General features: G+C 40.9%; 1 protein-coding gene across 2 annotated transcripts; it reads left to right on the plus strand.

Moving 5' to 3' along the window:
* The first annotated feature begins 14,242 nt into the window (after positions 1 to 14,242).
* On the plus strand, positions 14,243 to 85,822 carry CEMIP2 (cell migration inducing hyaluronidase 2). Of its 2 annotated transcripts, none has more exons than XM_079791119.1 (24): positions 14,243 to 14,754; positions 29,487 to 29,829; positions 32,989 to 33,129; positions 33,737 to 34,298; positions 38,270 to 38,439; positions 41,846 to 42,034; positions 43,506 to 43,675; positions 44,737 to 44,949; positions 45,294 to 45,499; positions 45,639 to 45,708; positions 49,433 to 49,561; positions 51,996 to 52,084; positions 57,634 to 57,765; positions 59,013 to 59,048; positions 59,878 to 60,033; positions 62,224 to 62,401; positions 63,888 to 64,103; positions 68,240 to 68,448; positions 71,857 to 72,039; positions 74,324 to 74,543; positions 76,058 to 76,156; positions 79,564 to 79,718; positions 83,013 to 83,116; positions 83,447 to 85,821. In XM_079791119.1, the coding sequence occupies exons 2-24, from the start codon at positions 29,499 to 29,501 to the stop codon at positions 83,641 to 83,643; spliced, it is 4,155 nt and encodes a 1,384-aa protein (XP_079647245.1). In that variant the 5' UTR covers positions 14,243 to 14,754; positions 29,487 to 29,498; the 3' UTR covers positions 83,644 to 85,821. The 2 variants fall into 2 exon arrangements, with proteins under 2 accessions (XP_079647245.1, XP_079647246.1); XM_079791120.1 differs by lacking the exon at positions 14,243 to 14,754 and adding an exon at positions 25,800 to 25,910 and having other exon boundaries at positions 83,447 to 85,822.
* Positions 85,823 to 144,179: the final 58,357 nt, after the last annotated feature.

Genomic DNA, 144,179 nt, shown 5'->3' on the forward strand with positions numbered 1-144,179 from the left:
GAGGTTTTATGCATAGCACAAGTCTGAAGCTTTCCCTTCTCTTCCTTAAGAGGGAGTAACAACATGAAAAAGATCTGGTCACTGTGAAAGTTAACTGTAAAATACTAAAGGAGGAAAACCTAGGATTAATCTAGCAATCCATCTCTCTTCCCAGTCACTCCAGTTCCTTTATGTAGTGATATGATATATTTAAGTCCATCCATCTGTTATCCACGTATCCATAGTCTTACCCATCCATCCAAAATATTCCCTACAGTATGTTATTCTCAAATGAGTGAAAAACATTCTGTTTTCTCTTCAGATTCTAACCCCAGTGACACAATTCTATTTTAAAATACAATGTTGGCATGGCTTTCTTCCCTGCTATGTTTAATACTTTTCTGATCTTGGACATTAAGAATAATGTCTCGCCCTAGCCAGTTTCCTTCAGTGGATGGAGCGTCGGCCTGTGGACTAAAGGGTCTCGGGTTCGTTTCTGGTCAAGGGCATGTGCCTGGTTGCAGGCTTGATCCCTGGCCCTGGTCAGGGCGCATGTACAAAGCAATCAGTTGATGTGTCTGACTCTCACATCAATGTTTCTCTGTCTGTCTCTCCCCCTCCCTTCTACTCTCTCTTAAAAAAAAAAAAAAAAAAAAGAATAATGTCTCTAACCTGGCCAGTGTAGCTCAGTGTTTGAGTGTCCACCCGTGAACCAAAAGGTCAGGGCACATGTACGGATTGAGGGCTCAGTACCCACTGGGCATGCAGGAGGCAGCCTATTGATGTTTCTCTCTCATCGATGTGTCTATCTCTCTATCCCTCTCCCTTCCTCTCTCTCAAAACATAAATAAATAAATAAGATAGTCTCAGCCCTAAAAAACACACACACAAAGATGTTCAAGAGTAAAAGGAAGAATGAATCACTCTTTTTTTTAACTTGTTATGAAAAATTTAAACCTATAGACAAAGAGAATAGTAAGACAAATAGCTACATATCCTAGCCTAGAGTTCAGTCAAGGATCACACATTGTTCTGGGTTATTGTGTAACAATTTTCAATATATTGTCACATATGTTTCATTATTATTATTATTTGCAAATGTATTTTAAAGATGTAATGACATTTCACCCATAATCCTTCAGTGAGAAGCTCCAAAAATAAGAAAATATTTTTCTTTATATCTACAACACCCCATTATCACATCTAACAAGATTAACAGTAATTCCTTAATGTCACCCAATTCATAGTCCATATTCAAAATTTCCCATTTGATCCCAATCGTGTCTTTTACTGATTCATTCAAATCAGAGTTCAGTCAAGGATCACACATTGTTCTGGGTTATTGTGTATTCTAAGCCTCTTTTGATCTAGAATGCTCTCCCTCCTTGCTCTGCTATAACTTTTTCCCTCTTGTGATCAGCAAATATAATCTCTGTATGTATGTGCTCCTGTGCGTGTGTGTGCTTGTGCGTTTGTATTGGGCTTGGGCGGGGGGAGGTGACTAAGGCTGAGTATTTATATATAACATGGGCAAATCATACAAAAGTATTTAATTTAAATACTGGGGATGTTTTTTTTTTTTTTTTATTTCTCAAAGACAAACTGAATACTGTTTTGAATAGTATATACCATATTCATGAACCTTACTTTTCTCATCTACATAAGGAGAATTTTAATCCTTGTCCTGTCTATTCCATAGGTGTGTCATGAGGGTCAAACAAGACGGTTTGTGAAAGCATCCTGTTCACTCGTATGCACCTGTAAGTCAGCATTCTTTTTATTATTTCCTCCAGCAGAATGACGTTGAACCTGAGAATTAGCATAACATCTAAATGCTGCTGAAAGCAGAGGGGAACAAAGGAAGAAAAGTCCTCTTATAACCTACCAATCTGCTTGTTTCTCTTTCCCCTCAAAATCCAAAAACTCCCATCCTCCATCCATGGTAGTAACTTTTCTTTAACTTTATTCGGGTGGCATTGGTTAATCAAATGATATCGGTTTCAAGGGTACAATTCTATGATACATCATCTGTATATTGCATGGTGTGCCCTCCACCCAAGCTCAAATCTTCCGTCACCATATATTTGACCCCCTTTACCCTTTATTACCCGCCACCCCCTACCGTAGTAACTTTTAAAACCAAAGTTTCAAATATGTAATGTGGGTTCCCTCCACTTCCCTCCCGACAACCCGAGCCTAGGAGAAGCAGCTGCCCGACGTGGCCAGGGGCAGGGAGGAGAGGCCGCGGGCGGAGCTGCAGCACCAGCTGTAACCTGTTGGCACAAACAGCCCTGTCCTCCCGCCCTCCCCCTTTCCGCCCTCCGTGCGTCAGCGCCCCGCAGCGCGCCCCAGCCCCGGCGCTGCAGACAGCGCGATTTCCTGTGCGAATGAAAGTGCGAAAGGCCGAACGGATGAAAGGATGACTGGTCCTCCTGTCACACGGGTGACACCGAGGGCTTGGCTTTAGGAAACGCCTTTGGTTCGCCGCCGGCCTCCTCATGGCAGGTTTCCTCTGAGAGCTGCCTTCCCCCGGCGTGGGAGACGCCGCGCCTCGGGCTGCAGCAGGTGTGGGCGCCTACTGTTTGACGTTTCAAAGGATCTCTTCTGCCTGTTGAATCCCTTTAGCTGTTTACAGTATGAGATTATGGGCCCCTGGGATCTCTGTGCTGGAAGAAAGGTCAAGGTTATTGACGCCAGCACCCACCCAATAATAGTCAAATATGCCCTTCACACTGTTGCTTATGCGCGGTTAGTGAAGTGGTTAAGAGCAAGACTTCCTGGGTTCACGTTGCACCTACTAGCTGTGTATTCTCACACACTTTACTTAGCGGCTCCGTCTTAGTTCCCTCATCTGTAACACGTGGGTAACAACAGTATCTACCTCACAGGGTAGTGTGGGGACCAGCAGACTTTATCTTTATATATCTCTATCTGCATCTGCATCTACATCTGTAAAGCTGAGGCACAGAGGATTTGGGAAACTTGCCCAAACAACGATGAAATGGTTAAGTCAGAATTTGAGCTTGGGCCTCTTAAGCTCTAATATCTTCAAGAATTGGAAAATAACTCATTTTTCCCATTGAGACTTTGGTTTTCACAGTGATTGGCACATAAATTCTCAAATGATAGCAATTATTATTGCCAATTTTTTTCTTAGAAATATATATGTATGTATATGTATATATATATATGTATATATATATATATATTAATTTCAGAGAAGAAAGGAGAGGGAGAGAGAGACAGAAACATCAATGATGAGAGAGAATCATTGATCGGCTACCTCCTGCACACCCCCCACTGGGGATCCAGCCCGAAACCCAGGCATGTGCCCTGACTGGGAATCAAACCATGACCTTCTGGTTCATAGGTCAATGCTCAACCACTGAGCCACTGTGGTGGGGCTATCATTAATTTCTATTAATACTTTATATGTTGCCAATGCTCTTTCTTTTTTTTTTTTAAATTATTGATTGATTTTTAGAGAGAGAGGGAAGGAGAGAGAGAGATTTATTGTTTATGCATTCATTGGTTGATTCTTGTATGTGCCCTGAATGGAGATTGAACCCACAACCTTGGCTTATCGGGACAATGCTCTAACCAACTGAGCTACCAGGCCAGGGCTCAATGCCCTTTCGAATCACCTTTTTTCTCTTTTAAAAATTTTTTTCCTCCTTGCTGAAGCAGGCTTTACTTGATTTTACCTGTATACAATATCAGTAGAGTAATCTTGCCTCTGGACAGCTGTGTCCCACAGAAATAATAACTCAATGGGTACAGAAGCATTTGACAAAAGTTACTTTCTCTTGAAGCACAGGAACTTTTAGTCAGAATTCAGTCCCTTAGTGGTTCTGAGAGGAACTGCTCTTACTGTTTTTTGCTCAGATCCTTTTTCTTCCTGAAGACTCAGGATAATTAAATATCCATAGACATTTATTCTAACACTCCACCAGGTGCTTGGCAGTAGCCTCTTCTTACACACAGCTGGATGGCGTGCTCTGGAGGCAGCCTGTTCCATTTTGGATAGCTCTTATTATTTACTTTATTTATTCATTCATTTATTGGGAGCTGAGAGCTGTTGCCAAACACTGAGCTGGGGGGTACAGTGGAGAGTAAAGACTCACGTTCTTCATAAGACAACCAAATTCTGAATCCCTTGATTTTCTTCCTATTGATATCACTTCTGCCCTCTGGAGAAACAGAACAAGGTTAACTGCTGGTCCTCACAATAACCCTCTATATACTTAAAGATGGTTTCCTAGTTGCCTATGTGACTAAAATTTTTCTTCCAGGTTTTCCTTGTAAAGATAGTATTTTAGTTAATATTGGCAGATGACCTAAAGATGATGGAAAAAAAAGTGAGTCTTATTTATTTTCTCTGAGTCTCAGTTTTCTTATCTTTGAAATAAGGATAATTATATCCAATAGGTAACTGAAAAATTGAGTTATTGTGTTACTTGTGTGAACTAGAATAAATAGGTACATGTATCAGTGCGTGTAATAACATTAAGTATCTTGAACTGTATGCATATATGTACCAGGTACTCTTCTAAATGCTTCACGTTTAACTCACTGTCATAGTAACTCTGTGGGGTGGACACTATGATTATTCCCATTTTACAGATAAGGAAGCAGAGGCAGGGAGAGCTCAAATAACTTGTCCAATGTCACACAGCTAGTAAGTGGAAGAGCTGAGACTTGATCTGAGGCAGTGTGGCTCTAGAACCCTTGCTTGTGTGTCTCTGGTTGGTAGCCATTTTTATATTGGGAGGGGATGAGAGAGGGACAAGAATAAAATGTGTAGAAGGAAAAGGGGAACAGAGTTTGAACTTAGAGCCTGATTTGATCTGTTTTATTTTCTTTTTTTAAAATATATTTTTATTGATTTCAGAGCAGAAGTGAGAGGGAGAGATAGAAACATCAATGATGAGAGAGAATCATTGATCGGCTGCCTTCTGCAAGCCCCCTACTGGGGATCGAGCCTACAACCCGGGCATGTGCCCTTGACTGGAAATCAAATCTGGGACCCTTCAGTTCGCAGGCCTATGCTCTATCCACTGAGCCAAACGGGCTAGGGCTCATCTACTGTTTTAAATAATTGTCTTCAGTTTGAAATTTAGTCTCTCCAGTTCACAGTCTGGCCTCAAAAGGGGGCTTCCTTCTTCCCGGATTGCAGCTTCCAGCCCATTCAGCCCCCTACTCACACATGTGGTTCTCTCTATACCTCATTGTGTGGTTCTTGGCAGCAAATATCCGTTTTCTTTCCTCAACACATCATTTGTTAGTTTCTTAGATTGATTCAACTTACAAACATATTTTTTCACTTAAGTGTGGTTTTCTTGATATAATTTGGTTTCTAGCCACTTATTTCTCCAAATCAGTCTGCTAACCTGGGAAATCACAGTTTCAACTCAAATCACAAACAAGGGGGTAATTGCCTTAATACATATAGAGCTTTTACACATCAATGAGAATAAGAACAACAGCCTAGGAGAGAAATACAGGAAAAGACACTCATCCTCAATTATTATTAGAGAAATATATGGTAAAGTTATGATGTTTTTCCCTAAGGCAAAGATAGGTACATATCTCTTCATCTGTATTTATATCTACGGTCATAAGTTCTGCTGGTGAGACCGTAGGAAAATAGGTATTCTCATATGTTGCTCTTGGTAAAATACATTGGCATAGCCGCTATTGAAAGTCAAAATCGTGAATGCATACACCCTTTGTTTAGATCAGAGTTTCTCAACCTGAGCACTAGCGATATTTTGGGTCAGATACTTTCTTGTCCAGTGCATTGCAGGATGTTTAGCAGCACGCCTGATGCCGGCAATACCCATACCCACTAGGACAACTGAAGTGGCTTCGAGACATTGCCAAATATCCCCTCCCCGGGAGGCGGGGAGCGGGAATCATTGTCTCTAGTCAAGAACCACTGATTGAGGTTTTTTATTGCTGCAGAACATCTACCCCAATCTTAGTGGCTTAAAATAACAATGATTTCATTTACTCAGGATTCTAAAATCCAGCTTGGACCCAGCTGGACAGTTCCTCCGCTATTTTTGCCAGTGGTCACTCATGTGGCTGCATTTATTTGGTGGCACTGGCTGAACTCAGCGTGGGGGCGGGGGTGGGGGTGGGGGGCTGAGATGGCTGGGCTTTCTCTCTCTCTGCAGTGAATCCCGTCCTCCTTCCCCAGACTTGGTCTCTCAGTATAAGAAGAAAGTGAGGGCATGACACTCCCTTCGTGTGGTTTTCCAGCAGGGTAACCAGGCTTTTCACATGGCAACTCAGGGCTTCCAAGCACATGGAAGTGAGAGCTGACAGGCCTTCCTAAAATTGTTGCTTATTTTCAGCCAAGCAATTTTTCTACATTTCTATGCAAAGTGAGGAATAGGTCCAGAAAGTCACCTTTGTGACTTTATCTTATTGATTTATTTGGTATCTGGATAAGACTAGTTCAAGCAGAAATTATGCAAAATGTTTGCCATTGGCCTCTGCTGGGTCCACAGTATTCCGAGCCTGGATTCCCTGGTCCTCAGGACTTAACCTGCCCTGGCCCTTCCCTTTTCACCTTCTTTCTTCTCAAATTTCTGTTCTTGGGGCTAACATCCTTTAGATCTTAGCTTAACTATCACTTCTCCTGTATTCTCTGACAACATTATCCGGAACACCCCTCCCCCACCCCAGCTCCGACAAGCGGCCAGGACCACCTGTGCAAGTGCTTGGAAGCCTCTGCTTACATCACTGCCATTGTTGCCTTGGCCAAAGCAAGTCATAGGGCAACATCCTGAGTGATTGTGGGAGGGGGCCTCACAAGAACACCCATACTGAGACGTGTGATTCACTGAGGGTCATCAGTGAATCTTCTATCCCTCCCATTATTCCTAATTTTATTTATCTCCTTTACAGAATTTATCACAATCTGCATTACCACTTGCTAATTGGTTTACTTGTCATTTCCCTTGCTAATTGGTTCACTTGTCACTTCCCTTCCATTAGAGAGAGGAATCCCTGCTGAACTACATTGGCATGTGCTGTCTTATTTACCTCCAGAATCTATCAGTGTTTGGCATGCAGGGCAACAATAAGTGTTTGTTGAATAAATACCTGAGCTCAGAGTTTTCTAAGCTGTGTTCAGCTCATTCACAGAAGACCATGTGACCATGGAGAGGGTTGAAATTCCTCCCTTGGTTTTTAAGCACCTTGTACATTTTGACAGTGGTTTTCTGAAGGGGGGGGGAAAAAAAAGCTTCAGTTTAAAGGTTGGTAAATTCTTACATCCAGATGGAACATAAAATCAGATTTTCCTACTTTTGTCATTTTTAACATTTTTCCATTGTACTCCTAGAAACTTGGGAAATATTTGATGACTTTAGTTAGTTATAATATTTCAAGTAATCTTGATGATCTTTGATGTTCTCTTTGGGAGGGGGGGATGGAGGGGAGGGATTAGAAAGGGATTTGTGGAATTCAGATGGGCTGCTGGTAACTTCTGAGAAGTTAACTGTGGATTTTTGAATCAATGGTGATCTCAAGTTCCCTGGAGACTTCTTTTGTTGCCCTGATATTTTGTTGCAGGGATATATTATTTTTTTCTTGTTTTTTTTTTGTTTTTTTTCTTTTAGGTTTTGAAAATAACTATGGAAAATGCAGAAAGCTTTTATACAATATATTTTGGGGAAATTGGACAGCTATGAATTTATGCAAATGAGGTACTCCTACTCTTGCTTTTCCTTCCTAATTATTCTCCTTTGAAGAGCACACAGGATCCTTAATCCTTCAAGGTAAAGTGGATTTATGCTTCTTTGCTGGTTGTCCAGAAGAGAGGAGTAGTAAGGAAGGGATAAAACCTCAGAGATAATGGATGATTTCAGGATATTGCTATCATTTTAAATTAAAGTCTGTATACATACCCAGCTTTCTCAATTTTTATACAAATTCACTATTTAAAATCATTCAGTACACATCTATATGTGAACATGATGAAAAGAAGTTACATTTCTCAGGTATATTTCTTCAGCTTACGTATATCATATAGTCCTCATACAGCAAACATAAGATAGTGGTGGCAATATTGTATATACCTTAGGCATCGTAAAAGCAAATCTTTTTTTTTTAAAATATATTTTATTGATTTTTTACAGAGAGGAAGGGAGAGGGATAGAGAGTTAGAAACATTGATGAGAGAGAAACATTGATTAGCTGCCTCCTGCACACCCCCCACTGGGGATGTGCCCGCAACCAAGGTACATGCCCTTGACCAGAATCGAACATGGGACCCTTCAGTCCGCAGGCCGACGCTCTATCCACTGAGCCAAACTGGTTACGGCCGTAAAAGCAAATCTTAATAAAAAATATTAGCAGCTTTGTTCTAGTTTAGTGATCCCAGGCTACTCATTTCCCTTCTCAAGGACAGTGTCCTCAACTGTGAGATGAGGCAATTGGGGAAATGTCCCCTCTAGTTCTTGGGTCTGGGTGCCAGCGGCAAAGCAAAACCCACTTTAGTCTCTTAAAATAGAAAAATACTAAGGATACTTAACAAATACTAAGGGTATTTGTGCAAATTTTGAAGATGTCAGATGGGAATCAGGATGGAATCAGGAATCACCTTTTTCAGGTCATGTTTTTGAATGAGAAAAAACAAAAGAGATTTAATTCCTACTTACCTAACAGAACTTAGAGGCCTAAAAGAAATAATATTTTCCCTCTCTCTGAAAAGACCGTGTCAGAGTTTTAGCTGTAGTAGAATCGCTTACATCACACTTTAAAGCAAGTGTTCAGAAAGTTTAACTGGAAATATGTGGTCTTCCTAACAGGCTGATGAAGTGTGAAAATGAGTTAGCTGGATGGAAGGACATACAGAAAGAAGAGGTGGTTTTGTAGCTACTCGGCTGAGCCAGAGCAGAGAGAGGTCACACTAACATTCCGTAATGTTACTGCACCAGGTCAATGGGGGAAAAATTCTTCTAAGTCTTTTAATAAAGGTGAGGGTGGCAAACAGCATATCAACACCTTCCTAGTGAAACATTAGTCACCTGGAGAATCATTTCCACGCCCACACACCAAGTGTAACAGGGAACAAGTATGAACAGGAAACCATGATTTAAAAGCAATCTGTTCAGACCCTCACGGAATGAAACACTGCTTGTTGGAATTAGAAAGTTCTACAGCCTGAGAGAAAACAGAAAGGGGAGGAGTGGGTGAGAGTCAAGTGAGGTTTTGTCTTAAAAAGGATTTAAGCTGGAAAACTTAAGCAAGCAGAGGCACCAAGTGCTAAACGCAGAGGTGCACAAACTCTTTCCCAATCTTGGTATTGGGTCCTTTCCGCTTTCCTGCAGGCTCTGTAAACGCCTTTGTCATCCACTCTGCAAGAAGTGTCACTGTGCAGAGTGAATCTCTGAATCCCCAGGTGCCCAGTCTAGCAGTTGTGAGGAAGTGGGCAGGACAGGCATGTCCGGGGTAAGACCTGTTTAATAATCATAGCACAATGTGGAGCAGTTGTAGCAGATGTGTATCCAGGACCATCGGAGCCGCGGGGAGGCCCAGACTGACCCTAGAGTGTTTATGGAGGGGGTGACATTTAATATAGTTCTCAGGAGATGAAAAGGACAGTGGCAAGTATGGCATAGGGTTGGGCCAGCCAGGGCAAAGGATGGGAGGACTGCATTTTAGAGAGATGAGGAAAGGGAGGCACCTACAGAGCCAGAGAGGTCTGAAAGAATAAGACATGCTTGGAGTGAGGTTGCTGTTTCCCACCATTAAAAAGTTTCAGTCCTTGAGGTGATGCTCACGACATGTTTCTCATGGCCTTTCCCTCCAACTGGATCCCTGGAGCCCTCGGTTTCCTATCACCACACACACACACACACACACACACACACACACACACACACACACACACAAAAAGTCATTGTGAGAGAAAGATTCCAATTTAGCCAACCGTGGAGGTGACCAGAGGCACCCATAACACAATTTGCTGAGCACTTGTGGGCTGTGTAGCTAAGCCCCTTACAGAATTACCAGATTTAATTCTCATAATGACTCCATGTGCTAACTACTATCATTATTCCATATTAAAATGAAGAAACTGAAGCAGAGAGAGGCTAGGCATCTTGTCCGAAGTTCTATAGCTAGTGAGGTATGGATCCTACTTCTAACCTAGGCAATCTGACCGAAGGGTGTCAACTCTGAGCCGGTGTGTTCTTCGTCAAGAATGAGTGCTGCCACCACTAGAAAAAACACAAAACAAAACAAAACAAAACAAAACATCGTATGAGCATCCCACTCATCATCCTGGGGCTTCTCTCCTCCGATGGAGAGGACAGCACAGCACCGAGGGTGTCACATACTGTGTAAATGGATGACATGGAGATGTGTTGACCAGATCTGCCTTCAAGGGAGGACATGCTGCCCAGCTCTGAGTGCTGCTGACAGCTGGCCCTCGTAGGGACTACTTCAGCAGCTGAGTCCCCTTGCCCAAGGTCATGCCACTCCGAAATGACTGATTCAGGAGGATATATGAAGGTTTAGCTATGTGGGCCCAATACTTCTGAAGGGCCATGCTAGCTCCAGGGCCTTCAGGGGGTCGGGTGAGCCTGTTGTAGGGCCCACACTGCAGCTTCACTTCTCCCTCTGTCCTATCCTGCTTCCCCAGGTGTCTGCCCCTTGAGGATCCCTTAATGAACATACTGCCACTGGCTCTCACAGCCTGCTTCCCTGGGAACCCAATTGGTGACATTAATTCCACTGACCAGAGAAATCTCTGGCCTCTCACTTTGTTCTGCCTCCTCTGCAACTTCCTTTCACATTAATTTCCTTTGATTTTTTTCCCCATGTTCCTGATCCTATATAATAAAGAGGTAATATGCAAATTAACCATCACTCCAACACACAAGATGGCCACCACAAGATGGCCTACAGGGGAGGGCAGTTGGGAGGGACCAGGCCTGCAAGGGAGGGCAGTTGGGGGCAATCAGGCCTGCAGGGGAGGGCAGTTAGGGGTGACAGGGCCGGCAGAGGAGGGCAGTTAGGGGTGACCAGGCCTGAAGGGGAGGGCTGTTGGGGGGCACCAGGCCTGCAGGGGAGGGCAGTTGGGGCAATTGGGCCAGCAGGGGAGCAGTTAGGCATCAAAAAGGCTGGCAGGGGAATGGTTAGGGGGCAATCAGGCAGGCAGGCAGGCAGGCGAGCGGTTGGGAGCCAGCAGTCCTGGATTGTGAAAGGGCAGTCAGACATCCCTCGAGGGGTCCCAGCTTGGAGAGGATGGAGGCTGGGCTGAGGGACAACCCCCATCCCCTGTGCGCAAATTTCATGCACTGGGCCTCTAGTAAATACACTGAGTGGCCATATTATTATGATCTCTGAATGCATAATAATCTGGCCACTCAGTATATATCCTATATAATAAAAGTCTAATATGCAAATTGTCCCCTCAACCAGGAGTTCGACCATCAGGTAGGCCAGCCAACCGCCCATGTCCCCTCCCTCTGGCCAGGCTGGCCGGACCCCACCCATGCACGAATTCATGCACCGGGCCTCTAAAATATACATATACATACACTGAGTGGCCAGATTATTATGCGTTCAGAGATCATAATAATCTGGCTACTCAGTGTATATAAAAACAAAAGTCTATAAATTATCAAAGGTAGGCTTCAAAAGATTAACCTGCTTTTTTGGTTAATATACTTTATTTAGAGCAGTTTCAGGTGCACAGCTAATGTATCCATTTTCCTTGGTTTTGGCAATACATGTAGAATAAGGGAGTAAGATCTCTTTAAAACCAAAAACTTTCACTAAAATAATGTATATGAACTTAATTGTTATTTTCAATGTTTGAGGGATTGACAGGCTTGATTCCACTAGGCTCTTGCTGTGTGACCTTAGGCCAGCTCCTTAAACTTTTTCAGTCCTAGTGACCCTGTCTCTAAAATTGGAATATTAATTATTGGGAGGATTAGATAACATATCCAAACAAAGTGCCTGGCACTTAATAAAGATTCATAAAATGGGCATTTTTCTGTAAATTTGGCATTGCACAGGCCACAGGGTGTATTTGTTTCTGGTGGCTGCTGTAACACATTACCACAGACTTGGTGGCCTAAAACAGTAGGCATTCATTCTCTCATGCCAGAGGTCCTGATTCAGTTTCACTAAGCTGGAATCAAGGTGTCACCAGGCCTTTCTCTCTAGAGGCTCTAGGGGGAACCCTTCCTTGTCTTTCTTCCAGCTTCTGGTGGCTGCTGGCCTTTCTTGACTTGCGGCTGTATTACCCCAATCTCTGCCTCCATGGTCACGTTATCTTCTCATCTTCGTGTGTCAAATCTCCTCTCTGCCTTCCTTTTATAAGGATACATGTGATTGCAGCTAGGGCCCACTTTGATAACCCAGGATAATCTCCCCAAATGAAGATTCTTAATTAAATCCCATCTGCAAGACCCTGTTTCCATATAAGGGAATATTGCCAGGTTCTAGGATTAGGATCTGGTATCTTTGGGGGGTTATTTTTCAGCCTACCATACACGGTGACACCATTCCTGTCCTGTCTTTTTAAGGCATGGTCCTAAACATTTCACCTTTGAACCACTAAAATCATCCTTTGTTCCTTCCAGTTTGTCATTCAAAACCATCTGCCTTATTCTTTAAAAAAATTATTACTATTTTTTAATCTCCACCCTAGGGTATGTTTATTGATTTTAGGAAGAGGGAAAGGGAGAGAGTGAGAGAGAAAAACATCCATGTGAGAGAGAAACATGGATTGGTTGCTTCTGATCAGGATCTAATCCACAACCTAGGTATGTGCCTTCCCGCCACCTTTCGGTGTTCAAGACGTTCCAACCAACTGAGCCACACCGCCAGGGCCCATCTGTATTGTTTTTTGAGAACTTTCCTCCCTCTTCCAGAAGGGCCAGTGGCTCCCCAAGTTGGGTGTCTCTTTAAGGTCTCAGCAGTGAAGCGCACTGCCATTTTGCAAGGCTTTAATGAATTCAAGAATGCTCTCTAGCACTGTTTCTCAAACTTACATATTCCAGGCCCCTCTGATTCAGTAGGTGTGAGGTCTGGGAATCCACAATTTTCAAAAGCCACAGGGAAATCTTATCATCAGCTAAGATTTAGAAACATCCATTCCTACAAAGTCCTGAACCCAAATGCTTGAAATAGGAAATTCTCCTTCCCGCCTGCTGGGTGTGTCATGGTTACATGACTGAGTTTTTAGTAAAAGAAAGAAAGAAAAAAAAACAACAACCACAGAACAGAAAACTGAGCAATCCTATTTGGACCGTACCCACTGAAAGAGTTCCCTAACGGGAAAGCTTCCAATTCCGAATTAAACAGGGAATGACGGCGGTCCGGATTTGGCAATTCTGCTGCTGTCACTTGCTCGGAACCTCGTGGGTCTGACATGGAGCCCGGGCCGCGCCCAAGGCTGGAGCCAGGCTTGTCCTCCGTGACAGCAGCTCCGGCGAGGGGCGTGGTGGTGGTGGTGGCCGGGCTCCCCCAGCCCCGGTGGGGGCGGCCACACAGGGGCACTCGGACACTGGGGTGGGCCGGGGAGTGGCTTTCAGCGCCACCCCTGCAAGCCGCAGCCATTCCAGAGAGGCGCGGGCAGGGGGCGTGGGGAGCCGGAGGTCTATTTATTCTGCCTCTAGAACGGGGAGCCGGGGCCCTTCAGAGCTGCCAGAAGGCTGTCCTGACCCGGGAGCTGGCTGGGTCTTCGGAAAAGGACTCAGGACCCAGCGTCGGTGGTTGGCCAGGTGGGGGCGGCAGTGGTGCGGTGGCCGGGCGAACCGAATATTTGCGGGAATTGTGCAAGTCCCTTTGGGGATGGTGGGGCGCAGAGTTCGGTTCAGCCGGGAGCAATGAAGGTGCGGTGTCCAGCTCAGCCCTGGGGTGATGGGGACGCAGTGTGAGGCTCGGCGGCAGGTGATGGGGTGCAGAGCCAGGCTCAGCCGAGAGGTAAAGGGGGGCGCAGGGTCAGATTCAGCCCGGGGGCGGGTGCGCGCGGCGCGGCAGGGCAGGAGCTCGCAGCTGCAGCCGGGGCGCGGGTTGGGGAGCCTTCCCCGGCGGCCGTGCCCGGGGGAGCGGTGCCCGGGGGAGCGGTTCCCGGGCGCCGCAGAGACGGGCTCTAAGTGCCCGCGTCCCCGGCTCGCCCGGAGCCGGTGTGGCGGGAGGAGCCCTGCGCAGCCACCGCCCCCTCCGGCCGCAGGCTCCTCCTCTCCCCCCACCTCCCTCGTCTCGCTGCCCGCCCGCCCGATCCGCAGCCCTGGGCCCTGGAGAGCTGGTCGCTTGTCTGGCCGGCGGAGGCAGAGCGCGACCCTAGCGAGCCGCGGCGCCCGCCGACTAGGGACAAGCGCGACTCCCGGGAGCCCGCTCTGCCCGCTGCGGCCGCCTCCTCTCCATTGTCGCGGGGACGCTCCGGCCCGCGCCGCCCCGGCCGCGATTCTCCTCCTCTTCCTCCCGGAAAGTCGAGCGCCTGGCTCCGGGAGAGAGCGAGCCGAGGCCCCCGGCCCCGCGGCTCGGGGCTGGAGGAGGCGGAGGCGGAGGCGGAGGGAAGTGCGCGTCACTCCGGGAGGCGAGTTGCCCCTCCAGGCGGAGGCTGTGGCTGCCAGTTGCCTAAAAGCAGCGGCGGCGGCGGCGGAAGGCGCTGGGGCTCGGGGGCTCCCTGGCCATGGAGAGGAGAGCCGGACCCGGGGACGCGCGGAACTCGGCCCCGTCTCTTTGGACCTCCGAGTAGACACCTGAATTAGCCGACACTAAGCGGGGGAGGGAAAGGTAAGAAGAGAGGGGATCACCCGCCCCCCGCCCCGCCTCCCTGGCTGCCCCCTGGGGGCCACTGTGAGAGCGCGGACTGCGGTCCCCCAGCACCTTCCCTGCTCCCGGCGTTTTGGCATTTGGGCATTTCTGCTGAAATGGAAAACACTCCCCCCCCACCCCCCTTCCCCACTATCCCCGCGCGCCTCCTTCCCCCCTCCATGGATTGGGAGGAACAAGATACCCCGGAGTAAATCCTCCCCGTAAGAAAAGGGTCTTTGGGAACCTTGGGTCTGTGATTTCGTTCGCTCCCGCTCTCTTTTCATTACGTTTCACGGGGAAGGAAACAATGGACCTTTGAAAGTCTGCGTGAACGGCCTCAAACTTTTCTGGAGAGGTCTGGGCTGGGGGGTAAACCCCACAGGAAGCCGACTACAGTGAAAGGTTGGTGGAATGCGTGCTGCAGGGTCGCGGCTTCAGCGCGCGCGCGCGTCTGCCTTTGGGGTGATCTTTGTCTCTTCACTGTTCCCCGCGGTTGGTGGGCCCCCGCCCCCACCGCGCTCTCTGTTAGTGAGAGTAAGGCGAGGTTTTAAAATCCGCGCAGGACTCTAGTAATCCTGGCTTTCCAGTGCAGAGTTGTGAGGTCTTGGCAAATGAGGGGGAGTCGTGAGGACCCCAAAATGCTGCAGTTAGTGCCAGTTGCTACATCCCTTGCAGTACAACGTAGGGCCCGACATCCCTGGATGCTCTCTCTCTCTGCTGGGGGTTGAAGTGTGTCACTAGACCTCGCTGTGGAGCAGAAACCCCTCACTTAAATTCTCCACGTGAGGTTAGGAAAACAGACGCTGCTGTCGGTCTCCTTTCATCAGCAGTGGGTTTAGGAAATAGAATGCCTAATAACTGGAAGAACTTTCATTCCGAATAGGAGCCACTCACTGGCCTGTGTTCACTCTCCTTGCTTCAGTGTGACAATGCATTTTGATCATTGCACGTGCTGAGCTTGTGCAGATGTTGTCTTCCTGAGCTTTTCCCAGGGAACAAAGTGAAGAGAATGTGAGGAAGGGAGAGAGAGGGGAAGGTTTCACCTGAGCTGAGGGAGGCCTGAATCCTTAGGGCAGTCAGGCATGCCCGTTGGAAATGGCTGTGTCAGAAACAAACGCATTTAAGATGTTGAGCCCTCAGGTTCTGTGGTTGGCCAGAAAGGAGCTATTACTGTTTGTTTGACCCTTGAAGGGAGCTTGCAGTTTTCCAAGTTGTTCTGGGCATCACACTCCGGTTGTGTGTGCCTTTGATTGGCTATTCAAAGGGCTCTTTCGAGTTTGCATTTCTGGGCAAACTGAAGAAAGTGCAGCAGTCCACTGCGTAGTAAACATTGGGTAGCACCTTTTTGGGGCTTGATGTTAACATCAGTCCACTCCGCTTTCTGTGGATCTGCACAAAAGGATAGGTCAGAGTGTGTGGGAGTGGAACCGGGAAGTCTGTCTTCTGGCTTTCAAGTCAGCACCCCCCCACCCCATGTTTTTTTATCTGATGAATGTGTGTTTATAGCCTCAGAAAATTGAGGTGAGAAGTGAATTCTGAGTCATCACCTGTTCTACTGGAACAGCCTGGGCCTGAGCAGCAAGCTGAGGATTGGTCACTGTGTGTGTGGACAGGAAGTCGCCTCGGTGACGTCTTACATGATTTCCTTTGTGACAACTAATTGAGTGAAGTCTCCCTTCTCGATCTAGCCTGTAACCCACAGATTTTCAGAAGCCTCAGGTTGCACAACTGGAAACCAGAAGGGGACAACACCTCTTCCTTGTTGCAACTGACCAAGTCAAGCCTGTTCTCTAACAGCTGCTTTGGAAATAGAAGACAGAAGCAAGGGGGTGAAGTAGTTGTGGGCCACACCGAAATGGGAACACGGTTACTTACTAGCTGTGCACCTCTGGGCAAGTTTCTGAAATTGAGAATGATGATGTGATGAACTACGCTCAAGAGGATTTTTATTTATTTATGTATTTACTTTTAAAATATATTTTATTGATTTTCTTACAGAGAGGAAGGGAGAGAGGGATAAAGAGTTAGAAACATCGATGAGAGAGAAACATCAATCAGCTGCCTCCTGCACACCGCCTACTGGGGAATGTGCCCGCAACCAAGGTACATGCCTTTGACCGGAATCCAACCTGGGACCCTTCAGTCCGCAGGCCGATGCTCTATCCACTGAGCCAAACCGGTTAGGGCTAAAGAGGATTTTTAAATGATCACTATGAAATTCACAGTTTAAGACTCACATGGGATGCTGTATGTAAATGTGTACCTTGTAAAGTGCTGTGGAATATGAGTTGTGCCTCATCCACCCTCTCACCCACCATCCATTTACCAGTAACTAACACGTATTCATCACCTATTGTGTGACAGGCCCCGTGGAAGCAAACTGAATGCCCACCAGCTCTGTGGAGTGTACTTGTTGTTTGGGAGGGGGAGTTAGATGGAGTGGTTGAAGCTGGGAGATCATAGGGAGCGACCAGAGTGGCTTATCTATAAAGGAAGATAAGACAATCTCTGCTGTTGAAGAAAGGAGTCTAGCCAAGGAGGAAAGGAAATGAACAATGAGAAAGCCCAGTAAGTGCGTGTTTATGCACAGAATGCTTTAAGAACCCAAAGGAGGACCAGAGACTTTTTTGGGGGGGAGGGCATAGCAATTTGGTGAAATATAACATTTCCTAAATCAGACAAAATAGCAGAGACTGAAAACTCTATCAAAAGTACCATTTTTGAAATGTAAAGATTGGAGGACTTAAAATCAGAACTGCGTTTAAAACAAGGCTCTGACAGTTGCTGACCATTTGCTACTGGGCAAATCCCCTAATTCTTCACACTTTACTTCTTCATCTGTAAAATGAGTTTAAAATACTCTATGGAATTCCTCGAGGTTTAACTTAGATTTAAGATGCTGTGTATACAAGCTAGTGTCTTCTGGTATTAAAAGGTACTTTCAATATATGTTCTTTTTAAAGCTATATATATAAAACATTGTCATTTAGTCTAATGGATCTTAGTCACTGATTTCTATTTTGTTCTGAATAGTGCAATTCTTCAGACTTGAGGTTAGCTATTGTTACACGGCATTCCTCACTTGTTCAGGCATCCCAGACACGGGAAACCTTTTCATGCCGTTTGGGTTGTGAGCGCTAATTGGAAGGATGGGCTGTCTAGTGTAGTACATCAATTGAGAGGGTCTTGTCTGGGTCTGTTCTGTCTTCACCCGGCCTCTCAAAGCAAGCTAGCCCTTCTGCTTTCCTCTGACCTAACTAAATGAATAAAAGGAAGACAAAGCTATGCATTTGCATTGTTGAGACCATAAAAATCACCCCTGCCAGCTGGGTAGTAGACTTATCGGGGTGATCACTTCATAAGGTCTGTAAATATCTACTCGCTGTGTTGTGCACCTGAAATCAACATGATATTGTATGTCAACTGTAATTGAAAAATAGACTTTAAAAATCACCCTAGTTTTCTCCATTTGTAAAGAGATGTAATTTTCAACTACACAGTTAAAGAAAGGGTATTCTCAGCAGCAGCTGCCGTCGGTGAAACTTGAATATTTAAGCACTACTTGCTTTAGTATACTTGCTTTAGTATACTTGCCTTGAAATGAATTGAAGCTCATCTGACATTTTAATAAATGACCAGTGATAGAAACCCATACTCAGACATTTAAAACTGTCATGTGAAATGTGACTTTTTTTTGGGGGGGGGGGAGCAGTATGAATGTAAATCAGTTTTCAAATCAGTGCTACACATGCTGAATCTTAGCATGTATTTTTAAAGGGCCCTAAAAGTAATACTAAAACGAGGAAGTTGAGACCCAGAGAGGCTAACTAATTAGGTAAGGTCACATAGTAAATTAATGGCTGAGCAGGGACAAGAACCCCTTTGTCCCTATTTCTAGTCAGCATTTCCCCCCCTCCAGTATATTCTAACTTGTTATTGTTTGGTTTTGTTAGCAGTTTAGTGATTTTAATGATGAAATAATTTGCATTTGAGCTTAGAAATCCATTGCACCCAAGTTTAAGGCAGATACTATAACTTCTTTTTTGTTTGGGAGAATTTACAGATGATATGGTGCATGTATGGGGTGATGTTACTTGTAATACATTTCTGTCAAAAAAGAAACAAAGCGTAAAAATAATGTTAGGTTCACTTGCATATTCTATAAATAGTAAAGACATTTCAAATATTGTAGAAGTGCACTTTTTTTTTTTTTAAAGAAGCAAGTTCCTGGATACATTATTCAGATTTGTGTTATGAATCCTAGTGTAAAAGCATAAAACAATATGTTTGCATGTTCTTTTGTTTTCCTTATACTTTCCCTGGGAAGCCTTTAATGTGGGTTGTCACGAACTATATTTAGCAAATATTTTATTGCATTCCTAAGACGTGCAAGGCAGTATACTGATTGCTGTGAGCAATACAAAGATGAATGAGGCATAGGATCTTTATTAAAACAACTCTTTAAAAAATGTGAAACAGTCTCGGAAGCTATGTAAAGACTTAAAATACAGAATTGCTGTCTCCCAACAAATCAGTCCTTTGATCTAATAGTCATGTCTGCTTCGAAATTGTTATTATTAGACTAACCTTTTAACCAGATTTGTAATAAGACATTTGTTTTTAAAACATAAAAAGAAGTGGGTAAACATTTTATATTTATCGGGGCTCCCTCTTAGTTTGGATAAGAAGTAAAAATTGGGCAATATTTGATGGAATTTTATATGATGAAAAGTTTGCCTCGGAGAGCTGTGATAGTCTTAGCTTTAATATGTTTTTTAAAAATGGCTTTAATGCTGCAATTGGAACATTGTTTCCTGCAATTGGAACATTGTCTTGCAATTTAAGACAATCCATATTGATCCACTGAGAAAAGAATTGTCCTTATTGACTGAGTTTGATGTGTATCTTACAACATATGAACCTCCACCACAAATGAGATGTCCTGGCCATGTTCGAGTACCAAGTTTCTCCAAAGAGTGAAATTGTTACTGATTTGGGGGCTCTTGCCTAATTATTGGGTTGTACTTGGAGACTATAAACTTTCTGTCGTCACAATGGACTCTACTAATAGTGACTCACTTTCCTGAAGAGTGAATAGCTAGTTTCTTCACGTTCAATGAGTTGGGAATGAATCATTAACCTCTTAGGGTTGTTAAAGATTAAGTTTAGCACAAAGATAAATGCCTGATTTCTGTTTCAGAAGGAATGAGAAAAATGAGTCATTGTTTGGTTTTCTTATTGTGGTTGAGAAAAACACAACCACATGATTTTGTTTTTTAATACCATCAGTGCCACCAGTATAAAAAATAAACTTTATGAGGATTTAAAAAATACTGCACTTCATTCATGTAAAAGATGTGGCTTTAATTGTGTTTCTTAAAAATTCTCACCTGAGGATATTTTTTCCGTTGATTTCTAGATAGAGTGGAAGGAAGGGAGGAAGTGGGGGGAGAGAGAGAGAGAGAGGATGGAGGGAGGGAGAGGGGAAGAGAGAGAGAGAGAGAAAGAAAGAAAAAGAGAGAAACATCAACGTGAGAAAGATACATGGATTGGTTGCCTCCCGCACGCTCCATTCAGCACTGGGAACCTGCAACTGAGGTATGTGCTCTTGACTAGGAATTGAACCCGTGACCCCTTGGTCTGCAGGCTGATGCTTAATCACTGAGCAAAACTGGCCAAGATGCTTTAATTGTTTAATAGGTGTTTCATAATAGCCATTCTCCGGCCATCCTTGGCATACACACAAACAGAATCTGGTAGGAAGTAGGGTGTGTATGAAGGTATAGCTGAAAAGGTCAAACGAGAGAGGAATCGTCTTTTCAGCCTGGTTAATGACATCTTTCGATTAATGTCATTGCTGCTTTTGCAAGTGCCTGCGCTGATTTAGACACCCCTGTTCTTACCATGTGGCTGGCTTTCACAATGTATGGTTAGCCAATGGATAACTTTTTCCACCTGCCTCGTTACCATGTCATCTGAGCGTGGCTTTAACCTTAACGCACTTCTTGCTCCCTGTTTGTGCTTGTGGCATTTGAGCTCATCACGCAGCCCCCTTCGCCTCTTCTGCTGACCATATTTTCTTCCTGTTCAGCCATGGAAAGTCCAACCACCGCTTTAGTGTGAAGGACAGGGACTCTGACAGACTGTTTTGTATTTTGGCCTGGAGCTCATTTGCAGGTGACTCTGCCTGCCAGCCTTCATGAGGCTGTTGTTTTCCTCACATTGGTCATCGCTGGACAGTCTGGTGTCATTTTAGTGGCAGAGTTCAGTGGTAGATTTCAGTTCACACGCACAAAGTAAGGAAGCTATTACCAGCAGCAGTCTGATTATATACATTTGGGTAAGTTTGCCAGGGCTCTTAAAACTTCAAACTCTCTTCCATTCGTAGGGATTTAATAAACGCTGGTGATTACCTCTTTGCTGCAACATGCATGGTAATTATTTGCTCGGGTCATCTCCTGACCCATCAACACTGGCCTTGCAGCTCCTTGAAGGGAGTGATCATGCGCATATTTTTGCACCATTAGGTCCCCATCATCGAGCAGAGTCCTTGTCCCATAGGAGATGCTCAAGCCTGAATGTGTTCTCCCTTTGGCAAGACTTTACCGTTGGTGGTTAATGTTCTATTTAAATAGGCTGTGTGTCGTAGATATGAGAAATAGTACCCTCGAGTTCTGATCCTGGCCCTGCCACGAATAGAAACTTTGCTTTGATCCTGGATTGGGTAGCTCTGGATCCCTTCAGTCTGCACATCTCGTTATTCATCTGGAATATTTCTTAGTTGGGAAGGCATGTCGAAACATACTCATTAAACTTTCCTATTGTCACTGCATTTTGATGTTTGTGTCTCAGTGGATCATGAACTTTTGGTACGTCTGTACCTAATTATCAGACACATCTCTGTCCTCCCCCCCCATTCCCCCCCTCCCCCCCTCCTCCTTACCTTTTAACATTCTGCCAACATAACTGTCTTGGATCTTTCTTCTTGAGAAGTGTTTTAAAGCTTTGTCCCTGGCGCTTGGCAGAGAACTCAGCACTCAGGCAGCTCTGCCCTTTGCTGTGACCTTAATTAAATCAGCCTCCCTCGGGTCAGACTTTGGTGTGGGTTCTTTCTTTGGAAGGCCAGCTGCAAGGCTGACGGCTTGCCTGCGCCTGCCATTGTGCGGGTGCCTATGCCCAGCCATCCGTCACTGTCAGCAGGTCCTCCCAGCCGGTGGGGAGCAAGGCCCACGGGGTGGGGGTGGGGGGGTGGTCTAAGGAGCATTGGGAGGGAGAAGAGGAAACAACAGCTTTCCAAAGGAAAGAATTAAGGAGAAAAAGGAATCTGAGGAATCATCATGGGGAAAAAGCAAAACAAGTGAAAAACAGAAGACAGGTAGGTAACAGGACCCTTTTCTTCCTCCAATTTTTCAAGTTGAAAAACAGTCTTCCTCCAGGTTTGTTTATCCTTTAATTATTTTACCCAGACGCCTACATACTTTAATTTTTTTTGGGGGGTGGGGTGGGCGGGGGACTGGGCAAAGAGTGTTAGATATTCTACATGGTCATCCTCTCTGTGCATCGTCACCCTGTTGGTCTGTCGATCTGTATTTTCCCCTCCTGCTTCTCTTTTGTTGCCCATGATAATGTTCTCCGGCCTTTTTGCTCTATCAGCCATTTTGGCTTTAGGGTCAAGATTGCTTTGCACGGACATACTTAACAGATCTGAAAAAAAGAGACAGGATTAATGAGTTATTTGGTGGCAGAAAAACTAGACATCTGCCTCATGTACCTTGGATAAATGAGAACTAAATGGATTAAAAGTATTTCTTAAAGCTCACTTAAAGTACTTAACTTTAAAAACAGGAAAGTGTTTACTTGGTTTACTTTGGGTGTAAGATATTATAAATAAACACTCTTTGTTTTGAGGAATCCATATTTTAACAGATTCCAATATAATTTGCTGAGGATATATTCACTTTTGTGATTGTTAACTAATTTGCTAATCTGAATTCCTAAAATACAGATCCATTAGCATTTGTTTTGCTGTTTTCAACATAAGCAAACTCTTAGTATTTTTAGTTAATTTTTGTTTTCCAGGTATTTACTGTATCTTGACAATAGTTTTTTAGCAAAGAGTACAATATAGCTTAACTGAAAAGTGAATTTCTAAGCAGGAAAAAAACTAATATCTTCTGATTTTAAATAATACTTATTCCAACTCACATACTTATTCCAGCTCAATGGCTTAGTGGCCCCCAATTTTTTTTGTTTTTTAGTAAGTGTAGTGTTTTTAGGATTCTATGTTTGAAATATTCCTTATGATTTCTCTCTATTACATTCTAATAGGGTTAGTATATATTAGGAAAATTTCCTTTTGAAGGAGGAGATAATGCAAACAATATATGGTACCAAACTAGAAGTCTGGAGTATATTGGTGTTTGTATATAATAGTAGCTTAATTTGGGGGAATATCATTTATCAGAAATGTCTAAATTCACCAAGTGGAGAAAGAAGGTAGGGGAATGGAATTAAACTTTCTCAGTCCCTTATCCTGTCACTTCATTGAGAGAGGCTTATAATGAAAGGTTGGTGCATTCCTCTTCTACCTCTAAGCATTGGCCTGGGTATGATCAGCTTAGTAACAGTGAGCCAGGATCAAAGTAAGTAAACTCACTGTGCAAAGTGTCTTATTTCTTGGGGACATGCCAGATAGTTGCAGGTGATAGTGACTCATCTTGATTTGTCAGAGTTGAAAGAAAAAGACAAAAGGGCTAAGATAAATACGAATGCATGGTAATAATGGAGAATGTGTCTTGTGCAACAGCGTGAAGGCACTGTCCTATCTAGAGATTTGGGACTGTGCTTACACAAAACCAAGCGCATCTCTGAATGAAAGTAAACTTAATCTCTCCCCCATCTGTCTATTTTCTCCCAAATAGCTACCTGCCATTTATGCTGAATTCCTGTGCAGGCAAGGATTTGACTGATGTAAGCTCTTTTAAATCCTGCCTACACTTGTTATGAGAACATATTTTTGAATGAAAATAGCCAGGCTTGTAAGAATAGTCAGGATGCTGGCATAATCTCAAGTGTTTTTTCTTCTATGATCAAGGACATAATTTTTAAAACAGTATCCAACCTATAATTCTACAGGTTACTGTCAAAATCATTGCCTTTTCATTAGGTGTTCAGTATGGTGGGGCCAGTATGCATGGCACAGCACTGAGCAGTGGGACCCACGCTGTGTTGGGTTGGAGGAGCTGGATGATTTGGGGGACGGAGCGTTACCATATTGCCTACCGGGCAGATGTCCTCGACCACTGTGTGTAAGGGCTAAGCGTGCATGGAAGTGAATTTGTCTTCTATATTAGCATCTCAGCAGTTAGAAAGAACATGAAAACTTAGCTCTTTAAAGCACCCTTATTAGTGTTGAGTTACTGCTGCTATCTCTTATTGAGAAGACTTTCCCTTTGATGATAGCATTTATTGGATGTCAGCATAATGATAAAGTGGAATGGAACATTTTATTTTTTCCTGTGTGCCTACAGCATTTCCTGGTGGTGGTAAACTATTACAAAATATTGTGAAAGGTTGAGCTTGTCTAGATAGCTTGCTGCTCTTTATCTTTAGGATTCCTGTCTGGGGTTGTTAATAATACCTTTTATCCACTAGATTGTAAACTAGGATTGAGTTTTGTAAAATTTAACCCGTTGACTTTTTGCTTGAAGTAGTAAATGTTCTCAGTTTTTCCCAAATCGGAGCAACTGATATAGAGAGGTTAGACATATTTTTTAGAGGTTCTAAGAAATGTTGAAGAAGGATTAGATGGGAAATTCCAGTGTTTGTGTGTGTGTGTGTGTGTGTGTGTGTGTGTGTGTGTAAGAGAGATAGAGATCTAAGTTCAACAAGCATTTATTGAGTAACAAGCATTTATTGAGTACCTACTATGTGTAAGGCCCTGTGGGAAGACTAAGGTAAATAAGACATTCCTGCTCTTAAGAAGCTTGTAGTCAGTGTAGGAGATTGACAGGTACATGGATAATTGAAACATAAGGCAGAAAGCAAGATGATCTAATAAGAGTTTTAAACAGAGGACAGGGAAATACAAGCAGGGAAGTTGTGGAATCCTGAGAAGGCTTAATGGTTGAGATAACACCATGTTTGAACATTTTAAATGAGAATATCTCAATTTTCTTAAAATCACTTCCTTTTTATAGTTCACGCCCGCCCAAACAATCATGCTCTCCTTTACTGTTTTTGAAATTTAAAAGTAATTACTTTCAGTGATTACTTATTGTAATGTATTACCAAATAAATTAATTGAATGCTCCTGCCAACTGTATAAGTCCCTCCCACACTGAGTTACTATTTAAGGTTATACACTCTTTATCCAAGAGAATAATTTTATTTAAAATGACAGCAAGTTTTTAAGGTGTTTTTTGTTAGGGAAACTGAGAATTAGACAAAAGTATTAGGTTTTGAATGCTTCCCCTTTTTCAGCATTTGCATTTATACCTTGTAAGTTGGTATGATGCTTTCATATTCTTAGTTCTTTCATTATCTACTTTAATTTTTTGCCTAAATTCCTCGTGCCTAAATTAAATCATGCAAGTTCATTGCATGATTTAATTTTTCAAATTAATTATTACCAAGCCTTTTGGGCTACCGCTTTTTACCATCCAGAGTAAATAAATACAAGATAACTCTTTCAAGGAACATCTAAATACCAAAAATTATGCTTTCAAACCTTTGTGGAATTTATTTCCAAATTCAATATGAATGACTTGGGCTATCTCCCATTTTGGGTTGTGTTTAGGGATTTAGCACCGGCTGTAATAGCTCCTAAAATATGTCATTAAATATGGATGTGTTCCTTCTATATGGTATGTGCTTTCCACTAGAAATGACGGGCCATGTAAATAAATTTACAGTGTATTAAGTAAAAACATTGGCCTGTAACAGAAATTTTAAAATGACACCTAATAGTCCTCTCCTTGAAGTCTTGAAAGCCAGAGGAAACACTTCATCCTCTTTCCTCTATTAGGTTCTGGCTTTGATCTCAAACTCAAGCGAGTGCCACAAGTATTAAGAGGCTCGTGGATGGAATAGTCATTGTTGAGAAAGCCTGGGATCCCGACCACAGTATTTCCTTGGTGAGTTTCACTCTGCCGTCAATCAAGTGATTTCAGATTGCATTTAGGAATTGCATTTCTTGGGAATGCTGTAAATCTTTTATTTATCCTCCCTAGTTTCTACCACAATCCTCTAATGACCACAAGATCTCATGATTGCTTATTGAATGAGGGAAATGTCATTCCCCCCCCCCCCATGAATAATTAAAATCTGTAACTAGCAATCAATATATTTTAAAGTAATCGATTCATAATACTATTCCTAATGTAAACTCATAAATGTAAAGTGAAATTCTAAAGCACTGGATGCGTATCTTATATCTTTAAAAATCGTAATAAATTGAGTAAATTAGCACACACATGATTTTTTTTATAATAAGAAATGTATACTTAGAAAAAGAATGACTTTGCTGCTTACGCATTTATATGTTTTTCTGTAAAATAGAGCTAATGGGTTTAGAACACGTATGTAGGAAAACATAGTTTTGCAGAAGGGTTATGGGGAAAACACAACCGTGATTATTTTTTATTTCTTGACCCTTTTAATTTGGGGTGGACACCATCTGCATTTTCATGGTAGGATACCCTTTTGTTTATGTGAAGACAGAAATTATTCCCAGGGGGAGGGTGACTTCATTTTGCCTCTCTCTGCCTTTTATTGAATTGCCGGTACATCTGGTGACACATTATCTCCCACAAAAGGCCTCTCCAGCCTTTTAAGTAGCAACCTTTCTCACCCTGAAACAATGAAGTATCAGGTGATTGCAGCCTCAAACAAAAGATTTCCACTCGCTTTAGAGCATATTACAGTCCCGATTCCCTCCCACCCTGGCGAGGCTGGCACTCTAGAATTTCTGGTTTAGTCTTTTCTTTGTTAATAGACCATCATAAAGGGGACGTTGTTATCCTCTCTCATTTGTTCCAGCCGGATGTATCCTTTATTTCATTCTGTTCCTTGGCACAAGCAGTAGTTTCTTCAATAGCACCTTAAACCCCATTGCTTTCCCTTTGTCATGGAGCTTAAGCTTCATAAATAATTACTTTTGTTCAGAAATCACACCGCACAAACCGAGTGTTTTGGACAGGCACACTGACTCTGAGAATGCCCTTTGCCCTGTGTAAAATCAGCATCAGTTCCTGATTAGATTTCCTTTCTGTCCCCATTAATTTCCAGGTCATTTGGGTCCTGGGAACACTTGTTTTTGGCTTCTCTAATGACCACATTTTGTGTTAATGGATTTGCTGTAGTTTAGAGCCATTTGGAGGTACCCTTAGGACTAGGATCTTATTCATTGTTTTGGCAGAAATTGAGGAAGATTAATTTTAAGGGTATTGAATGAAGTCAGGTGACTCTGAGACACTCTAATTGTTGAGGAAGGGAAGTAATGGAAGAGGTTGAATATCACGTTTCTGAAGCCATTGAGCATGTTTTAAATATCCACAGTCATTGCAATAAGAACAGTATGTGGCATAACACCTCTTTCTTCCCTCCCCTCCCCTCCCCTCCCCTCCCCTCTCCTCCCCTCCCCTTCCCTCCCCTCCCTTCCCCTCCTTTCTCTCTCTCTCTCTCTCTGCAAAGAAACAGTAAAATTTCATTTAAAACTTACTCTTTCATTCAAAAACATATTACAGTAAAGTCTATAAAAAATGAAAAGGAGTGTCTTTTGTGTGCCAGCGTTTCTTAATAGGAAAGAACCACGTACACTAGTAGTCTACTGAACTTTTGCATGAAAAATTTCTGAAATAGTACTATGCCCTTTCAGCACAGTTCTAGCTACATCCTTACAAAACGGATTCTTTGAAATTACTGCCTCTCAATTGCTTTGAAAGACACATTAGTGTAACTTTTCAGAGCCTGAACTCCAGAGTAAAAAACTTGGGCTTGGGACCTGGTTCTCCTGTATACTAGCTGATAAACATTCTAGCTCTCAGTTTCTCATGTGTAACATGGGGATAATGGCATCTACTTATATATTTGTTGTGTTAAATGTATTAGACGAGTTAATACACATACGGTCTTTGAAACAAGACCTGGCAGTAAGTGCCCTATGAGTGTTAGCTATTTTTTAAATCATCTTAACCATGCTGGCTGGGCTACCTATATTATCTCTTAACTAGACACTGTAAATCCACCTATAAACCAGCAGGTCACAGTACGATTCCCAGTCAAGGCACATGTCCAGGTTGCTGGCTTGATCTCTCTCTAGTGTGGGGCAAGCAGGAGGCAGCCGATCAATGATTCTCATCTCCCTTTTCCTCTCTCTCTCTTGTGACCTCTCTTTTCCTCTCCCTTCCTAAAATTATCTATATATTTTTAAAAAGAGATAATACAAGTAAAAATACGTAAGTTGCTTCACCATAAGATGAATATAGTGGGGGAAATGGAACACTAAACACCAGTGCTTGTCTATTGGGAACTTGTAAGGGCCTCCTTGTGGCCCTCATGACATGAACTTCAGAGTTCAGTTTAAAGAACTTAGGATAATGATACTCAAAGTATGACCACCTGCTTCTGTGTCACCAGGGTGTTGTTATAAAAATGTAAAATCCAGGGCTCTCTTTGCACCAACTGAGCCAGAATCACTGGGGTGGAGAGTCCAGGAATCTACGTTTTTAACAAGCGTCCCTGGTGATTCTTAAGCACACAATGAAAATTGAGAACATTTGCCATAGAACAGTCACCCTCAACCTAGGTGCTCTTTAGAAACACGGGGAGGGGCACATTTAAAAGATAACAATGCTTGGACACTGTCTTAATTGTTTGAAGTGTGGCCATTGATATTAGGGGGTGGTTATAATGTGCAGCCAGATTGAGAAGCAGTGATATTAGAAGGCGATTAGTGAAGGTGATTGTCCACATATGTTAGGTGTTGGCAGAATGTCCAAACCTGTAGAGAATTTTTATAAAAATATATTTGAACCAAACAGGATACACCTGGAAGCAAGATCACCACAGACAAAAATATTAAAAATGCTTCCTAGAATAGTTGTTTGCAGCTTCTTTTATGCAGGGAATTTAAAGAAGATTACAAGAAGGTGGGAGGAAGCAAGGCTGGGATTAGATACAGGAAAGTTAACAATTATGTGCTCACTTGAGGGTGGTTTTGCCTGAAGGGTCTGAAAAGGGGTGTTTCAAAGGGGTGTTAACCTAGATGCACAGAAACAATGGACAGGGATTGCTTAAGGCAAAGATATTACTAAAGAGGTTGATGTGCCTGACCTGCCTGGTTAGGAATTTATGATCAGGTCACCCTGTAAGGTTACTTTTCATAGAACCCCTTTTTCTGCCACACAGGGTTGTAAGTGGACTTGGTATTTTCAAACAGTCATCCCAGTGTTTACCAAGACCTGGGGAGAAAGTAGAAATGGGGAATTGTTGCTTAAAGGCTATAAAGTGTGTTTGGACAGAGTTCTGGAAATGGATGCTTATGATGGTTGTGCACATTCTGAATGTACTTGATGCAACTGAACTATACACTTTAAAATGGTTTAAATGGTAAGTTTAATGATGTGTATATTTTACTGCAATAAAATATACTTTAAAAAAAGCCATTCTAATTCTCACATTTCTTATTTTTTCCCCCTTTCTTTTTGCAGTGACAGCGTATCATGCATGCCACTAATTCCAGGGGACGCTCCCCTGCTTTCCTGCAACCTCAGAATGGAAATGGCCATCGCTCATCCGGCTATGTTCCAGGGAAGGTTGTCCCACTGCGTCCCCCTCCTCCTCCAAAGAGCCAAGCTTCAGCCAAATGTCCCTCCAGCAGACAGGAAGCCCGGGCCAGCTTTGCTTTCTCACCTGAAGAGCAGCAAGCCCAGGGAGGAAGCCAAAAGCAGAAGAGGCACAAAAATACTTTCATTTGCTTTGCTATCACTAGCTTCTCATTTTTTGTTGCACTTGCAGTCATTTTAGGAATATCCTCAAAATACGCTCCAGACGGTAAGTGCCTGTGTGTGTGTGTGTGTGTGCACGTTGCTTATAGAACATATCATAGAAGAAGAAAGAAGGAAGAAAACAGATTAAGATTAAAATGCTCTTTTATCTTAAGTTGGCTCTACCTAACTAATATGTAAGTGGTTAATATAAGGTGTAACCTCTGAATGAGAGCAATTGTCAAAGGAATCTATTGAAAATGATAAAAATTAAAGGATGGCTCTTCCCACTTTGTCACTTTGTCCCAGTGCTCAAGACATCCTTGAGTATTTCTTTTTGAAATGGTAATTTTAAGAGTCTTTACTGAATTCTTAAGGTAGCACAATTTCATCCTTTGTGGGAGATAGGCCTTCATTTGCCAAAGGTTTTTAGTGATGAAGATCACTAACTGGAATGATAAACTATGTTTGATTTTTTTTTTTATTTTTTTATATAAGTGAAGGCCCTGGTCAGTGGGTTGGAGCATCATCTCGATGGGCCAAGGTTGAGAGTTTGATCCCTGATCAGGGCACATACAAGAATCAACCAATGAACACGTAAATAAGTGGAACAGCAAATCGATGTTTCTCTCTCTTTCTCTTCCTTCCTCTCTCTTGTTCTCTAAAGTGAATAAATAAAAATTAAAAATATACATACATATATGTGAAAATAATTAAATTTGTGTTCTGCGGTTTGCAACTGGCTGGGGGACTATTCGAAAAGAGAAGCCTCAAACATTTTTGAGGAACAATGTCTACCCTAAAAGGAAAATATCCATTAGGAGGTGTGATTTCTGAAATATTTGTCTAAAAAAAATCACTCATTTCTTCATAGTTAAAGATCATGTAGGGAGGTTTTAATTTCTTAAAGGCCTTTGCTTTCCAAGTTGGTAATATATTAATATTTTGGGTGATTTTGAAGAAGTTCATTGTCAGTCGGCCTAAATACTATACCAACAAAGAACGGCCTCATAACAGAATCCGTCCATCCATGTGAAAATCAGAGGGCTCTGTGGGAGAAGAAGCAGATGTAGCAGCCTGGACTGGGCACCATAGTTATCTGCATTTTTTAGTCTGCAACATATTTTTGTCAAATTAGATGGCTATAACATTTGAGAAGCATTTTACCACTTAAAAGACTTACAAATATTATTTTGTTTAGTGTCCATGGGTGATTTAGAGGTTTATAGACTTTAAGGTCCTGGGGCGAGGTATATCAATACTTCTAAGTAGACCTGAGTAAGAGAGATGTTCATATCAATATCTTTGTTGACTACGCCCTTAGACTGACCACATTATGAACTTGTAATGTTGCTTTTCATTGCACGTGGCATTGACTTTCCTTCCCTTTTCTCCAGTAGAATAACCAAGATCACTGCTGTTGATTTATTCTTTCTAAGTAACTTTTGCAATAAAGGGATGCTAGGTTAGTGGAAAATCAGAGCTGAAATCTGTGGCTTTAACTGATGTTTTCATATTCCATTGCAAACAGTGAATTGCTGATGTGGTTCCTTGAATCAACATTCTTTAGTTTCATATTTTGGCAGAATAAGTGCAGAATATCAGTGGAAAGATCTGGTATGCTGAAGTATTTCAGCGTCAGCCTCCCTGTGGTTGTTGCTCTTACATAACTTTGATAATGCACCCACTGCTCAACAAGTGGGTAGCCAGGAAGATGGGGCAGACCGAGCTATTTTTCAGTGCTTTCTGCAGACCACACACTTGCTCATTAAATAAATGTTACTGGAAGGAAACAGCCTGGAGTTTTTGTTGATGGTTCTAATGAAGTGAGCTCTCCTGGGGAATCATTATAAACAATTAAGGAGAATTATGTAACGATTGTAGTAGCCTCTAGATATCAAAAGACTGGATTTCCTTCTCCATAGCTGGGTGTAGTGTTGTTACATGGGACATACATTCGCATCTGATACAACATTTTGGAGAATTCCAGCTAGATGTTCTATGGCAAAAGAGGGAGGTAGAAGAAAAGTTGAAGAGATCTTCAATATTAAGTTAGAACACATTCAAAAAATTTCTTGTTTCCTCCATGGGAAGGAAAGTTTAAGGATTATTCTCAGTATGATAGTGATGATCACTGATTTACCAGAATTAAATATCAGTGATTATGAAGCTGCTATGAGAAAAATTAATTCCATGAAATAATTGTCAAGGTCTTAACTAGCGGGACTAATAATAGCTTGGAGGGCTGTGGGCTCATTACTGTGTGTGTGTGTGTGTGTGTGTGTGTGTGTGTGTGTGTGTCTATATATAAATTTTACAGTATCTAGTATAGAGTGGACAAATGGATCCTCAATAAATACGGTCATTAGTTAATCCAAATTGGTGTGATGCCCCCCGCGACCCCTTCTTTCAAATTATAGCAGAAAGTAAAGGTATCATGCATTAAATACCTGTGGCATTACAGAATACTTTTATGTTTTCATAATCATCTATTCAAGAGGCAAATTCTCATTTAGTAAAGGGCTACAGGAAGTAAAGTAAACCTCATTTCTTAAAGGGGAACTTTCCTATCACTCAACGTGCTGAGTAATCTTGGGTTTGGCTTCTCTAATCTGTGGTTTTTCTCCCCTCTGAAAATGAGAAGTCATGCCTTTGGCCATTTGCCTCTTGCAGCTTTGTTGGGAAAGAGTGGTACATGTCTAAAGATAGCGATATTTATTAGCTACTGCCTTGGGAGTAGAAGAGGTGCTATTTTCACCTACTAATGACTCAATGTGCACAGGAAAGAACTTGGGAAGACCTAATATATATATATATTGCTTAGCAGTTTCCATTTTTTATTTACTAGTACGTTTGTTGTGAACATATTTTCTTTTCTAAAACATGCGGGTCCAAGGACAATTCAGTTTTGCCCCTTCCTGTTGATTGTATTTCCAGAGTAGATGATTCAGGAGAATGCCATTTTGACTTTGTGGAGTTTGACCCAAACTAGATGGTAGCAAGTTAGCTTTGTGGTGAAACCTTTTTCCTGTGTGGAGGAAGTAAAGGATTTGATGTATCTCTGCTGGGTGGGAAGGGGTGGGGTCTCCATCCTATGGCAAGAAATTAAAAGATGTCAGCCCATTAATTTCAGATCGCAATACATGATGGTAGTGCTTTGATTTGGCTAAAGGTATCCTTCCATTTTGTTGGGTTGATGGGATATTGATGTTGCATTGTCTTACAGAGAATTGCCCAGATCAAAATCCTCGTCTCAGGAACTGGGATCCTGGACAAGATTCTGCAAAGCAAGTTGTTATCAAGGAGGGAGATATGTTCCGACTGACCTCAGATGCCACAGTGAATTCTATAGTCATTCAGGATGGAGGTGAGTAATAGTTCCTGTCTGTGGGAACACTTTGCTGTTTACTATGGGGCACATTTGATGTTCTTTCTATAGAAACTGTTCGTAGCCTTTAGGACATGGTGTTACTCTAACCACGGAGACATGCAAAGTTCCTAAGGTAGAACCATAGAATTCAAGAGCTAGAAGGGCCTTAGAATCACTTATGTCAACACCCTTGATTTATAGAAAAGGAAAACAGCTCCAGAAGGTGAATTTTCTTTAGCCAAATCTTTGTTACAGCTGTGGAGAGTAATGAGAAAATTAACATGGGTTAACATGGAAAAATGAGATTCAGATTTGTCGGCTCTTCGATACTATTCTGGAAAAGATTTACCTCTAAAGGGAATGGATTGAAATTCCTAAGCGTGAGCATTTTTAGTGTGTTGAGATATGAGCTCTTCATTTCTTCCTTGACTGTTTTGAAAGCAGGTTTAATTTTCTAATGAAGACTTTTAGTGAATTCTTTTTAAACCCAACTTAATTGTGGAAGAGTCCCCCTCCCCCCCTCCACCCCCCAAGTGAAATCTGTTTCTCTGTCTGTCAGAAAGGTGTTTCCAAAGTGGGCTGACACCAGTGTTGTTCTCTGCAGGGCTGCTTGTATTTGGGGACCATAAAGATGGATCCAGAAATATTACTTTGAGGACTCGTTACATCCTGATCAAGGATGGTGGGGCGCTTCATATTGGAGCAGAAAAATGCCGCTATACATCCAAAGCGACAATTGCCTTGTATGGCAAGTCCGATGAAGGTGAAAGTATGCCAACATTTGGCAAAAAATTTATTGGTGTGGAAGCTGGCGGGACACTGGAGTTACACGGGGCACAGAAGGCGACGTGGACGTTGCTGGCGAGAACTCTGCACGCCTCAGGCCTGACCTATGGCGCCTATGCCTTTGAAAAGAACTTTTCCAGGGGCCTCAACGTGAGGGTCATTGACCAAGACACAGCCAAGATTTTAGAAAGCGAGAGGTTTGATACCCACGAATACCACAACGAGAGCAGGCGTCTTCAGGAGTTTCTGAGGGTCCAGGATCCGGGACGGATTGTTGCTATAGCTGTTGGAGATTCAGCAGCCAAGAGCCTCTTACAGGGAACCATACAAATGATCCAGGACCGGTTGGGAAGCAAGCTGATCCAAGGACTGGGCTACAGGTGGGCATACCTTGGTACTTTCTTCTCCAGCTCTGGGTGAGAGTCTACATGTGACAGGAGAGCGAGGGTGGACACAGACACACAGCACACCACGGCCTGACTCCAGGTTAGAATGGCCACTGCCATCTGGAGGACTGGCTGCCTCTTGCTTTGAATCATGGGCCTGGAGGACAGGATACTGGTTACAAAAGCTCTTTTCTTGGCTTTGGCTTATGAAGCACTTTGTGAACTGTAGCATCAGGCTTTCGAAAAGAAGAGAAATGTGGCCTGGCCGGCGTGGCTCAGTGATTGAGTGTTAACCTATGAACCCAGAGGTCAGAGTTCGATTCCCGGTCAGGGCACATGCCTGGGTTGTGGGCTCCATCCCCAGTGTGGGGCATGCAGGAGGCAGCCAATCAGTGGTTCTCTCTCATCATTCATGTTTCTATCCCTCTCCCTATATTAAAATACATTTTTTAAAAAAAGAACAGAAATGTGGTACTAAAAAAAAAAAGAAAAAATCATGCAGTGTAAGGACAATTTACTCTTCTCTTTCATTACTTCTGAAGTGTGTCCTATGAGACTCAGGCTAATCAAGGCACTTGAGGAGTTGAAAGGTTAGGGCCCAGTTTCGTGCTAGAAAGTCTGAGTGGGGTGGAACACGCACAGCTTTCTCTTTCGGAATCCTTTGGTGGTCATTGGACCTACTGATTTGCTTGATACAGGTCCGGGGAGGCCTGGCATGTACGTGAGGCCAAGCTGGAGGGCTAGGAAGTTCATCCAGAGAGTAGGGATCATTTGTACTATTTGTGGTTCTTGTGCCATATTCTAGTTGACGTGATTTCCTAACTCATCCCTGAGCTGGCTCAACATTTAATTCAAAAAACAGAAGTTTCAATTCTGCTTACTGTTCTTTAAGTCAAGGAATATCTGCAGTGAAAAGTAAGAGGATTTCAAAACTCACATATGAAGATGATCTAGTTATTTTTTGATGGTTGGTTGATCTAGTTATTATTTTTTCCTTGGAAATCTGGTTGTTGGAATGAAAGATTATCTATAGAAATTCTGGAGAAAGTTAAGACGAAGTGAGTAAAGAAAAGGGGTCTGTAATGTTTTAAAAACGCTTTCTGTTCACCCAGGGAATATGTAAAAGTCGCTAAGAGCTGGGTACCCATAGATCTTTGATGAAACGACACCCTCTCAGCCTTCCTTTAATCTAGTGGATAGACAGAGACCTGAGTAGATGAGGATTGAACAATAAGGCACTTGCTGCATCGACAGGCTACAATGGGAGTGTAGTAGAAGGAACTCCAAAATTGGCCTGGGTTAGTCGGTTGGAGGCTCTCCAAAGGCGAGGATGTTTAGGAGTGGGATGGAGGTCCTTCCAGACAGAGAACAACGTGCAAAACTTCAGAAGTGTTTTTTAAAAATTTTATTAAATATATTAAATAAAATTTATTTAATAAATTAAATACATATACAGTCCTATATACATACAGAAAAGTGCTCAAAATAAGAATGTAGAGGGTAATGACTTAGCACAGTGTGATAACTGGGTCGCTACCACCCAGCCCGTGAAATAGAACACTGCCCGTGGCCCATCCTGTTCACGGATCACCCCCTCCACTCGCCAAAGGGAACCAACTGCCCTGATTTGGTGGAGAATACTGAAGTGTCTGAACTTCATATAAATGAGGGCAGATAATATATCATATTTTGTGTCTGGCCGCTTTGCTCAACTCTGTTATTGAGGGTCATCTGTGTTGTTGCATGTAATGCTGGCTCATTGTCATTGCTGTTTATCTTACGTTGTGTGTTTATGCCACACGGTATTCACGGCGGGCTATCTGGGTGGCTTTCCAGTTTGGACCTCTGTTATCATAGGTGCTTCACTGAATGATCTTTTACCCCCCTCTTGATGCACATGTGCACATATTTCTATAGTTCCTAGACCTAGGATAGGAGCACCTTTTCAAAGTTAGACCCCCTCCTTTGTTTCCGTATCCGGTGATGCCAGGGGTTACAACTTCTGTTTCTTTAGGCCATCATTGTTCTAGGTCAGTGTGATCATTAGCCATGAATATTTTGTTTGACTTTTCATTATTTATTTATTTTTTATTCTCTCTGCTGGTTTCTAAATTCCCTTAAAATATAGCTGCTGATTGGGCGGAGGAATCAGTGTTGTGATCCTTTGCCAATGTTCCATGCTTGGACATTATCTCCAGTGTACATAAACATGCCCCTTTGAAGATACTGTTCTGGTGCACTGACATTTTCCTCAAGTGGAGGAGGGAAGTGGGAGTGTTTTGGAGATAGTGTCAATAGAATACAACATTGTTTTATAGTTGCTGAGGCAGTCCTGGTAAATAAAGGAAGCCTCTGCTATTTTCCTCTCCTTCCCTCTCACACAGGAGATCATACATTGAGACATTCTTCATTAGATTCTTTCTGCTGTGTCAAGGAATATAAATAGAGCTGTAAAGCGTTGTCAGCCAAAGAGGAGCTAAATCCAGGCAGGGGTGGGTGTGGAATTTATAAGGATGTAGGCATACTTTGGTTAGCTTTTATCTGTGACTATCCGGCCATCTGTCTGGCATAGATTACATTTTGGTGTATTTTTTTTTTTTTTTCCTAGAGAAGAAAGTTGACATTTTTCTTTTCATGTTTTAAACCAGGAGTCTTAAGGCAAATTTTGTAGTTTGTTTTTTTTTTTTAATTGATTTTTGGCAACAAGCTTAAGCAAGTCCCTGGGAGGTTTATCCCAATATCACAGAAATAAAATGGTGTTTTCAAGAACACATTGCTTTGAACAAATAGACATGTAGTATGTACAGTCGGTTGGATAGTAATTCTACTGCTCTAAGAATGCTAAGAAACAGTTAACCTAGTGGTTCTCAGCCTTACTTGTACACAACACCTGAGATTTAAAAAGTTCCCGATGCCCAGGGCCCACCCTTGGCCACTTACTTCAGGATCTGCGGAGGTGAGGTGCCCAGGCAACGGATGTGCAGTCGGGGTTGATAACTACTGCTCTGTGCTCTGACCTCCAGCTCACGGGTTCTCGGTGCGGTCCCTGGACCAGAAGCCTCAGCGTCACCCAGGAACCCGTTAGGAATGCAAGTTCTCAGGCTCCATTTCAAACAGGGTGTAGCCGAGCCATCAGATTTAACAAGCCTTCCAAGTGATTTTTGGGTCTGCTGACGCCAGAGAACCAGCGCTGTAACTCGGTGGTTCTCCAGGGTGGCTGCACTTTCAAATCACCTGGGAAACTTGGACAATTTACTCATGTCGGCCCCATCTGTAGAGATGATGACTGCATTGGTCTGTGCTGGGGTCGGAGCAGAGATGTGTTCCTAAAGCTCCCCACGTGATTCTATTATGCAGCTGGTTTGGAGAACATTGCAGAGAGGAGAGTCGAAAAGAGCAGGTTTTATTTATGTATGTATTTTTATTGATTTCAGAGAGGGAGAGAAACATTAATGATGAGAGAGAATCATCGATCGGCTGCCTCCTGCACGCCCCCTACTGGGGAGTAAGCCCGCAACCCGGGCATGTGCCCTTGACCGAAATCAAACCTGGGACCCTTCAGTCCACAGACTGATGCTCTACCCACTGAGCCAAACTGGCTAGGGCGACAAGAGCAGGTTTTAAAAGAAGGAAAAATAAATGGGTTCGTAGCCAGAAGGGTGGTGAATGACATGGGTGTGTATTGAAGATGGAAGTCGGTCATTAATTCAAGTCACAGTCACCGGTGTTTAACCTGTTACAGAGCTGGGTTAAACAGGGTTTTAAAATTCACGTGCATTTCCTTCTGTGACGCCATTTACTTCACAGTCAGCATTTGCACCGGCAACCTCATATAGAGAAAAAGGTGTGGGGGCTGGCAAAGAATGAAATATGAGCATCAGAGGACACCCAATCTAACATCTGTGCCAGGGATCTGGGTCAGGACCATGACAGATAATCAAATGCACGGCTCTTTCTCCTTCCAGGCAAGCCTGGGCTTTGGTTGGTGTCATCAACGGTGGAAGCACTTCTTGCAATGAGTCTGTGAGGAACTATGAAAATCACAGTAGCGGAGGAAAGGCTCTCGCCCAGAGGGAGTTTTATACTGTGGATGGTCAGAAGTTTGCTGTGACAGCTTACAGCGAATGGATTGAAGGTAGGCAAGCACGGTGTATACTTTTTGTAAGACATGGGTAAGTATTGTGACAGATTTCATTTTTTAAAGGGATCGTGTATTCGAATGACATTCCAGTTAGATTTCTCAACTGGTTGAGAGGAAAACCAACAGTTTCCCTACTGTACTTGATCTTTTAGACGCCAGGGTTCTTTCTGGATTAAACAACGATCTGTTCTAGATTGGGCACCACCAGCTGGACTTTGTGCGTGGCTCTCGAGTCGTTTAGTGTGGCTAACTAGTGAACATAGATTTGTTTTCCTGGATGTGGTATGGTAAGCTGTCTTTGTTTATGCTCGGTGACAGTGAACATGATCTTGTGCCTTCCGTCTTCTCTTTCTGTACGTATGTCAGCAAAATTACCTTTGAATACATTACCTTTGTTATACAAAGTAAAAATTAATCTTTAGCCACCTGATTCAGAGATAATTATTTTGGTGCAAATAATCTAGTATTTTTTTTTTCCTATGTTCCCTCCCTTGGTGTTCATTTTGTTTTAACCTGTTTTCCTCTCTTTTAAATAACGTATTGCAAAGGTACCTCATGTCTTTATATTTTCTTCATTATACTTTTAATGATAATCCATCTTTCAGAAGAGCTATAATTTGTTTGAATAATACCTAGTACTGGCTATTTAGGGTGCTTCTGACGTTTTTCTCTTAGTGATGTTCACTGTATAATTTTTTTTACTACCCACGTTGCTGCCAGATTTTTGGCTTTAGGTATACATTGGCAGCTCTGTGCTTGCCCATCACCCTTTTCCCCCCAACCAAATATTATACCCAAACGAATGTGAAATGAGTAAGAGGTGTTTCATTATACCTTTAATTATCCAGAAAGGCTTAGTTTAGACTGGGCTCATACCTCTGTTTTTAGAAGCAGAGTAACGAACGTTTTTACTAAAATGGCTTTCTGGAGACAGAATGCCTGGATTCATATCCCAGGCCTTTCACTTACTCTGTGATGGTGGGCATGTGACTTTAACTTCCTAACCCTCAGTTTCCTCATCTGAAAAATGGGGATAATAGAAACTGCCATATAGGGCTGTTGTGAGTATCAAATGTGAAGAATATGAAGTTTTTAGCACAGCGTGTATAATAAGCACTCAATAAATGTTACCTATTGTTTTTTCTATGAAATATTTCATCCTTGTTGGCCTTTATGCCTAAACATTTTCTAAATATGCTTTTTAAGTTGATTTTAGAGAGAGGAAGAGAAAGAGAGGGGGAGAGAAAGAGAAACATCTATGTGGGAGAAAAACACCAATTGGCTGCCTCCTTCACGCACCCTGACCAGGGATCTAACCCGAAATCTGGGCATGTGCCCTGACTGGGAATTGAACTGGCAACTTTTGGTGCACAGGACAATACCCAACCAACTGAGCCACACCAGCCAGGGCAATATTACTTATTTTAATGATGATGCAAATGTGACTTGGGTTATAAATGGTGTATTTTGTATGGTCATTAAAGGAGTCTTTTGCTTTAAAACAGAGTTCGTGTTATGAAACGGGTTTTCACACCTTGCCTCAAAGCAACCTTCTGGGTTTGGGGAGATGGTATTATTATGGACGAGGAAGCTGGAATTAAGCTCAGCTTTCTGCCTCCAAGAAAAAGCAGCTCTCTGGCAAAAGCATGGGTGGGTGAGAAGCATTTCTTAGTAGGAATTTGTGTGAAAAGTTCAGTACAACTGCCTCCAGTAAGATTCCAGGCAAAGGATAATTACTGACAAACCTCAGTCAACACTTCCTGTGTGGGAAATTTTGTTTTCATTTCCACGTTCCTGATGACTGCTCACTTCTGGAGAAGGGTCCATGCTAGCTTTCTGTCGCAGATGGTTGCCTGGGTCTCAACGACTCCTACTTTCTGGAAGAGGGGGCATTTCTCTTCAGGAAGCAGGGGGCGGCACTTACTTCCTTTCACGCCTCCAGTTCCGTAGTGCTGGTAACTGATAGGAGATCATCTTAGACAGGCTTTTCTCCTGAAGCCAGGAAAAAAGTGAGGAATAATACCGATCTTCCCCACCCAACCTTCTGGATTCAAAAACAGAAACAGGAACACAGAAACAACCCACCCAACCTTCTGGATTCAAAAACAGAAACAGAAACACAGAAACAAATTCTAATGATCACTTAAGTCAAAACGTATTTACCTAGTTTTTAAAATTTTTTATTGATTTGGTTTTTTTTAGAGAAAAGAAGAGAGGGAGATAGAGAGAAAGAGAGAGAGAGAGGGAGAAACATTGATGTGAGAGAGAAACATCAATCAGTGCCTCCCGTGCATGCCCTGACTGGGAATCGAACCGGTTGCCTTTTGGTACACAGGACAACGCTCCAACCAACTGAGCCACACTAGCCAGGATAATCTAGTTTTCTTAAAAGCATTTTTGCTTAAAATCATCCTTGTCATCTTTTAAAAGCATTATTTAAATTTATGTAAAATTTTTATTAAAAAAAGTCAATATTTAGTTGCCCTTTTTTAGATAATTTTTTTTTTTTTTTTGGGTAGAATATGAAATTTTGGGTAAGGATTGTTGCTGCCATGAAGTTTTTATGACCTTTGTTCTTTACCTGTCTGTTTTGATTCTTGGGAAGGCAGAATAATATGGAGGTTAAGAAATTGGGCTCTATCAGTTTTTGGCTGTTATTCAAACTCCCTGACCTTTGGTTTCTTCATATAATAGCGCCTGTCTCTCATAGTTGCTTTCATGAAAGGTTATTATGTTTGTGAAGTCCCCAAAATTTTAGCTATTGTTATTGTAAGTTATTATTTGGACAGCATTCCATGAATGGCTTTAGTATCCGGATGCAATAAACATATTAAAAACTTTACATTTATAAGGTATCTTTTTTTGGTGCTTGGTAGACACAGAAAAAGCAGGGTAGATCACAGTCTAAGGAACAGAATCTGAGACTTGCTCAGATTAGTTTTATCAGGATAGATGGCTCAAGACTAGAAGGAAAACTGTATTATTCCTCGTGCCATGTCTGAATTTCCATCCTTTTGATTCCCCCGATGTAGTAGTGTTTTTTCACTCCTGTCATTGTCCTTTAGAGCAGCGGTCGCCAACCGGTGGTCCGGACCACTGGTGGTCCGTGAGGTCCCGAAGGTTGGCGACCGCCGCTTTAGAGTCCCTGTCTTAAAGGAGCACCCGATCAGCATGTTACATTCTGGTCAGGGGTGGATGGGCTTTCTCCTCATGGCAGGGATCTGTGTTTGCATCTTTCATTCATTAATATCTACAGAGTGACTTCCACATGGTGACCGTTCATAAAAATGTGCTGACTGTGTTTATCTTGACTGTTGATTTGTTCATCATTGAGAGGGTCCACATTAGGTGAAAAAAAAAAACTCCTGCTAATGCATCGCTTTCTTTCTTTTTGGTTTAGGTGTTTCTCTTTCAGGTTTCCGGGTGGAAGTCGTGGATGGCGTGAAGCTTCATCTGCTTGATGATGTCAGCAGCTGGAAACCCGGAGACCAGATCGTGGTTGCAAGCACAGACTACTCCATGTACCAGGCCGAGGAGTTCACGCTGCTCCCCTGTCCCGAGTGCAGCCGTTTCCAGGTCAAAGTCAAAGGTATCAGGCTGCGCAGAATGCTTTTTTGGGAAACACTCTTTTCTTGGGATTTGATTCCTGGAATTATATGTTGTCCCCCCCCCCCCCCCCCCCAAGTCACCATCATCACCACCATCACCATGTTTCATGCCTGTTCCTTTTTTAATAAAAGATGAAGACATGGTGGATCGATTGTTTTCCGAGGTCCTTTCCAACTTCTTTTCAAACTGTCAAGTAATAGTAAACCCAGCCATTCGACTAGATTCATTTTTCAGTGGAAATTTATCTTCTTAATAATAAAAAAAAATCTATGGTTTCTGCGTGCCTACATCCTTCGCAAAAAGTAGATCTTATTAATATTTAAAATGGAGCCAAAAAGGTATTTTAAGAAGACTATATTTCCTCTCATCATCTTCACTTGTACATCTTTTGAGGGAGAGCAGTGCCCAATGAGATGGTCGCTGTAAACCGTTTAGAAAGAATGGCTGACGTTTGTCGGTTCCTTATTCTGATCTGACCGGCAGCAAAGCTTCTTCCTGCATTGCCTCAGTTATGGGCTTCCTTGTGTATTTCCCTCGTTATGTTGCTTTCCTTGCTTCTGTGCTCAAGAGCTCACGGTAACTGGTAAGTACTCACTCAGTGAGTAATTTAGAGCTTTGAAGTTTAAGGGAAACTTCTTTTGCTTTAAAATAAAACAGGATGATTGGCTCGCTGGGCACTTGTCCTCTGTTTCAGTGTTGTGCTTTTCCTTCTCGATAACACAGGGCATAAGCAGAAAACAGAAAAACGCAGAAAGCTGCGATACCATCTGGCATTGATTTTGTTTGGAAATTCCCACTGTTGTTAACAAGTCTACATGATAATGAATCTCCATGATCTCAACTCCTTGATTTACTTTTATTTTCTCCCTTGAGTTTATATAATAAAAACATCAGAGAGGAGCTCTTTATTAAAGAGTTTCTAAATTTCCCATCAAAGTGGGAACTTAAAAGAATACATAATATTAAAAGAGGAAGACGGAGGAAAGAAAAGGTGGTTGTTTTTGTGCTGTTAATGAAGTAGAAACAAAAACAACTCACACCCTGCTATCAACATTGATAACACCATTAATTTTTCTGGACTCACCGTACATTTGGTTTTTCATGTGTCCTTGGGGGTGGAACAAAAGCATATGGACCGGGAGAGAGAATATGGATTCTTGAGTAGATTCCAGATTATTGATTCCAGATTAAGGGAGGATGGAGCTACTTCAGGAAGGTGCAAGCTCTGTGTGTGGATTTGACAGTTGGTCAGATTGGGTGGGTGGTTCAAACAGGTAATCACTAATACCCTCACTTCCTGGGATTCTGTGGTTCTGAGGTATTAAAGGATGGAAGCGGACAGTAACGTTGGATAATGTCTTGGGGTTACAGAATAATGCGACTGTCTTTTTGACATAAGTTCCATGTTTTCTTTGTTCTAATATTATTTTTCCCTTGCCCACATCAACCAGAAACCCCGCAGTTCCTGCACATGGGTGAGATCATAGATGGTGTAGACATGAGAGCTGAGGTTGGAATTCTCACCCGGAATGTTGCAATCCAAGGAGAAATGGAAGATTCGTGCTATGGTGAAAACCAGTGCCAGTTCTTTGATTATGATACCTTTGGGGGACATGTCACGGTAGGCAGAAGGATTTGATGCGTTCTTTGAAACCTTGGTTGCTAAATATATTTGGAAAAACTTTAAAGTTTTGGAATGAAATCTGTAAGGATGTTAAGAAGAAATCATATTTTATTTCTCTATTGAATGACAAAGAGCAGATTTTAGGTAATTAAAAGAAAGTTTATATCTTCATGTAGTTGACCTGGACCTGAGGTTAAGCTGTTTAAGAATTGCCTTATGAAGAATTAAATCAGTACGTTGGGAAGAATGAATTATACAGAGACAAAAAATAAATCTTGGTATGAAAGGATCAATTGGTTCTTTATAAAACATGATTAAGCAATATACACATATGAACTATGTTTCTGAAAAACTATTTTTTATATGCAGATTTTTATTCTGTAAAAGTATTGAGCACTTACTATGTGGTAAGCTTGCTCTATATCCTAATTTATTGAACTTCTGGGCTGCATTTTGGCTACATGTGTTTTAAAATCAGTGTTTGTGTAATAAGTGGGCTACGCTTATTAGCAGCATTTCTGTTACACCGATTTCTGAAATGTTGGTCAGTATTATTTCTTTGTTTTCAGTAGTATGATTGAAAATCCAGTGTTTAAAAATATCGAATGCCCTAATTGTGGATCACAGGAATTTTTTAAAAGAACTGAAGTAAACACTATTGTATGCTAACAAAAATATTGAGGGCCAATTTAGAACTATCTTTTTCAAACTATTGTGGAAATTATGGAAATAAAATAACAAGATGAGACTGGAACTGACCAAAATATTTGAACAAATCAAAACTCACATACAGAAATCATCTGCAGCTTTCCTGGTTACATTTCCTTTTATTGTTAATGTAAGATGCTATTAGTCCGTAGCCCTTTAAAGCAATCACTTAAGCAAAGAAGGAGCATTTGCTAAATTATTAACTGGGGACTTGGTAAAATAGGATGCGAAAGATGGTAAATGTTTTAATATGCATGTCATCTCCTTCAGACATTTCCTATGAAACAATATATTTTGCTACTTTCCTGTAATGAAATGTATCATTTGATTTTGGTTACCATGTCTTCCAGATAAGGAAAAATTTCACTTCAGTCCATCTTTCTTATGTGGAATTGAAACACATGGGCCAGCAGCAGCAGCTGGGACGGTACCCTGTTCATTTCCACCTGTGTGGGGACGTGGACCACCGGGGAGGTTACAGACCCAGGACATCTGTGGACGGACTGTCTATTCATCACAGCTTCTCCCGGTGCATCACTGTGCATGGGACAGACGGCTTGCTGGTGAGCAGGCTCCCATTACGGGGGTGCATATTATTGAAGTAGTTACCTCTCCTTAAATCTCACGACTTCTCAATTTTATGGAAGTGAGCTCTGCACCACATGCCTTTACTCTATTTTGCTTTTACGGAGAATTCTGTTTTTCCGTGTGAAGGAGGCTTCCCTTTTTAGCTACCCAAATTATTCTCTTAAGAGATCAATAAAACCCGACATTTGACTTTGCCCCTTCAGATAAGATGAAAAGTTCTTTTTGCATTTGTACCCAGCAGGCTACACTGAATAGCACTTGTTACTTAAGCCACAATCAATCTTGCTACCAATGACATTATACACTTATGTTTCTGCAGATAAAGGACACCATTGGGTTTGACACACTGGGTCATTGTTTCTTCTTGGAAGATGGTGTTGAACAGAGAAATACTTTGTTCCACAATCTGGGACTCCTCACCAAGCCAGGCACCCTCCTTCCCACTGACAGGAACAACTCCATGTGCACCACGATGCGAGAAAAAGTGTTTGGGAATTACATCCCTGTGCCCACCACTGACTGTATGTGAGTAACTGGCAGAGAGAAAAACTCATATGTGACGGTCAAGGTCTTTGGCTGTTGGGGAGGAAGTTTTGGGGGGAGTTTTTGGTGGGCGGAATATTTCATGATGAATATTTCAGTCACCTTAAAAAATGCCTTGCAGGGCTGTTTCAACTTTCTGGATTGCTCATCCCAACAACAATCTGATTAATAACGCAGCTGCAGGCTCACAGGTAAATAAGACCGAAGTGCTTTCAGGTTTTTCTATTCGTGTTTACACAGTTCTTGTATATGGATGTGACATTATGGATGTAACTCCATGTGTGTCCATCTCTCTCCTGCATCCTGTTGGTTTGTTGGTGCTACTTGTCTAGTTGAGAGCAGATGTGACTGAGATGCTTCTTCCATTTCTTCTAAATCAATTATGCCAGCTTGTATCATCCTGCAATGACCTTTTGAAGCCCCTACGTCATCTCAGCTCATCCCTAGCCCAGGATGTCTTATGTTCCTCAGTTCCTTTAACATCTTGGAGTCTCCCCTCCACGTGGAGTCTTTGACTCACTCCTGTCTGCAAGTTCCCATACGTGTATTAAATTTGGTTATTTTTTCTTGCTAATCTGTGTCATGTTTACCTTGAGGGTAGAGAAGAGTTTGTTCCTCCCCTACAATAGCTACTGGTCATAATTAAAACTATATATAATAAAGTATATATTAAAAAATATTTTTACTGATTTCAGAGAGGAGGGAGAGAGAGAGAGATAGAAACATTACTGATGACAGAGAACCATTGGTCATCTGCCTCCTGCACACCCCACACTGGGGGTCGAGCCCACAACCCAGGCATGTGCCCCAACCGGGAATCGAACCGTGACTTCCTAGTTCATGGGTCGACGCTCAACTATTTAGCCACACTGGCCAGACTTCATTTTATTTTTTTATCAGTGAAGCAATCAAGCATTTAAAAGAGACTTTATATTTCACTGGAATATTTATAATAAAAAAATGGAAGTTAGTTTGAAATGCTCAATGATTTCTACATCATGAATTTTTATCAAGTCATGTCATTTAATTTTAACTCAACTTGCCATTTTTGAGTTTTCACCTTGTTTAACTGGTGCCCACCAAATGAATAATAGACAGAAACGATATGTCAGTGTTAAGTACCACATTGTAAAAATGAAAAAAAGACATGGCCATAATAAAAATTAAATAAAGAATTTTGCAACTGTCCCAATAAAATGATCTTGTCAAGGAAAAAAAGAAATCATATGCCAAATGGAGGAGAAGCAGTCAGCTAATCCCCAGGGTTATCATGCCATCGCCAGAGTATAATTTTAGTGTGTAATACATAGTCTTTCTGGGTTATCATATTTAAGTCAGGTGTGGCCCTGGTCATTGCAGTTTTCAGTGTTGATGCAGAGAGAAAGCTTTGGCTTCTCTTTGTGGTAACGGATTATTCTGTAGAAGACTGACAGTGGTCTCTCCGGTGAAGGGGCTCATCCTTTGGTTAATCGTATGCACTTGGGGATTTCATCTCCTGGGTAAAGCAGCTAAACTCAGCTGTGTGCCTTAAATTAACTGTGTGCCTTGAATTGTTTCACAAACATAAGAATAACTTAAAAGAACAAATGAACTATTTTTGGATGGCATAAATGTCTCCTGGGTAAGGTTGGAGAAATTTACATTTATAATTGAGTCTGAATTAAAACTGCTAATTTATAATATAAAAATGAATCTTTAGGACATTATACTATTACAATTAAATCTGTGCTGAAAACTACAGTACAAAAAAACTGGGCTTTACAGCAATACCTAAATATTCATATATTTATTGGCTATTAAGATTTTAAAAGGAAAGAAATGCCTAGCATTGTTTTTCAGGGAGTATTTCTTTGAGATGAATAGAATACAGGCATCTTTATGTGATGGTAGAATTCACATCAGTGATTTCTCCTAAATACATAAGACATAAAATTCTTATTTGACAGGCCAGATGCCTGGACATTTAATCATTTCAGGTTTTCATTCATTCATTTTTTAATCAAATATTTGTCCAGTCCCACATGGGGTTTGTGTTGAGAGTTTCTTATTGGAAGATGAGATTTTGGGTCAAGATGACCAATAGATTGATAAGCAGTCTCACCCCAGGATCTTTACAAATGAACAGCCAGAGCAGAGATTCCTTTCAGCTGTTTTCAGAAGTTGTGGGTTAAAGATTAAAACACACTGCAAATAGTCTGTGAAAGGTGTCCGGTGAGGTTGCCAGAAACCTTCGTTGAGGCTCATGTTGAGAAAATAACAAAGGCCCATTTCATGTACGTTCTTCTTCCTTTTCATTTTGGGAATTCTTTCTTTTCCCCTCTAGAAAAACTGCTCATGTCTTGGCAAGGGTTTTCCTCCCAAAGTCAACCAAACCCTTTCGACTTGTACCTTTCCACTGCCTTTTACAAAGCTCCCTTTACCGGTTTTGACACCACAGTGTTTAACAGGAAATAGCTACTACCTCCTTGTTCTTTCCTCCACCCTCCAATCCCCAAACTCCATTGTACCCTAGAGGGTTTGCTGTGCCCTCAGTTTATAGGGCTATGGTATGAAGAAGACAACCCTCCATGTCTTCTTCAATGGTCTGTTTTGTGCCCCAAGGAGTAGAGGTGGTAAATACATTTTTCAAAACAGTTTTTCCTTTTAAAAAATATCCTCACCTGAAGATACGTGTGTGGTTTTTTAAATGTATTTTAGAGAGAGAGGAAGGAGGGGAGAGAGAGAGAGAGATACAGAGAGGGAGAAACAGTAGTGGATCGATTGCCTCTCCTGCCTCCTGCATGCACCTGCCCGGGGATTGAACTCGCAACATTTGGTGTACGGGACAATACTCCAATCAACTCAGCCACCCGGCTAGGGCAGAACAGTTTGCTTTAAGACCCATCTATAAACTTGGGGGAAAATGTTAACTATTGCTTTCATTTTGGTGCATAGCTACATATGCTTTGCACAATTCATCTCCTCTATGTTCCCAAAGGACTTTTTATTACAGCTAATATAGTACTTACTACATATATTTTAGTTCTGTCTGTATTTCCCATTAAACTATGAATTCTTTGTGAATAGCCTTGTACACCTGGCATATAGTGGGCACTAAATAAATGTTTTCCATATTTGAATCAGTGCCATACTTTTTGGACTATAAGTTTTAAGTTTCCACAGCCTGTTTAATCAAAATTCCATCATATGAAGATGTAGTTCACATAGGGCTGGTTTTCCCTTGTCACAGGAATTAGGAACATTTCATTTCAATTTTTATATTTCATTTTGAGTGTCAAAATATTTCTAACTGTTCTGCTCCCGGTACGGTCAGGAATACTGAAATTGAATAGACAGGGTCCAGACTGAGACAGCATCCTGATTCATGCGTGTGGTGTGGTGTTTTTTTTTTTCTTGGCAAAAATTTGCCTCGGGATAGGAAGGGCATTGGAGTTGTTTGAAAGAAGTCAGTGAGCCCTGCATGTTGGCAGATAGTTGTTTAATAGGTATGACTCATTTATTGATCAGGTTTGAAGGCAAACAGAAAAACCCATATTTCTAAAAGGCTGTGCTGTTCTGGTCACATGGAAGGAAGGAAGGCTTGTTTGCTTCTAATTCTGCACAACTTTTTAAAGTAGATAATTATGGGAAACTTACTTTGAAAAGAAATTTTGCTGTCAGCTAATTATTTCTATCTTTTGTCCAAACCTGCAAGCAAAATTAAATTTGCTTTTTTTCCCCCCCTCAAAGCATGATAGCACTGCTTTCAAGGTGCTAGGTGAGTGTACACCTTTTTATAGTCAATTCCTAACCAGAAACAATGAATAGTTAGTGTTAAAAAGATTAAACTTGCCCGTGAAGTGCTTAGTTTATGAGGGTTTTCACAGAGTGGCTTTATAAAAGGGGCTTTTAATGATCTTACCCTTTTAATTATAGGATGCTGGAATATGGTATTTATTTCACAAGGAACCTACTGGGGAATCCAGTGGATTGCAGCTGTTAACGAAACCAGAACTTACTCCGTTGGGTGTATTTTATAACAACAGGGTCCATTCAAGTTTTAAGGTAGGTTCCTAAGTTTTAACAGTTAGTACATATGATTTACAGGGTAAAGGATAGACTACTGTGGTTACAACTGAGAAATGCCCGTTTTAGATAGACCTTGTCATCAGAGATTAAAAAAGCAGACTCCTAACTCTTCCATATGAAGGCTATCTATACAGTTTTCTGCTTATCACACAGGAATATACCCTAACATACACATGCTTATGCAATCGGAAGAACACGCAGGAATATATGCTAACACACACATGCTCATGCAGTCGGAAGTTATAATAATGGACTTGATTCATGAGTCCTCGTCCTCTTCCTCCTTTTTTCCAGGCTCTAATGTCATCATATGTGTCTAGGGATGCACACATTCAGCGGTCGCCAACCGGTGGTCTGCGGACCACTGGTGGTCCATGAGGTCCGGAAGGTTGGCGACTGCTGCTTAGATAATGTGCTTCCAAGGATTAAAAAACGTATTTTCTCTCTCAGTGCTGATGAAGTGTCCTGTGGGTATTTAATACGAATTATGTAAATAGTGAAGTACTGTTGAAGGATGTTTGACCTAATTTAAAATGATACAGGTCAAGTAAAGTAAAGGCCATTTAGGAGCTCCAGTTTCCATGGTATTTGGCACTCATCCCTCACCGGCTGGTGATAAATACATCTGGCTCATTTTGTGCTCACAGGCACTTTGATATTTTCGTTGTATGATATGGTGCCCAGATTCTTTATCCTGATAGAGTCCACATCACAGTTCAATGGATACTTTCCCTTTACAGTACTCAGAGGATCTTTTTTTTTAATCTTTATTGTTGAAAGTATTACATATGTTCCTTTTTTCCCCCCTTGACCTCTTCTAGCCCACCTCCACCCTCCACCCCAGGCCTTCACCACCCTATTGTCTGTGCCTATGGGTTATGCATATATATATATGTGTGTGTATATATATATATATATATATATATATATATATATATATAGTTCATTGGTTCCTTTAAAAACCTGAGTGTGTTATAATTTGAAGAGCTTAGAATCACTTGGTGAAGACTTGAGAGAGGAAAGAAACTTTACACAGAGTTATGATTTTTGTGAGCTGACTCGATTAACGATAATACTTTTTGGTGAAAGTAACATTTCAAGATGGAAGTCTGCGAAATTTTCTGATTATAGGTGATACAAAAAAACACCTCATTCCAATTAATTTTTTAACGTCATGTATCATGAGGCCATGTAGTTTTCTAGTTTGTTAATTATATCTAAATAATGAGTGTATGATTAGGTTTTAATTTGTTAAATTTGGGACTGACTATCCCAAATCTAGTCCAGGTCAGTCACATCTATGTGACTGCCTACTGAGTCTGATTTGGGTATTTCAGGGACACATAAACAAAATGTGTTCAAAACTAAAGGCCTTACTTTTATCAGCAGACCCATTCCCATACGTGTTTCTGTGAATGAAACCACTAGCCACCTAACTGCCCAGGCTAAAAACACGTGAACCTTAATTACTCCTTCCCCCTCCCCCTTGGACATTCTATTCATTACTAAATGGTGTCAATACTTCTTAGTAAAGAATTTTCACTCTATCCATTTTTCCCTGTTACTGTGCCAGAGTCTAGGTCATCTTTGTTTCTCTTCTGGGTCACTGTGTTACTGCCATCGTCGTCTACCTTACCTCTTACCTCCTTTTTTGGCTATTTCCAACCTTATCCGTCTTGCAGTTGGGGTATTCTTTCTTAAAATGCAGTTGATTATATTGCTTTTATTAAAAGGCCCATTGTCTTGACTCTTTGGCGCATCACCTCTGCATCATCTGGCATTTGCGTCTTTCTCCTTCTTCCTTACCTTTCCTCCCTCCATACATTTCCTGTCAGCCCATCTCAGACTTCTTTGTTGTTGTTGTTCTCGGATGTTCTATGCCCTCTCTCATCTTCAGGCTTTTTGTATAAATTACTCCATTGAATACTTGCCTCTGGGTTCTTTAGCTGCTTCCCACCCACTCCCTGCTCTTCATCCTCAACTTACCCTTTGGCATGGTTAATTCCTCCCCATCCTTCAAGTTCAGCTGTAGGACGCCACTTCCTTTCTTATGTGCTGCCAAACATTTCCATTATCATGTGCTTCTCGTATTGGATTGTAATTGTTCTTAACTGCAAGTCTTGCTGCTAGTTTGTGTCAGTAGTTTTGTAGTTAATGTGTAAAAAAATGCTTGGTGCCTACCACAAGGTAGGCACTACGTAAATATTTGCAAATGATCGAATGAGTTAAATTATTAAAATATCTATGAAAGTAGCTGTTTTCATGATAACCTGTGCTTTGCTGTTTATTCCTTCCCGCTCTTTTTTGTCATTGATGCAATAATCTAAACCTTATTTTTATGAATCATTATATGCTACATAGCTATAACTTGGGATTCATATTTATCTTGGTCCATTATTATATTTTCCAGGCTGGCTTATTTATTGACAAAGGTGTCAAAACAACCATTGCTAGCGCTGCTGACCCCCGGGAATACCTCTGTTTGGATAACAATGCAAGGTAGAGTCTTCACTTTAAATCGCCCTCAAGCTTATTTTGCCAAAGCAAACCTTTCTGAGTGAAGCCATTGTGTTCCTTTCTCCAGTAACACATTGAAAAATGAAGTTCTCAAGATTTGTAGGAGGGTTTTGGAAAAATATTTATTCTGTTGCCCTAAGTCCTGTGGCCGGGCTTTTTAATGCTGTCCCCCTTTCACAGTTGTAAGTTTGATATTAAAGTTGCAGAAAGAGCAAGAAAAAGGGAGAGATATTGAAAAAGGGTCCAAATTTGGCCTAAAGTAGAACATGATTCATTGAAATACAAGTTAAGCTTAAATGTTTCAGTGTAATTCCTGAAAATCAAGGCATACAGAATTTATGGTCAGTGGTCAAAATAGAGCATTGATTGAGTCTGTTTCAAAGGGAAAGGTCTCAGACATGATGATCAAGCTAGTTCTGGTTTAGTCATTTGTAGTCTCAGATTCACCTCATAGCTGGGCTCTATGTTATTCTCCTTTATAACCACAGAACGTGGTTGGGATATGGATCAGCCTTTCAACCAAGTTCTTTTACATGCTGTATATGAGAGCCAAAATAAATAAAATGTCTCCAATAGAAATACGGTTTTCTGACCTGGAGATTATTATGCTAAGCAAAATAAGCCCGTCAGAAAAAGACAAATACCATATGATCTCATTTATATGTGGAATCGAATGAACAAAACGAACTGATGAATAAAATAGAGCCAGAGGCATGGATACATGGAGCAGACTGACAGGTTAGAGGGGAGAGTGAGGGGGGACGAGATAAAAGAAAGGGAAGAAAGTAGCCAAAGAACATGTATGCGTAGCCCCTGGACACACATGGCAGAGTGGTGAAGGCCAGGGGAGGGGTGGCAGGGGTGGGTGGAGTTGGACAATGTTGGGGGAGAATGGGAGATATCTGTAATGGTGTCAACAATAAAAATAAAAAATACCTTTTCCAGCTTTCTGGGAAAGATGGCAACATAAAGTCATATTCAGTAGGAACTAACTGTGTCGATGTTATTTTTTATACTCCAAGTTGATTGACCAACTTAAGACGTTGAAAGGGTGCTAGAGTCTGTTGCTAGACATTGAAGAAAAGGACGCCAGCCTTATTATTAGAAGCCACACTATAGGTCAGAGGGGAGGCAGAGGTCAATGAGGCAATTTAGGTGTGAGGCAGGATGCTTGTGACACAGTGATAAGGCATAGTGAGGTCAGGAGAAACCTGGGGAAAGTAAACTTAGTAAAATTACTCATCAGGATTTCTTAAAGGTCAAGTTGAGCCTGAAATATTTTAAAGCTATGATTAGACAGCATTTGAGAAGCTGCAAAACGGAGGGCATTATTAAATTAAACATAAGGTACTGATTGATACCTTATAGCTGAACAAGATGTGAAACTGAAGACGAGAAGAAATAAACTAAAGATGAAAAAGGAGCCCTGCTGGCGTAGCTGGTGGTTGAGTGTCCACCTATGAACTGGGAGGTCACTGTTTGATTCGCGGTTCGATTCCCACTTGGGGCACATGCCTCGGTTGCAGGCTCGATCCCCAGTGTGGGGTGTGGAGGAGGCAGCCGATCAATGATTCTCTCTCATCATTGATGTTTCTATCTTCCTCTCCCTTACTCTCTGAAATCAATAAACATACATTAAAAAAAGAAAAAGGAGCCAAGAGATGATGACAAATTATGAAACAAGAAGGGAATATTGCTCAGCTGGTGTGACTCAGTGGTTGAATGTTGACCTATGAAGCAGGAGGTCAAGGTTTGATTCCTGATCAGAGCACAGGCCTGGGTTGTGGGCTTAATCCCCAGTAGGAGATGTGTAGGAGGCAGCTGATCAATATTTCTATCTCTCTCTCCCTCTCTGAAATAAATAAAAATATATTTTAAAAAAAGAGAGAGAAGGGAATATTATTTGACAAAACAAAGAAATCTTTGCTAGTTGGTCACTGCTACTTTTTTAGTTTGAAAGAGTTTATTATAACTTGTATGTGTTCATTGCTAAGTTAGTATTAATAGAAAAATCCTAAACACAACAAAATTGACTCTCTTCTCTGCCTTAAAATATCTGTGTGTGGGGATGAATGGATGGATGTGGAAATATATTTTAGAATTCATTGATATTTTAATTCGACTCAACAATAAAACAACCTATTCTTAATAGTCCAAGAAGTTTTTTATAGGGTATGTGTATATGATATTATGATAATGGTGCTTTTTTCTCTGTTGTCTATTAGTTCTCTTACCAGTTTTTAAATGCATACTTTTTTCTTCTTTTTTTTAATTGTTGACACTATTACAGATGTCCCCATTCCTCCCCGTCCCTTTGCCCACCTCCACCCAGCCCCTGTCCCCGCTTCCTTCTGGCTGTTACCACACTGTTGTCTGTGTCTGTTGGTTTGCATACATCTTGGTAAGGAATTAGACTCCATTTGAAAGTTGTTATGGAAAATAATTGATTATAGAAGAGTGTAACAAGACATTTGGCAGCTGGTGTATGCATTTAATTTTGTTTAAGCTAATGTAAAGAATATGCCCAAATGCATTCATGAAGCCCAGACATGAGTAAAAATGATAAAACTCTAATGCAAGTGAGTAATAAGCCAGCCAGTGAATTAGACGTCGGGCCCATGGAATCCAGAAAATATTCAGTCTGTTCATCACAGGGGAAGTTGACTCAATAGTTCATCAGATGAGCCTTTCCTTATGTTTTCAAAATGTGAAATTACAGGAATCCAAAGATGGGAAATTTTAACGCAAGAAAATTCTTGGTTTGAGATTGGGAAATTTCATCGAAAAATGGAATAGCATTGAGAGCCAACAAGTACATTTAAAGCAGAGGACAATTAAGGGAGAAGGTTGGGAAGGGTGCTGAAAGTTCATAAATGAGGATGATGAGAAATTGGGAAAGCTGACCATTTTTTTGCACACCAAGTTGGGTAGAGGATGAAAAGAAAGGGTTTCCAAGGAAGTGGTCGACAATTGATTTATATCGATAGGAATTTCAGAAAAAATGAGATGGCTGCAGCCGAGAATCAGATGTTTTATTGGTACTTTTTTTTTTTTTTGGCTTTCTTTTTAGAACATTGCGTAGTTTTCTTTCCACAACTCTTCCATCTGCTTGACATTATATAATGACTACAAAGCTGTTTGGCAGCAGCTACAATGCCAGAAGATGGGTGATGGCTCCGAGGCAGATTTTTTACCCCTTAGGTTAGAGCTGTTCAGTGTAAGGGGTCATACACACCATCTAAGGTGGATATAATGCTTTCCAGGCTGGTCTTCCTATCGTCCATTCTCTACAGTCCTTACTCCAAGTAGCAGTTAGTGACCAGTTAAAAAAGAAAAAAAAAGAGAAAGAAATCTGGTCATATCACTTTCCTGATTGCATGTTTCTGATGACACTTTTCATCACACCTATCTATCTATGTTTCTGTCTACTTACTTTATTGAGGTGTGGTTAACATGTACAAAGTTGTGCATATTTAATGTATGTCACTTGCTGAGTTTGGGCAGAAGTACACTCCCATGAAATCATTACCACCATCAAGGCCATAAACCTATCTATTATCTCCCAAAATTTCTTCCTACCTCCTTTATTATTATTATTATTATTATTTCCTTTTTTAAAAAATATATTTTTGTTGATTTCAGAGAGGAAGGGAGAGGGAGAGAGAGATAGAAACATCAATGATGAGAGAGAATCATTCATCAGCTGCCTCCTGCACGCCTCCTACTGGGGGGTCAAGCCCACAACCTGGGCTTGTGCCCTTGTCTCTGGGATCCTTCAGACCTCAGGCCAGTGCTTTATCCATTGAGCCAAACCAGCTAGGACTGTTATTATTATTGCTTTAATTTAAAAATACTTTTTGTAATAACAATACTTATCATAATATATACTCTCTTAGCAAATTTTATGGGATACAATATAGTATTTTTAGCTATAAGCACTATTCTGTTTGGTAAATCTCTAGTTTATCTATCCTGCATAACTAAAACTTTGTACCCTTTGACCATCACCTCCCTATTTCCTCCTCACCCAGTCTCTGGCAACCACCATTCTACTCTCTGCTTTTCCAGTTGCATTTAGAATGAAGAACTGCATCCTTGCCTGGTGCATGCCCACCTTTATGCCTCTCCCCCTTGCTTCTTACTCTCCAGCCAAAGTGTTAGTTCCCTAAACATGCCAAGCTCACTCGTGCCTAAGGGCCTTTGTACTTGCTCTTCTCTATGTATAGCTCTTCTCCCATCATACACATTTAGTGAGCACCTACTATGTGCCAGCAACTGTTAGTAGTGTTTGTACAAATGATGTTCCTTGATCGTATGAAAAGCTCAACTTGCTAAATTGGTTTTGAAAAGCTGTTTAAGGCTCTGCTGTCTGCCCTCCCACCCCCTTTTTGCAGCTTTGTAAAATTTAGAAATGATTTTCTGAAAAATAGGTGACCTTATGGTGTTATTTATTTGAGTTGTTATAGAGGACTAGAGGCCCGGTGCATGAATTTGTGCACCAGTGTGGTCCCTCAGCCTGGCCTGTGGGATCAGGCCGAAACTGGCTCTCTGACATCCCCTGAGGGGTCCTGGATTGCGAGAGGACGCAGGCCAGGCCGAGGGACCCCACCAGTGCACAATCGGGGCGGGGAGGGACGCGGGAGGTTGGCCAGCTGGGGAGGGACCATGGGAGGGCTCCAGGGCATGTCTGGCCCATCTCACTTAGTCCCAATCGGCCGGACCCCAGCAGCAAGCTAATCTACCAGTTGGAGCGTCTGCCCCCTGGTGGTCAGTGCACGTCATAGCAAGTGGTTGAGCATCCTTAGCATATCATTAGCATATTACACTTTGATTGGTTGAACGGATGCCTGGACACTTATCATATTAGGCTTTTATTATATAGGGTAGTTTTGACACCATTTTTTTTTTTTTTTTACCTTTTCATTAAGGTCTTGATAAGTGTTTTAGAAGGGAGAAAAAGCAAAGTTAAATTTTAGTCTTTATAATTGATAAGTCAATTAAATACAATGTATTTTAAATTTAGGCCTTTTTAAGATATTAAACCCAGTTTTATCTTTATATCTAAGATATGTCACCAACATACAACTAAAATAATAGTTTTAAGTTCAAATATATGTATGTTAAAATATATGAATAATTTATTCAGTAAGTTTATATTAGTATTATGGAGCTTAAGAATTCATGAAAACTTGCAAGTTTTCCTGATCCGAGGTTTGTTTGTTTTGTTTCGTTTTTTAATGGTTTTAGTGTTTATAATGTTCTGCAATAGCCAGTCCATAATATGTTGATTTTAAAAAATAAGAAGATATGAAAGCAATTTTCATTTACATAAAGTTATATAAATAAATGTAATTATTTTTCCCAGTATTTGAAATACAAATATTTAAGTTGTATCTTAAGAGATTTTTGGTATTTTTTTTTTACTTCTTTGGTTTCGGTCAAACTTAAATCTTTTTGACACTTAAGTGTACAGTTGTAAATAGCTGATAGCCATTACCTTTTTTAAAAAGTCCTTTTTCTTCAATCCCAAGGTTTCGGCCTCATCAGGATGGTGACCCTGAAAAGCCACGCGTTGCTGCTTTAATTGACAGGCTCATTGCTTTTAAAAATAATGACCATGGAGCTTGGGTCAGAGGGGGAGACATTGTCGTCCAGAATTCAGCGTGGGTATTCTCTACAAAGTTATTATCTGGTGGCACTGGTGTGTTTATTTTTTAAGGCTATTTTGAAAAACCCAGTAGACTGAAAATACAGTGATAGTTTCTGGAATCATATTATTGTTACTAAAAGACAGGACAAGCTCTGAGGAAGTTTGCTAGCATTAACAGACTGCAAATGTTTGAAATAATCTCATTCAGCTGCTTTTATTGGACCTGAACTTGTCTGGTGACATGAATGTTTTCTGATGAGATTGAACAGAAACCGGGAATTTAACTTTATATAACAAACAGGGTCTATGTCAGAGAGCTAAATAAAGATTTTGAAACCAGCTGGACTTTTTTCCTTCCTCTTGAAAACTCCAGGTTTTTTGATGCTCTTACTGCCATTCAAAACAAAAGTTGTAAATTTCACCTTAGTAAGTGTGTTGACTTATGTCTTAACATGACTTGAGGCAGTAAGCATCTCGCTTTTTTCCATTTGTGTAATTTTGGAAGTCTGATGTATATTGAGCTAAGATTTGGTGTTCAAGAGTCTAGAAAAACATTGTTTTCTGGCTGGCAGTGACATTAGCTTCTTGGCATTCTATCATCATGCAAAAAATGATATTATATTAAATCTGTAGAAATAGCTTGGGTATTAATGTTGAAAAGTTTAGAAGAGACTACCATGATCTAATTGTTTTTAGAAGTAATTATAAAAATAACAGTTCCAGCTAACACTTATGTGCTCCTTGCTATGTGCCAGCCATTGTTCTATCAGGGGTGGGGGGATGGCCCATGAAGTCATTTGGTCTGGCCTTGCCAACGCATTAGGGGTGAGTCGATTAAATGTTTGACCAAATATAGCAGGCTCATTTTTAAGTTGATAATTTTGTATGGCCCGTGAATGATCTTATAAATATCCAAATGGCCCTTGGGCGAAAACAGGTTTCCCAGCCCTGTATCTAAATGGTTGAAATTAATTAGTATGTGTAATGCTCTTAAGTGTCCTATGAGGAAGGTTGTTAAATTACTTTTTTAACACATAGTTGAGAAAACTGAGGGAGAATCCAGTTGAGTAATATGCCCAAGATCACACAGCTAGTCATTGGCAAAGCTGAGATTTGAACCAGGAGCCTTCTCTGTGGAGTCTGTGCTTTTAGTTATTGGGAGGTGAAACTTATTTTTGTGGTCTGGAAGAGTAAACATTGGAACCTCTTCTTACATGATGTGGTAAGTTCAAGTCTTACGTTACCTCTGTTTTCTTACAGATTTGCAGATAATGGAATAGGACTAACCTTTGCCAGGTTTGTAATGACTTTAAAAATACTTCTCTGATTAATTTCTTTCTTTCTTTATTTATTTATTACTTCTGATTATTTTAAAGCTGTAGGTAAAGTAACCCTTGATTTTTAAAATTTATTTAATTTTTTATGGGTAACACACCATAATTTACACATTTATTAAAATTGAAATAAATTAGCACCTGCTTCCTGTTATCACTTGAGGGTCAAAAATACATTTTTAATGATCAATTGAATTCATGCCAAAATAGTAGGTTAATATAGCTGGAATTCCACAGAAGGGTAGACTTAGGTTTTTTTTTTTGTTTGTTTAGAAGAAAACACTTGAGCATTACATTAAAGGTCTTAAAAATTATGGGAATAAAAAGGAAGGGAGTAAAAGTTGGGAGCACATGAAATATTTTCTTTCTTCGAAGTTGGTCAAATTTCTCAGTGGTCTTTAAGAACTGTACTTTTTGTGTTAAATATTATTCTCCAGGTCAGTTACTCTCACTGCCATCTTAAACATTAGATTCTAATTGTTGTATTCAGGGCAAGTTTATTCTCCCTGTTCACAGTACTGTTGCTTGAGAATAAAATAATCAGTTGTTGCTACTAAATTAAATTTCACTTATTTCAACCTAATTTGAAAACCACTCATTTACAATACAATTAATTTGTATTAATTTTTAAGAGGTATGTTCACAGTTTAGAGGTATTTTCTGCTGATTCAGTATGTATTAGTAAAAGCTACTGGCTGCTTTGACTATTTGAGTTATACCTCGCCTTTATTCGAGGGGTCAATATACATTTTCTAGAACTGTGTGGTTCATGGTTATTTTCATTTTAACAGTGATGGAAGCTTTCCAAGTGATGAAGGTTCTAGCCAGGAGGTATCTGAATCTCTCTTTGTTGGAGAAAGTAGGAATTACGGCTTTCAGGGTGGTCAGAACAAGTATGTAGGCATGGGAGGAATAGACCAGAAGCCTCGGACATTACCCAGGAATAGGTAAGCATGGCTTTGGCAGTGGAGAGTTAAATTGAAACAATAAATGAAAACCTAATCCCTCTGGAAGTTTCTGTAATAATTCTGCATGATTGGTTCCCACTCTGATATTTTTCCCACCTGATCTTACTATTATAATAACTGTTATTGTTATTATCACTTAGTATTTGTGTATTACCCTCTAAAATTCTGGAGCATTAATAATAATTCTGGATTTTATTAATAATTTTATAATGAAGGAACCTATCTTTTTTTTTTTTTTCATTCGTTATTTAAGGCTTTATAGAAGCTGGTGATTTTTTCCCCCCTTTCTTTCTTGAGCCACAGAAAGTTGCCAAACCGTAAACTATGACATTAGGTCAGTTTTCCCTCAAATTGTGATGTTGGTTTTTAGAAATGGCCACTGGAAAAAGGAAATTACCTATTGAGAAGAGTCCTAGGAAATAAGGGCTGATAGATGCCAAAGCTGACTCCAGACCTCACCACGGCTGCATAATTAAGTGTTTCAGATGTCGAAGGGGGGGACGGGGTAGACTTTTGGCATGCTTTCTGTCAAAATAATCTGAGTCATTAAAAAAGCACTCAGCACTAGAAGGATTCTTCAGGGCTTTTAGGGAACTATGAACTAATTAATCCATGCTCCGTTCTGAGACGCAGTTTATAGTTGTCCTCATCTTACTGGTGAGAAAATGCGCTGGAGAAAAACTTAGTGTCAGACTTCGGGAAGCCTCCGTTCCCTCAGTTACGCATTCTATGCGGACATTGGGCTGGGGTGGGTCGGGGCACGGGGGGAGGTGGGGGTTGGTGGAAGGCTTTACCAGCAGAGGATGACCTGTGCTTGGCCCCACTCTCCTTGTGCTCGTCGTTGGAGAAATACTTCATTGAATGCCACGCTCTGGGTAGAACTCCTGTGAATAAGACCCATGGAAGCTACTAGGAAAGGAAATTCACGGAATTTTAATAGCTAACACTTATTAAATGCTTACGATGTATCAGGCCCTCTTCTGGATACTTTATTATTCACTTAGTCCTCACAGAGCCCCATGGGATAGGTATTGTTACCATCCCGCTTTATAAAAATCTTAATAAAAGTAGCTGAGGTGGGATTTCAACCCTGTCACTCGGGCTTCAGTGCTGTGCTTTTCACATTTAGGCTATAGCTGCCTCTTTCAAGTGTAGATAAAAGAAAGAAGAGCTGTATTGGTTGGGGTATGGGCTGCAGTATGATGGCAGCCAAGTCAATTTCATTCTTTTTATTTTACATGTTGGCCTCCAGTTTTATTTCAAAAAGGTTATTGCTTCCTTGCTAAGGAAGATTCTCCAGAACAGATTCCTCATTGGTCAATGGATCCAGTTTTTATTTTACTGTGTGTATACAACCTTTTCTAGGGAAGAGAAACCATTTTGGGATATATCCTTAGAGATACATGCAGATGCATAGACTTTTAGGAAGGCCCTTTGATTTTGTTGCTAGCGTGTATTGTAAAACACTGCCAAGTTGTAATCTAATTCGTTGCTATAGAAATCCTCTGCAATGCCATCAAAGAATTTAATACTGGAGAAAACTAAGGGATACAGAATATTATGGGTTTTGTACATTAATTATGGTTAATAATGTATGATTAAGGAGTTTGTGTTTGAACAGAAAGGAGGACAATGAATAAAACCAATTTCTCAATCTAGCTAGCCTTTTTGACATCAAAAGCCTTCAGGAATTATACTTTCATACTTTTAAGTATATCATTTCACCTTATTACTGTCATTTAGAGGCTTGAGAGGAGGTTCCCTCTGTTTAAGCACAGATTCATTTTTGTTCTCACATTAGAGATTTTGGAACCAAAACTGAAGTATATAAGTTACCGGATAAAAGGTCTTAACTGGTGGACTCAAGGAAGCAAAAGTCACCTCTTCAGAGAGGCCTCCATTCTCTCTAAAATAGCTTCTCTCCTACCCAACTTAACGTATTACTATGTGTTGTCTCCATAGCACTTACCTGTAATTATCCATTTTGCCTTTCCCACTACTGTGTACATTTCAGGTGATAAGGATATCTTGTCTTGGTTACCACTGTATTCTAGAATTGTGTTTTGTGTATACAGAATAGTCACCTGTCTTTATAAAACAAGTACGTCCGTGAAGTGCTGCTAAGGGGACGGGTCCATGTGCATTAATCAAACTCTTGTTTTTCAACAGGACGTTCCCAATTCGAGGCTTTCAGATTTATGATGGGCCCATTCATCTCACCAGGTGCACTTTCAAAAAATATGTGCCAACTCCAGATAGGTATACCAGTGCTATTGGCTTCCTCATGAAGAATCCCTGGCAGATAACCCCCAGAAATAACCTCTCCCTTGTGAAGTTTGGTCCACATGTAAGTGTGTCCTTTTGGTTCCTAGGTAGTTACTGTGGTGGGAGGAGGAGGGGTAGCACATCCCCAAAGACAAAGACAGAAACAAAGGATTCATACCAAGTCTTTATGACTGGGGGCAGAAACAGATGCAAAAGAAAGTTTCCAAATTTATTATTCTTTCTGTCCCGTTGAGTTCAAGGTGAGAATAGAAGTCCCAGGTGACCTGGGGTATTTTTTAATATTCAAGTGATATCTTGGAAAGGAAAATAACCTAAATTGATGGCAGGGATTGTAGCATTTCATAAGAACAAGAGGACGTGGTTTGGGGAAATTCAGTGTAATGATCCAAGGAGAGATTTGGGATCTGCCTGGAATTGTACTTGTCTGGGGTCTACAGCTGGGGAACCACAGGAGAAACGTGGGGAAAGAAGAGGAATACTGGGTGGTGTGAAGCCAATTGTTTTATCCCGAGGCTTTCCTAGTGCTTGGCTCCTGTCCCCTGTGCCTGTTGTTGGGAAATATTGAATGTCATTCTGTGCTAGGCTCAGTGTAGGACTCCTGTAAGACCATGGAAGCTACTGGGAAAGGCACTTCATGGAATTTTAATAGCTGACATTTATTAAAGGCTTAGGACATAGCAGACCCTGTTCTAAATACTTTATTATTCACTCTAAGGAAAAGGTGTTTTAATTGGGAACTAGGAGAAGACATATGAACAAGTAACTAAAGCACTTGAAGAAAAGTAAAATGATTAACTAGTTTTGAAGTTAGAACTTATAATAGATTTTTATTTAATTAACCCTTTGCACTTGCTTGCTTTTTTCTCGATTCCTTTATTCTAATGCTAACCGTGTCGAGTCACACTCGACATCCGAGTGCAAAAGGTTAAGATATAATTTATATACAGAAAAATGAACACATCTTAAGTGTAACATTTATAATTTAAAAAAAAATCTTTATTGTTGACAGTATTGCAGATATTCCTTCTCCCCTACCCCCTCCAGCCCCTCCTTGCTCCCACCACCCGCTTCCTGCCCCACCCCAGGCCTTTACCACTCTAATGTCTGTGTTCATGGGCAATGTATATATGCATATAAGTTCTTTGGTTAATCTCTTTCCACCTCCTAAAGTTTATAATTTTTAACAAATATGTATGACTGCTTAATTCCCTTTCCCACAGTTCTAATTTCTCTTATTGCAGATTAGTTTTGTCTGGAGAGCAGGTAATAGTTTTAACTGGAAGAAAGGGAAACCACCAAAGATGAAGTTTAACATTTGCTCCTTGAACTCCACAAGGCTTTGGAAAAATTTCCCCCCCAGGCATATCATAACTAATGGACAGCTTTGATTGACTGGGTGCCTTGATTGACAACTATGAACTGTCACTCAGGACTGTTTTAATCTCCAAGGAGTTGGAATGGATATGCAGTAGGATCCTTGCAGGGAGTGCTGATTAAGATGGCAGGAGCCCTCATTTTGTGATGCCCTTGTTTTTCACCACCCTCAGGTCTCTCTGAATGTCTTCTTTGGAAAGCCTGGCCCCTGGTTTGAAGATTGTGAGCTGGATGGTGACAAGAACTCCATATTCCACGACATTGATGGCTCTGTGACAGGATACAAGGACGCCTACGTGGGAAGAACTGACAACTACCTGATCCGCCATCCTAGTTGTGTGAATGTTACCCAGTGGAACGCGGTGATCTGCAGTGGGAGCTACGCCCAGGTAGGCCAAGATGCGTTAGGATGCCTGCTTCCTTGCCAGCTCCTGACATCACTGCTTCTGTGAGGAGTGCTCTTCAGCTCTTCAGCGTGATTGACACTCTCCAAAGCATGATTTTCTCTAGAAACAAAAAGACGAAAGAGCCAGCTGGTGTTGCTCAGTGGTTGAGCATCAACCTATGAACCAGGAGGTCATGGTTCGATTCCCAGGTTGCCGGCTCGGTCCCCAGAAGGGGCATGCAGGAGGCAGGATCAATGATTCTCATCATATGTTTCTATCTCTCCCTCTCCCTTTCTCTCTGAAATCAATAAAAATATGTTTTTTTAAAAAAGTGAAAGAAAAAAATTCAGTAGGAACCATGGGCTCATAGAATTTTATTTCAAGCTCCCCCGCTTCAAACCAACGTGGAAATACTGTGAGTCCAAGAGGGATGAGGTGATTTGCCCTTGGTTAAATATGGTTGGGATGTAGCTGGGGTGAGGACCTATCTTTTCTGAGTCTTAGGCCAGGTTTTCTGCCATGCTACAGCTCTGCCCCAGAGAGGGAGCTTTACTTCCTTTCAGGGTTATTATCCCTACTAAATATGGGAATCTGACTTGTGGGGCAAGAAGATCAGTATCACATGGAAAGTGAGATGTTTCCAGAGACAGAGCTAGGAATTGGAAATGAGTGGACAAGGAGATATTCAAGGAAATTCTTTGAATGATATTACGATACTAGAAGCCCGTTGCACGAAGTTTCGTGCAATAGACTTTCCTTCACCTGGCTGCCAGCACCAGTTTTCTGCCAGCACCAGTTTTCATCCGCTGATCGGAGTGCCTCCTGAAGGCTGAGGGGGGGACTCGGGAGGCGCTTCGATGCGGGGCGGTGGCCAGAGGAAAACTGGTGCTGCCGGAAAACTGGTGCCGGAAAACTGGTGCCGGCAGCCACACAATTGGCCACCGGCGTCTTCCGCCACCACCCGTGGGCCCCATGGGTCCTCCCGCAGCGCCAGCCTTTTAGGCCTGCGGGAGGAGCGGGGAACGGGGACTCGCGAGTCCCCACCCCCCACTCCTGCCAGCCAATCGGCCACCCTGAGTCCCGCCCCCCGCGCCTCCAGCCGGCCCAATCGTGGGCATAGCGGAGTGATGCAATTTGCATATTGCCTTTTTATTATGTAGGATAATATTTATGAAAATATGAAAGGGGTGATATAGACCGTGAAACACTTCTTTGGAAACATTAAGCTAGTGTGCATGTGTTAACTGGGTGCCCAGTAGAAGAGGATGGATTAATTTGGGAGGTAGTACGTTAAGGGCACAGATACTTGAGCGAGACTGCCTGGATTTGAATCCTGACTTTATTTTTCCTTAGATATGAGTTGAGCAATTTAATAACCACCCTGTTCCTTTGCACAATGAGGGTAATGCTGGTGAGAAGATAGAATGCATGGATATATGTAAAGCATTTAGCCCACGGCTTGGCACATGGTATAGTGTTTGCTGCAATGAGTATTATTTGAGGAGCAGAGCTCTATGTTGCGACAATTCTTTTAGTAGTGATATTTGGATAGATAGAGAGGTTGCAGATGGGGGTATCAGTTGCCCAGAATTTTGAAGGAAGCAGTTTTATTTCCATATTTTATGTAATTAAATGGTAAGATTGAACACTAGACAGTCGAGGGAGATAAAAGATAAAGGAAAAGGAGAATTAAGAGCATAGACAGGAGAATTAGGGAAGAGCAAGGGGATCTTCCAGGGGGAATTGGGCTCTGATAGTCCCAAAGCAGGAAAGAAGCCTGCCTGTCGGTTTGCTGCTAAATGCTCTCATTTACAGGGAGGGTTCTTCTTGGGGAAGGACTGGCCTGTGATGAAGGCCCTCCCCGAGCTCTGGCTACTCTGCCTGTCAAGGGTGTGTTCATGGGTTCCTGCATTTCAGCTTCTTGAGGCTACTGTGGTTTCTACCACGAAAACCTGGAGTGGGAGCTTCTTGGAGCAGAATTCTTCATTGCTCTTCTGATTTTGAATCATGACTGCTAAAGGACGCTATGACTCTTAAGTTAAAAAAAACAAACACTTTACAAAGATTTTTATCGATAGAGAAGACACAAGGACTTAAGAAGGATAAAGACTGGAGAGATTTTTCTGGTTTATTTTAATGTAATATTAGCTTCATTGTTGTGGGCTTTCTTATTCCCATTCATTTTAGTCATAATCATCCCCTAAAATGAAGTTGACTCATCAATACCCAGGAAGCGATAGAAATTCTAGAATTAAAATAAAACAAAAAGATTTTAGTCCTTTTGTAGCTACAGTTTTAAATTTCTTGCAAGCCATGTGTATGCAAGGTTGCATTTGTGTGTCTGTCTTAAAATGGGGTGTGCTCCCTAATGAAAACTTTGTATTTTAAGACTATTATAAATGGGTCTATAAACTCTTTGGTTTATGATGTAGTTGGGACTTGAACCTGATCCTTCTATCTTACAAACCAGGGTAGTAATTCTATTTTATTTGGAGATGAAGAAAGAAACAAGGCATCTAATACTTCCCAGGAGGCTCTGGGATGATAGGAATACAGGTTAGAAATTTTCTCCTGAGAATTTGGAATTTGAGCTGGGAGCTCGGATCTGCAGCCATTTGTTGTTGTTACTGAGCTGATGGATAATACTATGTGTTTATAGGCAAAAGATAGAAGCACCTGGACCCCAAGGCAAACAAACATTATTTAGCTATTTGTAAATTGATGTTAATTGAATATCTGCTCTTTGCTGACCCAAGGCATAAAGGTGCTCAGGACAAAAGATGGTAACATAAGGAGAATTGAGGTTACATGTGCTACCTCAAATCCTTGTTGGATTTGGAGGAAGGCAGGATATATATGTATTTATATAACCTGTTCTATGTAAACTATATTTAATTATATGTAATATAAACATTTTAGTTATATATAACAAATTTATTTAAATAAATAACATGTACAATATATTAAATATATTGAAGACACTAGTCTCAAAATATATATTTTCTATCTCTTTATTCTAAACTTTTAAGTGGTATTAGTAGAGAAGAGGACTATATTGAAGTAGTCAAACATAAATGAGAGTTTAGAAGATTTTCTGTTTCAAAAGATGTATAATTGAGGAATCAGTTATGGACAAAACTGTAGGAATGACCAAAAGAGAAAAACAAAGAGAAGTATTGTGGATTAAATACAATATTCTGCAGATGTTTTAATACTTCTGGGGAAATCTGTTATAGGATACTCATTTGTTTTTTGTTTTTGTTTTTCTTTTTTTAAGAGAGAGAGTAAGGGAGAGGGAGAGAGGAGAGAGAAAAGAGAGAGAGAGAGAGAGAGATCATATGAAAGTGGAACATCTATCGGCTGCTTCCTGCACGTCCCCTACCGGGAATCGAGACCAAAACCCGGACATGTGCCCTGATCGGGGATCAAGCAGGCAACCTCTTGGTGCACAGGACAATTGCCCAATCAACTGAGCCACACTGGCCAGAGCAATACTCATTTGTTTTAGGAAATTGTTCTGAGGTTTGTTTTGAGGGAAGGCTTTGTTTTGGCACAGCAAGGAGCTCATGCCACTGGAACAAATTCAGGACTTTCAAATTTGTCTCGGTTTAATATGTTTTTCCAGTTTTTGCAGAGTGCTTTATAACCCTTTTTCCTTTGAAAAATGACTTCTTGGGCTCATGTAGGTCATGGAAAATTGCAAGCCCAAACTCTAAGGTATTTACATTTTCCCTCTCTTGCGTTCGAGGAAAGTCTCTCGGATTTGAGTAGAGGGTATCCATTTTCACATTAATTTACTAATTTCTTATATGTGCATTCTTCAGATTGAGGGTTTTTTTGGACAGGCTGCATAAGCCACAAAGGTTTTATATTCTGATGAATAAGCTGGCCCGTTGTGGTGGAAGAGATGATGACGGTCTTGGCTAGCAGAACGCATGGTCTGTTTTTACCATTCCAGTTTAAGCAAGCTTCATTGTATGTGTGGCTTAGGATGAAGTTGGCTACTCCTCATTTAGTCTGGCAGAGACCACAGAATCTCTCTCTCGAAACTAGAGACACTTGGCTTTGTGCTGGAAATGCTTGTTTGGCTCTCTAAGTGTTCATGCTCTTCCCCATGATTCTTCGTTTATTTTTTGAAGGTCTATGTGCAGACGTGGAGCACTCAGAATCTGACAATGACCATCACACGAGATGAGTATCCATCCTACCCGATGGTGCTTCGGGGCATTAACCAGAAGGCTGCCTTTCCCCAGTACCAGCCGGTGATCATGCTGGAGAAGGGCTACACCATCCACTGGAACGGGCCAGCGCCGAAGACTGTATTTCTATACCTCATAAATTTCAACAAGTATGTTCCCAATACTGTTATTTCACATAGCTGAGCAAGTAGGAATCTAGTGGAGAAAAATAATAACACACCACTTTTGTAGCAAGTAAGGATGCCGATTTCTTGTACTACATTTCTCTTGTGGGGAGGCTGTATATATATATATTTAAATATATTTTATTGATTTTTACAGAGAGGAAGGGAGAGGGATAGAGAGTTAGAAACATCGATGAGAGAGAAACATCGATCAGCTGCCTCCTGCACACTCCCTACTGGGGATGTGCCCGCAACCAAGGTACATGCCCTTGACCGGAATAGAACCTGGGACCTTTCAGTCCGCAGGACAGTGCTCTATCCACTGAGCCAAACCGGTCAGGGCAGGCTGTATATTTTATGTGGATGGAATCAGAAGATTACACAAATTGAATCCTTTCCTTTTGAAAGCATTTCTGTTTCTCTGTGGTCAGGGTATTGTGTGCAGAAAGCCATTTAACAATGGGGTCTCATATTGTCTGCTGAATACTTTAATTCCCCCTAGTTGGGATGGGAAGAAGTTCTATGTGTTGTTCCAACTGAGCACTGAGTTACCTAGGAAAGAAAAAGGTTTTTGAGGCCAACGTTAGATTTGACAGAAGAGAGAGGTGTGGTTGATTAGTAATGTCTGCTGTGGGTAAGAGGTGGAAGAGTAGTGGCATGAATGCCAGGTATTTGCCACTCCTGCCTGATTTCTATCGAGTCTTGATTTCCCACTTGTCTGTCCTAACAATACTATTTACAGTCGAAGGCTCTATTTGTACAGTAATTTACTGAAGCGTTTGCTGTGTACCAGAAAACGATGAGGGAGGAAAGTACTTGCCCTCCCGGAGCTCACAGTATACAGGTAGAAAAAAACTCAAGAAAATCAATAAACCGACACTGTTTTTAAGTGGACAGAGAATCGAGCACCTAATTCTAGCCTCGGGGGGTTGGGCCTGGCTGTGCTGAGAAAGCGATACTAAATGATCTGTCTTGTTACAAAAGCAACAGAATTGGGGAAGGGCTAGTTCTGTTCGGGGACCGATGGATGCAGTGCCGTGAGAGCGTACGGTGTGACAGGAGATGAAACCAGGAAGGAGTGATGGGCCTGGTAGGGCAGAGTTACATCAGTCTAGACAAGTGTGGTGGTTAACCAGTGGGACTCCATGGAACTGTTCAGATATGTACCTGAAAAACTGAAATGGCTTATTCACCTGACTGGTCATAAAGTGCTGACTTTTCTGAGCATTCTTAAAACCCACAACTGAAACGAAGAGGTGGACATAGGACATGTAGTGCTAAGTAGGTCACTTCCAAGGACTGGTGAACCTGGTGGATGCTCTTATTCTGAGCTGTGAGGTTTCTGGCACAAGCTCCACACGGAACCATTCCTGTTTTTCCTGTGACACTTGTTGCTGCTTCTCTGTGTCCTTGCTGGAGAGTTGCACCTCTATCTATTGAGTCAACCAAGCCAAAAGTCCCAGGACTCATCCTTCTCTTCCTTTTCCCTTATTTCTTCATCTCGTCAGTGACCAGACCCTGTCAGTTCTGTCTTTAATGCTGTTGATATCGCTCCACTTTTTTCTACCTCCACTCTTTGTGGTTGAGTTGAGGCCATTATCATCTCTTGTCTGGGCCCTACTGGGTCTCCCCACCTCCAATCCGTAGTCCACATTGTGTCCAGGGTGAGGTTTCTGAAAGCCAATCTGGTATTATCACTCCCATTGCAGAGCAGTCAAAGAGACAAATGAGGTTGGAGAGGACTTACAAGAAATATAAAAAACTTATATCTGGCAGGTTATGAATTTTAGGCGAGATACTACAATCAAATGCTATGTAGGGTTCTGGTCAGTGTCATGCGTAACTTTTAAACAAATACCAAGTGAAAACGTTATAAAGTGAAAAAAAGGCCGAATCCAGAAGTTACGAAAATCCACATGGGCTTGGAGTTCAGTCAGACTTTCCTTGTTTAATTAGCTGAAAGTTTGCAAAAGTTACATCATGGACAAGAGGAAGAGATGGACCATCTTATTTTCCAAATTTAATATAATTATAGAGAGGTCATAGATTTTGTCACTTTAAAAGTTATAAAAGCTAGACTTATTCATTAAACAAAATATGGAAAATACAGAAAAACATAAAGAAAATTGAAATAACCTATAATTTTCTTAAACAGGGTGAGGCATTATAAACATTTATAGTGTTCTCTCTCCGCCCTCAAGTATTTTCTGAGCATATAGAGATATCAAAATTTATTTAACTACTGCCTTTCTCCATAGATATTTAAGTTGTTTTTCTCCTGCCCACTCCCCCTTTGCCATTATAAATATACCACAGCGAACGTGTTTTAATGCATCTTGGTCTGCATTTCTAATTATTCTTTAGTGGCTTTAGTGGGTGAAACCTTTGTGAACAATTTTAAGGCCCTGTTACTTACTGTTTAAAAATTCTTTTAAATGATTGAAAAGTTCTGGAAATGGGTAGTGGTGATGGTTGCACAACTTTTGAATATACTTAATGCCACTGAACTGTAGAGTTAAAATAGCTAAAATGGTAAATTTTGCATGGTGCATATTTTACCACAATTAGAAAGTTCCCTTCCCCCCCAAAGCAAATAATAAAAAATATTAATTTTATGTCTAAGGATTTTTAGGTAAGAAAAAAACATAGTGGCAATTTGGTCATATACATCAAAGGTTTAAAAATATACATACTTTTGCCCTGACTGATGTGGATCAGTTGTTTGGAACATTATCCTGTGAACCGAAGGGTTGTGGGTTCGATTTCCAGTCAGGGCGCATGCCCAGGTTTGGGTTCAGTCCCTGGTTGGGATGCATGTGGGAGGCAGCTGATTGATGTTTCTCTCTCTCCCTCGCTCTTCCTCTCTCTCTAAAGTCAATAAAAACATATCCTCGGGTGAGGATTAAAAAAAAAAAAAAGAAATACACATATTTTTATATTCAGAAATTTTATCGCTAAGTACTTACCCTAATGTAGTAATAAAAGATAAAAATGTATTTATGGACAAAAAAATTCTTTGGAAAGATTTTACCAGTGTGTACTTCTTCTGTCTGGCTAGTGGTGTTTCATGCTGCTTACTACATGTCCAACCATCTCAATTTTATTATTCACTCGCAGTGTCAAAGTCCATCTTATCCAACTTCTGTTCATATTCCTTTAAGTCCTGTCGAAACCAAGAAGTTTCTATAAGCCATGTGATTGTTGTAAAAATATTGATAAGAGAAATTGGGGAAACATTTAAAGGTCAGGGCTCAGGACTTCCATCGTTAGTGGCTCAATGCACAGCAGAAATTTAAGGAGGAGAAAATCATGGCTAGTGTTTACATATGCTGTAATGCCCCAAATATATTGGCTCAAATGTGAATTCATGTTTTAATTTTCTTTTCTTGATAGGAATGACTGGATTCGAGTTGGCCTCTGCTATCCATCAAACACAATTTTTCAGATTACTTTTGGCTTTTTACAGCGGCATAATGGCTCGTTATCCAAAATGGAAGATTACGAGCCTGTGAATTCACTGGAAGAATTGCAGAGGAAGCAGTCTGAGAGGAAATTCTATTTTGACTCCGGCACGGGGTAATTCAGTGCGACCAGCAAATGAGAATTATTGCTGTTTTTCTTTAATGGAGAAATTACTGGTTCTTCAGCCTAACTAAGAATAGACTATGATGTGATGGCTCTCTAGACAAGCAGCTGATGTGGGTAATTCTCTGCTCATCGCTATTAGAGGCTTAGAGAACTAGAATGACTCATAATTATAGTTGGCAGTAGGAACTGAGTGAAGATGTTTGTTGTATACCTATTAAGGGCAATTTAGAAAGAGAAATTATCCTTGTCAATAAAGAACCAGTAGGCCCAATAGAAACTTAAACTAATTTCTTTCCTGTAACAACTCTTTTAAGATGATTATTTACATATGATATCGTTCATATTTCAGTGAAAGCTCATTTTTCTATTCCTTAAAGCTCTCTCTCTCTCAAGTTGACCTTGAGTTTTTAAAAAAATCACTGTGTAACCGTGCCATATTTGCTTTCAACTTTCTCTAGGCTGCATCTTTCCACTTTTTAATTCTAATCCTGTTCACCTGGGGTCCTGTTGGCTTTGTCTGCTCTTATCCAGTTACAGTCTCTCAGCCTTTGGGTGATGGTAGGCTCGATCTCCTGTACTCTTCCAGCAACTAGCATGCTCCTTAGCCATTCCTTAAGCTGATGTTCCTCCTACGCCATTGTCTAGGCACCTTAGTGAAGACACTAATGTAAATAAGATGCATTTCTTCTGTGAATGCATAGCCCATTGAAGGATGTGGGCATGTAAAGCAGGTGATTGGAGAGGGAAGAAATTAAGTGCTAACAGCCCTATTGTGGGACATTCAGTGTGCCTTTTGAGGTGACCCAGAAGTTCAGCCTAAGGTAACCAGTGACATCCCAAGAGAGTGACACTGGGACAGACTCTTGAATGAGTAGGAGGAGACGAACAAGAGAAGGGTAGAGAGCAATGTGGACGGATGCATGGAGGCATGGGAGAACGTGGCATGGCATGTTTGGGGGAAGACGAAGGTTCAAACTGGGATGAGGGTGGCAAGTTTGATTTGGGGGGACAAGGTTGGGGGTTCAGGCAAGTGCCTTGTTAGCCTTTGAATGAGATGCAACTTATTTGCCCTCCAGGGCCCCTCCCGTCAGTGTGGTCAGCTTAAATCTTTTTTTATTTTTATTTTATTTTTTTTATTTTTATCATAGTTGTCTTTGATTTTCAATTTCTAATTAGACTTAACCTGCTTGGGCTTTTACTCTGTACATGACAAAACTTCCGCATTCCCAGTTTACTTTTCACAAAAATAAACAGAACAACCAAATTTGTAAGGACATTCTGGTGATCACAAATTAATGATTAAATGTGTAAAAAGATGGGAAATGTGTCATCATCTGGGTATTTCTAAAATCCCTCGGCCTTTGGGGTTTTAATTTTTTAAATTACATTTATTTTGATGATTTTAATTGTCAGAAGGTCCATGCTAACCAGGCTTGTATCATTCCTTACATATATAGGCTGAAATTACTGGATGTTGGGACAATGGCTGATTTTTACCTCATAATTGCTACTTGACCTCATATTAAAATGTGAATTTTTGACTTCAGTAATTGATTACATTTGATCAAGCCTTTAGAACATTGACTTCCTTTGCTCTAGAAGGACTAGGTTTGCTGACAGATGTTGGACTGCTGCCTAGAAGTTACTTTTCCATTCATCTTGGCAGTAGGAGGATAATTCAGAGTCCGTGGACTGCTCATTTCATTTGATTTTGGCCAAAGTACAGACAGAAGGACCTCAGGCCCATCTGCTCTTAGTAAACGTCACAGCAATTGATTTGAAACCATTGCTTTTTGAATTGACTTGAAGCCAAACGAAACACAGTTGCTGTTCTTATTCAAATTTTGTGCCATAAACCAAAATGATTTATAAACCAAAAAAAAAAGAAAAGAAAAACATGCTGATTTACCAAATTCTAAACTCAATGCAAGTATAAAGTTTTCCAAGGAATTCTTGAGCCAAGCCAAATTCCATCCTCCCAAATCACCTGTTGAACTTAATTCAAACCAGAAATCAACTTTCATATCTTCTACAACGATTGAATCAGGCTATCAAAATATTTTCTGAAGGAGTATTGAATTTGACTCAGGGGCCTAGGAGGATAGAAAGGAAAGAGAAACAACTTTATTAGTTTTATAATGTAGTTTTCTTTTAGGGGAGAATTTACCTTATTAGAGGAATGTACCTTTCAGCCATGAGTTAACTTGAGGAATTTTTCTAAGTTTTCTGGAGGCAGTCTAACACCCAACGGCTTGCTTTCTGTTTTGTACAGGTTGCTGTTTTTGTATCTGAAAGCCCAAGGCCACAGGGATGGCCACAGTTACTGTTCATCTCAGGGATGCGAAAGAGTCAGGATCCAGGCGGCAACGGACTCAAAAGATACCAGTAACTGCATGGCCAAAGCATATCCCAAGTATTACAGGAAGCCGTCAGCCCTCAAGCGGATGCCAGCCATGCTCACGAAACCCTGTCAAGGCTGTGGGACCCGCCAGGTAAACGAGTGGGCTGTGGCCTGAAAAAAGGTCGGAAGGTTCTTTGCAGTAGGCGCATTTTGGGGGGAAACATCTATCCTGCCAATTTGTAAATGTTGCATGGCTTCTCCTGAACTTTGGCCCATTATAGAATGTGATGCTCATAGGAAGCAACCTTGTCCAAATTATAATAAAGATACCTTCCTTCTCTGATCCATCAGTTTGCCCTGCATGACTGGATTTATTGGCTGTCACCTTTTCTTTCTCAGATGTGATTCTGCTGCACTGTTGTTTCTGGGTTTACATGTCAGGGATGTAGAAAACATTTTGTTTTATTGGCAGTGTGAAATTTCTCTTCCGAAAATGCAACTGCTGGAGATCGTTTTATTTTTTAAGGTGGAGAGCCCCCACTTCATTTTGAAGCAAATGCTATTCATTTACCTGTAATTAAAAGGACAAGCTGGCTTTGGTTAGTTAGAAGTGAAATACTTCTCCTGAAACATTTTTAATTAGCTGTTCTTCTTTTGGATCTTGAAAAAGCATTGCAATGAAAGGAAACCCAAAAATCAGGCACAGTGTTCCTTCCGAAGGAAGTCAGATCAATTCCAAGTACAAAAGAGGTGTAGCATTCATTAATAGTTAATCTTTATATAAACAAATATGGGTTAAGGGAAATGGTTCTCAAAGTGTGGACCCCTAACCAGCAGCAACAAAGCACCAGGGGACTTGTGAGAAATTGGAATTCCTGAGCCCAATTCCAGTCCTACTCATCCAGAAATTCCGGGGGTGGGACCTGGCAGTCTGGGTGTTAACAAGCCCAGCAGGGGATTCTGATATGTGTCCACATTTCATTGGGCTAGAGAATATTTTTAAAAGCAAGAATTGCCACAGAAATATACATACTGCATTTAGACCTGATAATGCACAAGGCTACTAAAGGTTTTCAAACTTCTCATCTATACTCTCCTCAGTCCTGGGGTGACTTGAGTCCCAACTCAGAATACTGGTCTGAAAAGAATCTTAAAAAGATTTGTGACTGTGTTTGCATAAAATGTTTACAAAGATGTACATACAAAACACTTTTATTTAGTCATTTGTAGAATTGACTTTATTAACAAGATCACAATTATTTGAAACTGTTATTGTTCCAGGAAACGAGGAACAAAACCTTCGCATATTAAGCATGTATCAAAAGCTAGAATTCCAGGTTAGAAATAGGTACAAAAGTTCAGGAAAAAACTAGTTTGCCCTGGCTGATGTGGCTCAGTTGGTTGAGAGTTGTCCCTACACCAAAAGGTTGCTGGTTGGATTCCCAACTCGGCACGTGCCCGGGTTGTGGGCTCGATTCCCAGGGTGTACAGGAAGCAGCTGATTGATACTGTCACTCACATTGGTATTTCTCTCCTTCTCCCTTTCTCTCTCTCTCAAAATCATTTAAAACAAAACAACTAATTTGTTATAACTGAGTTTCTTTTGAGGCATCCTTTTGGAGGCAGATGCAATTGACATAAATATGGCACCTTTTCCCTGTTTAGGTGGTGTTTACTAGTGATCCTCATAAAAGCTACCTCCCCGTGCAATTCCAGTCACCCAGTAAAGTGGAGACTCAGCGCGGAGACCCGTCCGTCATCTCTGTAAGTACCATCTGGCGTGTCCACTACTTCAGCTTCTCACTTTTATGTTTCACCCCGGTGACATCAATTATTTTTGGCAACAGTCATTCGTTTGTGATCACATTTTGGTTACTGGTGGCAAGCGATACAATAGAGGTATAAATATCTCCTAAACATTTACGTTTTTAGGTAAATATATTTTAAATTTTTTTGTCTGTTTATCGATAACTTTTAGGTAAATGTTAAACTGTTCACGTTACTCTTCATTCATTAATAGTGTCACAGGCGACCCAGATTTCATTTTTATAAGAGAAAAGGCATCTTGGGTTAAAAAATAATTGCCACAGGCAATCAAAATGTAGAAAACTGTGTTTAACCTTGGTGTCTGAAACTTAAAAGGAACTTTCAAAGTTGTTTGTTTAACATGTGGGCAATGAGTTTTAGAATTTTTCCTTGGCCTTTTAGTATGAGGTTCCCTGGCTCCCAGTTTTCCAATGAGGAAAGTGAAGATGCAAAGTGTTGGTTGTCTTTCCTAAGTGGGGTAATAGAAGTACAGGCCTGGGCCTCAGTGTCAGCATTAGAATTTGGGCAAAGAGCCAAGCCAGCCGATGCTAACCAGCTCCTGGCAGGTGGCCTGTCCAAAATCCGGCTGACTTGAGTGCCGCCATATAAAGAGCTCTTTGGGGAGCAGATATCTAGCCATCCAGCTATTTCTAGCCAGGGCCTGGGCCTGGTCTCACGTGGTCTTTTTAGGAGCTTTTTTTTTTTTTAAGTGGTGGGCAACACATTCATAAATCCACATAAATGTGGAAAAAATTCAGCCTTACTCTTTATTTTGTTTTCAGTTTTTCATCGTGTTAAAATATACATAACATAAAATTCACCATCTTCATCTTTGTTAAGTGTGCAGTTCAGTAGTATGAAATACATTCATATTGTACAACCATCACTACTCTCCATCTCCAGAACATAAATTTGACTTTTTGACAACTCTGAGTTAGAATATTCCCACCAAAGGGGAGGGTGAAATGGGGAGTATTTTTTAATCAACAGGCATAAAGTTTCAGTTGAGTAAGATGTGTAAGCTCTCCAGGTCCAGCTTGGTGTCTGGAGGGACTCAGTTGTATAAAGGAAGCAAGAGCTGGGTGCCCACTGCAATACTAGATCACTACATAAACATTTTTAAGTTACAGTATAGTTGACGTACAACATTATGTTAGTTTCAGATATACAACATAGTGATTCTACATTTATATACCTTAGTAGAGGTCCAGTGCACAAAATTCGTGCACGGGGTGGGGGTCCCTTCAGCCCAGCCTGTACCCTCTCCAATCCAGGACTCCTCGGACATCCCTCTCACAATCTGGGACCACTGGCTCCTAACTGCTCACCTGCCTGCCGGCCTGATCACCCCCAACTGTCTCCCCCTGCCAGCCTGGTTGCCCCACGCAGCCTGCTGTTCAGTCGTTTGGTCATCCCTCACTAACCGCCCCTGCCGACCTGGTCTCCCCATGCAGCCTGCTGTTCAGTTGTTTGGTCGTCCCTCACTCACTAACCCCCCCTGCCGGCCTGGTCTCCCCACGCAGCCTGCTGTTCAGTCGTTTGGTTGCCCCTCATTGACCCCCCTGCTGGCCTGGTTGCCCCACACAGCCTGCTGTTCAGTCATCCGTCTGGTTGTTTTGGTCATGATGGCCCCTGACTTTTTATATATTAGGATGATGTGATTACTACAATATATCTAGTAATCATGTCACTGAACAATATATTATTGACTATAGTCCCTGTGCTATACACTCACTAGATAATTAAAGAATATATTTTTTTTGCCCAAAAAACCTCATACAGGCTATGCCACAGGGTCTGAAGACACTGTTTTACTCTATTGCTGTATACATTAGGTGCCTGGGACCCTAGAAAAGTCACAGGACATGGTTTTTGTCATATTTACCAGTAGTACTTTTCACATGCATTTCCTGAAGAGCCTTTGCTAGGACATGGCATTGCTTTATTTGTTTTTTATGGAAAGTGTTATATTTCCTTTAAGTTTTAGGTTTTGAGGTGGGACAGTTTGAGTGTGTTGAAGATCATTTTATATTTCCCCCCAAATGTATCTCAATTTTAAGTATTAAGATTTTTTTTTTTGAAATAAATAAGAAATGCCTCTTGTTGTATTTTTTAAAATTTAATTTAAAATTCTCCATCACCATTTATATTCTCCATGCCCTCTTCCACCTCCACGTCCCCCCCCCCCACCACACACACACAATCACCACACTGTTGTCCATGTCAGATTTTAAAAAATAAGAGAATCACTTCCAGTCTTTCCAAATCTAAAATGGTACTTAATTTACTTCAAGCATTTACAGAACCATTCTCTGGATTAGATAAATTTAAACACAGCTAAAAGGCCATTTTGCTTCCTGGCAGATCAGATTAGAAATAGTATTAGAAATGAAATTTAAATATAATTTCTCCCAGTGAGGATAAGGGATAGTGGTGACTGTATTTCTCCTTTATTAGCTTTTGGTATAGTTTATAATTTTATAAATTTTAAATAGAAACAGTGCTTAATTCAGTATTGAATCATTTTTCAGTCTAGTAAGTTCTTTTCCTTTCTGGCTGAGGAATGAATGAATTTGGATGTGTTTAGAGTTCATTTTTTTTTGGAAAAGGTATCAAACAGTTCTTTTAAAGGGGACGACTGGAAATTATACAGTATAGTAATATACTCGTGGCTTAAAAACTGGTAAAGTTACCATATTTCCACTTTGATATCAAAGGAGATGAAACGATGGAGATGAGGCAGCTCCTCTGATGTTCCAAACCTGAACTCCAGAGGTGGGGAGTGTAGATTTTTTCTGAATCAGTGTCACAGTAAGTGAGCTGAACTGCAGTATAGAGGCTGCCACCTGATTGCTGAGTTAGAAAGCTGTGACCCCAGTGAGAGAGTCTGTGTGTAAGAATGAAGGTGTTGGCCCATGCCCGATCAGGGCCATGTGCCCAGGTTGCAGGCTTGATCACCAGTAGGGGGTATATAGGAGGCAGTTGATCAATGATTTCCCCTCATCCTTGATGTTTTTATCTCTCCCTCTCCCTTCCTCTCTGAAATCAATAAATATATATATTAAAAAAAAGAAAAAAGAATGAAGACCTTGAACCTGCAGAGAGAGTCCCCCCTGCTCAGCTGAGTGCGGGCTGCCACGCTGTGCTCAGAGCATCTTATCCAGTCTGTAAAGTCCAGTCAAGGCAAAGTCAGTGAGCACACAGCACAGTTTCCAATATCGGCAGAGAAAGAGGAAATGGAACATAGATCTGCATCCTGGTGCAATTGGATTTGTGGGTTTAGAAGACAGAGGGATGGGCTGGAGAGATGAGTCCTTCCAGAGATACTGAAATGGTGATGACAGCAGATGTTTGTGTGTCCTCAGGTCAACGGCACCGACTTTACCTTCCGAAGTGCGGGTGTCCTTCTCCTCATCGTGGATGCCTGCAGCGTTCCCTTCCGGTTGACGGAAAAGAAGTTTTTCTCTCTTGCTGATGTCAGCCTCGTGGGAGTGTATTTAAAAACAGGCATCCCTCCAAGGTAGGTGAGACTTGCTCCACAGAGGGACAGCCACAGGATCGGTGACACCTGGTTCACCCTGAGCTTTGGTTTGTTGACCTGCCCTTATAACTGTGGGCGTTTGGGACTCTTGAAAGGTTTTTATTCCTTTCTCATCTCAGATGGATGCCTGAGTGGTCTGAGCTGCTTGTCATTGTAAACCTCGGCTTCTCAGTAGCGGGACTTAACCTGCCTGGTGTGGCTCAGTGGTTGAGCGTTGACCTATGACCTAGGAGGTCACGGTTCGATTCCTGGTCAGGGCACATGCCTGGGTTGCAGGCTCGTGTGAGGATCTCTCATCATTGATGTTTCTACCTCTCTCTCCTTCTTCCTTCCTCTCTGAAATAAAAAAAAAAACAACAAAATAAAATAGAAGCTTGGATATTAGAAGAGTTTGCAGATGGTGGGAAGGTTCGTATAAGGAGAAAAGCTCAATATTCAGACCATTACTCTCTCTGTTTTAGTAATAAATTTATCTACATTGCATCCGACTCACTCAGAAAGCTCATTATCATTTTAAAACATTATTTTTAATCCTCACCCGAGGATATTTTTTCTATTGATTTTTAGACAGGGTGGGTGGGAGGGAGGAGACAGAGAGAGAAAAAGAGAGAGGCATTGATATGAGAAAGACACATTGATTGGTTGCCTCCCCCATGCACTCCAACTGGGGTCAGGGATCGAACCTACAACCAAGGTAGGTGCCCTTGACTGGGAATCGAACCCTCGACCCTTGTGTCCAAGAGCCGGTGCTCTAACCACTGAGCAACTGGCCGGGGCTTAAAACAGTTTTTATAGACACTTTTACCCTTGCAGCCCTCTGTGCCTCTGATGGAACCTCAGACGGCAACGTGCGGTGACTGTGGCAGATGAACTCATCACCTGGGTCCCTTGGAAGTGACTAGAAAAGAGTACTTTGATTTTTCAGTAGATGAGTATGTGGCCTCTCTTTTAAGAGCCCTAGTCTGATTAGTTCCTCTTCGTTTAATTTCTGAAGAAAGGTGCACAGGAGAGAAACCTTTCTTTTTCCGAGTTGGTCAGATGCTGCCTGGAGGCCGGGAGATGAGTTCAGGCTCCTCCCTGCCCCCTGGGCTTCACTGCAGACGTTGATTTACTCACGAGCCTTCATTTAGTGAAGCCACTAACAGGAAGCACATTGGCTTCCCAGGGATTAAAGGCCCATCCCACTTTAGGCTCATCCTCCCTTGGTCTCATCACGTGTGCTCTTCACACAGCACAGAACCGGAGCTCAGTAAGTCCCATAAATCACTGGATTATTTGAGTGTCATTTTCAATGTGTCCATATAGCTCTATCTAGTTTAAGACACTTGTAGGGAATTCCTTTCCCAGGCCTCAGTTTTCTTTAAGGATTTAAAGATTTTTCCTAATGTTGAAAAGACACGCACTTATTCCACCTAAAACAATCTAGTACATAAATCTCACCACAAATACTTAGGACAACATAGTAGGTCCTGTAAGTCACCCTACAGATTTATGAGTTACAGCCAACTCATTAAAATGTCACTAGGTTGTTATTAGGAAGGCTTTTGAGCTACTTGTAGTGCTGTTTCTTGATCTGCTGGTTACACAAGTATGTTTAGTTTGCAAAAGTTGAATGTGCTGCACACTTAGGAATACTATTCTGTGTGTACGCTGTCTCTTAACAAAATGTTAGGAAGTTACGGTGCAACTGGCAGTGACTTCTAGGGACACTGGATATGTGTGGGGTGCAGGTGGGTGAGAGGACCTGTAGGTGATATCATGGGACCAGCCTGAGTCACTATGACCATTGAAGAAGGTCAGGCCTCAGGGTGGCTATGGTCAGACCTTTGGTCACTACTGCTGTTAGAAAGGCTTTAACCAAACCCCACACCAGTGTAAAACTTAGGAATCTTAATAAGGAATGTCAAGACCCATATTAAGAAAATAAATGCTTTCCTGTAGGATATAGAAGAGTTGAATAGAAGGAGAAACATTCCCTTTTTCTGGATGGAAAGTTAATACTGTATGGATTCATTCTAACTAAATTAGAGATTTAATACATTTCCATTAGTGTCCCCGTTGGTCACTTTTCCCCATTGTATTTCACATATGACAGTGCAGTTCATCTGGAAGAATCAATGTGGGAGAGTAATAAAATACACATTTTAAACAAATTATGTTAATACCAGGGGCTTATTTTATATTAAAATAAACCATGAAGTCATAGTGATTAAGCTAGTGTGGTATTGGCAGAGGAGAGATCAGGAGAAGAGAGAATCCACAGACACATTTGAGTATTTGTGTTGATATACTGCATAATAAAGACAAAAATTTAAACCAAACCATGGGGAACAGATTTTATTTTGTTTCTTTTTAGAATTGGTGTTCATTTATTTACTTAATAAATAGATAAAAAGAGCATCTGAAACAAACAAAACTAACTTCCCCTGTTACAATAGTTTTTTCCATAAAAGGTCTGTGTCCCAAGCATCCACTAGGTCAGCTGACCTAAAATAACTCGTTTTCCCTACATTTAGAGACCTCTTGTAATAGCAACATAGGTCCTAGGTGGGGCAGGGAACTTGTAATAGCAGGAATGAAAAAACATCTGGGTTATTTCTGTTTTGTTTTGTTTTGAGTTCTGCTTTTATCTAGTATTTCTATTCTCTACTGCACCCATTTTCAACTGGTATGCCGCAAGAATTTTTAAAGTGTGCTTTACTGACTATTGAGTCAGGGACATGACCTCTTTTCCCTTAGATTGTCAAATGCAAAAATGACAGCAGCCAACAGAACAATAGCCGTCCTGTGTGAATGATCAAAATTATACCTTTTTTTTTTTTTTTTGCCAGATCAGCAAAAGATATATATTTTGGTGTTTCACAGACTATATATATATATATATATATATATATATATATATATATATATATTTCTTTATTGATTTTTTTTTAGAGAGGAAGGGAGAAGGAGAGAGATAGAAACATCAATGATGAGAGAGAATCATTGATTGACTGCCTCCTGCACACCCCCCACTGGGGATCGAGCCCGAAACCCGGGCATGTGCCCTTGGCCGGAATCGAACCTGGGACCCTTCAGTCCGCAGGCCAATGCTCTATCCACTGAGCCATGCTGGCCAGGCTGTTTCACAGAATTTTAGTCATTAGTTTATGTGTGCCATGAGGTGGAAAGGTTGGGAATCACTGCTCTACTGTATATACTTCATAACGGAACCCAGCAAATACATGCGAAATTACTGAAATTTGCTCTGATTTTCCCAACTTTTACATACAGGTCTGTTGTTCTGTTGAGCACAAGAGGAGAAATAAAGCAGTTGAATATTTCAGATTCATTAATACCTCTGGGATTAGCCAAACCAGCTCATCTTTCTAACAAAGGTTTGTGTTTGTATTCTTCTACCAAGTTCCTAGGAGGCCAGCAGCAGCCACGTTTGTTTGGTGAAATGCAGCTACCAGACTGTTTTCATGAGCTGATTTTGCTCATGTGTAGTGAAGATGCTTTCTAAGTAAGGAGATTGTGTTAGAGGACGTGTGCTGGGATGTGGTTTGTTATTTGGGACACGAGGTGGGTGGTAAGAGTTCATGTGCTGAGTAAGGAGGTGTAGTTTGTTTGTTTTATAGCCGTCTTTGTTTTGCTCACCTCCAACATTATCTTGCCTAGAACGAGGAGTTGTACAAATTGAACTTTTCTGTTTTTGTTTTTTTTAGGGAGCACCATATTTTTGGGATTCAGCGGAAACTCTAAACCATCATGGACTAAGCTATTTACCAGTCCTGCTGGACAGGGCCTTGGGCTGCTGGAACAATTCATACCTTTGCAGCTGGAGGAATATGGTTGTCCCAGAATCGGCACTGTCCGCAGGAGGGACCTGGAGCTGTTAAAGCAAACTTCAAAAGCACATTAGAGACTAACTGTAACTTAAGTGCTGGGGGAAAAATGTGAACTAACTTATTTAATTTATGGCATTTGAAAATGACACTGTTAACCCAACGGAACCATTTTCCTGTTTGATGCAGAGAGGGGAGAAGAGAAAGAGTTTAAAGTGATTGCTTGAATACCAGCTCATGCACCTTGTAGTTGTACAAAATGTTAAGAATTTTATTTGTATTTGTTAGGCTGGTATATTTAGAGGGCAGTTCTCTTACTCCTCACCTTCCACCCCTGTATTTTGTAGTGACCATAAGCAGTGCTTCACCTTTCGTATAGTGGGATGTCGTGGGGTGGGGTGGGGTGGGGTCGGGTGCGGTGAGGGCTTCTGAGAATCAGCCCGAGTCCCTGAGAGGACCGGCTCTTGTAGCACCTTGGATACTTGAAGTCTAATGCTGAGTTGTGTCATTGACTTTGGGTCAGCAGCTGAGTTGGGTGGCTGGCATGTTCAGTGATGCCTTGGGCCCTGGTTCTGGGCAGCCTTTGAGGATTTTTATATGATACTGAATGATAGAATTTTAAGTGGCAACTCAGGCCCAGCTCATGCCCATTTTTTGCCTGGACATGTGCTATTTTTATTCAGTTGTATATCGATTCCTTCTAAGGGTTCAACTTTCCAACAGGAAGTAGTACATTGGGACAAAGGGCTTTTAGGGATTAGACATCCCTTTAATCTGTGACCATTGGGCAAAAATTTGACCTACACCAAGGTCTGTTGGGACCATTTTTGCAGCTTTAATCCTTTAACTGTTTGGACTGTATATTTGTGTTTAAAATGCAGACCTGAGCTGAATATTTACTTACTTTTTTTTTTTTTTTTTTGAAGAAGCAGGCTGTTTTCCTGAACTGTAAACTCATTTCAACTTGCACAAAGGAAGTCTGTTCTTAGAGTTGCTCCTGCACCCAGGTTTTTTGTTGTTTTTGTGTGTAGATTTTTTTTTTTTAGAGCTTTTCTGCTCACCATCCTGCCAAGAAAACGGCAGAAAGCTTAACGATACCCCAAAATATTGTACTCAGGGGGGAGGAAAAGGGGAGAGCCTTTTAAGGATCAGATCGTAGAGGGGACATTGAGAAATGAACGTCGTCCTAGTCAGTCATCTTAATTAAATCGTTAGAGCCGATTTTAAAAAGGTGGCACGGCGCCCTCTTGGCCTTCCGCTGGCTGCATGCATCTCCTGCCCATGAAGATTGCATGAGGCAAAGGGACATGGCGCTCCTGGCCCGGGACACCACCACCCCAAGAGTAAAGAAGCATCAAAATGCCTTTACCTTCTCCCAAACCCACAATGCACGAAGCGTAGTGGAGGAATGGCCACAGCGAGATAGGAGGGAGTGTGTTCAGGCTGACTCTGGCCACGAGTACAGACAAATTCACGCTCCTCTTCCAAGAGCCTCGGCGGATGGCCCATCTCTTGTGTCCAGGAGAGACTGCAGAGCAGCTCTGTGACTTCTGTGACTTTATGACACATGCTACCTCAAAGTGCTACCGAGAAACCTTTCTAACTGTAAGTGCTCTTCCCGAGGGCACGCGTCTTAATCAAAGTGTAGGGGGGTTTTGTTTGTCTGTCTGTTTTGTACATTGATGAATGAGATCTTACCTATTAAATATATTATTGGATCATGGTTCCTGAAGGGGATTAGTTTGAGTGTGTGTGTGTGTCTGTGTGTTTTATGACTTAAATATTTGTGTGTGTGTGTGTCTTTTAGAGTTTGGCTCTTTAAAGATTTGGAGAGAATATGTAATATAGTTCTAAGGCACTCAGTTTTTCTGATTTATATGCTAATTATCGGGCCCTAAGTTAAATAAATAAAAATATGTGTGCATGTATTTTTTTTGTGTGTGTGTGTGGCTATGTATCTAGCAACCAGTCAACCAATCTGTCATTTTTAAATGCCATATTCCAGCTGTAAATGAGAAAGGGAAAACTGTCCACTAAGTAGATATTGCCAGGCTAAGCTTCAGAAGGGTAGGGATTATTCTCCAATGCAGAGGTCTTCAACCTTGGCTGCACATTAGAATCACTTGGGGGCTTTGAAAATGTGGAGCCCTGGGTCTCATCCCCTCCCCAACCCCTACATTTAGATTTGGTTGGTGTGGGGTGCAGCCTGGACACTGGATTTTTTTAAAGCTCCCTGAGTGGTTCTAGCATGCAGCCGGGTTTAGGAACCGTTGCACTAATATAATGGGGCCACTGTTTAACGCCAGTCTGCAATATTTTTGTGTGACAAAAACAAAATTCCATTTATCTATTATTTTTATTTGCAGTTCTTATGTTACAGAACTCATCGTCCTAAACAAAAGCATTTTACTGTTCTCTTCTTTTAATAGAACTTTTCAATGCAGTTTTTGGCCCTTATCTCAAATTGTTAAATTGGTCATCTAAAGTTATGTACACATTTAGGCCATCGGGAGCTAAGCAGTCTGTTGTATTTCTACTGAGAAAATATATTCAAAGAGGTCATTGATAAGTTCATAAGCGTCTTCCATCAAGCGAGGCAATTGGTTGAGCTCCAGAAATGTGGCCATCCACCCATCAGCCAGCTGATGGGAGACACAGGGCCCCCTCATAAGGCAGCAACTCGGGTGTTACGTCTTTGCTGTGAGATTCCTGCCCCGCCACCGCCACCGGAACCAGCGCGCTGTAGGTTACCGGCAGAGGCTGGAAGAGTGCTTGTGGGAAGATGAAAGGCAGATACAGTCTTACAGAAGATGACTCCAAAGCAACCGCCGAGCTGATGTTTAGACAGGGAGGGGCGGGGTTATTGATGACTCCTCCGTTCTCCGGCTCCATCAGGAGAGAACACATCCTCAAGCCATTAAATGGATTAGTTTGTTTGAGGAGGGGTGGGCCAGGAGGTGATGGATAGAGGCATGAATGTTTCAGATAACTAGGTGTTTATTCCTTAAGAGATGAGGTAATGTTTGGATAAGTCCAGTTGAAAGGCTGTTCAGTAAGCAGGAATGCTCTTAGTTAACGCAAGTGTTCTTTTCCCCCAATTGATCCTAAGTAGTTAAGTATTTAGGTTCCATCGTGACAATGTTTGTTGTTTTCGTGATGCAGAGCTGGAGTTTATCCTCCAGAATCCTTGTTTGGGTTTCAGATACTTGTGGAGCCATGTTTAATAAGGAAAAATTCCCCTAGAGGTGAAGACTGAGTGGGGATAATTGGGTAACAGATTTGCATCATTACTGTTAGTCTTAACTTGGTAATGGCCCAGGCTGCTAGAAATGTGAGCTGACACGCTGGGCTGGAACACATTTTCAACATAAGGTCAGGGGGAAGAAAAAATCAAGGACAGGCACCCTCAGTCCCTTGTTCACAAATAACAAAATGTTCACATCTTGCTGGATCACTGGAGTCATTAGGAAGGTAGAGGTTTTTACCCTAATTTATCTTCAATCTGAGAGAGAAGCTGAAAAAAGGATGCTAATTAGGCACTAGGGTTGTGGGGAAGGGCACTCACACTTTTTTTATGTGATAAAATTAGAGAATGACCAAACTGTGAAGGTTTATAAATGAGGAACTCTGCCCCACAGGGCATCCAAAAACATCAGCCAAAGCAAGTAATGAACATGTTCTATCTGAAAATATAACAAGGAGGTCAGAAAACAACTTCATAGATTTGCTCCCCCCCCCCCCCCCCTCAGATAGACAATGTGACTACTCTGGCTATGAAAAGCGCTAACAAATTTAAGGTTCATCCTCAGGAAAGCTCAGACCTGATGACAACAGTTGACTCTCAGGGTTTGCCAAACTTACCCACGTAGGCCAGACCTGTCCCCCTGATTGGTTTTGTACCAGTTCTGAACTAAGAACGGTTTTTACATCTTTAACTACAACATGTTGGAAAAAGTCAAAAGGAGGAGGGATTTATGATGTGAAAATTATGTCCATGAATGAAGTCGCATTGGAAGGGAGCCACACTCATTTGCTCACATGTTGACCGACTTACATATTTAATGGCAGATTTGAGCCGTTGCCACAGAGACTATATGTATGGCCTGCAAAGCCAAAAATATTTCCTATGTGTTCCGTTACTGAAAACGTTGGCTGACCCTTGATGTCCCTGAAGGGTATACTGGTGTTCATTGTACTGCTCTTGGGACTTTCCTAAGGTTTGAGAGTTTTTTAAAATAGAAGGTTTAGGGAAAAAAAAAAAAAAACTTGCATCAGAATCCCCTGAGGTGCTTATTGAAAATGCAGAATCCCAAGCCCTCGTTCAGACTGAAGAATTGGCATCTCTGGGAGCTGACACTGGCAATATGATTTTATAACGAGCTCCTTCCGTGGGTCTCAGGAACACTAAAGTTTGAGAACCCCATAGAGGGGAGCGCTCGTTATTTCTTTCCCTCTGGTAGGTGAGTGCATCTGAGTAAATCTGAATGTTGGGTTTTTAACCCCGATGGCTCCATCCTACACCGTCTTCCCCAGAACTCTTTGTGACTAATGCAGGGCAGGTCTGATGCACAGCACAGTATGTGGCCATTACTGGGGCAAAGGCTTAGAGCCCGTAGTAAAGTCCTCTCTCCATTGAGTGTGAAATTGTCACTGTTCTAATGATTCCATTAGTTACAGTTATCCCTACAATAAAATCCCAGGCATCCTTTGTTTTCTGCAAGTTCTTTTTATTATTTTAAGGAGTTTAAAGGGAAATATGTACATATAACCACAATCGGGCTGTGCAGACTTAACAAAAACAAGTATCTTTGCGTTTGAACGCACCTGTGTCCACCTTAATTATGTCCCATGTATCAAAGCACTGATTGGTAATTACAGATCTTTTTTTAAGGTAGGATGATTTATTTCATACAAGCAGTTTGCTGTAGAAGCAAAATTCTTTGAATACATGAACTTCATGGCAGTGGTGGGAGGTGGGTGGATGGTCTTGGGGGATCATAAAATTGGTCTTTGCCAGGAAAGAGGGTGGACACCATCTGGGAAGGCCTAACAAGTTTACTTTCTGCCACCAGCTTATATGGATCATAAACACCCAGTTCTTTTTTCTTTTTTTTAAAAAAATATTCTTTTACTGATTTCAGAGGAAGGAAGAGGGAGAGATAGAAACATCAATGATGAGAGAGAATCATTGATCGGCTGCCTCCTGCACACCACCTAGGGGGAATTGAGCCCACAACCCGAGCATGTGCCCTGGCTGGGAATCAAACCGTGACCTCTTGGTTCATGGGTCAACACTGAACCACGCCGGCCAGACAACACCCAGTTCTTGAGGGCGGAAGGCTTAGTTCAGATAGGTTTCTGATGGGGGAGAGTATAGGATTTACAAATCTCAGGAGGCCAGGAGCATCAGGAGCTCCCCATGTGGACAGGAGGAGTTCTGACAGAGGAGAGACCACACCAAAACTTGTCGCCTGTTTCCAAAATGTGCATGTGAGTAGTTAGTGGACTCGAGATGGTCTGTTGCTCTGGGTATGTATGGTGGATGCTTTGGTCACCAAACTTGGTTGGGTGCCAGCTAAGGCTCTTTACCAGTGGTGTTGCTTTGAGCGGTTTCCTCCTGCTGATCCTCAGCTTTCTCATCTATAAAATGGAGCTGCTAATACTTTGTAAAGTTACAAAGGGAATTATATGAGAACTAGAGGCCCGGTGCACAAAATTCTTGCACTCGAGGGAGGGGGGTCCTTCAGCCCGGCCTGTGCCCTCTCACAGTCTGGGAGCCCTTGGGGGATGTCTGACTGACGGCTTAGGCCCGCTCCCCGGCAGTCAGACATCCTTAGTGCTGCTGCAGAGGCAGGAGAGGCTCCTGCCACTGGCGCTGGGCTCTCCAGCTGTGAGCCCAGTTTCTGGCTTTGAGCGTCTGCCCCCTGGTGGTCAATGTGCATCATAGCAACCGGTTGTTCCGCTGTTTGATCAATTTGCGTATTAGCCTTTTATTATATAGGATAGCCATGGTTCACAGACACGGCTTGTCATCAACAATACCCAGGTGATTTGTCTAAAAAAAAAAAAAAAAAAAAATCAGATTTCCAGACATCTGTGAATTCTAATTTAGTAGTTTTTCAAGGGCTAAGGATTAGGAAATATGCATTTTTTCAAAACAAACTTCTGAGATAATGCCAGATTTGGGAACCACTGAAGACACCCTATGAAAGCCATTGCCCTACTTTTACGTACTTCCCTTACTCAGTGTATCTAGACAGCAGGCCCTCAGGCCAGGCGGTCCTAGTTTAGTGAACTGGTTTGAGCATCCCCATGAGGTTTGCTTTTATGCCCTCAGTAGACCAGCTGTGTACAGACTGGAGCTGTGAAACGTGGAAAGACCACTCTGAAATGGAAATGTTGCTGCACCCTCTTCTGCCACTGGTGTGTGCAGTTTCCTACTGCTCATTCTCATGAGGAGAAACCTCAGTTCAGCTAATGGTTTGTCTCTTCTAATCCTTTTTACTATAAACAAGCACAGAATGAAAACAACTCATTAGTAATGATCTCTCTCTTAGTACTTAAAGCACCCACATTTTCACTCTTTCTTATCAAGTAGGGAAATGTTAACATGCAGTGCAATGGTTCTGAGCTGATTTATCTGGCAAGCTGAAGGTGAGGACTTGGAAAAGGAGCGCCTTGGGCAGCAAGCCTTCCTGTGTTTCTGTACCCCATCTCTTCCTACTCACGCCACCATCCCTCCTTACTGCCCAGGGTCCACTGCTGCAGCCTTATTTTACTGGGGAAGACCATATTCTCAGACCTCTCTACCTTTCACTCCCCATCACTGCCTTCAGGATCCTTAGTTCTTGCTAAACTCATTCAAAATCAGGTTGGTCCTCACGTCTGAAACAAATTCCCTTTTAGGCAACAATGCTATTTTAATATCTGCCCACAGTGTCTATAATGTTAAAAGTAATGTGCTCCTGGAAGTTTTACTTAACTAATTTGGTGGTTGTTATTGTTTTTTTACTTAAATATATTTTATTGATTTTTACAGAGAGGAAGGGGGAGGGATAGAGAGTGAGAAACATTGATGAGAAAGAAACATCGATCATCTGCCTCCTGCATGCTCCCCACTGGGGATGGAGCCCACAACCAAGGTACATGCCCCTGACCAGAATTGAACCCAGGACCCTTCAGTCCGCAGGCCAACGCTCTATCCACGGAGACAAACCAGCTAGGACTGGTTGGTTTGTTTTTAAAGCAATTTGCCTTCCTGCATACTCCACCTACATGAGGTTGATGCCATCCGTAGAGGAAGTTACAGATTTGGAAAACCCACCAACCGGATAAGCAGTCACTGGATAATTGAGTCAGTACCATCTATAGGATGTGAGCACTTGTATTTGAATGGCGTCCCCCCTGATCATCCTCAGAAAGGCTATAGATAAAACTTTGATTTTCCTCCTGAACACCGAGATGGGATAAGGAACCCTACTTGGCTCTAAAACATATAATCCGTTTGAATTCCAGACCCAGGGTCTTGGCCACAAGAAAGCGCACTTATCCCAACATCTTCCTGAAGCTGTGCTCTGTGAGCACTGGAGAATCCCCTTTGTTTGTAGTGTCTTGCATTTCTGTAAATCACCTTTTTTAATAGCTGAAAGGAAGAGATTTGGTAATTACAGCTTTCCTTTGTTGCAGCTTTATATTGAAAACATACGCCAGCCAGGCTAAGTAAGGATCCAAGTGCACAGATGATATATAAACAAGATTAGGAATCACAAGGATTAGGGGCTTCCTGTGCAGTGTTATCCAGAGGAAGAAGGTCAATTACAAACACAATTTGTGTGTGTGTGTGTGTGTTGTGTGTGTGAAGGAGTGATTTTATTGATGATCTATGCAGGGTGGGGCAAAAGTAGGTTTACAGTTGTTCCTATGGGAAACAATACATCTTACCTAATAATAGACAAACATGTAAATTGACCATACCTCCACTACACCCACAGCCAATCAGAGTGAGTATGCAAATTAGAAGGTCAAAGATGGTGGCTGCCCAGCTGCTCCAGGTGCGGAGTGGCCCAGCAGGGCAGGACGCCTGCTATGAGAGGGAGGGCGGGGGGCGAAGGGATCTACAGGAGCGGAGTGCTGCAGTGAAGACAAGACTGCAGACTCCGGAGTCTGCAGCAAAGACGAAGATGGCAGACTCCGGCCAGAGCGAAGGCCTGGGTCCTGGGTGCCAGAGGAAAACTGGTGCTGGAAGCCAAGGGAAGAAAGGCCTATTGCACGAATCTCGTGCAACGGGCCTCTAGTAATTAATAAACAATAGTACAAGAAGAGACTGCATTTTTTGAGTACTCACAACTGTAAACCTACTTTTGCTCCACCCTGGGTTTTCTGGCTCTTGTTTTCAATTCCTTGAAATTAGTTAATTTGTTGATTTCAGTTATACATCTTTAATTTAATATTTAAAATAATTGGATTAAAAATTATTGACAAGTATAATTATTAGGTATTTTGGATAGTCAACTTCTGAATTATAAATTTAATTCCTATATTGCTGCTACATATTTGATTGAAATAACATTTGATTTAATTTTATTTGGTCCTTTATTTTATCAGCTTATAACAGACAAATGAATAATATGAAGCATAAAGGTAACCAGTTTGCTGTATGAAATCATCACTACAACCTTAATTGTGCCTGTAACCTGGGCCTGTGCCAGACCAGGAATCAAACTGGTGACCTTTCAGTGCACTGGATGACACTCAACTAACTGAGCCACACTGGTCAGGGCTACACTCACTTTTCTAATATTGGATACAAAAATCTCTCAGTTTGGGTTAAAAAATAAAAATATATAAGAGAGTAGATCTTAAAAGTTCTTGTGACAAGAAAAATTTTTGTAAGTTATGTTTGGTGATGGGTGTTAACTAGACTTATTGGTCAATTATTCCTCAACTTATAAGTTATTTATAGATATACCTTAACAAAATAATATGGGATGATTAAAAATGACATGGAAAGGAGAGAAATTTATATACTAACCCCATAAGTTGATATTGATAAAATATTATCAATAGAATACTAATAGAATATTAAGCAAGAAAGTGCATCGGGAAAAGGGACAACAGACAATGACAGGAGGTAGCATTAAGAGACAAAGGAATATCCCTCTCAGAAACTGGTAGATCAAGGAGGCCAAACGAAGGAGTCAGTTACCCTGATGATTGTGAAAGTAGGAAACAGGCACTCTTGTTCTCCAATTTAAGATCTAGGCTTCAGTCCTTCATTGTTTTACGACGTATGACACATATTTCCCCTGTATTTCTTAAGACATATTTTCAGTTCTCCAAACTTGCCACATGTTCTTTCATCTGTGGGCTTCACACATGCTTTTCTCTCTACCCGGATATTTCTCCTCCCCACTCCTTTTCTTGGCGAATGCATGCCTTCCCCCCAACCTCCCTCAGTTTCACTGTCATGTCCTCTGGGAAACTGTCACTGTGCCAGGGGCTCCCATAGCACCTCACACGTCTCCCCCAGTGGCATGTGTGTTTCTGTACTGTGAATTGCCTTTACTTCTTTCTCCCCCATAAGGGCTATGCTCTTTCCTGCAGATAGTGCCTGGCACATGATTTGCTTCTTGGATAAATAACTCAGTGAAGGAATGAGATCTGCAAAAATAAAATAAGATCACAGATGGAGGGATTAATTTTGCTTAAGGAGATGGCTTCACAGAGGAGGTGGCCTTTAAGAAAAACACTTGGAGAATGAAAAAAGACAAAGGTTGCTCCAGGTAAAGGGAACCGTGTGAACACGTTCCCGGAGGCCAGTGAGAGCCTGGCAGGGCAGGGAATTTGAGGCAGGCAAACGTAGTGTAGCGGGAGCATATGGGGCAATGAAGGAGGGAGAAATGAAACTGAAAATCAAGTTGGGATTACTATAGAGAGCCTGGAATACCACCCTAAGGAGTGTGACTTTTATTTTTATTTTTTTATTTTTTATTTATTTATTATTATTTTTTTATTGATTAAGGTATCACATATTTGTCCTCGTCCCCCCATTCCCATCCCACACCCCTCCCCACACATGCCCCCACCCCCCTGTTGTTCTTAACCGCCGGTTAGGCTCATATGCCTGCACACAAGTCCTTTGGTTGATCTCCCCCTTTACCCCCACCCTTCCCTACCCTCCCCCCGAGGCCCGACAGTCTGATCCATGCCTCCTTGTTTCTGGGTCTGTTCTTGTTCATCAGTCTATGTTGTTCATTATTTCCCCTAGATGAGTGAGATCATGTGCTATTAGAAATACACTTATAAGAACCGAAAATGAGACAAGCAATAATGGTTATGGTGACAGGCAAATGAATCAGTGTGTAGTGAGTTTCTTTCTGGGCCAACAGTTCTTTTGAGACCCAATTTCAATGTCCAACAGTTCCTTATGTGTACATGTCAGCACTGACATTTCAGTTCTGGATGGTGGACAAATGGTGGTAATGCAGGTCCGACTCTGTCTGGTTAGGAGTGTGACTTTTAATCTGTAGGTGAGATATATCCGTTAAAGACATATCAACAGAAGCACATTACCTCAGACTCTTATCAAGGTTTACTTGGTCCTCAGTCGTGATGAAGAAGAGGTATTTCATCAGCTCTAAGATCCCACTGACTGCAAGGCTCACCACTATTTTATGTGCTATTAGTTTGTATGTAGCAGTAAGAAAGACAGCGAAGAAAGAACTCCAGCTTTTTCTCATGTTCCCAGGACGCTGTCTGCAGGCTCTGGAGAAAGTGGAGGTCCCAGAAGGCGCCATCCTCATCACCAGAAACAGGAGAAGTCATTTTCTCTCTCCCCTGGATGGCGAGTGCTTGGCTGAGACTCCTTTTTCTTCTAGAGCACCTTGTAATGGATAAGCTTGCCTAGCTGAAACGTTCCCCGCTGTGGCCAATTTAATTTAAGATGACCTTCGGCAGTGGTCGGCAAACTGCGGCTCGCGAGCCACATGCGGCTCTTTGGCTCCTTGAGTGTGGCTCCTCCACAAAATACCACGGCCTGGGCAAGTCTATTTTGAAGAAGTGGCGTTAGAAGAAGTTTAAGTTTAAAAAATTTGGCTCTCAAAAGAAATTTCAATCGTTGTACTGTTGATATTTGGCTCTGTTGACTAATGAGTTTGCCGACCACTGACCTTCGGTAAGGTTATCCTGCGTAGATAGTCTAAAATGTTATTCACCTGGGGTCTCTCAGTGGCGCCAGTTCAGTTTGAATTGGACCCAGTTCCACCGCGGACCCAGTTCAGTGTCTCAGTCGGCTTGGTCTGACCCTAGACCCAGGCCTACTCTAACCAGTTTGAGACCCAGCCTGGAGAAAGAAATGCTCATGACGCAAAACCTGTGGCGCTAGAGTGGGACAGGGACTTGCCCACCACTGCCAGGGACAGTGAAAGAGCAGCGAGCTGCGGCGGCTCAACAGGTATGGACCGGGGCCTCCTGGCTTGTTCCTCCTGGACACCCTCAGGGGAGAGGGAAGGGGTCTCCATCAGTTTCTTCTTCTGACATCAGAGCTGCTAAAAGGTAACTGAGGCATATTAAAATGTTCAGAGTCTATTTGAGCAAAAGTATTAAAATCAGCGCCAAACTGGGAGACGTTCAGAATGCTCCACCACCGGGTACGAGGGTATAGAGAGAGAGGAGGCAGAACCTGTGTCAGGAAAGGATGGATTGGCTACAGCTTGAAGCCCCGGTGGCTGTTTAGGATGGATTGTCCTTAGTGTTTTGATTTTGTAACTGTGAGGCATATACCGTATAAGCTGAGGTTTTGGTTTGCTTATGTAGGCCGCCACAGAATGAGAGCCCCATCGGTTTCACGGGCTCCTTGTTCGGTTTAACAGAAGGCGTGGTTCTAAATGTGGGTCAGGTGTTCTTCACTGTCTATTACACATTCCCCAGGACACATGCCTCCCGTCTCTATCTATATTCTGCCTTCTGTCAGTCACACTTGTCTCTTGTGGTTTGATCTTGCTTTGTTTTTGTCCCTTGTTGGGTCAAAAGGGCTGTTTGTTCCGCAGAAATAACAAATGCCGGATTTCACACTCTCTGAAGCTCTGGGCTGAGTTAAATCTGCAGACAGTTGCACGTGGTGACAATCCCCGCTGGCAGATGTAGTAGGAGGACTTTTGTTTGGGGACCGGTTACACGGAATGATGCCAGCTGCTGGGGAATCCCAGGAATTCGTTTGTATGTAGATCAGACATTTGAACCCATTGAAGAATGGCCCCCGCGTTTTCAAGCTCCTAGAAGCCCTTATGAGGCCCCAAGTTTGCTCGTGCAATCTGAGAACCTCGCTTTCATCTGGTGTGGCTGAGTGTAGGGGGAGTGGAAGACAGTTGTTCCAAAGGAAGCTCTTTGTTCATCCTGACGCTTGAATCTGTTTCATAGGAACATTTCCATCGGAATTCTAGAAAGAGAAAAAAGTGGCTCAGGCAGAGAGCAACACTTGCTCTGTGCAACATTCCAGTGGCTGGGTCTGTGGTGAGCAGGGCGGCCAAGCCTAAGGAATTCCAAGGAACACAGCACTTTTAAAAATTGGAGCCCTGTGTCTGGCCACAATGCTAATTGTTTCACATCAGCAACTTGGTGGTATATTGTACTATGGGGATTTCAATGGTGTCTCTGGTCAGAAACAGGCTAACTCCTAGTGCTTATTCAAAAAAAGTTACCCTTGGAAAGGGTAGCAGGACAGAGCTGGAGAAGGTAATCATGGGCATCAGTCTCCCCTTTCGGTGGAAATCGCTTCCTCTTCCCTGCTCCTGCCGCAGTCCGATGCCAAACGCGTTAGTCTTCTTGGGGTGCCCTTTCCTAGGGAAGGACACCGTGGAACTGGGGCAGCGGCTGGATGCTGCCGCATAAACAACGGGCATGGGAAACAGGCGTGGAAGTGGAGGCTGCGGGTGATATGGACAAAGCCCAAATGTGTCCGGGGTTAACTTGATTTACAGGAATCAACAGGACCTGGAAAAACCCCAAGCTGTGAATCTTTTGTCTGGAAAGTTCTGCTGGCTCGCCAGAGATAAATAACGCTTTTCCGTGCGGATTTCAAAACAAAACTTTGAACAAAACAGAGGGGGCCTCCAACTTTCCGTGCTGCCGGCCAGGTTCTGAGTTCAGCGAGAAGCCTATTGAGTTGGATGTTGAAAAAGATGCCGTCGGCTTGTTTGAACAACTCAAGAGTCTCTCCCGTCCCAGAACATGTCACAACCGCTCTTGAGAGCACGGGGCACCTGCCTGGGCAGCTTTGTCCGGGGGCTGGACACAGAGGCTCCCTGGGGTTGCCCTGTGCGTCCTCTGACCTGGTCACAGCCTGAGTAGTGACACACGTGGCCGGCTCTGCCTTTGGTTTTATTCCTACTCAGAGAGGTGGTTATGTAATTGATTTGTTTCCAATCCAGGGTTGGCTTTATTTCCATTGCCTCAGCAAAAGCTAATTAATTAATTTTTCCTGTTTTATTTTTTAAAATTGTGGTTCAGTGTTTGTAGGGCTCACTGTAATTTGGGGACAATGTCCAGTTGACACGGGAAGTCTAGTGACTTAGAAATGCATCCTGAGCGTGGGCCCAGGCATCCGCCATTCCCAGCTGCCGTCGCTGCGTGGCCACCAAGGGCAGTTCTCGTCTCAGCGGCCTCCTCTGTGCAATGGTGATGTTAAAGATGCCGATTTCAAAAAAATGTCAAGTGAAAAACTATGTCAATGTAAACTGGGAAGATTCCAAAACTTTGTACGGTGTCTGTTCCCTAAACTCCATGGTCTTCCTCCCCGCCCCCCGCCCCCCAACATTTATTTATCTATTCATGCGTCCAACGCCATTTATGGAGTCAGAACACACTTAGTCGGCACTCCATTAGTCTTTTTTGGAAGAAAGAACGTTTTGTGGCAAAGCACAATCATTAGCCTCTACAGCAGGGGTTGGCAACCTGTAGCCCACAGGCTTTTCCTAAGTAACGTTTTGTTGGGACACACACAGCTACCCCCAGTGTTGACGATGGTTTCTTTTTTGGCTACCACAGCAAAGGTGAGTAGTTGCGACTGAGTCCATTTGACCTGCAAAGCCCCAAATTTTTACTATCTGGCCTTTTACGGAGAAATTTTGCCACCCCCTTCTGCCTCCAAACTTCTCTACCTTCTCCTATATGCTTCTGTAAATAGAAAGCAGCATAGAAAGAGAACATGAATGTCCAAAGAGAGGACTGAGGACTTTTCAGAGTTACAGAGAGTCATAAATCCTCACGTTTTACAGAGCGCAGAGAATAATGAAAAGGATAAATAGAAATAAATGCACATATAGACATTAGGCCTGTGGTGGAACCTGAAAATGTGCATTTTTACCAACTATCAAGTGGCTGCTGCTGCTACTGGTGGTGGTGGCCCAGGTCCATATTTTGAGAATCACTGCTCCAGACCATATATAAGAAAAATGTTGTAGACCTAGCAGACATGGCTCAGTGGATAGAGTGTCAGCCTACAGACTAAAGGGACCCAGTTCAATTTCTGTCAAGGGCACATGCCGGGTTGCGGGCTTGATTCCCAATGGGGGGCATGCAGGAGGCAGCCGATCAATGATTCTCTCATCATTTATGTTTCTATCTCTCCCTCTCCCTCCCTCTCTGACATTAATAAAAATATATTTTAAAAAAAGGAAAAAATGTTGTAGCTAACTCTCTAGGTTAACAATTTAGGGTGACCATTAAAATAATACAGTAGATACTATGTATAGCTTTAAAACCACCGAGGAGAAAAGAAATGTACAGTATATAACAATAAGTACAACAGAAGGCAAGAAAGAAGAAAACAAGAAAATGAGGAGAAGAAGGAGAAGGGTACACACAAAGTAAGATGGTAGAACTAAATCCACAGACTGAAAGATAGTTTTTGCAACACATAAAACCAAAAAAGAATTTGTAACTAGAATATATTAAAAACCTTACAAACCTTTAAAGAATAGTCAAAACCTTCAGAAAATTTGCAAAGGATAAAATTAGGCAAATTCATAAAATGAGAAACTGGCATGGCCAATCAGCATATGAAAAATGTTTAGTCTCAGCAGTAACCAGGGAAATGCAATTTGAGACATGGATTCATACCCAACAGATTGGTGAAACCGTAAGAGTCTGGCAATTCTAACTGTGAGTGGGGATGTGGAGAAACAAGACAGATGTCTCACACACAGGCGGTGAGAGGATGCACTGATATAACTCCTTCAGCAACAATTTGACAATATCTGGCAAGGAGCTGATCCTTATATCATATAAAAGTAAAGAGGCACACTCTCTGCGACCCAGCAGTTCTGCTTATGAGGAACCTACAGAGACTCTTGCCTGGGTACATGCAGGTGTGTACACGTATGTTCTTGCAGCATTGCTTGTGATAATGAAAAACTGGAAATAACCTAATTCTTTCACTAGAGAGTGGATAAATATGTGGCATCTTCATAAAATGGAATACTGCAAAGAATAAAAATACGTTGATGCTATGTGGATTTAGATTCTACCTAGAAATCCTTTAATCTGTAATGTGAAACATTATTAACACTAAATACTTTGAATCCACCTCAGTGAAAAGTATAGTTGAAACTGTAAACCACATGATTCAGTGTTAAATAAGACAAGTCAGTGAAGTTATGGGCATAAGTTCTTTTGAGAATCCAAAACACTGGGATAGCCATTGTTCTTTGTTTAGATTAGAAAGATAATACAGAAGATAGGAGAATATTTGCATTCCAGAGACCATAATTTTTAAATTAATCTATGCTTTGTTTGGATTTTGTTATCATAAAATTGTCTCTATGTAAGTCTATTTACTTAAAAAGAACTTTCCTATAATATGCAGAAGTTTGTTTAATAGCTATTGTCCAGAGACTATTGATTTGAGACAATGTCTGTTTGTTTTCAGAAAGTACATTTGGTAAAATATTTGTAATAGAGAATTGTTTTTTACTTAAGAAATAAACTGTTAGTCATTCTGTGCTTTTGTAACAAATACTATCAAGTGACCTGTCTAGATCTTCTACTTATCCTCTGGGGTCCTTGAGGCCATGGCTGTGTTTTTGTTTCCTGTGGCCTCAGGTCCCAGAACAGTGCCTGGCACATAGGCCCAAGTCATGCATTCAACAGATGTGTGTGGAGTGAACAAGAGGATCCAGCCTGCCCTGAGAGCTCTCCCCACGGCATCACACTGGCACCGATTTCTTCTCAGTCCACATTATACAAACAAAGAAAGAAAGGGAATAGAAAAAGATAAACAATTTCTCACAAAAGGCAAATACATGTTGAACAAATGAATCTTGAATAAGGTTTTAAAAACCGTCAAAACCGACATGTAAAGAAAAAAACACCCACAAAAAAATCCTATCAGGCAAACTGGCATAGAGAATCACAAAAGATCTTTTGAATAAATTAAAAAGTAACAAAACAGTGAAATAAGTCCTGAAATGTGAGTTTGACTTTAGGGCACCTGTTTCAAGAAAGTCTTAGGTGAGACTTCTCAAAGACCCAAAAGATGTTCTTAATTAATAAGCAGATAGACTCAATAATAATTTTAACTAACGTTTATGAGAATATTCTATGTACCAGGCACTCGACTCAGTACTTTACACATGAGATCTCAATGAAGAAGTATGTGTAATTAAGAAGTATCTATGTACGCTCACTATGAAGTATGCATAATTATTATGTACAGGTTATTGATGAGAAAACCGAGGCCTTTGTATAAGTTAGGTCAGCTGGTTTCAAAACTCGTGTTTTCTACCTTCCAATAAGGGGGATTTTCCACAGGCAGGGTCCACACCAGCCAAGACACATTTCCATTGTATTCTCATTATTGCCTTTTGCAGATGTCTCTCTATTTGTGAGTCTTTAAGAAGAGAGATTCCCAAAGTCACATCTAAGGACTAGAGGCTATGGAGGAAGGTAAATATTTGTACTTAATCCCACCTCCCTCACAGTTTCCCTGTGAGGTCTGTGGGTTTGAGTGCTGATTATAAGCTTCCTCTTCCAAAGGAGGAAGTGGTAGGGCTGAGAGCCAGAATAACTTGTTAGAAGTCCCCAAGGAAGTGAGGACTACAGCAGGAGGCTGAGTTGTCACCACGGGTCATTCAGACGGCTTAAAGTGAATGTGTATGAGTATGAGAAAGAGGCCCCAAGAGAAAGAAATGCAGCCTCACAACTGAGTTACACAGAGACCGAGTGCAGAAAGCTGGCGGCAGTATTCTGAGGCCCCTCCAAGTCTCTGGTTCAGAGCTCAGCTCACAATTGCCCTCCTCCCCCGCCCCCCGCCCCCACCTGTGTGTGTTCTTCATGAATTAGGAAGATTTCACGGACTAATCATTATCTGATTTAACCTGCACAAATTTTCATCAGTTAGATATCATTAATTGTCTTATAAAGATGAAAATAGGGAGACTACGAGAAGTTAAATAACTTTTTCAAGGCCACTCCAAAAATAAGGACTGGAGTGTGGGTTCCAGAGCAGAAACCTGCATGGTCACAGGCTGAAAGGCTTGTCTTTTGCTATCTCGAGATTGGCTCATGAGAGTCCATTGTTAAATATTCAGGACTTTCCAAGCTGGTTTCTAAGTTATTAGTAGTTGGAAATGGTGTGGTGTAAGTATGTGCACCGCAGAAATGTGCAAACCCGACACACCAGGGCTCCCCTCCCTCCAGCTGCTGAGAGTCAGTTTACAGAACTGCAGTCTCAGAGGAGCTGCAAAGGGTGTCAGTGAAAACTGACTTGTATTTTATCAGAGCAAAAAGTTTTGTTAGACTTGTCCACCTTAGGCTTGTGTAAGGGGGGGGGAAAGGCATGGTGCTAGATACATTAAGGATAGAGGAGGAAAAAAGGAAGAAAGGAAGGAAGGAAGGAAGGAAGGAAGGAAGGAAGGAAGGAAGGAAGGAAGGAAGGAAGGAAGGAAGGAAGGAAGGAAAGAAGGAGGGAAGGAGGGAAGGAAAAAAGGAAGGAAGGAAGGAAGGGAGGGAGGGAGGGAGGGAGGGAGGAAGGCAGGGAGGGAGGAAGGAAGGAAAGTTGAGGATGAAGGAGGGAAGAAAGAAGGAAATACTGGGCAAAACACAGATGATTTGTTCAGTCCACATTTCCGTGGATGCTTTGGGTCATAAAATAATTATGAGCAGAAATTCCTTATTAAGAACAGGAACATAAAAATAAGAATTCAAGGATGGAATCGTAAACAACAGCATGAAATGCAGAAGGCAACTTTAAGGCCAAGGGAACAAATTAAGAACCAAAACAACGTCATTACAAAACTTTTACGTAAATTAGCAGCAACAAAGAAAAGAGTACACACAGCTGAACATCAAATTATTTACACAGAAAAAAACCCTGAAGATAATCATAGTGAACAAAGAGGAAAAAAGGCAAGAATTGAAAGCAATTAGAACAAAGAGTGTCACCACCATGGCTGCTCTGGCTCACTCCCATGTTCACACCCTATCAAGTCTTCCACTTCATTGGGATCCCAGTCCCTTGATCCTACCACTTTTGAGTCTGCAAGCCGAGGGTTTATCCACTGAGCCAAACTGGTTAGGGCTTCACTTTTCATTATCACCAAGCTTTCTATCCTCGCTCCTTCTGTACCCAGCTTAGACTTACTTCAAAACACACTCCCTGGGCTTCCAGTCAAGATGGCGGCATAGATAAATGTGGTACTCACATCCTCCCACTTTCACATCAAAATTAAAACCAAACTACAGAACAACCATCAATCAGAACTGCCTGAAATCTAGCTGAACAGAAGTCTTGTAACTAAGGATATAAAGAAGAAGTCACATGGAGACTGGTAGAAGGGGTGAAGACACAAAGGCGTTGATCCCACACCCATGGGGGGCGGATAAACATTGGGAAGAATATCTCAGCTATGAAAGTTTGCCCTTGAGGCGTGAGCAGGCCTCTCCTCATACCAGGCACCCCAGCCCAGGGTTGAGAGAAGTCCCCATAACTTCTGGCTGTAAAAACCAGGGGGGATTGTGGCTGAGGGAGACAGAGGGCTGCGGGAGTTGCTGGCACTCCTTTTCAAGGGCCCACACATGGACTCACTTGGACTGCCTCCCTCTGAGCTCCAGCACTGGGGCAGTAGCTGGAACCGCACCAGGGACGTTAGGGGGAGGAACTGAATTGTCTGGCTTCAGGATGAGGGTTGGAGGAGCAGCTTTCTTTCAGTCAAAAGTGCTGGCAGAGGCCATTGTTCCTTTGCTGAGCTCTCCCTGCACAGAACTTGCAGGGGGCACCATATCTGAGTCTCCATCAACCTGGAGACTCGTGACTACCTCTTCGATCACAAATTGGCCTCTCCTACTAAGCTCTCGCTACATTGGCCTTCTTTCAGGTACTCAGACAAGTCGCACTTAGTTTTGTCTTAGGCATTTTTTGTTCCTTCCTTGTAGAATGTTTTCCCTAAGAGACCTTTTCTTGATTGATTCTTTTAAATCGTTCAGGACTCAATGCACATGTCACATCTAAAGAGAGATTTTTCTTGGCTAAAATAACCTTCCCCCCACTTATTTACTATGTATCCTGATGTACCTAGCCCTTATACAAAATTTGAACAGGTTCTTGTTTTGCTTGGTATATTTTCTCTCTCCCCCTTTAGAATGTAAGTTTCATGAGTGAAAGGATCTTACCTCTGTTTTTCACTCTTATCTCCTCGGTGCATAGATGCCCCAAATATATTTACTGAGTATACTCAGGAATAGAAAACCTACAATAAAATTAACAGTGTTCAGGATTAAATAGATTTAAATAGAGAAGTAGGGCTCAATACTAAGAGGATTAAAATTACAAAACAGGTTTTAAGTATTAAATATCTTGACAAAGTTAAAATAACAAAATAACATAAAACTAAGAATATGAAGGAAATTGTTCAAAGTAAGAAGTTTTTCTTTTAATTTCATTTTCTAAACGTTTATTCTGTTCACTTCAAGAACAATTAAATCTTACTTTAAAAAGATAGCATACAGAATGTCATTCCATTTTACATCTTTTCTCCTACCTATCCATCCTCTTGTGAGAGTTCTGGTAATTTTTTTGTTTGTTTTCTTTCATTCTTTTCCTATTACTTAAATTAAGAAAAAAGATTATGCATTAATGAAGTCATTCTGAAAAATAGTAAATGGGCGATGAAAGAGTAGAGAACACACTCTTCCAAGAAGCTAACTGTGAAGGAGAGACCTGAAGTAGGGTTCAAAATAGAGAGGTTTCGTCTAAAACTTTGTTAGCTTGCTTCTTGTTTAAGAAGGGAGGTACCAGAATATATCTGAATACGGATAAAATGGTTCAGAAGCAAGGATGTGTGTAAGTGGCAGGTTTAGGGAAGAAAGATGATCTATAGAGCTATAGAGTAAGGTCTTTTCCAGAGAAGATGAGAGTGAATGAGTCTCGCAGAGCCCGTTATGAACTATCCTTTTTAAAAGGGGGTGATTTATCTATTGTAAAAGGGGAGGGGAGAGAGGATGGGTACAGGTAGGTGAAGGAGGGTGTGCTTATTGAGAATCAGTAGTGGAAAGGGGTTTGATAGCTCATTACTTTCATTACCTCACTGAAGTTAGAGACAAGTCATTAGTTGAGAATGGGTGTGGGAAGTTTGAGGAAATTGGCAAAGGTATGAAATGGAAAAGTTTCTAGTAGAGAAAAATAGTAAGATTAATGGGCACTGTCAATGGCTCAGTGGAGGTTGCTGATTATAAATGTAAAATGATGCAATATATTCAGTTGAGTGATTTTTCTCCAACTTTGGTCAGCTCTTTGGATGAAGGTGTGGAGAAAATAGGTGGTTTACGAATTTGCAGGAGAAATTGTAATGGAACCAAGGTGAATGAGGAGAGAAGTGAAAAGAAACTGGTTTGGCCTGTGAGTTGAAAGGTGATGACGAGCTTGAAGAAATGTTGTTCCTGCGGCATTTGAGCTGTATGTCTTCCTTCCATACACAGTGAAAGTAGGTTAACTGGAGCAGTCATACAGCTTCGATGTACATAGCTTTGTGGGTTGGCACAAGCTACTTACTTGAGATCAGTTCCTTTATCTGTAAATAGAAGGGTTGAACTAGATCAACATATCTCAAACTCTAGAGTGCACACAAATTTATTGAGTATCTTGTTGAAATGAAGATTTAGTAGTTCCTGAGTGGAGTCTGAGGTTTTGCATTTGTAATAAGCAACCCTGTGATTCCAGGGCTACTGGTCCATAGATCACACTTTGAGTAGCAGGGAACAGATAAATCCTATAGGTTTCAAATTCTGATCTTGGACCTTGAAATATATTTCCACCTCCTTGTCTTTCATTTCTGAACATGGTCAATTCATCTTGAAACCAAGTCTTTGGACATTTCCACAGTTTTCCCTTAACTGAGGAGGAAGTAAATAGAGAAAGATGCAAATCCTGCAGAATGGCCAACACCCAGCAACGGAAACAGAAAGGGTTCTGATGACGTCCTACAGCTGTGTCTGCCGGGTGGGGTAAATGATACTGCTTTTTCCCAGGAACATACTATCATGCAGGAAATGGCTCCAGTACAAACAGGGACACCAGAGATCAGGGTTGGATGAGACGATCACAGCAAATGGCACATGACAGATAGTCACTCAGATCAATTTCCTTCCTTTGTTGTGTCAGAAGTTTTAACCATGTCTAGCTTCTTTTCCTTAAAAAACATATGTCCCAAATCTAATTTATATATACACAAAGTCACCACAAGTTCTCCTTTGCTGAACCAACTTTAGGTTTCATTTCATCTTAAAGCTAAAGACTGCTGGAAGATCATCTGGTGCTGACGCAGAGAAACCCACTTCAACTGTATTCTTGTTGTATATTTCCCACATGTAACTTTCCCATTTCAAAAAAGGTCTCAACTACAGGGATGTGGTTTTCTGGACCAAACATGGTTTTCACAGGCAATAAATTCACATTTTACTTATTAGAAAAATAATACGTATTTAGAAGACTGAATCTGATACATTAGATCCAAAGGGAAAACTTGCTATAAGGAGAAAGATGAAAGAAAGGAGCACATTTTTGTGACAGTCATAACTGTTTGAGGACACTTAATTTAATGAGACGGGTGTTAGTGATGGTAGGAAATGCTGAATATGAGTAATTGAGGGAGGAGTAGGAGTCAACGTTTCCTTTTAAGATCTGTTTTAATGGAAGAGGAAATCATTCCGAGAAGTACTTCTTGGCTTATATTGCACATGAAACTGCCCATAGGCCAAGTTTAGAAAGGATTGGGAAAGACACTCAGGATCTAAATGTCAGCTTCTAGACTTACATTTTGAGGGGCAACCTGCCACCCTTGACACTGAAAAAGGGGCTGATATTATCTAATGGCTTCTTCTTGATTTCTGGAGGTCAGTGGAACCTGAGTTTGAGGATGGCAAAATATATAAGAGCAAAAGCCATCTTATCTAAGGTCTGTCTGTTGGGTTTTCTTTAAATATGCTGACTCCATTCAAGAAACGCCTTAGAACATTTTTTACATTGTGCTGAAATCTAAGCCATCTTTATCTCCAGGAAATGATGGTTGGGTCTCACAAATGAGAGTAAGAGTGTTTATTGATAGCAGCTATTTGCAGTGGAACAAGCAATCTACTGAACTCTGAAAAGAACAGTCACAAAAACCCATTTCCACAGGAAAATGAACACAAGTGAACTTCCTGCTGCCTCTTCTTCCCGACCTCATACTACCCCTTGACACATACTGTTAAATCCACAGGCCATGGAATAGATGACAGCATTGGCTAATTAAGCTGAAGTACCCAGAGAGGTTACTTTAATTATAAAGCCCGAGCTCATCAATGGATTGAAAAGAGGAAGAAGAAACGGCAATAACCTGCTTGAATTGCATTAAGTTACCATTTTGCAAAGCCAAGAAATCCCAAGGGTCTTCACAATGCCTATTCTTTTCCAAGGGACTGGGTGAGGGGTGAGAGTAGATTATGAGAGACTGCAAATTACTTTGAATAAAGAAGATTTTTTTTTTAAATGAAAGGAGTATCTACTACATGAGCCAAATTAAATCCCAGATGTTCATTGCTAAAAATGTCTACCAGATGTCCCAACTTGTGGTGGCTGGGGATGTTATTGCAAGTAAGGCGTTCAGCACCTGCCCAGAGAGACCTCCCCCTTACCTTTCATGTGTACTAGCGTGTTAATCGTGCAGGAGTGATCAAATATTTAGCTTCACTCCATAATTAAAGAGGCTAGAAAATTTTCTAAAAGTATTAATTATGCTACTCTAAATGCCAGCTAAGTAAATGACTATTGTTCCTCCTGGGACAGTTTTTGAAGACTTCTTTATCACACTGTTTCAAAAGAGGGGATTCATTTAGGGAAGCTAATTCAGGGTGAAAGAGCTTCAGATCAAATAATTCAACCCAAAGGAAAGCTATTGACATTTACCAGCCTTGATGTCTGCTCTAAGGTAATACATTTGCTGAAGAGTCACTTATTGTATATCTTCCACTTTTACAAGCCACACAATTGCTTCTGTCTTGTCTATTGCGTGGAGTAGATAAACATCATGTCCGTAGCACATTGCCAGTCTTCGGGGCCAGGCGCTCCCAGGCCAGTGGAGGTGGGTCCTTAAGCAAGTCACTTCTCCTTTTGGTGTCCTACTTTAGTCTGAATGTCCGTTTGAGTTCCACAGTTCAGGATGTATATTGAAAATAAGAGTTAGTTAAGACTATCATCATTGCTACTTTGGAGTGAATGCTTCCATTTCTACTAACCAGAATTTAAACCACATGTAATGATGGTCACTGTCTCTAAGGGTTGCTGCTTGGGAGGGAATTAGAAAAGAGGAAAGAAATAAGGTGGCTTTCTTTGAAGCTCACACTACCATACAGCCCATCACCCACACGTCTTCTCTTCCTATCTTTAGCCTTTTCAGATGTTAGGACAAAAGACCTTTTAATGATCTTTTGTCTTCTGAGAACTGCCCTGATGATAAATTTAGCTTGAATTAACTTTTTCCTTATTAAATACACTCTTATTTTTGAGACCAGTATTAGTTTCACTACAAAATTGAGCAGAATGTACAGAGTTCCCATATATATTCCCTGCCCCCGCCATCCCCGCACCAGGCAACCTCCTCTCTGACTATCAACATCCCCTGGTACATTTGTTAACAATCAATGCACCCACATTGACAGACTGTTATCACACAACGTCCATCATGTACATTAGAGTCAGATCCTGGTAGTGTGCATTCTGTGGGCTTGGACAAATGTATAATGACATGAAATAACATATGTACCCACCATTATAGTATCATGTAGAGTAGTTTCACTGGCCTACAAATTCTCTGAGTTCTATTAAACCCCTGGCGATCACAGGTCTTTTTACTGTCTCTTGTGCTTTTACTTTTTAAAAAAATGACATACAGTTGGAATCATACAGTAGGTAGCCTTTTTAGATTGGCTTTTTAAATTTAATAAGTAAAGTTTCCTCTATATCTTTCTTGGCTGAACTTCTTTTTATCCATGTAAAATTTTCTTTCTATCCACATTGGGGTGAGGAGAATAAAAATACATGGTAATTGTTAGAAGTTGGGACTCCAATGTTATTGTCATCCTATGGATTTTGATAGCCCACCAGTCAACCTGGTAAGTTTTTATATTCTTGTTAGCCTAAGTCCATTTTGCCATTAGGATGTTCATATCTATTTGATTGATGTTCTTTGCTCCTTTATTGCCTCCCAATGAACAAAATAATTCAACAAGGCTCCTAAAAATTGAGTATTAGTAGGAAAAGAAGATTCTTTATTAATTTCTACAAATGAAAGGATATAGAGGGTGTTTTTATTTGGATAAACTTAGAATAGCTTGTCTTCTTTTTTTAATTGAATTTACTGGGGTTAATAAAATTATATAGGTTTCAGGTGTACCATTTTACAATACATTATCTATATAGTATATTGTGTGTTCACCATCCCAAATCAAGTCTCCTTCCATCACCATTTATTCCCTCTTTACCCTCAACTACCTCCTCCCACTCCCCTTTCCTTCTGGTAATAACCATATTGCTGTCTGTGTCTATGAGTTGTTTTATTTATTTATTTATTTTGCTTACTCCACCTTTTTCACCCAGCCCCGCAAGCCCTCTCCCCACCGACAGCTATTCTGTCTGTTTTATATCTATGAGTCTGCTTCTATTTTGTTTATTTTATTTTGTTCACTAGATTCCACATATGAGTGAAATCATATGGTACTTGTCTTTCTAATTTGTCTTCGAATTCCAGCTTCCTATTTCAGTAGAGGGCACTCTGACCTTACCTAGAGCCCAGTGTTTTTTCATTTGACCAGTTTTGGGAAGGAGCTAGCTTATCACATCCATCCTTCAGTTTAACAGTCAGCAGTGAGCATACGTCAGAGTAGAAACCAGATGCACCCTGTCCTGTGTGATGCTGAAGTCCTTCATTGTTCTCTCCCCTAAAGCCCCTACTGTTCTCTATGTGATCCATGCATTTACATGTAGACTTTCTGATGAGTCTGTGAGCTCATATGTTTCATCCTCAGGGTGTAGCACAATGCCTGGCACAGACTACCCACTCAATAAATATCTATTTAATAAATGAAAAAACAAAAAAAGAGGCAGAGTCTGACCAGACTAACATACAAAGGCAAAACTGTGCATGCATTTGATGTTTCTCCAGAAGCCACACTTTGCCCTGTGGATTCAATAGTGTTGCTGGTTGAGATCATGCCCTGTACCATATTGCTATATGTCAAAAGGCAAAAATGGCATCTGCCTTTGATCCAGACTTGAAGAGCCCGCTGTATCACTCCATTCACATGACTATGTTTGATGCCCATAAAAGCCTGGTATGGCAAATCATGTAGGTCAATAAATGCTAGTACTCGCAGTGAAATTTGGGCTGGCAAAAGCCCAACACAAATCCAGCTTGCTAATTTGCATGTACCCTTCCCTGGTCCTAAAATACGCACCACCACCCCCCGCCCCTTCATCTCTGAATCTCAAAATCCAATGAAACATTCAGTCGCCACCTCAAATGCTACTTCTTTCATCAAATTCTGTTCCAGGCCACCAAGAACCCCTCCGTCTGGCCTCCTACAAGTCAAACCTTTGAAGAAGCCTCATGGCACTTACTAAGTTCTCACCCTGTCTTATAATTTTTCACATGTGTATTTGTCTTTTCTGCTAGAGTTTTAGCTCCTTTAGTAATGAACTTGATATTTTGTGTGTGTCCACTGCATATGTTATTTCATTTAATCCTTACAACTTTTTAGTTGTAGAAATTATATCCTCATCTTGCTGGTGAAGAGACTGAAGCTCAGATAAATGAAACCTCTTGACTGTTTATCACCCAGCTAGCAAATGATGGAGCCAGATTTTAAAACCAGTTTGGTCTAATGCCAAAGTCCATGTTCTCTATATTATGTTATACTAGAGGCCCGGTGCACGAAATTCATGTATGAGGGGTGGGGGTGGGGTGTGTGTCCCTCAGCCCAACCTGCACCCTCTCCAATCTGGGACCCTCGATGGACATCCCTCTCACAATCCAGGATTGCTGGCTCCCAACTGCTTGCCTGCCTGCCTGATTGCCCCTAACCGCTTCTGCCTGTCAGTCTGATCACCTCCCTAACCACTCCCCTGCCAGCCTGATCAATGCCTAACTGCTCCCCTGCTGGCCCAGTCAACCCTAACTGCCCTCCCCTGCCAGCCTGGTTCCCCCCAACTGCCCTCCCCTGCAGGCCTGGTCACCCCTAACTGCCCTCCCCTGCTGGCCATTTTGTGGCGGCCATCTTGTGTGTTGGAGTGATGGTCAATTTGCATATTACTCCTTTATTAGACAGGATTGCATTAGGCTCCTCAGAGTGTTGATCCTTAGCAAATTGGGGGAGGTAGAGGCCCTTTACTTTGCCCTGTTTATATAGGCCTCCAAACTCATTATGGTTTTCTTGTTTGATGACTCACGACAACCTGCTCACAGAAGAGAATCTGTGGACCTGTCATTCATATTATCTATATTTTTAAATTTCAAAAATGGATATATAACTTACATGCAATAAAATAGCAAAATATTTTTATTTATTATTTGCTTTATTTTTTTATTGAATGTATTGAGGTGACATTGGTTAATAAAATTATATAGGTTTCAGTCACAGTTCTATAACAGATCATCTGTATATTGTATTGTGTGTTCACCACCCCAAGTCAAGTCTCCTTCCATCACCATTTATCCCCACCCTACCCTTTCCCTCTGGTAATCACCATGCTGTTGTCTGTGTCTATTAATTTTTTGTTTTTTTGCTTAATTCATTCACCTTTCACACCCAGCTCTCCAACCCCTTCCCTCTGACAGCTATCAGTCTCTTCTCTGTATCTATGAGTCTGTTTTAATTTTGTTCGTTATTTTATTTTGTTCATTAGATTCCACATATGAGTGAAATCATATGGTACTTATTATCTTGCTCTGACTGGCTTATTTCACTTAGCATAATGCTCTCTTGGTCCATTCATACTGAACAGCAAAAATCTTAAATGCACACTTGGTGAAGTTGTGTGTATTTGTGTGTGTGTGTGTGTGTGTTTTACCATATTTTACAGAGAAAAATTCACATACCAGGCCTTATTACTATCTTTTTAAAAAACCTGCTTGCAAGGTTGGCCCTTTGCTGGCATCTAGAAACTTGAATTTCAGGAAGGTTTGTGTTGTTTTTCTGATAAGAATGGCTCATTGTGTGTTTATGAAGACACTGTGCTTTATGCTAAACACATGCTTTCCTTCTGAGAGTCTGAAATTTCGTACATGCTGGGCAGAAGCTCCCTGTGACTGCTGCCAAGGAAACTCCTGGCACTGGGTCTCTCATGGGTTTCTCTGGGAGACAACACTTCACACATGTCACAATTTGTCGCTGCAGGAATTGTCTTATGTGACTTCACTGGAACTTGTCTCTTGGAAGCTTGCTCCTGCTTACTCTACACTTGGCCCAATGTGCTTTTGCTCTTTGCTGATTTTACTTTGCATTGTTTTTCATGTAATAAATTATAGCATGACCATATGCTGAGTTCGGTGTGTCCTTCTCATTGAATTTGGGAGTGGTCTTGTGGTCTCCTGGCTCATATATGTATACATCTGTGTAACTATCAAACAGATCAAGATATAGAACATTTCCATCATTCCAGAAAGTTCCCTCATGCTTCTTTCCAGTAAAAACCCTAACTTCTAAAAATAGGTAACCACTATTCTGACTTTTATTGCCATAGATTGTTTTTGCCTGTTCTTGAATTTCAAATCAATGGAATTGTAACAGTATGTACTCTGCTGTCTGACTTTTTTCAATCAATATAATGTTTTTTGAGATTCGTAAAAAATATCTGATACAATACCTATTATATCCCAATATCCAATATAATATCCATTATAGTGTATATCAGTAATTCATGCAAATACCACATTTTATTCTTTCTTTGGTTGATGGACATCTGTGTTGATTTTAGACTTTTGGCTATTATGAATTATAGCTGTGATGAATATTTGTATATATTAGTCTTGGAAAATATCTAGGAACCAAAATGTTGGCTAGTAGCGCAGATGTATTTTTACCTGTATTAAAAGCTGACAATTTCTAAAACAGCTGTACAATTTTATATTTCCATCAGCAGTGTATAAGAATTGCAGTAGTTCCACATCCTTGCAAGCACTTCGTGTTATCAGTCTTTTCAATTTTAGCCATTGTAATGGGTGTTTAATATCTTGTTGTGGTTTAAATGTGAATTTCTGATTACTAGTGACACTGAGTATTTGTTCACATTATTAAAACCAGTTTGGCCTAATGCCAAAGTCCATGTTCTTTATATTATGTTATATTGCATTTGGATATCTTCTTTTGTGATGTGATTCAGATTTTTATATTTTGAAATAATTGAAAAAAATTATTATTTTGTCCTTCGTTCTTTCACCTCATTTCTGAGTTTTTCTAATTCTGATTTATGTTGTTCTTTCATATAATTTATCATTTAAAAATTTCCATTAGTTCATTTGCAAAATATTAGTTTTTATCTGTTCTTTGGACATTTTTCTGGACTGCTTTCATTATCTATAAAAATGTTGTCCTGTGCCTAATTTTCTATTTTCTTATAAAAATGTTGTATAGAATTCAACTATGATTCTTTTGTTACCCACTTTTACATGAGATTAATTTTTTTAAACTTTTAAAGAAAGGGATGGATCAGATTGCTGTACAGATTTGTCTTTCTTTTCGTTTTTGTTCCAGAAAATGGTGTCTGTGGCTTTTTTTTTTTCCCCTAGCTCCATTGCTGTAGAATTTTGTCTTTCTGTTTTATTGTTTTTGTTCAAAAGTATGGTTTTGGAGATCTCCTGATTTTGTTCCCCATCCCCACTTTCTTTGGACCTTCTCTTTTTCCCCTTCTCTTGGTCAACTTAGGCTCTCTTCCCAGCAGTTTCTCCTCGGTGTGGAGCTGTGTTCTGGGAGAGCACTTGGGCAAATTAGTTTCCACAGTTTGTAAATCCCAGATTAATCTAGCCTTTTAAAAGCTTGGTGCCATGCCATTGTAATCACTTGCAAATAGCCCTTCAAATTCAGTTGCAGTCCTCAAATCGGCTGCCCATTTTTTGCCAGTCAACACATGTTGGCAATTTGGGAGTTATCCTGTTCTCAGATCTGTTGGATGACCCCCTTACTTTCCTTGGCTTCTTCCGGTATAGATGCTGATACTGCATGGGTCTTGGTGACATGTCCCCACTTACTCCTATTCTGAGGTTCATGAGAATAACTTACTAATGTTATCGTTATTGTCTGTGGCCTTTTGGTTTGGCTCGGTCTATCTTTATGGGGTGACTTAGAAAGATTTTAAAAGCTACGCAGTCTTGCCACTAGGTTCCCATATTGTATTTTGAATTTAAGCCAATGTGTTTTTCCCTCAGGGAATTCATATTTTAGGTACTGTCTCAAATTGTGGAGCAGGACACATCTCCAGGGACTCTCAGGGGACAGAAATGGCGTTTTCACCCCCTTAAAATCATACCACTGTCAATCGGTATCTGCTGGGCCTTTGTACCTCTCTTTTGAGAGAAGAAGCTTGGGAAGAATATATAACTCTATGTTTGGCTCTTTTCCTTTTTTAAATAAACAACCCCCTTGCTTTCTCTTTTTGTTTTCCTTTCGTTGCTTTTAAGTCCTGGGAGTAAACTCTACTGGTTTCTTACATAAGGGTGGCTTAGCAAAAGAAACTCAAACTCTTTCCCACTTCCCAAAGCAACTATTGCTGAAGGTATGGACTTCAGTCCAAACATGCAGTGCGACCCATGGGGCTCTCTGGATCTTTGCATAATGACATTTCTCCATGGGCTTCTTTCTTTCTTTCCTACCTCATCAAGACCCCTCCTGTACTGAATTTAAATAATGAGCTTTCTGGTTAGGGATTTCCTCTCCCTGTAGTCTATGGTTAATGACCAATTTTAGAGTGCTGCAAATTGGGGTAACCACATAATCCAGCAGTTCTCTAACTTCATCTGCATAAGAATCACATGGAGTTTTGGATATCACACAATGGAGATTCAAATACAATATTTTGATGGGTCTAGGAATCTGTACAGAAGATACATCCCAGATAATGCTGATGCAGTTGATCGGTCTAGGGCCGTGGTGGGCAAACTGCGGCTCGCGAGCCACATGCGGCTCTTTGGCCCCTTGAGTGTGGCTCTTCCACAAAATACCACGGCCTGGGCGAGTCTATTTTGAAGAAGTGGCATTAGAAGAAGTTTAAGTTTAAAACATTTGGCTCTCAAAAGAAAATTCAATCGTCGTACTGTTGATATTTGGCTCTGTTGACTAATGAGTTTGCCGACCACTGCCTTAGACTAACCTAGATAAAAGTTGAGGATATTCATATAATTTAAGAGTAAGACACATTAAGAAATTTTCTGGAGCAATGAAAGTTTCACAGTCTAAAAGCCCACAGTGACTCTGGAGACAATGGAAGAAACTAAGCTCCTACTTGGGCAGCAGAGGAAATGAAAGCGATGGAAAAGCTGAACTCCTGCTTGAGCAGTACAGGAAATGAAGACAATGGTGCTTAAGCCTCAAGGAAGCAAATTGTGCCAAGAGATAGCAGGATGCACTGGCGTATGATGTCCCTTGGAGATATTTCTGAGAAAAGGGTGGGTGGTTTGCTTTCAGGGATTAGTTAGGTAGATTTCTGTCTTGTGTGGGGCAGGTAACATGTAGAGATCCCATCCAAATCTCTAATTCTGTGATATTGATTCTGTGATATTGATTCTGTGATATTTAAACTTTGGGGGCACGAGGAGAAAAAAATATATGTATTTCTAATTGATTAGACTTGACATATGCAAAAAAGTAGAGAGGGGAAAAATCTCCCGAGATCTTCTCACAATGCCCCTGAATATATGTATTTGTGGCTGCAAATTCAACTTAAACTATAAGTTCTCAACTGTATTCCTGGGCAAAGAATCCTGCAATAACCCAGTTTCTCATTAGAATGAACTGCCAGAAAATGTTGTATAACTGGGCAGCAAAGAGCGCTGCCCTTGGTTAATAGATGTAATAACTGGCCGTTCTCATTAGTAGCACTGGGAGTTTACAGAAAAGAAAGCACCGCATGAGAAAGAACATTGCTAATTGTGGCCCCAGTGACTTTCATGTTGCTGGGTCTTCATTTCTTTTCCAAAGAGGACTGATAAGCCTTTTGCAGGAGGAAATAATAAGTAAGACCAAGCCAGCCAAACATTTTTTTTTTCATATTTTCTTACAGAGAAAAGTAAAATCCACTTTTATCACAATTTCTTTCTGATGAAAGGGGAATTTTCTTTCTCTTTCACCTCTCCACAACGGCTGGGTACTTCTGAAGCCTGAAGTACTTTGGCTCTAATAAAAATTTCACCTTATCTCTCAGCAGCAACCAACAGCAGACCCTAGGCAGATATGAGTAGCCCAACACACTCTCTCTTTCTTCCATTTTAACTGTCCAGATCCACAGACAAAGTTAGCACTGCGGGGTCAGCTGCAGAACAAAAACCAGGGGCTCTTGATTGGCTGCTGATGGGCTTAGTCACAGAAATCCTCTCTGAAAGGAAGTTACCCGTCTATTGGCTTCTATTATTTATTTTATGCTGCTAAGAATTGGGCTCAACTCTAGTTTTTTGAGAAACCCCTACAGTTCATTCAATCAATAATTTATTTATTTATGAACATATGTATATGTATATGTACTAGTATATGTATATGTATGTGCACACTGAGTGGCCAGATTATTATGATCTCTGAATGCATAATAATCTGGCCACTCAGTGTATATCCTATATAATAAAAGGCTAATATGCAAATTGTCCCCTTGACCAGGAGTTCGACCAGCAGGCAGGCCGGCCAACTGCCCATGTTCCCTCGCTCTGGCCAGGCTGGCCGAACCTCACCCATGCACGAATTCATGCACCGAGCCTCTAATATATATATATATACACACACACTGAGTGGCCAGATTATTATGCATTCAGAGATCATAATAATCTCGCCACTCAGTGTATATGTATATGTATATATAACATCTGCTATGTGCCAAAGCACTGAGCCAGGCACAGGGATACAAAGAACAGTAAGACTTGGCTTTAGAACTGTCTTATGAATAGGGAAATTAGGTAAGTAAGTAACTTCTTCCATTATTTTGATATATAAAGAGTATTTAAGTTTACTCGGGGAAGCTCCATAATCAGGGCAAAATGTAACGGGACTCCTTGAAGAAGGAGGAGTTTGTCTCGCAGATAAAGGGTTGATTGGGGTCAGGGTGATGCTCCTGGGAAGCTGAGGAAGGCTGTATGGAAAGCACCAATAGCAAATGCCCAGTGATAGGAACTCTGCAGTCTTTGGAAAACTGTAGGGAATTTGGATTGGATTTGAATGGAGACAGGTGGTACCAGAAGTTGAAGACAGAGATCCAGGAGAGGCCACCCAGTGACAGACTTAATACACAGGCAAGGGGAAAATCCCTGGGATCGCCGAGGGCCTGAATCTGTGTGTGTGTGATCTCTGTACCACACACTTTATCTGTACAGTGGGATAATAGTCGTGCTTACTTATAGGATTGTGGTGAATATAAAGTGAGATAATGTATGTCAAGGTCTTAGCCTGACCATTGGCAATTTTTTGTTGTCCACCAATTGCAGTGATCACAGTGACAGCAGTGATAGTGGCTGCTCTTGCTGGTTATGCCAATTGTAAGATTTCTGCAGAGTCTTTTCCTTCTGGAATGTGAACAACTGTGGCAAGTCTGTGATCATCCCACAGGGGCTGGAATGGTAGGATTATGCTTAAGAAAGCTAGAGAATTCTGGGTTTTCTCCATTAACGGAGGGTCAACAAAACCTTGATCAGGACAGTGAGGACAAAGAGGCAAATTTAATAACAAAGATGTCTTGAAATCTTCACCCCAAACTAGACTCTGCTGACCCTGACTCTGCTCCAAGGGTGCTCTCTAGTGGCCCATAGGGAAAAAAACATTTCCTATCAAGAGGAGCAGGGCTGGATAAATTGCACAATTCATGCAGATCATGGAATTCTACGTAGTCATTAAAAAATAATGAATTAGAGCAATCCCAGTCAACTTGAAAGGATTTCCATGAGAAGTTGAAGGGGAAAAGCAGGGTTCAGAAAAGCATAAATAATGTTAACTTCCTCTTGTAAAGCAATGACCCCCCCATGCTTGTTCCTATAATGTTTAGATGTATGTGTATTTATATGATTAAATAGAATTATGTGAGCATTAATAATATATGAAAGGTTATAAATTAGGTTGTAAAAATGGATACCCTTTGGGTGGGAGTAAGGGCCAATATATATAGATAGAAAATAAGAAATTGCAATAGTTAAACAAGAAAACAAACAAAAAGCCCCACATTTATGCATTTGCATAAAATTATGTCTGAATATATATTATAAATAAAAGTTCATTTATAAGTAAAGTAATCCAATTGATGGAATTTATGGAAAAAATGTTTCTAGAAAAGTGAAATTGTGTGGAAGATAATCTATTCATCTACTTATAGTAATTTATTTAGTGACTTCTTTTTTTGCCAAAGCCTAAAATGACCACTCTTTGAAATTATGGCGTTATCAAAATTCAAGGTGTAGCCTGGCTGGTGTGACTCAGTGGTTGAGTGTTGATCTATGAATCAGGAGGTCATAGTTCGATTCCCAGTCAGGGCACATGCCTGGGTTGTGGGCTTGGTCTTCGGTGGTGGCTGTACAGGAGGCAGACGATCAATGATTCTCTCTCATCATTGATATTTCTATCTTTCTCTACCTCTCCCTTCCTCTCGGAACTCAATAAAAATAAATTTTAAAAAATTCAATGTGTATATAGGATTTGTTGAGCTGCTTCTAAAGTTCTTATAGTATAAAATTTGTCTTCTGAAATCCCTAGGTTTTGCTTCCTTCCACAAAAGTCTGAAAATAATCTCAAGTTTATTTTGTATTTTGTGTTTTATTTCATTTGTAGCAGCCTTCATATTTTATAAAAATAATTATTGCTGTTGTTTGCTTGTCTTGTAGTGACTTATTCTTCACTTTCATGTGAAGATCAATAAAAATCTATCTGAAGATGCTAATTAAAATGTATAATAATAATATGGGTAATGAAAAGATACCAGACTTGGATCTCAGCTCTGTCCCTCACTGTGTAGGTAAACCTTAGCAAGTTATTATACTTCTGCTCTTCAGTTTCTTCATTTGAAAAATGGGGATAAAAACAGGACATAAGTCATAGGTTTGTTGTGAGGATTGAATAAGATAATTATAGTACAGTGTTTAGCAATACTCCTAGAACATGATATTCATCCATCCATTCATTCAGTAAATATTTACTGAGTGTGTACTATGTATCAGGGTCTGTGCTGGGCACTAGGATACAAAGAACTAGGTAGCCTCAAAGAGCTTACCTGGTAGCAATGGGGACAGACAAATCTAATGAGTAGTTGAAAACTGTGATACATGCTGAGAAGAAAAGATATGAGAGCAATGACTTACCTGATTTGGTTGGGGTTGGGGGTCAGGGAAGGTTTTTCTGAGTAAGCAATGTTTAGGCTGAGATATGAAGGATGAATAAACAATCATTAGTTGTAACCAACCATACAGAACCTTGGAGGCAGAGGGAAGATCTTGTGCAAAGCCTGAGGCAATGGGGAGAATGATCCACTCTAGGAATGGCATTTCAATAAATGTCTGTTAGTAGTTACTTAACCACTCCACTCCTACTTTTCTCATGATAGCTATTTCATGGGACTGTGGAGATAAAATGATATCCACTTTGTAGTGTTGTATGATTAAATAAGAAAATGTGTGTAGAGATGTATAATAATAAATATATAATACATAATAGATATCTATAATAATAAAAGCATAATATGCAAATCGACTGAACGGCCATCTGGACATTCTTCCAGACAACCTTCCGGACGAAGCCAGGGCTGCAGCCACGAGACTGAGGCAGCCGCTGTGGCTGCGAAGGCCTGCTCTCGGACGAATTTTTTGCATCGGGCCTCTAGTATAATACATAATAGACATACAATAATTGCTTTTCCCTCTACTATGTAGGCTTTGCCACTGAGATGTCTAATTAAATTAATTATTTCATTATTAGTTATAAATGTAAATTAATGATTTTACACACACACACACACACACACACACACACACACACACACCCCTCTTCACCAGTGTTCCCCCTGGAGGTCTGGTTTAGTTTGTAAAAGGTGAAGTTTTAACCTAACAAAATCCATGCCTCCCATTATTGGAGCCTTATTTCAAATCTTTGTGTTATTAAATTCCTTTGTCAAAGCCCCCAAAGTTGGCTAATATGGCGAAAATAAAGTTGGCACGACCTCTACAACCTTCTTCAGCCTTACCACTTCAGGCAATAGGCTCTTTTATTTAGGATACTAATTTCAATTCACTACAATTTAATGTATAACGACTATGTGTTAGGCATTATACTAGCTTCTGGGTAATAAAACATTATTAGAAGAGAATCCTTATTCAGAAGAGGAGAGATCCATATAAAAATAGTATTTTTTAGTATTCTACTTTCTTAGAGGGCAGTAAACCAACTTTGGATGCCAATAGCTGTAAGCAATGCTGCCTGAAGAAACCTCCAATCCTGCCCCAAACCATTCCAGTGCAATTTCCCTGCAATGCTGCTTTCTGCTCAACTCCAGTGATTTCAGGGGCCACACAGTAAAAACTTCACTATGTCAGCCCTAAGAGAGTCAGACCATGCTTCTCTGAATACCTTATCTCCTTCCGTTGCTGTGCTTCCTTTACTCTTTCCTGCTCTGAGGTGTTGAATGAATGTCTTTTCTTGGTGGCACTCAGGTCACATGAAAAGCCCCAGCTGAAGGGGATTCTTAGAAATGAAGTGTTGGCTTTCACTCTCTTTTGTACTGAAAAGCATGATAGAAAGGATTGGGGATTAGGAATTGAGTAAGCAAGTTTATTCCTTCCACAGTTCACCTCTATAGCTGGGTCCACAAAGACCTATAATCAAACATCAAAATAACAATGACAACAAAAACCTTTTCCCATAAAACAAAATGCAACTATTGCTTACCATCTCCTCAGAGGGGAGAATCAAAGCTCACTAGTTACTCTAAATATCCCGATGCACACTTATCCTTTAGTTTAGGATTTGGCAAACGATAGCTTCCAAGTTAAATCCAGTCCACCACTAATATTCTTTTTGTAAATAAAGTTTTATTGGAACCCAGCCATGCTCATTTGTGTGTGTGTGTGTGTGTGTGTGTGTGTGTGTGTGTGTGTATTGTCTATGGCCGATTTTGTACTCCAATGGCAGAGTTGAGTAATTGCTGCACATACAGTATGACTTGCAAAGTCTGAAATATTTACTATTAGACCCTTTATAGAAAAAGTTTGCTGTCCCCTATTGTAGATAATTATAATCCTGTCTTGAGAACCCATAACTAAATTGTTAAGTTAATCACCACAAGTATACCATATATGAAATAATAGGGGGAAAGAAAAATATTTTTAGAAAATGTTAATCTATTTGAGCAAGGAATAAAATGTGAGCGTATACTATGATCATCATTTCTACAACACATTAGCAATTTCCTTTCCTCACTCTCCATTCTGTTTCTTGTACCCTCAGTGAAGTTGTAATACCCATGGCAGGATAACCCATACTTTTATTTCTGTAGGTCTGAGCCTGGTCGTCTTATCTTTATGTGGTTGCTATCGTTGTCCATTGACTAATACCATTGAACATAGGAGAGAATCCAGAGGAATCATTGGCTTCCAGACATGTGCTTCTCTGCTTACATTACGGAGCAGCAACCTTTCTTTCCTTTTGATTATTAGGATCTGTAGCCTCAACCACTGAAGTATTCCCCTAGCACTTTCAGGGGTTGAGAAACTCAAAATGATCAGGTGGCATTCTTACCTTTTAGATAAGCAATTTTCAACCTTTTTCATCTCATGGCACACATAAACTAATTACCAAAATTCTGCAGTACACCAAAAAAAATATTTTTTGCCAATATGATAAAAAATAGGTATAATTTTGATTCATTCACACTGGATGGCTATTGTGCTGGTGGTTGTCATTTTTTTTTTAAAAAAAATTCATCACTCAAAAGGAAAAGAAGTCAGTGTCTCTGACTAAATAGTCAGTATTCATGTTTTAAAATTTTTGCAGCACACCAGTTGAAAATCGTTGTTCTACATCAATGGATCTATAATTTTGTCAGCTAAAGTTGTTCTTCCTGCCTTATAAATTGGTCTTGTTATAAGCTGGTTTGTGTCCCCCTCAAAAATGTATATGTTAAGGTCTTAAACTTATACCTGTTAAATGTATATGTTAAAGTCTTAAACTTATACCTCAGAACATGACCGTATTTGGAAATAGGATATTTACAGAGGAAACCAAGTTAAAAGGAAGTCATTAAGATGGGACCTAAGAAGAGGAAATTTGGACACAGACACATATAGAAAACAACAACAACATGAAGACAGAGGGAAAGATGACCATCTACAGCCAATGAGAGAAGCCTGGATCCTCTTCTCATGGCCCTCAGCAGGAACCAACCTTGCTGACACCATGATCTCAGACTTTTAGCCTCCAGAACTGTGAGAAAATAAATTTCTGGGATTTTTAAGCCATGAAGTCTGTGGTACTTCATGATGGCAGCCCAAGCAAACAAACACAGTTCTGGGCCCATTTATGTTGGATATGAGAGAAACAATACCATATATTATTCAGTTGTTTAGAACAAACTTTAGAAGAGCAACCCAAATTCCCAGCTAATGTTATGATTCTTCAGCTGGTTAATTTCACTTTCAATAAAGTCAACTGTGGTGGAGAACATTATAAGATCAGTGACTCCTGTGAATGGTATCCATTGCTTTAGTTCTTTCGCTATAAGATTGAATTGATTAGTCAGAAGCCATGTTTTGTGATCTACTTTAATAGAGAGTTCAAGGGTTGTGATGTTGGCATAAGCATGGCTGGCAGGGAAGGCAAATTCATGTCCAAGATAAATGTATGTTCCAGAGAAGACAAATTACTTTCTCCATTCCATCAGGTGGCTGGCTGATCTCTCAGAGGTGTGATGCTGGCAGTTGGTTTCTGTGGTTGGAAATTTGTGCAATCATTAATGCTATTAGCCAGATGAACCTTGGTGCCATTATACAAGTGCATCACTTCCATTCCTGCCACTATTTTTACTTGATAGATGATCCCATTGAGAACTATCTGGGTAAGATGCCAGTCTTGTCTACATAATTATTGTTAAACACTATAAGGAGGGTCTTTAAATGACTATTGGTATACAAATGTATTCATACTAGGTTCATTCTGAAAGATTATACATAAACTTCTTTCCTGATACCTTGTCATAAATCCAAGTCAATGACCATCCAGAGAAAGCACTAGCTACTGCCTTCTGTGAATCATTGTAGATCTGAGTCTCCAGTCATTTCTCCCCTAGACATTTTCCTCCTGCTATCCTTTAGGACCACCCCTGATTACAATAATCTACAGTATAATAATAAAAGTGTAATATGCAAATTGACCGAATGACTGAACAGAACAAACATCTGAATGACCGTCCAGATGACCACGCTATGACATGCACTGGTGCCAGGCCAGCCAAGGCAGGTGCAATGTGATCTGTCAGGGTCAGGGGGACCATGCCATCACCCCACAATTGCCCCACAGAGGGAGGCCCAGGCCATCCTCTGCAAGGTGATGGATGGGAGGGCTCCATGATCGATCACCACAAAGAGGGAAGCCCAGGCCACTGGCCAGCGACATTGTGGTGGGTGTGCGGGGCCGGCCAGCTACTGCAGAGGGAGGCCCAGGCCAGCCAAGTGATCGCACCCCATGCCCATTGCCCACTGAGGGAGGTGACTGGTGGCGGGGGAGGGGTGGGGCAGCGCCACACAGATGGCAAGCAGTGGCAGTGGTGGGGGCGGGGCCAGCTGCCAGCAGCTGGGGGAAGAAAAGCCCCGATAGGCCCTGATTTCCTGCCAGGCCTAGAGACCCTACCTGAGGGGTTCTGGATTGCGAGAGGGCGCAGGCTGGGCTGAGGGACACCCCCATGCACAAATTTCATGCACCAGACATCTAGTGTCCACTATAAGTTGCAGTTCTCTGTTCCTTTGGCCAAGAATTAAAAAACCGAAGTATGTAATTTTCTTCATTAAAACTCTGCAGCACAGTTATAAATATCTAGCCCACTTCCACCATTATCATTGTATGCCTCATGTTCTTCAAAATGGCTTTTCATAGTGGTAACTTTGTCCAACCAAAGCCCTCTAGTAGCTCTTTCATTCAAGGTGATCACAGTGACAATTTGGTATTGAATTCCATAGAAATCCATTAGCCAACTGTTTTCCCAACCTGTAATGCTAACCAGCACTGACCAACTTCACACCTAATCAGAAGAGATAGCTATTATGGACTAAATGTACTAGTATGTTGAACCACTAATCCCAGTGTGGATGGTATTTGGAGGTGGAGCCTTTTGGGACATAATTAGGTTTAGATGAGGTCATGAAGGTGGTGCCCCTATGATGGTATTAGCTGTCCTTATAAGAAGAAGAGAGACCAGTTTTCTCTCTCTCTCTCTCTCTCTCTCTCTCTCTCTCTCTCTCTCTCTCTCTCTCTCTCTCACACACACACACACACACACACACACACACACTCTCACTGTTTCTTATTTTATGCCACACGGGGACAGTGAGAAGGAAACCATATGTAAGCCATGAAGAGGACCTTCTTCAAGGAACCAAATGGGCAGGCACTTAGATCTTGAACCTTCTATAACTATGAGAAAATAAATTTCTGTTGTTTAAACACCCCGTCTTTGGTATTTTACTATGGCAGTCTGAACAGACTAATCCAGGAACCAACATTAAATTTCCATTTCTTAAAGGGCTCATTTTTGGCAAGTGTTTCTGGTGCAAATTTCTATGTGAGCCAGTGTTATTAGTTGCAGACCACAGAATCTACTCTAGGTAGTCTAAACAAAAAGTGCTTAATTTCAGAGCATTAAGTAGCATTCCATAATTCTAGGATGGCCAGGAAACTAAGTTTGGATATTACACACTCAGGAGCAACATAGTGGAGAGAAACTCTAAACCACTTTGACATTGTTTTTTAATGGAAACGTTCCTGTTGCATGCTACTTGACATCTGTGATATTAGTGGGATGAGAGTTGAACCTCAATCACACTTGCCACAGGAGATCCAAATGACTCTTCTCGTTAGAAGATCTGATCTATCTTTGTGGCTGCCACTGCCCATTGTTTGGTTACGCATTACAACTCTCTAAAGCAGGGGTTCTCAACCTTCCTAATGCCGCGACCCTTTAATACAGTTCCTCATGTTGTGGAACTGTATTAAAATTATTTTCATTGCTACTTCATAACTGTAATTTTGCTACTGTTATGAGTCGTAATGTAAATATCTTTGTATTCCGATTGTCTTAGGCGACCCCTGTGAAAGGGTCGTTCAACCCCCAAAGGGGTCACGACCCACAGGTTGAGAACCGCTGCTCTAAAGGGTATTTCTACAAGAGAATGTGGTAAGGTAGATACTACAAAGAGTCTGAATTTGTTGATTGGACCAATCTGTAGTATCTAGTGTAACTTCCATGGAGTCTAATGAGAAATAATTTTGAGGACATAAATACAGAGGATTGCCAGTCTGGTCTTCTGTTACCTAGTTTTAATACTCAAAAAGACCCTCCATTTTGGGAATATAGTCCATAGATATTAATTGGATCTCTGTTGAGCAACAACCCATTATTCTAACTCCATTCTATGGGAGACACAAGCAAATATCATCCTTCTATTTTAATGAGCTGCCCATTAGAACTGTTATTGGAACTGGATGCCTCATTTCCTGACTGAAAGGATAAGCCATTCTTTGTAAGGATGCTTTAGGGAAAACTGGTTATGGGGGAGAAAAAGTAGGTTGAAACTCTAGCTGTTTTTTCTTGTTCAAGCATTGCTTACCATTTGAGTTCAGCCTGTGTACATTCCTCAGTTCTCCAAGATCTAGCTGCATAGTTCAGGGCTTTGTTGTTGCTTTCACAACCAGGAGGAGGTTGACAGATTATAGCCCACTGACTCCCTCTGTGTTCCTCCTGGATTTTGTTTTTCCAATGGCATGCCAGTTCCTTTTTACCCATCCAAACCATGAACTGTGTTTAGCAATGAATGCCCTTTTTTCTGGTAATCTTTCATCTTCTGTGAAAAAGCAATTTGTCTTCTCAAGTAATAAACTACAGGGACTCTCATTCTTCCACATTCATTTTCTCACATTCTTCTTAGGTCTGAGTATTGAAAACAGATCTACAATATTTCTACAAAAATACTATCAAAATGCATCTCTGAGAACTCTTTAGTAGGAGCAGTGTGCCTTTGGATAGGAGCAAGAGCTAAGGGGATACTGGATGTTTTGATGCCTGAAAGACTTTTTTATTTTTTTTGTAGAGAAAAGAACACCCACTCAGGAACCTTGTTCAGACACTGAGGCGAAGCTAGAGACTGTTCTTTAATCAGAAATGTATTCTGCCTGAGAGAGAAATATTTAGGCAAAAAACTGCTAAGGCAGTAAGGATGGTCCAGCTTACTTTAAGAAATAGTAAATGTGTTCTTTTTGAAAAAGAAAGCAATGGTTTTTCAGAGGAATTTTACAACAGGTTTTTGAAGTGGGTCATACTTCAATCCAAATTCTAACTATTCAACTTACTACATATGTAAGTTTGGGCAAATTATTATGTCTTGAAAATATAACTTTCCACATCAGTATAATAGGTATAAATATTAACAGCTGTCTATAGGAATATTGTGAGGATTAAATCTAATAATATATAAAAATATTTTAGTACCTGGATATAGCCAGTGGTTATTAATATTACTACTGATTTTATTAGTATCCTGAACTATGTAAGATTGCATGGAAACATTGAATGAGCGAGCTTTAGGACAAAAAATTTATATATAAATGTGTATAATATTAAAAATATGTAAACTTTTTTCAGGTATCTTTAACTGATCTCTTAGTTTTGTTTGTTTATAAATAAAAATAATTAGAATATATTGAATCTTTATATGACAGATTATGCTGGTTGTCTGTATAATACCTATTTTCTCATTTTCCTAAGAAAGCTCTAATGTGCCACGATTATAAAAACAAAACAAAACACTAGCATCCTTGCAGCTAGAAGGGGTTATGTGATGCTGTTCTGACAAAGAAAAAGACAGCAGAAGTCTGTGCATGATTTCTGGGAAAAATTCCATTCCTAATATTGCTTCCTCCTCTTTCTTCTTGTCTCTTCATTGTCCTCTTTGATTGGAAAGTTGAGATGAGGATGAAGTTCCCCCTTTTGAGGACACAAAGAGACCATGAGAATAAGGCCACTCATGAGGCTGGCAGAGCAGAGAGAAGGAAGTAATTTGGGACAACCAATGACACTGTGTAGTTCTGCCTTGGACATGAAGATTTTTGAGAAATAATAACTTCTTATTTGGTAATTCCTGAAGTTTCTGTTGTAGGCAGCTGAAATTAATCCATAACTCATGGTCCTTTCTATTTGCTGGCAGCATGCTCTTTGTTTTCCATGAATTCTCTGATTTAACCATCACAACATTCCTATCTTATGAAGTACAAATTTTACTCCCATTTAAAAAATTAGGAAAGCTCAGAATCATTAAGTGACTTGTCTATGGTCACACAGCCAATACGTGGAAGAGCAAAGATTTAAACCAAGGCGCTCAGACTTCAAAACCATTGTTTGTCTACTGATGCACTTGTTTCATATTAATTTCAATCGGAGATAAAAATCAAGGGGGCAGTTGTAAGGAGGACTAGAACACAGATGCATGGACCACACAGGTACCCTAGGAAAGATCTATAGTTTTTTTGTAGAAACAATACACTAATTCTTCATGGGAAACAGCTTTTCCTAATAGTAAATTCTACAAGGAATTGTTAACATAGGCTTTCATATGGGACATAAATGTGCATACGACCCATATTCCTGGACCCCACCCTCAGAGGTTCTGATTCAGTGGTCTGTAGGAGGGCCTGAGAATTTGCATTTATTCCATACAGATTCTGCTGGTCTGTGGACCACATTTTCATTAGCATAGATATAGGACATAGGTCACAAGCATATGCCCAGAGGTGCCAGCCAAGTACTGTAAGTGAGCCCTGTGTAAGACAGTAGGGAGGGGTTGCAGCTGTGGCAAATTAGGAAGTGAATGTTTTAAAGGGGCAGCTGCTTCTCACCACCAGACAATTGTTGCCTTGTAAAAATGTAGGCAAATATTGCTAGATTTTCAAATGTTTCAAGAAAAACCCAATGTTATCAAGAGAAAATCATAAAATGGCTAAAAATACTGTTCAGGCCAAATACATCCATCTATAATAATAAAAGGGTAATATGCTAATTAGACTGGACAGCTGAACGACCTTCCTGATGACCTTCCGGACGAAGCCGGGGCTGCGAGGGCTGAGGCAAGCTGCCACAGCTGCAAGGGCGGAGCCCCTTGCACGAATTTCGTGCATTGGGCCTCTAGTCTCTTAATAAAGAGAGGTGTGTGTATGCGTGTGTGTGCGTGTGCGTGCGTGTGTGTGTGTGTGTGTGTGTGTGCGTGAGGCGGGGGAAGTTAATATATTTTACTTTTGTTGTAATTTCTCTGTATTTTTGTCAGTTTCATAAAGTGTTGGGTTTTTTTGTTTGTTTGTTTTTGCATATTACTAACCTAGTCATTTATGGTTAAGGAGTGCCTCCTGAGATAATGTGTGGTTATGGTTTTATTGTGTCAGTGATTAAAGACTTTGTTCTGTTCCTAATGGGGGTTCTTATAAAAAGTAGGTGGGCCTGGCTGCAAAAACTCACTTTAATATCTGAAAGCTGAGGTGTTTGCTTCCATTTCCTTGGAGATCAAGGATTAATGTGAAATGGAAATTTTATTTATTGCAAATGACATTTCTTTTAAGTTTCTGTTCTAGACTCCCTGCTCCCTGCAAATATGAGCTAGAAGATTTCATACAGTCTTTTCTTCAAGGTATTTTTTTCTTCCAATCAGTGGACAGAAGAGAATTATCTGTTTGAAATTTTTAAAGTAGTTTCTCTTTGTTGACTGCACATTTATTCTTTGATAATTTCTTCCTTTTTATATCCTATACTCTTCTCCTAGGATTCCTAGTATTCAGATATTGACATTTTAGACTGACCCTTTAAATGTTTGCTCTGTAGCTTTTATGTCGATACCTTTTAAAAAAATATATTTTTATTGATTTCAGAGAGGAAGGGAGAGGGAGAGAGAGAGAGAAACATCAATGATGAGAGAGAATCATTGATTGGCTGCCTCCTGCATGCCCTACACTGGGGATCGAGTCCGCAACCCAGGCATGTGCCCTGACCAGGAGTCGAACTGTGATCTCCTGGTTTATAGGTTGACTCTCAACCACTGAGCCACACTGGCCAGGCTGTTGGTACTTTTTATAAGATTAAGGAAGCTTTCATTTTGCTAATAGCTTTTTGTTTTAAGTCATAAATGAATTTTAAATGACAGTAAGTGATATTTTATATTGAGATTTTAATGATTTTCCCCTTGTTAACATAATTTCATAGACTGATTTTAGAATGTTAAATCATCTCCACATTCCTGAAATAAACACTATTTGATTAGGTTTTATGTATTATGGACTTGATTTTCTGAAATTTTAAAATGATGTGGATCTCTTTATAATAAACTTTAGCCTATAATTTTCTTTCTTATACTTGTCAGATTTTGGAATCAAATTATACTGGGTTTATCAAATGAGGTAGAAGAATTCCTTTATTTTTATTTTCTGGAAATAAAGAATATTAAACAATATTATTTATTCCTTAAATATTTGTAGGATCACTAATGAAGCCAGCTTAAACTACAAATTTTTAAAAAGGTTTTTAGTTAAAGGTTTAATTTTTAAAATAGACATAGGACTATAAGAAATCTGAATAGTCCTATGTCTATTTTAAAAATTGAACCTTAACCTAAAAACCTTTTTAAAAATCTGTACTTTCAGCTTATTTTAGCTTTGTTAATTTTTTTCTGCTGAATAATTTATTATCCTCTTCATTCATTATTTTTTGTAACTTTGTCACTTTCTTAATTCTTTTCTCTTTGGTGTAATTTGCTCTTCTTCTAACTTCTAGAGATGTATTTTTAGGTCATTGATTTTTAGCCTTCTTTTCTAATATATGCATTTAAGTTGCTATAATTCTCTATATGAACTGGTTTAGCAGCAAATCACAAGTTTTGGTGTGTTATATTTTTATTATTCAGTTAAAATATATCTAATTTCCATTATGATTTCCTTTCTGACCCATAGGTTATTTAGAAATACATTGTTTAATTTCTAAACATTTAGAGTTTTCTTGCTAACTTTGGATGTTGATTTAATGTTTAATTCAACTGTGGTCAGAGATTGTTCTCTGTATGACATCAGTTATTTAACGTTTTGTTGAAACTGGTCTGATGGTTCAGCATATAGTCAACTTTTTGTGTATGTTCCATATACACTTGAAAAGAGAAAGTGTTCTGTAGTTGTCTGCTGAGGGTTTTATAAGTGTCAATTAGAACAAGTTGGTAAACAGTGGTACTAAAATCTTCTATAATCTTATTGACTACCTTCTTGTTCTATTTATTACTGAGAAATGAATGTTGAAATTTCCAACTATAACATATTTATGGATTTGTCTATTGCTCCCATTAATTTGATCAATTTTTCTTGTTAAATACAAAATTAAAAATTTTGTATTTTCTTGTTGATTGACCCATTATTATTATAAAATATCCAGCTTTATCTCTAGAAACTTCCTGCCTTAAGATTTATTTTGTGTAATATTAGTATAGTTATGAATTCTTATTAATTGATATTTGTATGATGTATATTTTTCCATCATTTTACTTTTTTTAAGATATGTTCTCCACCCCCTCTACCCCCCCGCCACCAGCTTTATTGAGATACTAGAGGCCCGTTATATGAAGATTCATGCAAGAATAGGCCTTCCTTCCCCTGGCTTCGCTCCCGGCCGCCCAGGAGCCTGCAGTCTTCGCTCCTGGCTGGAGCACCGCTCCTATAGCTCCCTCCGCCCCCCCGCCAGCCCCCTCATAGCAGGCCTCCCACCCTGCCCGGCCGCTCTGCACCTGCATATGCAAATTAACCCGCCACCTTTGTTGTATTAATGTGCATACTCACTCCTGATTGCCTGGTGGGCATTGCAGAGGGTCAATCAACTTGCATATTTCTCTTTTGTTAGTGTAGATAATTGACATATAAAATGGTATAAGTTTGAAGTGTACAACATGATGATCTGATATATGTATAAGATACAAAATGCCATCATTTTACTTTTTTTCTGCTGAATAATTCATTCTATATTGTTACTTTTATTTATTCTATATCCTTATATTTAAAGTGTGTTTGTTATAAATAATATATATTTAGGTTTTGAATTATAACCAGTCTGAAAACTTTGACATTTAATTGGGGGCACATAGTCCATTTATACTTAATATAATTACTGACATATCTTGGTTTAGGTCTACAATCTTCATATTAGTTTTTTTTTATTTGTGCCACCCATTCTACATTTTTTCCTTACTTTCTTGCATTCTCTTTGGTTAATTAAATATTCCTTATTATTTCATTTTCCTCTACTTGTTATTAATACATCACCCTACACTTCTTTTAATAGTTACCTAGAAATAACAATACACATCATCATTTATTAAAGCCCAATATAAATTATTACTTTTAATATATCCAATGTGAGAAACTTAGTAGTTTACATTCCGTAACTTCCACCAAGTCATGTGCTGAAGCTGGCTCACACCAGCTCCTGATAAATTAATAAATTTTCAGGAATTTTGCAAGCCAATTGTAGAAACATTGGTAGTTTGAAATTGGCTATGTTAGGGGTATATATACCACAGAAACTAGAAGAAGTCCGAGGAGAACTTATTAAACATTTACTACCACATTACTGGTTTTATTCCCATTTATGTTACTATTTCCATATATTTTAATAATATATATATATTTATGTATATCCCACAATACATTATTAATATTATTTTGCACTGTTAGTATTCATATAAGAATAGGGTGAGTGAAATCATGAATTCCTGGCAAAACTTCCTATGTTTTTTACAAATCAGCATGTTTTCCATAGCACAAAAGGTTGAAGTACTGATAAATATGATTTATCCAGGTGAATTGACATGATTTGACTTCCTTTCATGTAAACAACTTGAGGAATGTCATTTGTCTTCTTAGGCATTCAGTCCAGTGCTTGTTGAATGAAAGAGAAAATTAATAACCACGTACTTTATAACTCATTAGATAATGTTATTTTGAAACTACTGCTATTATTACTAATCAAATAAAATGGAGGGAATCCCTTTTGCTATATACCTGAAACACAGTGTGCATTCAGTAAATATTTGTGGAATTGGTAAATGAGTAATAGCAAGCATCTCACCAACATATTCTTCCTAGACCTTAACATTCCTCTGTTTTATTTTGAAAAGTCTACTCATCGGTCAGGCTTCAGCCTCCTCTAGAAAGCCTTTTCTGACTTTCCAAGAGCATGTTAGGTGCTCAGTTGTGCTGCTGTATCATCCCAGTCTTCCTCTAGCACATACCACAATGCATTGTAATTGCTTGTTTAATTATCCATCCCTTCCACTATTCTGTGTATTCTGTGAAGGCAGGGATCATGGCTCTCTTGTCATATGGTAAATGCTAAATACACTTAATACGTGTTTTTGAATAAATGAGTTGTGGTTTCTCAAGGTCAGGTGCTAAATCTCAATTCCCAGTTAGCACTACATTGCTACATGGTTTTCGATTAATACTTCTTGTTTGAAATTGCCTCCCATTCAGACTGCTTTTAATATTCACTTGGACAAAGCATAGAAGGCTAAGCTTGGCTGAAACAGCCCTGTAATGCTATTTGAAGTATTTTCCACTTTAGTGTTCCAGCTTTTGTTCCTCTCCAAAACAGGTGACTCAGCACTTTTGGCTTTTCTATTAAAAAAAAAAAGGGGGGGGGGAGGAAATACAGTCACAGAGCTCATTAATTAGAAGATCTCAAAACACTTAATGGTATTGGATGGTAATATTTAGCAAAACTTCAGCAGGAGTGAATCGAATATGATGCCATATTAGGTCTTTAATTTAATCAGAATCGACTCCCAGCTTTATGGTTAAATAACTGTGTTCCATTCGCTCAGCAGGCAGAGTGCCTTGGAAGCTGTTTGTTGTTCCCCATGTAGCACCATGGTCTATGTCATACACAACAAGTCAGAATCCAAGTGTTTCAATCTAGTCATCATCCTTGGGTTCCATTGAACAATTGCTGTAACTGACACAACAATAGGCCTTTTGTCTTTCCATTGTGAAAGTTTAGAGACCAGAATTACATATCTGGCACTGCACAAAGCTGACAAAACTCCCTGAACATGGTCTTCGGCTCAGAACCAATTGGCAGCTCCAACTGGTTGGAAGAGTCAATTGCATTTGTAAAGGTTTTAGTTCTTAGAAAATCATACTCTATGAATAATGAGAGGGAAAAAAACCCTCTCTAACTTGGCTGGGATGAGGCTAGTCAAGTCATCTGTCTTAAATTTGTTGGGAATGGAGAAGACATAAGCTCTATTTTTAATGATTGCAGGTCATGATTTTCATAGCCTCATGGCTTTTGGCAGCATAATATTGTGTTAAATGGCACACAATTTTAAAACTCAAAACATGAGATTGTCCTCTTTTATTTTCTTTTTATTTGCTAATCACAGCCTGCTTTTCCCAGAACTTCTCTTTTTTATTATTATTTTTTAAATTTTTTGTCTCTTACTGGTATTATTATTCTTTTTTCTTTTCCTTTTTTTTCTAGAACTTCTCTTTGGCTCTGTGCTTTTAGAGAATCCTAATCAGAATCTCCTTAGGGAATATTCTTCTTTGTGTTGGTCACTGAACACATTCTTTCTACTTAACAGAGCAATGTTACTGAGTAATTAAAACCAGCAGATAGTCTATTGTTTAGTTTTGAGAAATGATTTCATTTCTGGTGGCAAAAAGAGACCAGGGCATTGAATTAAGGTGGAACCTGTGCTTGATTCGCGGGAGAAAGGTTTGCTGCCATAATACCTGCTCTAAGCCACATCCCACAGTATTTATCTAGCTCCTACTCCTCTCATCTCTACTGGGCAAGCGATACCACGCCCCCACCTCACATACACATTTGTATGTTTATTTTTGCATGTGTGGTATGGGGATATAATGAGGCCCATATATCTTTTTTTTTTTAATTTTCCAACAGTGTGTTTAGTTCCTTTGTGATGCCTATTAAGTAGAGAGAATAACTGAGTGGGAATTCAAGGTTACTTAAAGAAAGTAGGGCAAAGGCCCTCTGCTGTAGATATTCTCTTTAACCACTGCAACAAATGGACTCCCCACCTTCTCATCTCTGAGTCATCAGCCCCAAGAGAGAATGACTGCCCAAATCTGCATCCTCTACTTTATTTCCATTATTCTTTCTTTAACCACTATAGTAGCCCCCCTTACCTATGGTTTCTCTCTCTGAGGTTTTAGTTTTCCACAGTCAACTGTGGTTGGAAAATTTTAAATGAAAAATTCCAGAAATAAATAATTCATCAGTTTTGTTTAAAACCTCACCCAAGGACATGTTTTTGTTGACTTTAGAGAGAGAGAGAGAGAGGAAGAGAGAGAAAGAGAGAGAGAGAGAGAGAGAGAGAGAGAGAGAGAAACACCAATGTGAGAAACATTGATGGGTTGCCTCCCACACACACCCCAACCAGGGATTGTACCTGCAACCTAGGTATGTGCCTTGCCTGGGAATTGAACCTGTAACCTTTTGGTGTATGGGATGACACTCCAACCAACTGAGCCACCCAGCTAAGGCAATCATTCATGTTTTATATTCCCTGCTGTTTTGAGTAGCTTGATGAACTCTCATCCATTATGCCCAGGATGTTAATGATCCCTTTGTCCAGTTTCTCAAGCCATATATGCTTCCTTCCTGTTAGTCACATGATAGCTGCCATCTTGATGATCAGATCAACTGTCATGGTCTGGCAGAGCTTGTGTTCAAGTAACCCTTATTTTATTTAATAATGGCCCCAAAATGCAAGAGTAGTAATGCTGGCGATTCAGAGAGGCTGTGAGTGAAAAGGTGAAAGTTCTCAACTTAATAAGAAAAACAAAAACAAAACCCCCATAAGCTGAGGTTGCTAATATCTATGGTAAGAACGAACATTTTATCCATGAAATTGTGTAGGAAAAAGGAATTTGTGCCAGTTTTGCTGTTGCTCCTCAAACTGCAAGCACATATCATCAGGTAGGTGTTTTATCATCTTATATAAATCACAGGAAGGGTGAATACAGTGCAATAAGATATTTTTAGAGAGACCACATCCATACAACTTTTATTACAGTATATATCATTATTATTGTTGGATTTTATTATTAGTTGTTGTTATTCTCTTAATTTATAAATTAAACTTTAGCATAGGTATAGGAAAGTACATAGTATATACAGGGTTTGGTACCATCTGTGGTTTCAGACACCCACTGAATTTCCCTGCTGTTAAGGGGGGATACTTGTATCCTGGAAGAGGCAGCCTCAGGATGTGGGAGGGGTGTCTCTATGCTAAGGCAGAACCTCTCTGAGGCCATCTGACAGAAATCTTGATGTTGAAGCCATAGGATGATTTGGAACTATGGATTATTAAGAATGAAAATACATTGGTATAATCCCCCCACCTCAAAAATAAAAACCTGTTACATACACTAAAAATATGGGGTCATAGTATTCAGACTTTTTTGTAATCTTCTGTTTGTAAAATACATTGGTATAATCTCCCCAACTCACAAATAAAAACCTGTTACATATACTAAAAATATGGGGCCATAGTATTCAGACTTTCTTGTAATCTTCTAATGTATTATGGACAGCTTTCTGTGTTCTCAAATAAAAATATGCATTGCCATTCTTATTGACTCCATGCTATCCCAGCATAGTTTACCTGATCTACTTCTGTTAATATAGGAAGTAAAATATTTTATTAATAGAACTCTTTTGTAATAGCGTTCATAGTAGTTGCTATGATTTATTTCAGGCCAAAAAGCTACTACCTCTATCCTTTGGTATATTCTTTTCTAAGCCTTTGGAAAGAAATTCTAAGTCTCTTAAGGATTTCCATAACATTCTAAGTAAACTTAATGCTCATATCAGCTATTAACAGTCAAACAATTGCCTGTGAGGTTTAAGGTCTCAAAGAAGATTAGAATGTACTTCAGAAAAATTCCCTAACTTTCAGGACTTACTGATAAATAGAGTTTATTTAGATCCCTATATCTGGCTAAAGATGGGCCCAGTTCTTCTGGACAGATATTACATGGCACCATCATTAATGTCATGTCAGAAACAGCTGCTTGCCTCATATGTTTTGCCAATATTTGAATACTCTGAAATCCTACTTATAGTAACCTCATTATTTTACCTTATATTTTTGGTCCCATGGTTATGAAATGCCTTTGCTGTTTGCATCATTTACACTATGATATAACTGAGTTTCAGAAGGCTTGCAGATTTTTTTCTCAGATCCCTTCTTGAAAAAACATTGTGAGAGGGAAAGAGGATAAGCTTATTTGGTACCTAATATAGGAAGGTGGCCTGACAACAGTGATGGGGTGGGGGAGGGTTGGGTGAGGAGGTAGGTTTCCTGAACTTGGGCTCTGAAATCACTACAGGGCGGTTTAGCCAATTGTAGTTTTGTCCAGGACAATTTCTGATGGGGTCATGGATGATGTAAATTTTGGGTCTTATGGGGGAAGGGGCAATGCTCATGTCCCATGGTCTGATCTGATAAGAAGCTTGAAGAAAAAGACTGATTTCACAAACTGGCAATGAGGAGAGATTCTCTTTAACATTTAACAGATGACAAGCAGTTCCTTTTATGTAATATATTGCAGTGGGCAAAAGAACCATAGTCAAAAGAGCCAGTAGTTGCTATGCAAGTACTAATTTCCTGACCGTTGAGCGCCCCCTAGGGGAAGGCAGTCCAAGTTCCTGAATTTTGGCCCCCTTTTCACTTTCACAATCTATGGGGCACTGTCTGGTGCCAGCTGGGGTAAAAAGAGCCTTGAGGCTCCTAGTCATTCATAATGGAACATAGTTCCAGCTCTGTTCATGTCTAGCGGTTGTGAGAATTAAGGTGACAGTACTTTGCAATTCACGAGGTGTTTCACAGATGTTAGTTGGTAGTCATTACTGCTATGACCACTCCTTGTGAAGATGAGAATGTAATTTCTTTCTCATCACAACCCTGAAAAGAGGGGAAGAAACTATTTTAAGTTTAAAAAATGAAAATAGCTTTTGTGTGTGTGTGTGTGTGTGTGTGTGTGTGTGTGTGTGTGTGTGATTATGGAAATAATACTTACACAGAGTATCCAAAAAAGAAATGTAACAAACTAGAGGCCCGATGCACGAAATTCTTGCAAGAGTAGGCCTTCCTTCCTCCGGCTGCCGGCACCAGCTTCCCTCTGGCACCTGGGACCTGGGCTTCCCTCGCAGCCCCGGCTTCGTCTGGAAGGTCATCCGGAAGTACATCCATTCTAATTAGCATATTATGCTTTTATTATTATAGATAACAGGGTACATATTTAAAAATGTGATACATATCACTACAGAGCCCTTTAAAAAGATTCAATCAATCAACATACTTGGCTGACCTGGATGAGAGCAGCCTATACACTTAGAAATGCTGGATTTTACCCATCTTTTTTCATTATGGTCAATCTATTGTTTTCTTTGCATTTGATTACTAGCGAGACTGAACATCTGTTCATATACTTACTGGCCCTATATTTTGGAATTGCTTATTCATATCCTTTACCCATTTTTCTTTTAGCTTTGTGCTGATTTATAAGAAATTGATGCACTCTGCATATTTTCCCTTTTCCTGGTACGTATGTAGCATCTATTTTCCTCCAGTTGTTGCCTTTTACCCTTGATTGAAATCTATTTGTTATTTAAAAATTTTGTAAATTTATTAACATGTTTATTTATGGTTTCTGGCTCTGCACCATGTATGGAAGGGGTTTCCTCATTGAAAGATACAAAATTATTCACCCGTATGTTCTTCAAAAATAACTTTATTGAGTGTGCTAGGAACTATGTTTGTCTCATAACATGTATAATTTTAGTAAAATGTTACCAAAATCTTATGAGGTAGGGTATTATCATTATATCCATTTTATGAAAGAAAAACTCACAGGTCAGAAAACATGATTTACTCATGGTCACCCCATTGAGAAGTGGTACATTCATGATGAGGTCAGATCTCTAACTCCATATAATATAAAAATTTCAAGTATTTTATATTCCAGAGATGATTCTGCCTGTAGATATTTAATTTGAATAAAGGCATAAGATAAAAAGAAACTATTACAAATGCTTTCCTCAGAAAAACCCCTAGTCTTAAAAATACTTAAATAGCCTTATGCAGGCTACATAATAATAAAGAAAAAATAGGGAGAATGCCAGGACCAGTTTACAGAGTAAAATTTATTAATGTACATAATGTAGATGGATGGAATATTTTGGCTAAGATAAAATAAAACATTTTAGTTAAAATAAAACGAAGGGCAGTATTGCCAGGAGCCAGTAGATGAACATTCTGAGGTCCCTCTCTAACCATCAGGGAGAAATGAATGAAGGCTGTGACCCCCTTCACAGCAGCCACTGAGAGGGGCAGCGTTTACCTCCACCCTTCTTATGCATTTTATGTGCGAATTTATTTTTAGCATCAAACTTTGGTTTCATACCTGTTCTCTTTCCATTCAATTACTGTTTAATGCCGTACTTAATTGTGGTTTTTTTTTTAATTCTTTGTCATGTTACATATTTGTGAGCCACCTTTAACAAAATCAAACCAGTGAACTATAAGATGGTCTATAGATGAATTATCTAGGCCAGTGGTCGGCAAACTCATTAGTCAACAGAGCCAAATACCAACAGTACAAAGATTGAAATTTCTTTTGAGAGTCGAAAACCGACTTCTGCGCATGGGCCATGAAGTTTCAATCGCACTGTACCTGCGCGCCTGCTCTACTAATGCCATTAATAAACAGCATGTTTTACTTGGCCAGTGATCTCTGTGTGCATGCTTCACTAGCTAGGCCATAAGGCAGGGGTGGGGAATGTCCAGCCATATAGGGCCCACAAAACCAGTTGGTCTGGCCTTGCCAAGGCATTACAGGTGAGTTAATTAAATGTTTGACCAAACATAGCAGGCTATTTTTTAAATTGATAATTTTGTATGACCCACAAATCTCTCTATATAAAAGCCTAAGCAACTAAACAACCAAACAACCGAACGACCAGTCAACTGGTCGCTATGATGCGCACTGACCATCGGGGGCAGACACACAACGCAGGAGCTGCCCCCTGGTGGTCAGTGTGCTCCCACAGTGGGAGTGCCGCTCAGCTCACCGACCCTTTCCGGTGGTCCACGAGCCCAGTGGCAGCCACTCACTCCCTCAGTAGTCCTGCAGGTCCAATCTCCAGAGAATGGGCCAGGCACTGATGGACCAGTACCACCGAAATGATCCCAACAGTGAGCAGGAGCAGCAGGCAGGAGCTGCACGTGGCATTGGACTGCCGGTTTCTGCCCAATCTCTGCAGGCCACTCCGAGGGACCCAACCTATGCATGAATTCGTGCACTGGGCCTCTAGTGATGTTATAAATATCCAAATGTCCTTTGGCAGAAAAAAGGTTCCCCACCCCTGCCTTAAGGGAAGAAGGAGAAAATGGCAATTTAATGCAACTCCAAGGGCATTTAAATAACCTATAGGGTACCCGAAGCTTTGGAAGTAAGTAGATCAACCAGGGACCGTATATAAAATGAGAAAAGAGTGAAGAAGATGACAGAATTTTAGGAAAAAAATAGAACATTCAAGGGGCAAGAGTTACATCATATAACTCTACTGTGAAAGAAGAACGAGGGGAAAAGTCAGATGAGAATGTGAGGATAGTGACCGTGTGAACACTGATACCACAGGAGGTGTTGTGATTTCTCATGTTCACTTTTGTATCCCCCACCCCCGCATCTTAACAATGAGCAGTAGCTACATTTGTAATAATTTTTAAACACTTAGAAAAAATAAGAGGAGAAAGAGCTTAGTAGCATGATTTAAGCAGAAAAAAATCATGGAGGAATAAAGATGTTAGCAGACTCTAAAATACTGCTGTCTGTCTATGGTCTCAAGAAAAGAGGCATCTTCCTTCCACCTTGGGCTGACGAACCAACCCACTCCTCAACGGCGTGTACATTATCAGTGTACTGGTTTTCACATGTATGAACCAAATGTGGATTTTGAGAAAATTCATGTTGTGAGGAACCATCTGGGGACCATAAAGTCTGAGGCCAGGAAGCACATGCCAAGGCTGGGGAAATTGTGCCAAGGGAGAGAAGAAATCTGATCTAAGGAAGGAATTTATTTGTCCGTGAAACACTCACTGTGTGCCTGCTGTAGATCAGATTCTGCGCGCGGTCTTAGGAATACAATGGTCAACATTATTAACGAGGTTTTCATACTCCCTGACCTTCCGTGTCAGTGGGGATACAGGCAGGTAAAAACGGAGCTGCAACAGAGTGAAGGTGCTACGATGGACCATAGCTATGGGAGCACCTGAAAGCACCTGAGACAGACCTTAGTGGGAGGTGAGGGAGATGGAAGTAGTGTCGGTGATGGTGGTGAAGTTGAGCATATAACTCTGCTGCAGACCTATGCTTTCCCCAGCTCTGTCCCTGAAGATTCCTTTCCAGGCAAGAAAGAAATATTGCCTTCAATAACTGTCTACAAAATTGTGATGCTTCCATATGGATGCACTGATGTTTCTGTGACTAATAAAGAAATGCCTGTGTATTAATCAACAAAATAGCTAAATGTTATGGGTACTCAGCCCAGTAGCTGAATGTGCTTTTTAGTTTTGCTTGAGAAGCCTCTTTTACTTTAGAAGCTGTCTGGTTTCCATACCTAAACCCAGCTGAAAGGCCCGTTTATGAGCAGAGGGTGGCAAATGCCAAGACAGACAGGCCGCGCTGCAGCAGCTAGAGCAGATTACGGCCTGTTAAGTTTGCAAAGACAGATGTCACTGTGCCACGCTGCTTGAGGGAAGCCATATGTTCTATTTGTAAATGCTTTGGGTCTGAGTTCCCTGAGGGTTTCAGCTCTGTGGCAGTGTGTCTCACTGTTGTGTAAGGAGCCAGGGATCTCAGAACTATATCTTCTAGGCTTAAAAAGGAGGAAAAAGGAGCAAAATTGCACGAGCAGAGGATTGGAACAGAGACTAACCCTATGGTTTTATTCTCATTGCCATTTGGCTCTGAGCCTATGATCTGTCAAAAATTTCAGTCTGATTTCTGGTAAGCTTTTGATTAGTTAAAGGTGAGAGTGGGTGCATGTAAAATGGCCGGGCTGACTGTATGAGGGGTTCAGCTCTGCCTTTTGGGTTTAGAGATGCCTGGAGGTCCATGGGAGAGTGAGACACGAGACCCTAACCTAGGCCAAGCAGGGGGATGCTCTGAGAGGCTATGGGACACTTAAGTTGTGAGGATATAATGAGAGAATGCTCACTAAAGCACTTAGTATATAAAATAAGCACTTAATAAACGTTCTCTTTTCCTTTACGAAATCATTTCCCTCCTCACCCTGGCATTTAAATAACCCAACCTCAGGTCCTACCAACTCTTCTGCTAATGTGTTTGGAGACACAGAACATGCTTTGTGAAGCAGGACTGTGGTAGCAGGACCACTGTTTCTGCTTTGGCTTTCAGGGCAAGGGCATCGTTTTCTCAAATTATGGTGGTTTTGCGGTGTCCTTGACTTTGAACAGAAGTATCTCCCAGGGTGGTTCAGTGCCCACATCACATTTGGTCACTCAGTCCGGGCCTGAGGAGGAATGATCAGAATGGTGGATACAAAAGAACAAGGCTCTCACTTATAACAGTGTTCCCTCTCCCTCCTTCCTTCCTTCCCTCCCTTCCTCCCTCCCTCCCTCCCATCCTCTTCATTCTTCCTTCTGTCTTCTCCTACCAAAAAGAGAAAATAAAGCAAAAACAATTTAGAAGGAATAAGAAGATACCTGAATTAGAAAATTTAGTTCAGCCGTTTACTATAGACAAGTACCAAATGTAGCGCCACACTTCCTAACAGCAAAGCAAAACTGCTTAAGCTGTCCAGAGGCCAAAGAATAGCCTTTCTTGGCAACTTGAAAATTATATATTTGTGAATGATCCTAACCCTGTCTTGCCCAGTAGACTGCATTGTTTATGCAGGTAGAGGTTCAGTTCTCATCTTTATTGCTTGGCTCCTTTGCATCAGTGACTGCTTATAATTATATGAAATTGCACATTTCCCAGTTTCTTATCTTCTTTCCTGTTAGACCATAATTTTGAGGGCAGGAACCATGCCTCCACTGGTTCAAATTTTGGTGAACACACTAATAAATGAGAGTTTGAAAAGGTGCCTTTTCTGATAGCACACAGATGAGTAAATGAAGTCAAAATGATCCCACTGAGAATGAGACCAAGAGACTACCTCATGTTAAAAATTAAGAGTGCTAAGACCAATAATAGTATATCATATCATATCATATCATATCATATCAATCTGTTTCAAGATATTGAAGAGTGAGTAATTAAGAGGGCATTGCCATATATAACTGGATATCACATTTGTGTTGTCTTTCTGGGAGAGTATTTCATAGACCAGCCCCATAGAACTTCTTCTTCTTGGCTAGACAGGAATAACGAGATCCTATAAATAAAAGAAGAAAGGGGTGATGTGTCTAAATCTAAATGGTGAGTCAGTGAGAGAGATCCCAGAAATGCCTAATGAGCCATGGAAATATCTCTGAGTCACTGGATTCTAAACCTCATCTGGCGGGTGGGTATAGTAATAGATGTCCTATTACTTGTCTCACGGCCTTATTCAGAGAATTCAATCTACTAGATGTGAAAGCCTTTCAGAGATACATTATATAAGTGTAAGATAAGAAAGTGTTATGTTATGTTTTGCCTGCCAGCAAGTAGTTCTATATCACTCAGGGAAGACTGAACTGAAGACTGAAACAATAGACCTAAAAGTAGTGGCTAAGAAAGAAGAAAAGTTTATTTCCTTCTCACATAACAGTCCAGGCTGATAGAGGAGGTGACAGTAGTGGTGGTCAGGTGGTGGGAGTGGATTCTTCTCATGCAGCCATTCAAGGACTTAGGCTGACTGTGGCTCTGCCATTCTCATGGTTGCTCTGGGCTGTGCCATTGTCACTCACAGGTATGACAATGAGTTTAATGGGCCAGGCCTGGAAGTGGCACCATTGACTTCTACTTATTAGAGAGAACTTGGTCACATGACTATGCCCAAAGGCCAAAGAAGCTAGGAAATGCAGTTGGGCAGCCCTGTGCCTTCTTCTCTAACAGAAATTGCGAGTGGATTTTGGTAGGCAGCCAGCAGTCTCTGCCCCTGTCCTTTGATCCAGATGGGGCTAAATCCTCCCTTTACAGGATCTCATAGCACCATAAGCCTCACATTCTTTGCATTTGGCAAAGATACAACTTTACATTTTATGATTATTTTATTAATTCTGCCCTACTAGACAAGGGTAAGAGTCATGTCTCCTTGCATCATGGATCTCTAACACTTGACACAGTACCAGGTTCATAATAGACTTTTAATAAGTATTGTTCCATGAGTAAGAATACACATAAATATGTCAAAGACATTGGTTGAGACTGAAGAACCTCAATGAGACTATCTGGATGAGTCTGGTGAGGTGTTGGGGCCTTGCCATCATCAGACATCTTTTTGAAACTTTTGGGTAAAGGAGGTGGGGTAAGCAGGAGTCTAAGCTGACCCCCCAGTGACTCACCCTTGTATAATCTCTTCTTGGGAGTGGTTAAAATTTCTAACTATGGTGAGATATTATTCCACAATTAAGTTACGTTATATGGCACAGTTGACTTTAAGAAAGGGAAATTATCCTGGGAAAACCCAACCTACATGGTGAGCCCTTGAAGGGACTGGGCTCTCCCTGAAGAGATTGGATGTGTGAGAGGGGTTCAATGCAAGGGAGATTCCTTATTGGTGGCTTTGAGGATGTAGAGGCCACATGGCCAGGAATATGGGTGGCTTCTAGGAGCTGAGAGTGGTCCCTGACTAACAGCTAGCAAGGAAACAGAGACCTCAGTTCTACAACCACAAAGAACTGAATTCGGCCAACAACCTTAATGAGTTTGTAAGTGGATCCTGCCCCAGAACCACCACAGGAGAACTCCGGTTGGCTGATATTCACTCCAGAAGACCCAGGGCAGAGAGCCTAATCAAGACACACTTGGACTTCTGACCTACAGAATTTATGACTTGATTAATGAATGGATGTTATTTTAAGCCACTAAGCTCTTGGTAACTTGTTAGGCGATATATAGGAAACTAATACAGTTTATGTATATTTGCTGGGTGCAAAACAGATGGGGTGAGTATAGGGGCATGAAGAGGCTGGAGAAGAGAGAAGGATGTTTGTTTCGCTGAGGGCTTTATGAATCTGGTGTCTGAAATTTAGGTTGAATAATTTCTGGTTCGTCTGGGCTTCAGGGTTCCCAGAAATGTGGACTTTTCAAAGCAAACACCAGGATGGTCCTGAGAAAACAAGGACATTGGTCCCCCTACAAACTGGAGGAGGTGCTTTGTGGAGAGCAGGTGCAATGAGACCTGTTGACATCGCCTACTTCTGCTCAGTAGGCAGCAGAAACGCGGTGCTCCTTGGTCCACAATGGCTTGTTATTTTAGGAGCCCTGCCATGATGGTGGTGGGACCTGCCATGGTGGTGGGACCTGCCATGGAGGCTGCGGCAAGGTCCAGCTCTCAAGGGACTCTGCACATGGCCGGCTTAAGCGAGGAATCCCTGAGGGGATT

This window comes from Cnephaeus nilssonii (assembly GCF_951640355.1).
Source record: "Cnephaeus nilssonii genome assembly, chromosome: 14".
Taxonomy (NCBI): Eukaryota; Metazoa; Chordata; class Mammalia; order Chiroptera; family Vespertilionidae; genus Cnephaeus; species Cnephaeus nilssonii.

Bases quoted from the DNA above. Each gene is read 5' to 3' on its own strand.
- CEMIP2 (XM_079791119.1), top strand. From the start codon at position 29,499: ATGCATGCCACTAATTCCAGGGGACGCTCCCCTGCTTTCCTGCAACCT. The intron at 43,676-44,736 runs GTAGGCAGAAGG...CATGTCTTCCAG, and splicing joins CCTTTGGGGGACATGTCACG to ATAAGGAAAAATTTCACTTC. The intron at 83,117-83,446 runs GTTTGTGTTTGT...TGTTTTTTTTAG, and splicing joins AGCTCATCTTTCTAACAAAG to GGAGCACCATATTTTTGGGA.